The following is a 140,345-nucleotide window of genomic DNA, read 5'->3' as shown; positions in this document are numbered from 1 at the left end:
ACAGAGGGGCAGAAACAGAGGGCGAGAAACAGAGGGGCTGAAACAGAGGGGCTGAAACAGAGGGGCTGAATCAGAGGGGCTGATTCAGAGGGGCTGAAACAGAGGGGCTGAATCAGAGGGTCTGAAACAGAGGGCGAGAAACAGAGGGGCTGAAACAGAGGGCGAGAAACAGAGGGGCTGAAACAGAGGGCGAGAAACAGACGGGCAGAAACAGAGGGCGAGAAACAGAGGGACTGAAACAGAGGGGCTGAAACAGAGAGCGCGAAACAGAGGGACTGAAACAGAGGGTGAGAAACAGAGGGGCTGTAACAGAGGGCGAGAAACAGAGGGCGAGAAACAGAGGGACTGAAACAGAGGGGCTGAAACAGAGGGCGAGAAACAGAGGGCGAGAAACAGAGGGACTGAAACAGAGGCACTGAAACAGAGGGGCTGAAACAGAGGGCGAGAAACAGAGGGGCTGAAACAGAGGGCAAGAAACAGAGGGGCTGAAACAGAGGGCAAGAAACAGAGGGGCTGAAACAGAGGGGCTGAAACAGAGGGTCTGAAACAGAGGGCGAGAAACAGAGGGGCTGAAACAGAGGGCGAGAAACAGAGGGCGAGAAACAGAGGGACTGATACAGAGGGGCTAAAACAGAGGGCGAGAAACAGAGTGCGAGAAACAGAGGGGCTGAAACAGACGGCGAGAAACAGAGGGGCTGAAACAGAGGGCGAGAAACAGAGGGGCTGAAACAGAGCGGCTGAAACAGTGGGGCTGAAACAGAGGGGCTGAAACAGAGTGCGAGAAATAGAGGGGCTGAAACAGATGGCGAGAAACAGATGGGCCGAAACAGAGGGTGAGAAAAAGAGGGGCTGAAACAGAGGGCGAGAAACAGAGGCGCTGAAACAGAGGCGCTGAAACAGAGGGGCTGAAAAAGTGGGCAAGAAACAGAGGGGCAGAAAAAGAGTGCGAGAAACAGAGGGCGAGAAACAGAGGGGCTGAATCAGAGGGGCTGAAACAGAGGGCGAGAAACAGAGGGGCTGAAACAGAGGGCGAGAAACAGAGGGGCTGAAACAGAGGGGCTGAAACAGAGGGTGAGAAACAGAGGGGCTGCAACAGAGGGTGAGGAACAGAGGAGCTGAAACAGAGCGGCTGAAACAGAGGGGCTGAATCAGAGGGGCTGATTCAGAGGGGCTGAAACAGAGGGGCTGAATCAGAGGGGCTGAAACAGTGGGCGAGAAACAGAGGGGCTGAAACAGAGGGTAAGAAACAGAGGGGCTGAAACAGAGCGCGAGAAACAGAGGGTCTGAAACAGAGGGGCTGACACAGTGGGGCTGAAACAGAGGGGCTGAAACAGAGGGCGAGAAATAGAGGGGCTGAAACAGAGGGCGAGAAACAGAGGGACTGAAACAGAGGGCGAGAAACAGAGGGCCTGAAACAGAGGGCGAGAAACAGAGGGCGAGAAACAGAGGGACTGAAACAGAGGGGCTGAAACAGAGGGCGAGAAACAGAGGGCGAGAAACAGAGGGACTGAAACAGAGGGGCTGAAACAGAGGGGCTGAAACAGAGGGCGAGAAACAGAGGGGCTGAAACAGAGGGCGAGAAACAGAGGGGCTGAAACAGAGGGCGAGAAACAGAGGGGCTGAAACAGAGGGGCTGACACAGTGGGGCTGAAACAGAGGGGCTGAAACAGAGGGCGAGAAATAGAGGGGCTGAAACAGAGGGGCTGACACAGTGGGGCTGAAACAGAGGGGCAGAAACAGAGGGCGAGAAACAGAGGGGCTGAAACAGAGGGGCTGAAACAGAGGGGCTGAATCAGAGGGGCTGATTCAGAGGGGCTGAAACAGAGGGGCTGAATCAGAGGGTCTGAAACAGAGGGCGAAAAACAGAGGGGCTGAAACAGAGGGCGAGAAACAGAGGGGCTGAAACAGAGGGCGAGAAACAGACGGGCAGAAACAGAGGGCGAGAAACAGAGGGACTGAAACAGAGGGGCTGAAACAGAGAGCGCGAAACAGAGGGACTGAAACAGAGGGTGAGAAACAGAGGGGCTGTAACAGAGGGCGAGAAACAGAGGGGCTGAAACAGAGGGCGAGAAACGGAGGGGCTGAAACAGAGGGGCTGAAACAGAGGGGCTGAAACAGAGGGCGAGAAACAGAGGGACTGAAACAGAGGGGCTGAAACAGAGATGCTGAAACAGAGGGCGAGAAACAGAGGGGCTGAAACAGAGGGCGAGAAACAGAGGGGCTGAAACAGAGGGCGAGAAACAGAGGGTCTGAAACAGTGGGGCTGACACAGTGGGGCTGAAACAGAGGGGCTGAAACAGAGGGCGAGAAACAGGGGCTGAAACAGAGGGCGGGAAACAGAGGGACTGAAACAGAGGCACTGAAACAGAGGGGCTGAAACAGAGGGCGAGAAACAGAGGGGCTGAAACAGAGGGCAAGAAACAGAGGGGCTGAAACAGAGGGGCTGAAACAGAGGGTCTGAAACAGAGGGCGAGAAACAGAGGGGCTGAAACAGAGGGCGAGAAACAGAGGGCGAGAAACAGAGGGACTGATACAGAGGGGCTGAAACAGAGGGCGAGAAACAGAGTGCGAGAAACAGAGGGGCTGAAACAGAGGGCGAGAAACAGAGGGGCTGAAACAGAGGGCGAGAAACAGAGGGGCTGAAACAGAGCGGCTGAAACAGTGGGGCTGAAACAGAGGGGCTGAAACAGAGTGCGAGAAATAGAGGGGCTGAAACAGATCGCGAGAAACAGATGGGCCGAAACAGAGGGTGAGAAAAAGAGGGGCTGAAACAGAGGGCGAGAAACAGAGGCGCTGAAACAGAGGCGCTGAAACAGAGGGGCTGAAACAGTGGGCAAGAAACAGAGGGGCAGAAAAAGAGTGCGAGAAACAGAGGGCGAGAAACAGAGGGGCTGAATCAGAGGGGCTGAAACAGAGGGCGAGAAACAGAGGGGCTGAAACAGAGGGCGAGAAACAGAGGGGCTGAATCAGAGGGGCTGATTCAGAGGGGCTGAAACAGAGGGGCTGAATCAGAGGGTCTGAAACAGAGGGCGAGATACAGAGGGGCTGAAACAGAGGGCGAGAAACAGACGGGCAGAAACAGAGGGCGAGAAACAGAGGGACTGAAACAGAGGGGCTGAAACAGAGAGCGCGAAACAGAGGGACTGAAACAGAGGGCCAGATACAGAGGGGCTGAAACAGAGGGCGAGAAACAGAGTGGCTGAAACAGAGGGCGAGAAACGGAGGGGCTGAAACAGAGGGGCTGAAAAAGAGGGGCTGAAACAGAGGGCGAGAAACAGAGGGGCTGAAACAGAGGGCGAAAAACAGAGGGGCTGAAACAGAGGGCGAGAAACAGAGGGCCAGAAACAGAGGGACTGAAACAGAGGGGCTGAAACAGAGATGCTGAAACAGAGGGCGAGAAACAGAGGGGCTGAAACAGAGGGCGAGAAACAGAGGGGCTGAAACAGAGGGCGAGAAACAGAGGGTCTGAAACAGTGGGGCTGACACAGTGGGGCTGAAACAGAGGGGCTGAAACAGAGGGCGAGAAACAGGGGCTGAAACAGAGGGCGGGAAACAGAGGGACTGAAACAGAGGCACTGAAACAGAGGGGCTGAAACAGAGGGCGAGAAACAGAGTGGCTGAAACAGAGAGCAAGAAACAGAGGGGCTGAAACAGAGGGCAAGAAACAGAGGGGCTGAAACAGAGGGGCTGAAACAGAGGGTCTGAAACAGAGGGCGAGAAACAGAGGGGCTGAAACAGAGGGCGAGAAACAGAGGGCGAGAAACAGAGGGACTGATACAGAGGTGCTGAAACAGAGGGCGAGATTCAGAGTGCGAGAAACAGAGGGGCTGAAACAGAGGGCGAGAAACAGAGTGCGAGAAACAGAGGGGCTGAAACAGAGGGCGAGAAACAGAGGGGCTGAAACAGAGGGCGAGAAACAGAGGGGCTGAAACAGAGCGGCTGAAACAGTGGGGCTGAAACAGAGGGGCTGAAACAGAGTGCGAGAAATAGAGGGGCTGAAACAGATGGCGAGAAAAAGATGGGCCGAAACAGAGGGTGAGAAAAAGAGGGGCTGAAACAGAGGGCGAGAAACAGAGGCGCTGAAACAGAGGCGCTGAAACAGAGGGGCTGAAACAGTGGGCAAGAAACAGAGGGGCAGAAAAAGAGTGCGAGAAACAGAGGGCGAGAAACAGAGGGGCTGAATCAGAGGGGCAGAAACAGAGGGCGAGAAACAGAGGGGCTGAAACAGAGGGCGAGAAACAGAGGGGCTGAAACAGAGGGGCTGAAACAGAGGGTGAGAAACAGAGGGGCTGCAACAGAGGGTGAGAAACAGAGGAGCTGAAACAGAGGGGCTGAAACAGAGGGGCTGAATCAGAGGGGCTGATTCAGAGGGGCTGAAACAGAGGGGCTGAATCAGAGGGGCTGAAACAGAGGGCGAGAAACAGAGGGGCTGAAACAGAGGGCAAGAAACAGAGGGGCTGAAACAGAGCGCGAGAAACAGAGGGTCTGAAACAGAGGGGCTGACACAGTGGGGCTGAAACAGAGGGGCTGAAACAGAGGGCGAGAAATAGAGGGGCTGAAACAGAGGGCGAGAAACAGAGGGACTGAAATAGAGGGCGAGAAACAGAGGGCCTGAAACAGAGGGCGAGAAACAGAGGGACTGAAACAGAGGGGCTGAAACAGAGGGCGAGAAACAGAGGGCGAGAAACAGAGGGACTGAAACAGAGGGGCTGAAACAGAGGGGCTGAAACAGAGGGCGTGAAACAGAGGGGCTGAAACAGAGGGCGAGAAACAGAGGGGCTGAAACAGAGGGCGAGAAACAGAGGGGCTGAAACAGAGGGGCTGACACAGTGGGGCTGAAACAGAGGGGCTGAAACAGAGGGCGAGAAATAGAGGGGCTGAAACAGAGGGGCTGACACAGTGGGGCTGAAACAGAGGGGCAGAAACAGAGGGCGAGAAACAGAGGGGCTGAAACAGAGGGGCTGAAACAGAGGGGCTGAATCAGAGGGGCTGATTCAGAGGGACTGAAACAGAGGGGCTGAATCAGAGGGTCTGAAACAGAGGGCGAGAAACAGAGGGGCTGAAACAGAGGGCGAGAAACAGAGGGGCTGAAACAGAGGGCGAGAAACAGACGGGCAGAAACAGAGGGCGAGAAATAGAGGGACTGAAACAGAGGGGCTGAAACAGAGAGCGCGAAACAGAGGGACTGAAACAGAGGGTGAGAAACAGAGGGGCTGTAACAGAGGGCGAGAAACAGAGGGGCTGAAACAGAGGGCGAGAAACGGAGGGGCTGAAACAGAGGGGCTGAAACAGAGGGGCTGAAACAGAGGGCGAGAAACAGAGGGGCTGAAACAGAGGGCGAGAAACAGAGGGGCTGAAACAGAGGGCGAGAAACAGAGGGCGAGAAACAGAGGGACTGAAACAGAGGGGCTGAAACAGAGGGGCTGAAACAGAGGACGAGAAACAGAGGGGCTGAAACAGAGGGCGAGAAACAGAGGGGCTGAAACAGAGGGCGAGAAACAGAGAGTCTGAAACAGAGGGGCTGACACAGTGGGGCTGAAACAGCGGGGCTGAAACAGAGGGCGAGAAATAGAGGGGCTGAAACAGAGTGCGAGAAACAGAGGGACTGAAACAGAGGGGCTGAAACAGAGGGTGAGAAACAGAGGACGAGAAACAGAGGGGCTGAAACAGAGGGCGAGAAACGGAGTGGCTGAAACAGAGGGGCTGAAACAGAGGGGCTGAAACAGAGGGCGAGAAACAGAGGGGCTGAAACAGAGGGCGAGAAACAGAGGGGCTGAAACAGAGGGCGAGAAACAGAGGGCGAAAAACAGAGGGACTGAAACAGAGGGGCTGAAACAGAGGGGCTGAAACAGAGGACGAGAAACAGAGGGGCTGAAACAGAGGGCGAGAAAAAGAGGGGCTGAAACAGAGGGCGAGAAACAGAGGCGCTGAAACAGAGGCGCTGAAACAGAGGGGCTGAAACAGTGGGCAAGAAACAGAGGGGCAGAAAAAGAGTGCGAGAAACAGAGGGCGAGAAACAGAGGGGCTGAATCAGAGGGGCTGAAACAGAGGGCGAGAAACAGAGGGGCTGAAACAGCGGGCGAGATACAGAGGGGCTGAAACAGAGGGGCTGAAACAGAGGGTGAGAAACAGAGGGGCTGCAACAGAGGGTGAGAAACAGAGGAGCTGAAACAGAGGGGCTGAAACAGAGGGGCTGAATCAGAGGGGCTGATTCAGAGGGGCTGAAACAGAGGGGCTGAATCAGAGGGGCTGAAACAGAGGGCGAGAAACAGAGGGGCTGAAACAGAGGGCAAGAAACAGAGGGGCTGAAACAGAGCGCGAGAAACAGAGGGTCTGAAACAGGGGGGCTGACACAGTGGGGCTGAAACAGAGGGGCTGAAACAGAGGGCGAGAAATAGAGGGGCTGAAACAGAGGGCGAGAAACAGAGGGACTGAAATAGAGGGCGAGAAACCGAGGGCCTGAAACAGAGGGCGAGAAACAGAGGGACTGAAACAGAGGGGCTGAAACAGAGGGCGAGAAACAGAGGGCGAGAAACAGAGGGACTGAAACAGAGGGGCTGAAACAGAGGGGCTGAAACAGAGGGCGTGAAACAGAGGGGCTGAAACAGAGGGCGAGAAACAGAGGGGCTGAAACAGAGGGCGAGAAACAGAGGGGCTGAAACAGAGGGGCTGACACAGTGGGGCTGAAACAGAGGGGCTGAAACAGAGGGCGAGAAATAGAGGGGCTGAAACAGAGGGGCTGACACAGTGGGGCTGAAACAGAGGGGCAGAAACAGAGGGCGAGAAACAGAGGGGCTGAAACAGAGGGGCTGAAACAGAGGGGCTGAATCAGAGGGGCTGATTCAGAGGGACTGAAACAGAGGGGCTGAATCAGAGGCTCTGAAACAGAGGGCGAGAAACAGAGGGGCTGAAACAGAGAGCGAGAAACAGAGGGGCTGAAACAGAGGGCGAGAAACAGACGGGCAGAAACAGAGGGCGAGAAACAGAGGGACTGAAACAGAGGGGCTGAAACAGAGAGCGCGAAACAGAGGGACTGAAACAGAGGGTGAGAAACAGAGGGGCTGTAACAGAGGGCGAGAAACAGAGGGGCTGAAACAGAGGGCGAGAAACGGAGGGGCTGAAACAGAAGGGCTGAAACAGAGGGGCTGAAACAGAGGGCGAGAAACAGAGGGGCTGAAACAGAGGGCGAGAAACAGATGGGCTGAAACAGAGGGCGAGAAACAGAGGGCGAGAAACAGAGGGACTGAAACAGAGGGGCTGAAACAGAGGGGCTGAAACAGAGGACGAGAAACAGAGGGGCTGAAACAGAGGGCGAGAAACAGAGGGGCTGAAACAGAGGGCGAGAAACAGAGAGTCTGAAACAGAGGGGCTGACACAGTGGGGCTGAAACAGCGGGGCTGAAACAGAGGGCGAGAAATAGAGGGGCTGAAACAGAGGGCGAGAAACAGAGGGACTGAAACAGAGGGGCTGAAACAGAGGGTGAGAAACAGAGGACGAGAAACAGAGGGGCTGAAACAGAGGGCGAGAAACGGAGTGGCTGAAACAGAGGGGCTGAAACAGAGGGGCTGAAACAGAGGGCGAGAAACAGAGGGGCTGAAACAGAGGGCGAGAAACAGAGGGGCTGAAACAGAGGGCGAGAAACAGAGGGCGAAAAACAGAGGGACTGAAACAGAGGGGCTGAAACAGAGGGGCTGAAACAGAGGACGAGAAACAGAGGGGCTGAAACAGAGGGCGAGAAAAAGAGGGGCTGAAACAGAGGGCGAGAAACAGAGGCGCTGAAACAGAGGCGCTGAAACAGAGGGGCTGAAACAGTGGGCAAGAAACAGAGGGGCAGAAAAAGAGTGCGAGAAACAGAGGGCGAGAAACAGAGGGGCTGAATCAGAGGGGCTGAATCAGAGGGCGAGAAACAGAGGGGCTGAAACAGAGGGCGAGAAACAGAGGGGCTGAAACAGAGGGGCTGAAACAGAGGGTGAGAAACAGAGGGGCTGCAACAGAGGGTGAGAAACAGAGGAGCTGAAACAGAGGGGCTGAAACAGAGGGGCTGAATCAGAGGGGCTGATTCAGAGGGGCTGAAACAGAGGGGCCGAATCAGAGGGCGAGAAACGGAGGGCGAGAAACAGAGGGGCTGAAACAGAGGGCAAGAAACAGAGGGGCTGAAACAGAGCGCGAGAAACAGAGGGTCTGAAACAGAGGGGCTGACACAGTGGGGCTGAAACAGAGGGGCTGAAACAGAGGGCGAGAAATAGAGGGGCTGAAACAGAGGGCGAGAAACAGAGGGACTGAAATAGAGGGCGAGAAACAGAGGGCCTGAAACAGAGGGCGAGAAACAGAGGGACTGAAACAGAGGGGCTGAAACAGAGGGCGAGAAACAGAGGGCGAGAAACAGAGGGACTGAAACAGAGGGGCTGAAACAGAGGGGCTGAAACAGAGGGCGAGAAACAGAGGGGCTGAAACAGAGGGCGAGAAACAGAGGGGCTGAAACAGAGGGCGAGAAACAGAGGGGCTGAAACAGAGGGGCTGACACAGTGGGGCTGAAACAGAGGGGCTGAAACAGAGGGCGAGAAATAGAGGGGCTGAAACAGAGGGGCTGACACAGTGGGGCTGAAACAGAGGGGCAGAAACAGAGGGCGAGAAACAGAGGGGCTGAAACAGAGGGGCTGAAACAGAGGGGCTGAATCAGAGGGGCTGATTCAGAGGGGCTGAAACAGAGGGGCTGAATCAGAGGGTCTAAAACAGAGGGCGAGAAACAGAGGGGCTGAAACAGAGGGCGAGAAACAGAGGGGCTGAAACAGAGGGCGAGAAACAGACGGGCAGAAACAGAGGGCGAGAAACAGAGGGACTGAAACAGAGGGGCTGAAACAGAGAGCGCGAAACAGAGGGACTGAAACAGAGGGTGAGAAACAGAGGGGCTGTAACAGAGGGCGAGAAACAGAGGGGCTGAAACAGAGGGCGAGAAACGGAGGGGCTGAAACAGAGGGGCTGAAACAGAGGGGCTGAAACAGAGGGCGAGAAACAGAGGGGCTGAAACAGAGGGCGAGAAACAGAGGGGCTGAAACAGAGGGCGAGAAACAGAGGGCGAGAAACAGAGGGACTGAAACAGAGGGGCTGAAACAGAGGGGCTGAAACAGAGGACGAGAAACAGAGGGGCTGAAACAGAGGGCGAGAAACAGAGGGGCTGAAACAGAGGGCGAGAAACAGAGAGTCTGAAACAGAGGGGCTGAAACAGAGGGCGAGAAACAGAGGGCGAGAAACAGAGGGACTGAAACAGAGGGGCTGAAACAGAGGGGCTGAAACAGAGGGCGAGAAACAGAGGGGCTGAAACAGAGGGCGAGAAACAGAGGGGCTGAAACAGAGGGCGAGAAACAGAGGGGCTGAAACAGAGGGGCTGACACAGTGGGGCTGAAACAGAGGGGCTGAAACAGAGGGCGAGAAATAGAGGGGCTGAAACAGAGGGGCTGACACAGTGGGGCTGAAACAGAGGGGCAGAAACAGAGGGCGAGAAACAGAGGGGCTGAAACAGAGGGGCTGAAACAGAGGGGCTGAATCAGAGGGGCTGATTCAGAGGGGCTGAAACAGAGGGGCTGAATCAGAGGGTCTGAAACAGAGGGCGAGAAACAGAGGGGCTGAAACAGAGGGCGAGAAACAGAGGGGCTGAAACAGAGGGCGAGAAACAGACGGGCAGAAACAGAGGGCGAGAAACAGAGGGACTGAAACAGAGGGGCTGAAACAGAGAGCGCGAAACAGAGGGACTGAAACAGAGGGTGAGAAACAGAGGGGCTGTAACAGAGGGCGAGAAACAGAGGGGCTGAAACAGAGGGCGAGAAACGGAGGGGCTGAAACAGAGGGGCTGAAACAGAGGGGCTGAAACAGAGGGCGAGAAACAGAGGGGCTGAAACAGAGGGCGAGAAACAGAGGGGCTGAAACAGAGGGCGAGAAACAGAGGGCGAGAAACAGAGGGACTGAAACAGAGGGGCTGAAACAGAGGGGCTGAAACAGAGGACGAGAAACAGAGGGGCTGAAACAGAGGGCGAGAAACAGAGGGGCTGAAACAGAGGGCGAGAAACAGAGAGTCTGAAACAGAGGGGCTGACACAGTGGGGCCGAAACAGCGGGGCTGAAACAGAGGGCGAGAAATAGAGGGGCTGAAACAGAGGGCGAGAAACAGAGGGACTGAAACAGAGGGGCTGAAACAGAGGGTGAGAAACAGAGGACGAGAAACAGAGGGGCTGAAACAGAGGGCGAGAAACGGAGTGGCTGAAACAGAGGGGCTGAAACAGAGGGGCTGAAACAGAGGGCGAGAAACAGAGGGGCTGAAACAGAGGGCGAGAAACAGAGGGGCTGAAACAGAGGGCGAGAAACAGAGGGCGAAAAACAGAGGGACTGAAACAGAGGGGCTGAAACAGAGGGGCTGAAACAGAGGACGAGAAACAGAGGGGCTGAAACAGAGGGCGAGAAACAGAGGGGCTGAAACAGAGGGGCTGATTCAGAGGGGCTGAAACAGAGGGGCTGAATCAGAGGGGCTGAAACAGAGGGGCTGAAACAGAGGGCGAGAAACAGAGGGGCTGAAACAGAGGGCAAGAAACAGAGGGGCTGAAACAGAGCGCGAGAAACAGAGGGTCTGAAACAGAGGGGCTGACACAGTGGGGCTGAAACAGAGGGGCTGAAACAGAGGGCGAGAAATAGAGGGGCTGAAACAGAGGGCGAGAAACAGAGGGACTGAAATAGAGGGCGAGAAACAGAGGGCCTGAAACAGAGGGCGAGAAACAGAGGGACTGAAACAGAGGGGCTGAAACAGAGGGCGAGAAACAGAGGGACTGAAACAGAGGGTGAGAAACAGAGGGGCTGTAACAGAGGGCGAGAAACAGAGGGGCTGAAACAGAGGGCGAGAAACGGAGGGGCTGAAACAGAAGGGCTGAAACAGAGGGGCTGAAACAGAGGGCGAGAAACAGAGGGGCTGAAACAGAGGGCGAGAAACAGATGGGCTGAAACAGAGGGCGAGAAACAGAGGGCGAGAAACAGAGGGACTGAAACAGAGGGGCTGAAACAGAGGGGCTGAAACAGAGGACGAGAAACAGAGGGGCTGAAACAGAGGGCGAGAAACAGAGGGGCTGAAACAGAGGGCGAGAAACAGAGAGTCTGAAACAGAGGGGCTGACACAGTGGGGCTGAAACAGCGGGGCTGAAACAGAGGGCGAGAAATAGAGGGGCTGAAACAGAGGGCGAGAAACAGAGGGACTGAAACAGAGGGGCTGAAACAGAGGGTGAGAAACAGAGGACGAGAAACAGAGGGGCTGAAACAGAGGGCGAGAAACGGAGTGGCTGAAACAGAGGGGCTGAAACAGAGGGGCTGAAACAGAGGGCGAGAAACAGAGGGGCTGAAACAGAGGGCGAGAAACAGAGGGGCTGAAACAGAGGGCGAGAAACAGAGGGCGAAAAACAGAGGGACTGAAACAGAGGGGCTGAAACAGAGGGGCTGAAACAGAGGACGAGAAACAGAGGGGCTGAAACAGAGGGCGAGAAAAAGAGGGGCTGAAACAGAGGGCGAGAAACAGAGGCGCTGAAACAGAGGCGCTGAAACAGAGGGGCTGAAACAGTGGGCAAGAAACAGAGGGGCAGAAAAAGAGTGCGAGAAACAGAGGGCGAGAAACAGAGGGGCTGAATCAGAGGGGCTGAATCAGAGGGCGAGAAACAGAGGGGCTGAAACAGAGGGCGAGAAACAGAGGGGCTGAAACAGAGGGGCTGAAACAGAGGGTGAGAAACAGAGGGGCTGCAACAGAGGGTGAGAAACAGAGGAGCTGAAACAGAGGGGCTGAAACAGAGGGGCTGAATCAGAGGGGCTGATTCAGAGGGGCTGAAACAGAGGGGCCGAATCAGAGGGCGAGAAACGGAGGGCGAGAAACAGAGGGGCTGAAACAGAGGGCAAGAAACAGAGGGGCTGAAACAGAGCGCGAGAAACAGAGGGTCTGAAACAGAGGGGCTGACACAGTGGGGCTGAAACAGAGGGGCTGAAACAGAGGGCGAGAAATAGAGGGGCTGAAACAGAGGGCGAGAAACAGAGGGACTGAAATAGAGGGCGAGAAACAGAGGGCCTGAAACAGAGGGCGAGAAACAGAGGGACTGAAACAGAGGGGCTGAAACAGAGGGCGAGAAACAGAGGGCGAGAAACAGAGGGACTGAAACAGAGGGGCTGAAACAGAGGGGCTGAAACAGAGGGCGAGAAACAGAGGGGCTGAAACAGAGGGCGAGAAACAGAGGGGCTGAAACAGAGGGCGAGAAACAGAGGGGCTGAAACAGAGGGGCTGACACAGTGGGGCTGAAACAGAGGGGCTGAAACAGAGGGCGAGAAATAGAGGGGCTGAAACAGAGGGGCTGACACAGTGGGGCTGAAACAGAGGGGCAGAAACAGAGGGCGAGAAACAGAGGGGCTGAAACAGAGGGGCTGAAACAGAGGGGCTGAATCAGAGGGGCTGATTCAGAGGGGCTGAAACAGAGGGGCTGAATCAGAGGGTCTGAAACAGAGGGCGAGAAACAGAGGGGCTGAAACAGAGGGCGAGAAACAGAGGGGCTGAAACAGAGGGCGAGAAACAGACGGGCAGAAACAGAGGGCGAGAAACAGAGGGACTGAAACAGAGGGGCTGAAACAGAGAGCGCGAAACAGAGGGACTGAAACAGAGGGTGAGAAACAGAGGGGCTGTAACAGAGGGCGAGAAACAGAGGGGCTGAAACAGAGGGCGAGAAACGGAGGGGCTGAAACAGAGGGGCTGAAACAGAGGGGCTGAAACAGAGGGCGAGAAACAGAGGGGCTGAAACAGAGGGCGAGAAACAGAGGGGCTGAAACAGAGGGCGAGAAACAGAGGGCGAGAAACAGAGGGACTGAAACAGAGGGGCTGAAACAGAGGGGCTGAAACAGAGGACGAGAAACAGAGGGGCTGAAACAGAGGGCGAGAAACAGAGGGGCTGAAACAGAGGGCGAGAAACAGAGAGTCTGAAACAGAGGGGCTGAAACAGAGGGCGAGAAACAGAGGGCGAGAAACAGAGGGACTGAAACAGAGGGGCTGAAACAGAGGGGCTGAAACAGAGGGCGAGAAACAGAGGGGCTGAAACAGAGGGCGAGAAACAGAGGGGCTGAAACAGAGGGCGAGAAACAGAGGGGCTGAAACAGAGGGGCTGACACAGTGGGGCTGAAACAGAGGGGCTGAAACAGAGGGCGAGAAATAGAGGGGCTGAAACAGAGGGGCTGACACAGTGGGGCTGAAACAGAGGGGCAGAAACAGAGGGCGAGAAACAGAGGGGCTGAAACAGAGGGGCTGAAACAGAGGGGCTGAATCAGAGGGGCTGATTCAGAGGGGCTGAAACAGAGGGGCTGAATCAGAGGGTCTGAAACAGAGGGCGAGAAACAGAGGGGCTGAAACAGAGGGCGAGAAACAGAGGGGCTGAAACAGAGGGCGAGAAACAGACGGGCAGAAACAGAGGGCGAGAAACAGAGGGACTGAAACAGAGGGCCTGAAACAGAGAGCGCGAAACAGAGGGACTGAAACAGAGGGTGAGAAACAGAGGGGCTGTAACAGAGGGCGAGAAACAGAGGGGCTGAAACAGAGGGCGAGAAACGGAGGGGCTGAAACAGAGGGGCTGAAACAGAGGGGCTGAAACAGAGGGCGAGAAACAGAGGGGCTGAAACAGAGGGCGAGAAACAGAGGGGCTGAAACAGAGGGCGAGAAACAGAGGGCGAGAAACAGAGGGACTGAAACAGAGGGGCTGAAACAGAGGGGCTGAAACAGAGGACGAGAAACAGAGGGGCTGAAACAGAGGGCGAGAAACAGAGGGGCTGAAACAGAGGGCGAGAAACAGAGAGTCTGAAACAGAGGGGCTGACACAGTGGGGCCGAAACAGCGGGGCTGAAACAGAGGGCGAGAAATAGAGGGGCTGAAACAGAGGGCGAGAAACAGAGGGACTGAAACAGAGGGGCTGAAACAGAGGGTGAGAAACAGAGGACGAGAAACAGAGGGGCTGAAACAGAGGGCGAGAAACGGAGTGGCTGAAACAGAGGGGCTGAAACAGAGGGGCTGAAACAGAGGGCGAGAAACAGAGGGGCTGAAACAGAGGGCGAGAAACAGAGGGGCTGAAACAGAGGGCGAGAAACAGAGGGCGAAAAACAGAGGGACTGAAACAGAGGGGCTGAAACAGAGGGGCTGAAACAGAGGACGAGAAACAGAGGGGCTGAAACAGAGGGCGAGAAACAGAGGGGCTGAAACAGAGGGGCTGATTCAGAGGGGCTGAAACAGAGGGGCTGAATCAGAGGGGCTGAAACAGAGGGGCTGAAACAGAGGGCGAGAAACAGAGGGGCTGAAACAGAGGGCAAGAAACAGAGGGGCTGAAACAGAGCGCGAGAAACAGAGGGTCTGAAACAGAGGGGCTGACACAGTGGGGCTGAAACAGAGGGGCTGAAACAGAGGGCGAGAAATAGAGGGGCTGAAACAGAGGGCGAGAAACAGAGGGACTGAAATAGAGGGCGAGAAACAGAGGGCCTGAAACAGAGGGCGAGAAACAGAGGGACTGAAACAGAGGGGCTGAAACAGAGGGCGAGAAACAGAGGGCGAGAAACAGAGGGACTGAAACAGAGGGGCTGAAACAGAGGGGCTGAAACAGAGGGCGAGAAACAGAGGGGCTGAAACAGAGGGCGAGAAACAGAGGGGCTGAAACAGAGGGCGAGAAACAGAGGGGCTGAAACAGAGGGGCTGACACAGTGGGGCTGAAACAGAGGGGCTGAAACAGAGGGCGAGAAATAGAGGGGCTGAAACAGAGGGGCTGACACAGTGGGGCTGAAACAGAGGGGCAGAAACAGAGGGCGAGAAACAGAGGGGCTGAAACAGAGGGGCTGAAACAGAGGGGCTGAATCAGAGGGGCTGATTCAGAGGGGCTGAAACAGAGGGGCTGAATCAGAGGGTCTGAAACAGAGGGCGAGAAACAGAGGGGCTGAAACAGAGGGCGAGAAACAGAGGGGCTGAAACAGAGGGCGAGAAACAGACGGGCAGAAACAGAGGGCGAGAAACAGAGGGACTGAAACAGAGGGGCTGAAACAGAGAGCGCGAAACAGAGGGACTGAAACAGAGGGTGAGAAACAGAGGGGCTGTAACAGAGGGCGAGAAACAGAGGGGCTGAAACAGAGGGCGAGAAACGGAGGGGCTGAAACAGAGGGGCTGAAACAGAGGGGCTGAAACAGAGGGCGAGAAACAGAGGGGCTGAAACAGAGGGCGAGAAACAGAGGGGCTGAAACAGAGGGCGAGAAACAGAGGGCGAGAAACAGAGGGACTGAAACAGAGGGGCTGAAACAGAGGGGCTGAAACAGAGGACGAGAAACAGAGGGGCTGAAACAGAGGGCGAGAAACAGAGGGGCTGAAACAGAGGACGAGAAACAGAGAGTCTGAAACAGAGGGGCTGACACAGTGGGGCTGAAACAGCGGGGCTGAAACAGAGGGCGAGAAATAGAGGGGCTGAAACAGAGGGCGAGAAACAGAGGGACTGAAACAGAGGGGCTGAAACAGAGGGTGAGAAACAGAGGACGAGAAACAGAGGGGCTGAAACAGAGGGCGAGAAACGGAGTGGCTGAAACAGAGGGGCTGAAACAGAGGGGCTGAAACAGAGGGCGAGAAACAGAGGGGCTGAAACAGAGGGCGAGAAACAGAGGGGCTGAAACAGAGGGCGAGAAACAGAGGGCGAAAAACAGAGGGACTGAAACAGAGGGGCTGAAACAGAGGGGCTGAAACAGAGGACGAGAAACAGAGGGGCTGAAACAGAGGGCGAGAAACAGAGGGGCTGAAACAGAGGGCGAGAAACAGAGAGTCTGAAACAGAGGGGCTGACACAGTGTGGCTGAAACAGAGGGGCTGAAACAGAGGGCGAGAAATAGAGGGGCTGAAACAGAGGGCGAGAAACAGAGGGACTGAAACAGAGGGCGAGAAACAGAGGGGCTGAAACAGAGGGTGAGAAACAGAGGGCGAGAAACAGAGGGACTGAAACAGAGGGGCTGAAACAGAGGGGCTGAATCAGAGGGCGAGAAACAGAGGGTCTGAAACAGACAGGCTGAAACAGAGGGCGAGAAACAGAGGGGCTGAAACAGAGGGGCTGAAACAGTGGGGCTGAAACAGAGGGCGAGAAACAGAGGGGCTGAAACAGAGGGGCTGAAACAGAGGGGCTGAAACAGAGGGGCTGAAACAGAGGGCGAGAAACAGAGGGGCTGAAACAGAGGGGCTGACACAGTGGGGCTGAAACAGAGGGCGAAAAATAGAGGGGCTGAAACAGAGGGCGAGAAACAGAGGGACTGAAACAGTGGGCGAGAAACAGAGGGGCTGAAACAGAGGGCGAGAAACAGAGTGCGAGAAACAGAGGGACTGAAACAGAGGGGCTGAAACAGAGGGGCTGAAACAGAGGGCGAGAAACAGAGGGTCTGAAACAGAGGGCGAGAAACAGAGGGGCTGAAACAGAGGGGCTGAAACAGATAGGCTGAAACAGAGGGCGAGAAACAGAGGGGCTGAAACAGCGGGCAAGAAACAGAGGGGCTGAAACAGAGGGCGAGAAACAGTGGGGCTGAAACAGAGGGGCTGAAACAGAGGGGCTGAAACAGAGGGGCTGAAACAGAGGGCGAGAAACAGAGGGGCTGAAACAGAGGGCGAGAAACAGAGGGGCTGAAACAGAGAGCGAGAAACAGAGGGCGAGAAACAGAGGGACTGAAACAGAGGGACTGAAACAGAGGGGCTGAAACAGAGGGCGAGAAACAGAGGGGCTGAAACAGAGGGCGAGAAACAGAGGGGCTGAAACAGAGGGGCTGACACAGTGGGACTGAAACAGAGGGGCTGAAACAGAGGGCGAGAAATATAGGGGCTGAAACAGAGGGGCTGACACAGTGGGGCTGAAACAGAGGGGCTGAAACAGAGGGCGAGAAACAGAGGGGCTGAAACAGAGGGGCTGAAACAGAGGGGCTGAATCAGAGGGGCTGATTCAGAGGGGCTGAAACAGAGGGGCTGAATCAGAGGGTCTGAAACAGAGGGCGAGAAACAGAGGGGCTGAAACAGAGGGCGAGAAACAGAGGGGCTGAAACAGAGGGCGAGAAACAGACGGGCAGAAACAGAGGGCGAGAAACAGAGGGACTGAAACAGAGGGGCTGAAACAGAGAGCGCGAAACAGAGGGACTGAAACAGAGGGCGAGAAACAGAGGGGCTGAAACAGAGGGCGAGAAACAGAGTGGCTGAAACAGAGGGCGAGAAACGGAGGGGCTGAAACAGAGGGGCTGAAACAGAGGGGCTGAAACAGAGGGCGAGAAACAGAGGGGCTGAAACAGAGGGCGAGAAACAGAGGGGCTGAAACAGAGGGCGAGAAACAGAGGGTCAGAAACAGAGGGACTGAAACAGAGGGGCTGAAACAGAGATGCTGAAACAGAGGGCGAGAAACAGAGGGGCTGAAACAGAGGGCGTGAAACAGAGGGGCTGAAACAGAGGGCGAGAAACAGAGGGTCTGAAACAGTGGGGCTGACACAGTGGGGCTGAAACACGGGGGCTGAAACAGAGGGCGAGAAACAGGGGCTGAAACAGAGGGCGAGAAACAGAGGGACTGAAACAGAGGGACTGAAACATATGGGCTGAAACAGAGGGCGAGAAACAGAGGGGCTGAAACAGAGGGCAAGAAACAGAGGGGCTGAAACAGAGGGCAAAAAACAGAGGGGCTGAAACAGAGGGGCTGAAACAGAGGGTCTGAAACAGAGGGCGAGAAACAGAGGGCCTGAAACAGAGGGCGAGAAACAGAGGGCGAGAAACAGAGGGACTGAAACAGAGGGGCTGAAACAGAGGGCGAGAAACAGAGGGCGAGAAACAGAGGGCGAGAAACAGAGAGTCTGAAACAGAGGGGCTGACACAGTGGGGCTGAAACAGCGGGGCTGAAACAGAGGGCGAGAAATAGAGGGGCTGAAACAGAGGGCGAGAAACAGAGGGACTGAAACAGAGGGGCTGAAACAGAGGGTGAGAAACAGAGGACGAGAAACAGAGGGGCTGAAACAGAGGGCGAGAAACGGAGTGGCTGAAACAGAGGGGCTGAAACAGAGGGGCTGAAACAGAGGGCGAGAAACAGAGGGGCTGAAACAGAGGGCGAGAAACAGAGGGGCTGAAACAGAGGGCGAGAAACAGAGGGCGAAAAACAGAGGGACTGAAACAGAGGGGCTGAAACAGAGGGGCTGAAACAGAGGACGAGAAACAGAGGGGCTGAAACAGAGGGCGAGAAACAGAGGGGCTGAAACAGAGGGCGAGAAACAGAGAGTCTGAAACAGAGGGGCTGACACAGTGGGGCTGAAACAGAGGGGCTGAAACAGAGGGCGAGAAATAGAGGGGCTGAAACAGAGGGCGAGAAACAGAGGGACTGAAACAGAGGGCGAGAAACAGAGGGGCTGAAACAGAGGGTGAGAAACAGAGGGCGAGAAACAGAGGGACTGAAACAGAGGGGCTGAAACAGAGGGGCTGAATCAGAGGGCGAGAAACAGAGGGTCTGAAACAGACAGGCTGAAACAGAGGGCGAGAAACAGAGGGGCTGACACAGAGGGGCTGAAACAGTGGGGCTGAAACAGAGGGCGAGAAACAGAGGGGCTGAAACAGAGGGGCTGAAACAGAGGGGCTGAAACAGAGGGGCTGAAACAGAGGGCGAGAAACAGAGGGGCTGAAACAGAGGGGCTGACACAGTGGGGCTGAAACAGAGGGCAAAAAATAGAGGGGCTGAAACAGAGGGCGAGAAACAGAGGGACTGAAACAGTGGGCGAGAAACAGAGGGGCTGAAACAGAGGGCGAGAAACAGAGTGCGAGAAACAGAGGGACTGAAACAGAGGGGCTGAAACAGAGGGGCTGAAACAGAGGGCGAGAAACAGAGGGGCTGAAACAGAGGGCGAGAAACAGAGGGGCTGAAACAGAGGGGCTGAAACAGATAGGCTGAAACAGAGGGCGAGAAACAGAGGGGCTGAAACAGCGGGCAAGAAACAGAGGGGCTGAAACAGAGGGCGAGAAACAGTGGGGCTGAAACAGAGGGGCTGAAACAGAGGGGCTGAAACAGAGGGGCTGAAACAGAGGGCGAGAAACAGAGGGGCTGAAACAGAGGGCGAGAAACAGAGGGGCTGAAACAGAGAGCGAGAAACAGAGGGCGAGAAACAGAGGGACTGAAACAGAGGGACTGAAACAGAGGGGCTGAAACAGAGGGCGAGAAACAGAGGGGCTGAAACAGAGGGCGAGAAACAGAGGGGCTGAAACAGAGGGGCTGACACAGTGGGACTGAAACAGAGGGGCTGAAACAGAGGGCGAGAAATATAGGGGCTGAAACAGAGGGGCTGACACAGTGGGGCTGAAACAGAGGGGCTGAAACAGAGGGCGAGAAACAGAGGGGCTGAAACAGAGGGGCTGAAACAGAGGGGCTGAATCAGAGGGGCTGATTCAGAGGGGCTGAAACAGAGGGGCTGAATCAGAGGGTCTGAAACAGAGGGCGAGAAACAGAGGGGCTGAAACAGAGGGCGAGAAACAGAGGGGCTGAAACAGAGGGCGAGAAACAGACGGGCAGAAACAGAGGGCGAGAAACAGAGGGACTGAAACAGAGGGGCTGAAACAGAGAGCGCGAAACAGAGGGACTGAAACAGAGGGCGAGAAACAGAGGGGCTGAAACAGAGGGCGAGAAACAGAGTGGCTGAAACAGAGGGCGAGAAACGGAGGGGCTGAAACAGAGGGGCTGAAACAGAGGGCGAGAAACAGAGGGTCTGAAACAGAGGGCGAGAAACAGAGGGGCTGAAACAGAGGGCGAGAAACAGAGGGTCAGAAACAGAGGGACTGAAACAGAGGGGCTGAAACAGAGATGCTGAAACAGAGGGCGAGAAACAGAGGGGCTGAAACAGAGGGCGTGAAACAGAGGGGCTGAAACAGAGGGCGAGAAACAGAGGGTCTGAAACAGTGGGGCTGACACAGTGGGGCTGAAACACGGGGGCTGAAACAGAGGGCGAGAAACAGGGGCTGAAACAGACGGCGAGAAACAGAGGGACTGAAACAGAGGGACTGAAACATATGGGCTGAAACAGAGGGCGAGAAACAGAGGGGCTGAAACAGAGGGCAAGAAACAGAGGGGCTGAAACAGAGGGCAAAAAACAGAGGGGCTGAAACAGAGGGGCTGAAACAGAGGGTCTGAAACAGAGGGCGAGAAACAGAGGGGCTGAAACAGAGGGCGAGAAACAGAGGGCGAGAAACAGAGGGACTGAAACAGAGGGGCTGAAACAGAGGGCGAGAAACAGAGGGCGAGAAACAGAGGGGCTGAAACAGAGGGCGAGAAACAGAGGGGCTGAAACAGAGGGCGAGAAACAGAGGGGCTGAAACAGAGCGGCTGAAACAGTGGGGCTGAAACAGAGGGCGAGAAACAGACGGGCAGAAACAGAGGGCGAGAAACAGAGGGACTGAAACAGAGGGGCTGAAACAGAGAGCGCGAAACAGAGGGACTGAAACAGAGGGTGAGAAACAGAGGGGCTGTAACAGAGGGCGAGAAACAGAGGGGCTGAAACAGAGGGCGAGAAACGGAGGGGCTGAAACAGAGGGGCTGAAACAGAGGGGCTGAAACAGAGGGCGAGAAACAGAGGGGCTGAAACAGAGGGCGAGAAACAGAGGGGCTGAAACAGAGGGCGAGAAACAGAGGGCGAGAAACAGAGGGACTGAAACAGAGGGGCTGAAACAGAGGGGCTGAAACAGAGGTCGAGAAACAGAGGTGCTGAAACAGAGGGCGAGAAACAGAGGGGCTGAAACAGAGGGCGAGAAACAGAGAGTCTGAAACAGAGGGGCTGACACAGTGGGGCTGAAACAGAGGGGCTGAAACAGAGGGCGAGAAACAGAGGGTGAGAAACAGAGGGGCTGTAACAGAGGGCGAGAAACAGAGGGGCTGAAACAGAGGGCGAGAAACGGAGGGGCTGAAACAGAGGGGCTGAAACAGAGGGGCTGAAACAGAGGGCGAGAAACAGAGGGGCTGAAACAGAGGGCGAGAAACAGAGGGGCTGAAACAGAGGGCGAGAAACAGAGGGCGAGAAACAGAGGGACTGAAACAGAGGGGCTGAAACAGAGGGGCTGAAACAGAGGTCGAGAAACAGAGGGGCTGAAACAGAGGGCGAGAAACAGAGGGGCTGAAACAGAGGGCGAGAAATAGAGGGGCTGAAACAGAGGGCGAGAAACAGAGGGACTGAAACAGAGGGGCTGAAACAGAGGGTGAGAAACAGAGGACGAGAAACAGAGGGGCTGAAACAGAGGACGAGAAACGGAGGGGCTGAAACAGAGGGGCTGAAACAGAGGGGCTGAAACAGAGGGCGAGAAACAGAGGGGCTGAAACAGAGGGCGAGAAACAGAGGGCGAAAAACAGAGGGACTGAAACAGAGGGGCTGAAACAGAGGGGCTGAAACAGAGGACGAGAAACAGAGGGGCTGAAACAGAGGGCGAGAAACAGAGGGGCTGAAACAGAGGGCGAGAAACAGAGAGTCTGAAACAGAGGGGCTGACACAGTGGGGCTGAAACAGAGGGGCTGAAACAGAGGGCGAGAAATAGAGGGGCTGAAACAGAGGGCGAGAAACAGAGGGACTGAAACAGAGGGCGAGAAACAGAGGGGCTGAAACAGAGGGTGAGAAACAGAGGGCGAGAAACAGAGGGACTGAAACAGAGGGGCTGAAACAGAGGGGCTGAATCAGAGGGCGAGAAACAGAGGGTCTGAAACAGACAGGCTGAAACAGAGGGCGAGAAACAGAGGGGCTGAAACAGAGGGGCTGAAACAGTGGGGCTCAAACAGAGGGCGAGAAACAGAGGGGCTGAAACAGAGGGGCTGAAACAGAGGGGCTGAAACAGAGGGGCTGAAACAGAGGGTGAGAAACAGAGGGGCTGAAACAGAGGGGCTGACACAGTAGGGCTGAAACAGAGGGCGATAGATAGAGGGGCTGAAACAGAGGGCGAGAAACAGAGGGACTGAAACAGTGGGCGAGAAACAGAGGGGCTGAAACAGAGGGTGAGAAACAGAGTGCGAGAAACAGAGGGACTGAAACAGAGGGGCTGAAACAGAGGGGCTGAAACAGAGGGCGAGAAACAGAGGGGCTGAAACAAAGGGCGAGAAACAGAGTGGCTGAAACAGAGGGGCTGAAACAGATAGGCTGAAACAGAGGGACTGAAACAGAGGGGCTGAAACAGCGGGCAAGAAACAGAGGGGCTGAAACAGAGGGCGAGAAACAGTGGGGCTGAAACAGAGGGGCTGAAACAGAGGGGCTGAAACAGAGGGGCTGAAACAGAGGGCGAGAAACAGAGGGGCTGAAACAGAGGGCGAGAAACAGAGGGGCTGAAACAGAGAGCGAGAAACAGAGGGCGAGAAACAGAGGGACTGAAACAGAGGGATTGAAACAGAGGGGCTGAAACAGAGGGCGAGAAACAGAGGGGCTGAAACAGAGGGCGAGAAACACAGGGGCTGAAACAGAGGGGCTGACACAGTGGGGCTGAAACAGAGGGGCTGAAACAGAGGGCGAGAAATAGAGGGGCTGAAACAGAGGGGCTGACACAGTGGGGCTGAAACAGAGGGGCTGAAACAGAGGGCGAGAAACAGAGGGGCTGAAACAGAGGGGCTGAAACAGAGGGGCTGAATCAGAGGGGCTGATTCAGAGGGGCTGAAACAGAGGGGCTGAATCAGAGGGTCTGAAACAGAGGGCGAGAAACAGAAGGGCTGAAACAGAGGGCGAGAAACAGAGGGGCTGAAACAGAGGGCGAGAAACAGACGGGCAGAAACAGAGGGCGAGAAACAGAGGGACTGAAACAGAGGGGCTGAAACAGAGAGCGCGAAACAGAGGGACTGAAACAGAGGCCGAGAAACAGAGGGGCTGAAACAGAGGGCGAGAAACAGAGTGGCTGAAACAGAGGGCGAGAAACGGAGGGGCTGAAACAGAGGGGCTGAAACAGAGGGGCTGAAACAGAGGGCGAGAAACAGAGGGGCTGAAACAGAGGGCGAGAAACAGAGGGGCTGAAACAGAGGGCGAGAAACAGAGGGCCAGAAACAGAGGGACTGAAACAGAGGGGCTGAAACAGAGATGCTGAAACAGAGGGCGAGAAACAGAGGGGCTGAAACAGAGGGCGAGAAACAGAGGGGCTGAAACAGAGAGCGAGAAACAGAGGGTCTGAAACAGTGGGGCTGACACAGTGGGGCTGAAACACAGGGGCTGAAACAGAGGGCGAGAAACAGGGGCTATAACAGAGGGCGAGAAACAGAGGGACTGAAACAGAGGGACTGAAACAGAGGGGCTGAAACAGAGGTCGAGAAACAGAGGGGCTGAAACAGAGGGCAAGAAACAGAGGGGCTGAAACAGAGGGCAAGAAACAGAGGGGCTGAAACAGAGGGGCTGAAACAGAGGGTCTGAAACAGAGGGCGAGAAACAGAGGGGCTGAAACAGAGGGCGAGAAACAGAGGGCGAGAAACAGAGGGACTGAAACAGAGGGGCTGAAACAGAGGGCGAGAAACAGAGGGCGAGAAACAGAGGGGCTGAAACAGAGGGCGAGAAACAGAGGGGCTGAAACAGAGGGCGAGAAACAGAGGGGCTGAAACAGAGCGGCTGAAACAGTGGGGCTGAAACAGAGGGGCTGAAACAGAGTGCGAGAAATAGAGGGGCTGAAACAGAGGGCGAGAAACAGATGGGCTGAAACAGAGGGTGAGAAAAAGAGGGGCTGAAACAGAGGGCGAGAAACAGAGGCGCTGAAACAGAGGGGCTGAAACAGAGGGGCTGAAACAGAGGGCAAGAAACAGAGGGGCTGAAAAAGAGTGCGAGAAACAGAGGGCGAGAAACAGAGGGGCTGAATCAGAGGGGCTGAAACAGAGGGCGAGAAACAGAGGGGCTGAAACAGAGGGCGAGAAACAGAGGGGCTGAAACAAAGGGGCTGAAACAGAGGGTGAGAAACAGAGGGGCTGAAACAGAGGGTGAGAAACAGAGGAGCTGAAACAGAGGGGCTGAAACAGAGGGGCTGAATCAGAGGGGTTGATTCAGAGGGGCTGAAACAGAGGGGCTGAATCAGAGGGGCTGAAACAGAGGGCGAGAAACAGAGGGGCTGTAACAGAGGGCGAGAAACAGAGGGGCTGAAACAGAGGGCGAGAAACAGAGGGACTGAAACAGAGGGCGAGAAACAGAGGGGCTGAAACAGAGGGCGAGAAACAGAGGGCGAGAAACAGAGGGACTGAAACAGAGGGGCTGAAACAGAGGGGCTGAAACAGAGGGCGAGAAACAGAGGGGCTGAAACAGAGGGCGAGAAACAGAGGGTCTGAAACAGAGGGGCTGAAACAGAGAAGCTGAAACAGAGGGCGAGAAACAGAGGGGCTGAAACAGAGGGCAAGAAACAGAGGGGCTGAAACAGAGGGCGAGAAACAGAGGGGCTGAAACGAATAGGCTGAAACAGAGGAGCTGAAACAGAGGGGCTGAAACAGAGGGCGAGAAACAGAGGGGCTGAAACAGAGGGCGAGAAACAGAGGGGCTGAAACAGAGGGCGAGAACCAGAGGGCGAGAAACAGAGGGACTGAAACAGAGGGCGAGAAACAGAGGGGCTGAAACAGAGGGCGAGAAACAGAGGGGCTGAAACAGAGGGGCTGACACAGTAGGGCTGAAACAGAGGGCGAAGGATAGAGGGGCTGAAACAGAGGGCGAGAAACAGAGGGACTGAAACAGTGGGCGAGAAACAGAGGGGCTGAAACAGAGGGTGAGAAACAGAGTGCGAGAAACAGAGGGGCTGAAACAGAGGGGCTGAAACAGAGGGGCTGAAACAGAGGGCGAGAAACAGAGGGGCTGAAACAGAGGGCGAGAAACAGAGGGGCTGAAACAGAGGGGCTGAAACAGATAGGCTGAAACAGAGGGCGAGAAACAGAGGGGCTGAAACAGCGGGCAAGAAACAGAGGGGCTGAAATAGAGGGCGAGAAACAGTGGGGCTGAAACAGAGGGGCTGAAACAGAGGGGCTGAAACAGAGGGGCTGAAACAGAGGGCGAGAAACAGAGGGGCTGAAACAGAGGGCGAGAAACAGAGGGGCTGAAACAGAGAGCGAGAAACAGAGGGCGAGAAACAGAGGGACTGAAACAGAGGGATTGAAACAGAGGGGCTGAAACAGAGGGCGAGAAACAGAGGGGCTGAAACAGAGGGCGAGAAACAGAGGGGCTGAAACAGAGGGGCTGACACAGTGGGGCTGAAACAGAGGGGCTGAAACAGAGGGCGAGAAATAGAGGGGCTGAAACAGAGGGGCTGACACAGTGGGGCTGAAACAGAGGGGCTGAAACAGAGGGCGAGAAACAGAGGGGCTGAAACAGAGGGGCTGAAACAGAGGGGCTGAATCAGAGGGGCTGATTCAGAGGGGCTGAAACAGAGGGGCTGAATCAGAGGGTCTGAAACAGAGGGCGAGAAACAGAGGGGCTGAAACAGAGGGCAAGAAACAGAGGGGCTGAAACAGAGGGCGAGAAACAGACGGGCAGAAACAGAGGGCGAGAAACAGAGGGACTGAAACAGAGGGGCTGAAACAGAGAGCGCGAAACAGAGGGACTGAAACAGAGGGCGAGAAACAGAGGGGCTGAAACAGAGGGCGAGAAACAGAGTGGCTGAAACAGAGGGCGAGAAACGGAGGGGCTGAAACAGAGGGGCTGAAACAGAGGGGCTGAAACAGAGGGCGAGAAACAGAGGGGCTGAAACAGAGGGCGAGAAACAGAGGGGCTGAAACAGAGGGCGAGAAACAGAGGGCCAGAAACAGAGGGACTGAAACAGAGGGGCTGAAACAGAGATGCTGAAACAGAGGGCGAGAAACAGAGGGGCTGAAACAGAGGGCGAGAAACAGAGGGGCTGAAACAGAGGGCGAGAAACAGAGGGTCTGAAACAGTGGGGCTGACACAGTGGGGCTGAAACACAGGGGCTGAAACAGAGGGCGAGAAACAGGGGCTGAAACAGAGGGCGAGAAACAGAGGGACTGAAACAGAGGGACTGAAACAGAGGGGCTGAAACAGAGGGGCTGAAACAGAGGGTCTGAAACAGAGGGCGAGAAACAGAGGGGCTGAAACAGAGGGCGAGAAACAGAGGGCGAGAAACAGAGGGACTGAAACAGAGGGGCTGAAACAGAGGGCGAGAAACAGAGGGCGAGAAACAGAGGGGCTGAAACAGAGGGCGAGAAACAGAGGGGCTGAAACAGAGGGCGAGAAACAGAGGGGCTGAAACAGAGCGGCTGAAACAGTGGGGCTGAAACAGAGGGGCTGAAACAGAGTGCGAGAAATAGAGGGGCTGAAACAGAGGGCGAGAAACAGATGGGCTGAAACAGAGGGTGAGAAAAAGAGGGGCTGAAACAGAGGGCGAGAAACAGAGGCGCTGAAACAGAGGGGCTGAAACAGAGGGGCTGAAACAGAGGGCAAGAAACAGAGGGGCTGAAAAAGAGTGCGAGAAACAGAGGGCGAGAAACAGAGGGGCTGAATCAGAGGGGCTGAAACAGAGGGCGAGAAACAGAGGGGCTGAAACAGAGGGCGAGAAACAGAGGGGCTGAAACAAAGGGGCTGAAACAGAGGGTGAGAAACAGAGGGGCTGAAACAGAGGGTGAGAAACAGAGGAGCTGAAACAGAGGGGCTGAAACAGAGGGGCTGAATCAGAGGGGTTGATTCAGAGGGGCTGAAACAGAGGGGCTGAATCAGAGGGGCTGAAACAGAGGGCGAGAAACAGAGGGGCTGTAACAGAGGGCGAGAAACAGAGGGGCTGAAACAGAGCGCGAGAAACAGATGGTCTGAAACAGAGGGGCTGACACAGTGGGGCTGAAACAGAGGGGATGAAACAGAGGGCGAGAAATAGAGTGGCTGAAACAGAGGGCGAGAAACAGAGGGACTGAAACAGAGGGCGAGAAACAGAGGGGCTGAAACAGAGGGCGAGAAACAGAGGGCGAGAAACAGAGGGACTGAAACAGAGGGGCTGAAACAGAGGGGCTGAAACAGAGGGCGAGAAACAGAGGGGCTGAAACAGAGGGCGAGAAACAGAGGGGCTGAAACAGAGGGGCTGAAACAGAGAAGCTGAAACAGAGGGCGAGAAACAGAGGGGCTGAAACAGAGGGCAAGAAACAGAGGGGCTGAAACAGAGGGCGAGAAACAGAGGGGCTGAAACGAATGGGCTGAAACAGAGGAGCTGAAACAGAGGGGCTGAAACAGAGGGCGAGAAACAGAGGGGCTGAAACAGAGGGCGAGAAACAGAGGGGCTGAAACAGAGGGCGAGAAACAGAGGGCGAGAAACAGAGGGACTGAAACAGAGGGCGAGAAACAGAGGGGCTGAAACAGAGGGCGAGAAACAGAGGGGCTGAAACAGAGGGGCTGACACAGTAGGGCTGAAACAGAGGGCGAAAGATAGAGGGGCTGAAACAGAGGGCGAGAAACAGAGGGACTGAAACAGTGGGCGAGAAACAGAGGGGCTGAAACAGAGGGTGAGAAACAGAGTGCGAGAAACAGAGGGACTGAAACAGAGGGGCTGAAACAGAGGGGCTGAAACAGAGGGCGAGAAACAGAGGGGCTGAAACAGAGGGCGAGAAACAGAGGGGCTGAAACAGAGGGGCTGAAACAGATAGGCTGAAACAGAGGGCGAGAAACAGAGGGGCTGAAACAGCGGGCAAGAAACAGAGGGGCTGAAACAGAGGGCGAGAAACAGTGGGGCTGAAACAGAGGGGCTGAAACAGAGGGGCTGAAACAGAGGGGCTGAAACAGAGGGCGAGAAACAGAGGGGCTGAAACAGAGGGCGAGAAACAGAGGGGCTGAAACAGAGAGCGAGAAACAGAGGGCGAGAAACAGAGGGACTGAAACAGAGGGATTGAAACAGAGGGGCTGAAACAGAGGGCGAGAAACAGAGGGGCTGAAACAGAGGGCGAGAAACAGAGGGGCTGAAACAGAGGGGCTGACACAGTGGGGCTGAAACAGAGGGGCTGAAACAGAGGGCGAGAAATAGAGGGGCTGAAACAGAGGGGCTGACACAGTGGGGCTGAAACAGAGGGGCTGAAACAGAGGGCGAGAAACAGAGGGGCTGAAACAGAGGGGCTGAAACAGAGGGGCTGAATCAGAGGGGCTGATTCAGAGGGGCTGAAACAGAGGGGCTGAATCAGAGGGTCTGAAACAGAGGGCGAGAAACAGAGGGGCTGAAACAGAGGGCGAGAAACAGAGGGGCTGAAACAGAGGGCGAGAAACAGACGGGCAGAAACAGAGGGCGAGAAACAGAGGGACTGAAACAGAGGGGCTGAAACAGAGAGCGCGAAACAGAGGGACTGAAACAGAGGGCGAGAAACAGAGGGGCTGAAACAGAGGGCGAGAAACAGAGTGGCTGAAACAGAGGGCGAGAAACGGAGGGGCTGAAACAGAGGGGCTGAAACAGAGGGGCTGAAACAGAGGGCGAGAAACAGAGGGGCTGAAACAGAGGGCGAGAAACAGAGGGGCTGAAACAGAGGGCGAGAAACAGAGGGCCAGAAACAGAGGGACTGAAACAGAGGGGCTGAAACAGAGATGCTGAAACAGAGGGCGAGAAACAGAGGGGCTGAAACAGAGGGCGAGAAACAGAGGGGCTGAAACAGATGGCGAGAAACAGAGGGTCTGAAACAGTGGGGCTGACACAGTGGGGCTGAAACACAGGGGCTGAAACAGAGGGCGAGAAACAGGGGCTGAAACAGAGGGCGAGAAACAGAGGGACTGAAACAGAGGGACTGAAACAGAGGGGCTGAAACAGAGGTCGAGAAACAGAGGGGCTGAAACAGAGGGCAAGAAACAGAGGGGCTGAAACAGAGGGCAAGAAACAGAGGGGCTGAAACAGAGGGGCTGAAACAGAGGGTCTGAAACAGAGGGCGAGAAACAGAGGGGCTGAAACAGAGGGCGAGAAACAGAGGGCGAGAAACAGAGGGACTGAAACAGAGGGGCTGAAACAGAGGGCGAGAAACAGAGGGCGAGAAACAGAGGGGCTGAAACAGAGGGCGAGAAACAGAGGGGCTGAAACAGAGGGCGAGAAACAGAGGGGCTGAAACAGAGCGGCTGAAACAGTGGGGCTGAAACAGAGGGGCTGAAACAGAGTGCGAGAAATAGAGGGGCTGAAACAGAGGGCGAGAAACAGATGGGCTGAAACAGAGGGTGAGAAAAAGAGGGGCTGAAACAGAGGGCGAGAAACAGAGGCGCTGAAACAGAGGGGCTGAAACAGAGGGGCTGAAACAGAGGGCAAGAAACAGAGGGGCTGAAAAAGAGTGCGAGAAACAGAGGGCGAGAAACAGAGGGGCTGAATCAGAGGGGCTGAAACAGAGGGCGAGAAACAGAGGGGCTGAAACAGAGGGCGAGAAACAGAGGGGCTGAAACAAAGGGGCTGAAACAGAGGGTGAGAAACAGAGGGGCTGAAACAGAGGGTGAGAAACAGAGGAGCTGAAACAGAGGGGCTGAAACAGAGGGGCTGAATCAGAGGGGTTGATTCAGAGGGGCTGAAACAGAGGGGCTGAATCAGAGGGGCTGAAACAGAGGGCGAGAAACAGAGGGGCTGTAACAGAGGGCGAGAAACAGAGGGGCTGAAACAGAGCGCGAGAAACAGATGGTCTGAAACAGAGGGGCTGACACAGTGGGGCTGAAACAGAGGGGATGAAACAGAGGGCGAGAAATAGAGTGGCTGAAACAGAGGGCGAGAAACAGAGGGACTGAAACAGAGGGCGAGAAACAGAGGGGCTGAAACAGAGGGCGAGAAACAGAGGGCGAGAAACAGAGGGACTGAAACAGAGGGGCTGAAACAGAGGGGCTGAAACAGAGGGCGAGAAACAGAGGGGCTGAAACAGAGGGCGAGAAACAGAGGGCGAGAAACAGAGGGGCTGAAACAGAGGGCAAGAAACAGAGGGGCTGAAACGAATGGGCTGAAACAGAGGAGCTGAAACAGAGGGGCTGAAACAGAGGGCGAGAAACAGAGGGGCTGAAACAGAGGGCGAGAAACAGAGGGGCTGAAACAGAGGGCGAGAAACAGAGGGCGAGAAACAGAGGGACTGAAACAGAGGGCGAGAAACAGAGGGGCTGAAACAGAGGGCGAGAAACAGAGGGCAAGAAACAGAGGGACTGAAACAGAGGGGCTGAAACAGAGGGGCTGAAACAGAGGGCGAGAAACAGAGGGGCTGAAACAGAGGGCGAGAAACAGAGGGGCTGAAACAGAGGGCGAGAAACAGAGGGGCTGAAACAGAGGGCGAGAAACAGAGGGGCTGAAACAGAGCGGCTGAAACAGTGGGGCTGAAACAGAGGGGCTGAAACAGAGTGCGAGAAATAGAGGGGCTGAAACAGAGGGCGAGAAACAGATGGGCTGAAACAGAGGGTGAGAAAAAGAGGGGCTGAAACAGAGGGCGAGAAACAGAGGCGCTGAAACAGAGGGGCTGAAACAGAGGGGCTGAAACAGAGGGCAAGAAACAGAGGGGCTGAAAAAGAGTGCGAGAAACAGAGAGCGAGAAACAGAGGGGCTGAATCAGAGGGGCTGAAACAGAGGGCGAGAAACAGAGGGGCTGAAACAGAGGGCGAGAAACAGAGGGGCTGAAACAAAGGGGCTGAAACAGAGGGTGAGAAACAGAGGGGCTGAAACAGAGGGTGAGAAACAGAGGAGCTGAAACAGAGGGGCTGAAACAGAGGGGCTGAATCAGAGGGGTTGATTCAGAGGGGCTGAAACAGAGGGGCTGAATCAGAGGGGCTGAAACAGAGGGCGAGAAACAGAGGGGCTGTAACAGAGGGCGAGAAACAGAGGGGCTGAAACAGAGCGCGAGAAACAGATGGTCTGAAACAGAGGGGCTGACACAGTGGGGCTGAAACAGAGGGGATGAAACAGAGGGCGAGAAATAGAGTGGCTGAAACAGAGGGCGAGAAACAGAGGGACTGAAACAGAGGGCGAGAAACAGAGGGGCTGAAACAGAGGGCGAGAAACAGAGGGCGAGAAACAGAGGGACTGAAACAGAGGGGCTGAAACAGAGGGGCTGAAACAGAGGGCGAGAAACAGAGGGGCTGAAACAGAGGGCGAGAAACAGAGGGCGAGAAACAGAGGGGCTGAAACAGAGGGCAAGAAACAGAGGGGCTGAAACGAATGGGCTGAAACAGAGGAGCTGAAACAGAGGGGCTGAAACAGAGGGCGAGAAACAGAGGGGCTGAAACAGAGGGCGAGAAACAGAGGGGCTGAAACAGAGGGCGAGAAACAGAGGGCGAGAAACAGAGGGACTGAAACAGAGGGCGAGAAACAGAGGGGCTGAAACAGAGGGCGAGAAACAGACGGCAAGAAACAGAGGGACTGAAACAGAGGGGCTGAAACAGAGGGGCTGAAACAGAGGGCGAGAAACAGAGGGGCTGAAACAGAGGGCGAGAAACAGAGGGGCTGAAACAGAGGGCGAGAAACAGAGGGGCTGAAACAGAGGGGCTGACACAGTGGGGCTGAAACAGAGGGGCTGAAACAGAGGGCGAGAAACAGAGGGGCTGAAACAGAGGGGCTGAAACAGAGGGGCTGAATCAGAGGGTCTGAAACAGAGGGCGAGAAACAGAGGGGCTGAAACAGAGCGCGAGAAACAGAGGGCGAGAAACAGAGGGGCTGAAACAGAGGGCGAGAAACAGAGGGGCTGAAACAGAGGGCGAGAAACAGAGGGGCTGAAACAGAGGGGCTGACACAGTGGGGCTGAAACAGAGAGGCTGAAACAGAGGGCGAGAAACAGAGGGGCTGAAACAGAGGTGCTGAAACAGAGGGCGAGAAACAGTGGGGCTGAAACAGAGGGCGAGAAACAGAGGGGTTGAAACAGAGGGGCTGACACAGTGGGGCTGAAACAGAGGGGCTGAAACAGAGGGCGAGAAATAGAGGGGCTGAAACAGAGGGGCTGACACAGTGGGGCTGAAACAGAGGGAGTGAAACAGAGGGCGAGAAACAGAGGGTCAGAAACAGAGGGGCTGAAACAGAGGGGTTGAATCAGAGGGGCTGATTCAGAGGGGCTGAAACAGAGGGGCTGAATCAGAGGGTCTGAAACAGAGGGCGAGAAACAGAGGGGCTGAAACAGAGGGCGAGAAACAGACGGGCAGAAACAGAGGGCGAGAAACAGAGGGACTGAAACAGAGGGGCTGAAACAGAGAGCGCGAAACAGAGGGGCTGAAACAGAGGGCGAGAAACAGAGGGGCTGAAACAGAGGGCGAGAAACAGAGTGGCTGAAACAGAGGGTGAGAAAAAGAGGGGCTGAAACAGAGGGCGAGAAACAGAGGCGCTGAAACAGAGGGGCTGAAACAGAGGGGCTGAAACAGAGGGCAAGAAACAGAGGGGCTGAAAAAGAGTGCGAGAAACAGAGGGCTAGAAACAGAGGGGCTGAATCAGAGGGGCTGAAACAGAGGGCGAGAAACAGAGGTGCTGAAACAGAGGGCGAGAAACAGTGGGGCTGAAACAGAGGGTGAGAAACAGAGGGGTTGAAACAGAGGGGCTGACACAGTGGGGCTGAAACAGAGGGGCTGAAACAGAGGGCGAGAAATAGAGGGGCTGAAACAGAGGGGCTGACACAGTGGGGCTGAAACAGAGGAAGTGAAACAGAGGGCGAGAAACAGAGGGTCAGAAACAGAGGGGCTGAAACAGAGGGGTTGAATCAGAGGGGCTGATTCAGAGGGGCTGAAACAGAGGGGCTGAATCAGAGGGTCTGAAACAGAGGGCGAGAAACAGAGGGGCTGAAACAGAGGGCGAGAAACAGACGGGCAGAAACAGAGGGCGAGAAACAGAGGGACTGAAACAGAGGGGCTGAAACAGAGAGCGCGAAACAGAGGGGCTGAAACAGAGGGCGAGAAACAGAGGGGCTGAAACAGAGGGCGAGAAACAGAGTGGCTGAAACAGAGGGTGAGAAAAAGAGGGGCTGAAACAGAGGGCGAGAAACAGAGGCGCTGAAACAGAGGGGCTGAAACAGAGGGGCTGAAACAGAGGGCAAGAAACAGAGGGGCTGAAAAAGAGTGCGAGAAACAGAGGGCGAGAAACAGAGGGGCTGAATCAGAGGGGCTGAAACAGAGGGCGAGAAACAGAGGGGCTGAAACAGAGGGCGAGAAACAGAGGGGCTGAAACAGAGGAGCTGAAACAGAGGGTGAGAAACAGAGGGGCTGAAACAGAGGGTGAGAAACAGAGGAGCTGAAACAGAGGGGCTGAAACAGAGGGGCTGAATCAGAGGGGCTGATTCAGAGGGGCTGAAACAGAGGGGCTGAATCAGAGGGGCTGAAACAGAGGGCGAGAAACAGAGGGGCTGAAACAGAGGGCGAGAAACAGAGGGGCTGAAACAGAGCGCGAGAAACAGAGGGTCTGAAACAGAGGGGCTGACACAGTGGGGCTGAAACAGAGGGGATGAAACAGAGGGCGAGAAATAGAGGGGCTGAAACAGAGGGCGAGAAACAGAGGGACTGAAACAGAGGGCGAGAAACAGAGGCGCTGAAACAGAGGGCGAGAAACAGAGGGCGAGAAACAGAGGGACTGAAACAGAGGGGCTGAAACAGAGGGGCTGAAACAGAGGGCGAGAAACAGAGGGGCTGAAACAGAGGGCGAGAAACAGAGGGGCTGAAACAGAGGAGCTGAAACAGAGAGGCTGAAACAGAGGGCGAGAAACAGAGGGGCTGAAACAGAGGGCAAGAAACAGAGGGGCTGAAACAGAGGGCGAGAAACAGAGGGGCTGAAACGGAGGGGCTGAAACAGAGGAGCTGAAACAGAGGGGCTGAAACAGAGGGCGAGAAACAGAGGGGCTGAAACAGAGGGCGAGAAACAGAGGGGCTGAAACAGAGGGCGAGAAATTGAGGGCGAGAAACAGAGGGACTGAAACAGAGGGGCTGAAACAGAGGGGCTGAAACAGAGGCCGAGAAACAGAGGGGCTGAAACAGAGGGCGAGAAACAGAGGGGCTCAAACAGAGGGCGAGAAACAGAGGGGCTGAAACAGAGGGGCTGACACAGTGGGGCTGAAACAGAGGGGCTGAAACAGAGGGCGAGAAATAGAGGGGCTGAAACAGAGGGGCTGACACAGTGGGGCTGAAACAGAGGGGCTGAAACAGAGGGCGAGAAACAGAGGGGCTGAAACAGAGGGTCTGAAACAGAGGGGCTGAATCAGAGGGGCTGATTCAGAGGGGCTGAAACAGAGGGGCTGAATCAGAGGGTCTGAAACAGAGGGCGAGAAACAGAGGGGCTAAAACAGAGCGCGAGAAACAGAGGGCGAGAAACAGAGGGGCTGAAACAGAGGGCGAGAAACAGAGGGGCTGAAACAGTGGGCGAGAAACAGAGGGGCTGAAACAGAGGGGCTGACACAGTGGGGCTGAAACAGAGGGTCTGAAACAGAGGGCGAGAAACAGAGGGGCTGAAACAGAGGTGCTGAAACAGAGGGCGAGAAACAGAGGGGCTGAAACAGAGGGCGAGAAACAGAGGGGCTGAAACAGAGGGGCTGACACAGTGGGGCTGAAACAGAGGGGCTGAAACAGAGGGCGAGAAATAGAGGGGCTGAAACAGAGGGGCTGACACAGTGGGGCTGAAACAGAGGGGCTGAAACAGAGGGCGAGAAACAGAGGGGCTGAAACAGAGGGGCTGAAACAGAGAGGTTGAATCAGAGGGGCTGATTCAGAGGGGCTGAAACAGAGGGGCTGAATCAGAGGGTCTGAAACAGAGGGCGAGAAACAGAGGGGCTGAAACAGAGGGCGAGAAACAGAGGGGCTGAAACAGAGGGCGAGAAACAGACGGGCAGAAACAGAGGGCGAGAAACAGAGGGACTGAAACAGAGGGGCTGAAACAGAGAGCGCGAAACAGAGGGACTGAAACAGAGGGTGAGAAACAGAGGGGCTGTAACAGAGGGCGAGAAACAGAGGGGCTGAAACAGAGGGCGAGAAACGGAGGGGCTGAAACAGAGGGGCTGAAACAGAGGGGCTGAAACAGAGGGGCTGAAACAAGGGGGGGGAAAAAGAGGGGCTGAAACAGAGGGCGGGAAACAGAGGGCGAGAAACAGAGGGACTGAAACAGAGGGGCTGAAACAGAGGGGCTGAAACTGAGGACGAGAAACAGAGGGGCTGAAACAGAGGGCGAGAAACAGAGGGGCTGAAACAGAGGGCGAGAAACAGAGGGTCTGAAACAGAGGGGCTGACACAGTGGGGCTGAAACAGATGGGCTGAAACAGAGTGCGAGAAATAGAGAGGCTGAAACAGAGGGCGAGAAATAGAGGGACTGAAACAGAGGTCGAGAAACAGAGGGGCTGAAACAGAGGGTTAGAAACAGAGGGCGAGAAACAGAGTGACTGAAACAGAGGGGCTGAAACAGAGGGGCTGAATCAGAGGGCGAGAAACAGAGGGGCTGAAACAGAGAGGCTGAAACAGAGGGCGAGAAACAGAGGGGCTGAAACAGAGGTCAAGAAACAGAGGGGCTGAAACAGAGGGCGGGAAACAGAGGGGCTGAAACAGAGGGGCTGAAACAGAGGGGCTGAAACAGAGGGGCTAAAACAGAGGGCGAGAAACAGAGGGGCTGAAACAGAGGGCGAGAAACAGAGGGGCTGAAACAGAGGGCGAGAAACAGAGGGCGAGAAACAGAGGGACTGAAACAGAGGGGCTGAAACAGAGGGGCTGAAACGGAGGGCGAGAAACAGAGTGGCTGAAACAGAGGGGCTGACTCAGTGGGGCTGAAACAGAGGGGCTGAAACAGAGGGCGAGAAATAGAGGGGCTGAAACAGAGGGCGAGAAACAGAGGGGCTGAAACAGAGGGGCTGAAACAGAGGGGCTGAAACAGAGGGCAAGAAACAGAGGGGCTGAAAAAGAGGGCGAGAAACAGAGGGGCTGAAACAGAGGGCGAGAAACAGAGGGGCTGAATCAGAGGGTCTGAAACAGAGGGCGAGAAACAGAGGGTCTGAAACAGAGGGCGAGAAACAGAGGGGCTGAAACAGAGGGGCTGAAACAGCTGGTGAGAAACAGAGGGGCTGAAACAGAGGGGCTGAATCAGAGGGGCTGATTCAGAGGTGCTGAAACAGAGGGGCTGAATCAGAGGGGCTGAAACAGAGGGCGAGAAACAGAGGGGCTGAAACAGAGGGCGAGAAACAGAGGGGCTGAAACAGAGGGCGAGAAACAGACGGGCAGAAACAGAGGGCGAGAAACAGAGGGACTGAAACAGAGGGGCTGAAACAGAGAGCGCGAAACAGAGGGACTGAAATAGAGGGCGAGAAACAGAAGGGCTGAAACAGAGGGCGAGAAACAGAGGGGCTTAAACAGAGGGCGAGAAACAGAGGGGCTGAAACAGAGGGCAAGAAACAGAGGGGCTGAAACAGAGTGGCTGAAACAAAGGGCGAGAAACAGAGTGGCTGAATCAGACGGGCTGAATCAGAGGGACTGAAACAGAGGGGCTGAAACAGAGGGAGAGAAACAGAGGGGCTGAAACAGAGGGCGAGAAACAGAGGGGCTGAAACAGAGGGCGAAAAAGGGAGGGGCTGAAACAGAGGGCGAGAAGCAGAGGGTGAGAAACAGAGGGCGAGAAACAGAGGGTATGAAATAGAGGGGCTGAAACACAGGGGCTGAAACAGAGGGGCTGAATCAGATGGGCTGATTCAGAGGGGCTGAAACAGAGGGGCTGAATCAGAGGGGCTGAAACAGAGGGGCTGAAACAGAGGTCGAGAAACAGAGGGGCTGAAACAGAGGGCAAGAAACAGAGGGGCTGAAACAGAGGGCAAGAAACAGAGGGGCTGAAACAGAGGGACTGAAACAGAGGGGCTGAAACAGAGGTCGAGAAACAGAGGGGCTGAAACAGAGGGACTGAAACAGAGGGGCTGAAACAGAGGTCGAGAAACAGAGGGGCTGAAACAGAGGGCGAGAAACAGAGGGGCTGAAACAGAGGTGCTGAAACAGAGGGCGAGAAACAGAGGGGCTGAAACAGAGGGCGAGAAACAGAGGGGCTGAAACAGAGGGGCTGACACAGTGGGGCTGAAACAGAGGGGCTGAAACAGAGGGCGAGAAATAGAGGGGCTGAAACAGAGGGGCTGACACAGTGGGGCTGAAACAGAGGGGCTGAAACAGAGGGCGAGAAACAGAGGGGCTGAAACAGAGGGGCTGAAACAGAGAGGTTGAATCAGAGGGGCTGATTCAGAGGGGCTGAAACAGAGGGGCTGAATCAGAGGGTCTGAAACAGAGGGCGAGAAACAGAGGGGCTGAAACAGAGGGCGAGAAACAGAGGGGCTGAAACAGAGGGCGAGAAACAGACGGGCAGAAACAGAGGGCGAGAAACAGAGGGACTGAAACAGAGGGGCTGAAACAGAGAGCGCGAAACAGAGGGACTGAAACAGAGGGTGAGAAACAGAGGGGCTGTAACAGAGGGCGAGAAACAGAGGGGCTGAAACAGAGGGCGAGAAACGGAGGGGCTGAAACAGAGGGGCTGAAACAGAGGGGCTGAAACAGAGGGGCTGAAACAAGGGGGGGGAAAAAGAGGGGCTGAAACAGAGGGCGGGAAACAGAGGGCGAGAAACAGAGGGACTGAAACAGAGGGGCTGAAACAGAGGGGCTGAAACTGAGGACGAGAAACAGAGGGGCTGAAACAGAGGGCGAGAAACAGAGGGGCTGAAACAGAGGGCGAGAAACAGAGGGTCTGAAACAGAGGGGCTGACACAGTGGGGCTGAAACAGATGGGCTGAAACAGAGTGCGAGAAATAGAGAGGCTGAAACAGAGGGCGAGAAATAGAGGGACTGAAACAGAGGTCGAGAAACAGAGGGGCTGAAACAGAGGGTTAGAAACAGAGGGCGAGAAACAGAGTGACTGAAACAGAGGGGCTGAAACAGAGGGGCTGAATCAGAGGGCGAGAAACAGAGGGGCTGAAACAGAGAGGCTGAAACAGAGGGCGAGAAACAGAGGGGCTGAAACAGAGGTCAAGAAACAGAGGGGCTGAAACAGAGGGCGGGAAACAGAGGGGCTGAAACAGAGGGGCTGAAACAGAGGGGCTGAAACAGAGGGGCTAAAACAGAGGGCGAGAAACAGAGGGGCTGAAACAGAGGGCGAGAAACAGAGGGGCTGAAACAGAGGGCGAGAAACAGAGGGCGAGAAACAGAGGGACTGAAACAGAGGGGCTGAAACAGAGGGGCTGAAACGGAGGGCGAGAAACAGAGTGGCTGAAACAGAGGGGCTGACTCAGTGGGGCTGAAACAGAGGGGCTGAAACAGAGGGCGAGAAATAGAGGGGCTGAAACAGAGGGCGAGAAACAGAGGGGCTGAAACAGAGGGGCTGAAACAGAGGGGCTGAAACAGAGGGCAAGAAACAGAGGGGCTGAAAAAGAGGGCGAGAAACAGAGGGGCTGAAACAGAGGGCGAGAAACAGAGGGGCTGAATCAGAGGGTCTGAAACAGAGGGCGAGAAACAGAGGGTCTGAAACAGAGGGCGAGAAACAGAGGGGCTGAAACAGAGGGGCTGAAACAGCTGGTGAGAAACAGAGGGGCTGAAACAGAGGGGCTGAATCAGAGGGGCTGATTCAGAGGTGCTGAAACAGAGGGGCTGAATCAGAGGGGCTGAAACAGAGGGCGAGAAACAGAGGGGCTGAAACAGAGGGCGAGAAACAGAGGGGCTGAAACAGAGGGCGAGAAACAGACGGGCAGAAACAGAGGGCGAGAAACAGAGGGACTGAAACAGAGGGGCTGAAACAGAGAGCGCGAAACAGAGGGACTGAAATAGAGGGCGAGAAACAGAAGGGCTGAAACAGAGGGCGAGAAACAGAGGGGCTTAAACAGAGGGCGAGAAACAGAGGGGCTGAAACAGAGGGCAAGAAACAGAGGGGCTGAAACAGAGTGGCTGAAACAAAGGGCGAGAAACAGAGTGGCTGAATCAGACGGGCTGAATCAGAGGGACTGAAACAGAGGGGCTGAAACAGAGGGAGAGAAACAGAGGGGCTGAAACAGAGGGCGAGAAACAGAGGGGCTGAAACAGAGGGCGAAAAAGGGAGGGGCTGAAACAGAGGGCGAGAAGCAGAGGGTGAGAAACAGAGGGCGAGAAACAGAGGGTATGAAATAGAGGGGCTGAAACACAGGGGCTGAAACAGAGGGGCTGAATCAGATGGGCTGATTCAGAGGGGCTGAAACAGAGGGGCTGAATCAGAGGGGCTGAAACAGAGGGGCTGAAACAGAGGTCGAGAAACAGAGGGGCTGAAACAGAGGGCAAGAAACAGAGGGGCTGAAACAGAGGGCAAGAAACAGAGGGGCTGAAACAGAGGGACTGAAACAGAGGGGCTGAAACAGAGGTCGAGAAACAGAGGGGCTGAAACAGAGGGACTGAAACAGAGGGGCTGAAACAGAGGTCGAGAAACAGAGGGGCTGAAACAGAGGGCGAGAAACAGAGGGACTGAAACAGAGGGACTGAAACAGAGGGGCTGAAACAGAGGTCGAGAAACAGAGGGGCTGAAACAGAGGGCAAGAAACAGAGGGGCTGAAACAGAGGGCAAGAAACAGAGGGGCTGAAACAGAGGGGCTGAAACAGAGGGCGAGAAACAGACGTGCAGAAACAGAGGGCGAGAAACAGAGGGACTGAAACAGAGGGGCTGGAACAGAGAGCGCGAAACAGAGGGACTGAAACAGAGGGCGAGAAACAGAGGGGCTGAAACAGAGGACGAGAAACAGAGGGGCTGAAACAGAGGGCGAGAAACAGAGGGGCTGAAACAAAGGGCAAGAAACAGAAGGGCTGAAACAGAGGGGCTGAAACAGAGGGCGAGAAACAGAGGGGCTGAAACAGAGGGGCTGAAACAGAGGGCGAGAAACAGAGGGGCTGAAACAGTGGGCGAGAAACAGAGGGGCTGAAACAGAGGGCGAGCAACAGAGGGGCTGACACAGTGGGGCTGAAACAGAGGGGCTGAAACAGAGGGCGAGAAATAGAGGGGCTGAAACAGAGGTGCTGACACAGTGGGGCTGAAACAGAGGGGCTGAAACAGAGGGCGAGAAACAGAGGGGCTGAAACAGAGGGGCTGAAATAGAGGGGCTGAATCAGAGGGGCTGATTCAGAGGGGCTGAAACAGAGGGGCTGAATCAGAGGGTCTGAAACAGAGGGCGAGAAACAGAGGTGCTGAAACAGAGGGCGAGAAACAGAGGGGCTGAAACAGAGGGCGAGAAACAGACGGGCAGAAACAGAGGGCAAGAAACAGAGGGACTGAAACAGAGGGGCTGAAACAGAGAGCGCGAAACAGAGGGACTGAAACAGAGGGTGAGAAACAGAGGGGCTGAAACAGAGGGCGAGAAACAGAGGGGCTGAAACAGAGGGCGAGAAACAGAGGGGCTGAAACAGAGGGCAAGAAACAGAGGGGCTGAAACAGAGGGGCTGAAACAGAGGGCGAGAAACAGAGGGGCTGAAACAGAGGGCGAGAAACAGAGGGACTGAAACAGAGGGACTGAAACAGAGGGGCTGAAACAGAGGTCGAGAAACAGAGGGGCTGAAACAGAGGGCATGAAACAGAGGGGCTGAAACAGAGGGCAAGAAACAGAGGGGCTGAAACAGAGGGGCTGAAACAGAGGGCGAGAAACAGACGTGCAGAAACAGAGGGCGAGAAACAGAGGGACTGAAACAGAGGGGCTGGAACAGAGAGCGCGAAACAGAGGGCGAGAAACAGAGGGACTGAAACAGAGGGCAAGAAACAGAGGGGCTGAAGCAGAGGTCGAGAAACAATGGGGCTGAAACAGAGGTCGAGAAACAGAGGGGCTGAAACAGAGGGCGAGAAACAGAGGGACTGAAACAGAGGGACTGAAACAGAGGGGCTGAAACAGAGGTCGAGAAACAGAGGGGCTGAAACAGAGGGCAAGAAACAGAGGGGCTGAAACAGAGGGCAAGAAACAGAGGGGCTGAAACAGAGGGGCTGAAACAGAGGGCGAGAAACAGACGTGCAGAAACAGAGGGCGAGAAACAGAGGGACTGAAACAGAGGGGCTGGAACAGAGAGCGCGAAACAGAGGGACTGAAACAGAGGGCGAGAAACAGAGGGGCTGAAACAGAGGACGAGAAACAGAGGGGCTGAAACAGAGGGCGAGAAACAGAGGGGCTGAAACAAAGGGCAAGAAACAGAAGGGCTGAAACAGAGGGGCTGAAACAGAGGGCGAGAAACAGAGGGGCTGAAACAGAGGGGCTGAAACAGAGGGCGAGAAACAGAGGGGCTGAAACAGAGGGCGAGAAACAGAGGGGCTGAAACAGAGGGCGAGCAACAGAGGGGCTGACACAGTGGGGCTGAAACAGAGGGGCTGAAACAGAGGGCGAGAAATAGAGGGGCTGAAACAGAGGGGCTGACACAGTGGGGCTGAAACAGAGGGGCTGAAACAGAGGGCGAGAAACAGAGGGGCTGAAACAGAGGGGCTGAAATAGAGGGGCTGAATCAGAGGGGCTGATTCAGAGGGGCTGAAACAGAGGGGCTGAATCAGAGGGTCTGAAACAGAGGGCGAGAAACAGAGGTGCTGAAACAGAGGGCGAGAAACAGAGGGGCTGAAACAGAGGGCGAGAAACAGACGGGCAGAAACAGAGGGCAAGAAACAGAGGGACTGAAACAGAGGGGCTGAAACAGAGAGCGCGAAACAGAGGGACTGAAACAGAGGGTGAGAAACAGAGGGGCTGAAACAGAGGGCGAGAAACAGAGGGGCTGAAACAGAGGGCGAGAAACAGAGGGGCTGAAACAGAGGGCAAGAAACAGAGGGGCTGAAACAGAGGGGCTGAAACAGAGGGCGAGAAACAGAGGGGCTGAAACAGAGGGCGAGAAACAGAGGGGCTGAAACAGAGGGCGAGAAACAGACGGGCAGAAACAGAGGGCGAGAAACAGAGGGACTGAAACAGAGGGGCTGAAACAGAGAGCGCGAAACAGAGGGACTGAAACAGAGGGTGAGAAACAGAGGGGCTGTAACAGAGGGCGAGAAACAGAGGGGCTGAAACAGAGGGCGAGAAACGGAGGGGCTGAAACAGAGGGGCTGAAACAGAGGGGCTGAAACAGAGGGCGAGAAACAGAGGGGCTGAAACAGAGGGCGAGAAACAGAGGGGCTGAAACAGAGGGCGAGAAACAGAGGGCGAGAAACAGAGGGACTGAAACAGAGGGGCTGAAACAGAGGGGCTGAAACAGAGGACGAGAAACAGAGGGGCTGAAACAGAGGGCGAGAAACAGAGGGGCTGAAACAGAGGGCGAGAAACAGAGGGTCTGAAAATGATGGGCTGACACAGTGGGGCTGAAACAGATGGGCTGAAACAGAGTGCGAGAAATAGAGAGGCTGAAACAGAGGGCGAGAAACAGAGGGACTGAAACAGAGGTCGAGAAACAGAGGGGCTGAAACAGAGGGTTAGAAACAGAGGGCGAGAAACAGAGTGACTGAAGCAGAGGGGCTGAAACAGAGGGGCTGAATCAGAGGGCGTGAAACAGAGGGGCTGAAACAGAGAGGCTGAAACAGAGGGCGAGAAACAGAGGGGCTGAAACAGAGGTCAAGAAACAGAGGGGCTGAAACAGAGGGCGGGAAACAGAGGGGCTGAAACAGAGGGGCTGAAACAGAGGGGCTGAAACAGAGGGGCTAAAACAGAGGGCGAGAAACAGAGGGGCTGAAACAGAGGGCGAGAAACAGAGGGGCTGAAACAGAGGGCGAGAAACAGAGGGCGAGAAACAGAGGGACTGAAACAGAGGTGCTGAAACAGAGGGGCTGAAACAGAGGGCGAGAAACAGAGTGGCTGAAACAGAGGGGCTGACACAGTGGGGCTGAAACAGAGGGGCTGAAACAGAGGGCGAGAAATAGAGGGGCTGAAACAGAGGGGGAGAAACAGAGGGGCTGAAACAGAGGGTGAGAAACAGAGGAGCTGAAACAGAGGGCGAGAAACAGAGGGGCTGAAACAGAGGGGCTGAAACAGAGGGGCTGAAACAGAGGGCAAGAAACAGAGGGGCTGAAAAAGAGGGCGAGAAACAGAGGGGCTGAAACAGAGGGCGAGAAACAGAGGGGCTGAATCAGAGGGTCTGAAACAGAGGGCGAGAAACAGAGGGGCTGAAACAGAGGGCGAGAAACAGAGGGGCTTAAACAGAGCGGCTGAAACAGAGGGTGAGAAACAGAGGGGCTGAAACACAAGGGCTGAATCAGAGGGGCTGATTCAGAGGTGCTGAAACAGAGGGGCTGAATCAGAGGGGCTGAAACAGAGGGCGAGAAACAGAGGGGCTGAAACAGAGGGCGAGAAACAGAGGGGCTGAAACAGAGGGCGAGAAACAGACGGGCAGAAACAGAGGGCGAGAAACAGAGGGACTGAAACAGAGGGGCTGAAACAGAGAGCGCGAAACAGAGGGACTGAAGTAGAGGGTGAGAAACAGAGGGGCTGAAACAGAGGGCGAGAAACAGAGGGGCTTAAACAGAGGGCGAGAAACAGAGGGGCTGAAACAGAGGGCAAGAAACAGAGGGGCTGAAACAGAGTGGCTGAAACAAAGGGCGAGAAACAGAGGGGCTGAATCAGACGGGCTGAATCAGAGGGGCTGAAACAGAGGGGCTGAAACAGAGGGCGAGAAACAGAGGGGCTGAAACAGAGGGCGAGAAACAGAGGGGCTGAAACAGATGGCGAAAAAGGGAGGGGCTGAAACAGAGGGCGAGAAGCAGAGGGTGAGAAACAGAGGGCGAGAAACAGAGGGGATGAAATAGAGGGGCTGAAACACAGGGGCTGAAACAGAGGGGCTGAATCAGATGGGCTGATTCAGAGGGGCTGAAACAGAGGGGCTGAACCAGAGGGGCTGAAACAGAGGGCGAGAAACAGAGGGGCTGAAACAGAGGGTGAGAAACAGAGGGGCTGAAACAGAGGGCGAGAAACAGACGTGCAGAAACAGAGGGCGAGAAACAGAGGGACTGAAACAGAGGGGCTGGAACAGAGAGCGCGAAACAGAGGGACTGAAACAGAAGGCGAGAAACAGAGGGGCTGAAACAGAGGGCGAGAAACAGAGGGGCTGAAACAGAGGGCGAGAAACAGAGGGGCTGAAACAGAGGTCAAGAAACAGAGGGGCTGAAACAGAGTGGCTGAAACAGAGGGCGAGAAACAGAGGGGCTGAATCAGACGGGCTGAATCAGAGGGGCTGAAACAGAGGGGCTGAAACAGAGGGCGAGAAACAGTGGGGCTGAAACAGAGGGCGAGAAACAGAGGGCGAGAAACAGAGGGGCTGAAAAAGAGGGGCTGAAACAGAGGGGCTGAAACAGAGGGCGAGAAACAGAGGGGCTGAAACAGAGGGGCTGAAACAGAGGGCGAGAAACAGAGGGACTGAAACAGAGGGGCTGAAACAGAGGGGCTGATACAGAAGGCGAGAAACAGAGCGGCTGAAACAGAGGGCGAGAAACAGAGGGGCTGAAACAAAGGGGCTGAAACAGTGGGGCTGAATCAGAGGGGCTGATTCAGAGGGGCTGAAACAGAGGGGCTGAATCAGAGGGTCTGAAACAGAGGGCGAGAAACAGAGGGGCTGAAACAGAGGGCGAGAAACAGAGGGGCTGAAACAGAGGGCGAGAAACAGACGGGCAGAAACAGAGGGCGAGAAACAGAGGGACTGAAATAGAGGGGCTGAAACAGAGAGCGCGAAACAGAGGGACTGAAACAGAGGGTGAGAAACAGAGGGGCTGTAACAGAGGACGAGAAACAGAGGGGCTGAAACAGAGGGCGAGAAACGGAGGGGCTGAAACAGAGGGGCTGAAACAGAGGGGCTGAAACAGAGGGCGAGAAACAGAGGGGCTGAAACAGAGGGCGGGAAACAGAGGGCGAGAAACAGAGGGACTGAAACAGAGGGGCTGAAACAGAGGGGCTGAAACAGAGGACGAGAAACAGAGGGGCTGAAACAGAGGGCGAGAAACAGAGGGGCTGAAACAGAGGGCGAGAAACAGAGGGTCTGAAACAGAGGGGCTGACACAGTGGGGCTGAAACAGATGGGCTGAAACAGAGTGCGAGAAATAGAGAGGCTGAAACAGAGGGCGATAAACTGAGGGACTGAAACAGAGATCGAGAAACAGAGGGGCTGAAACCGAGGGTTAGAAACAGAGGGCGAGAAACAGAGTGACTGAAACAGAGGGGCTGAAACAGAGGGGCTGAATCAGAGGGCGAGAAACAGAGGGGCTGAAACAGAGAGGCTGAAACAGAGGGCGAGAAACAGAGGGGCTGAAACAGAGGTCAAGAAACAGAGGGGCTGAAACAGAGGGCGGGAAACAGAGGGGCTGAAACAGAGGGGCTGAAACAGAGGGGCTGAAACAGAGGGGCTAATACAGAGGGCGAGAAACAGAGGAGCTGAAACAGAGGGCGAGAAACAGAGGGCGAGAAACAGAGGGACTGAAACAGAGGGGCTGAAACAGAGGGGCTAAAACAGAGGGCGAGAAACAAAGTGGCTGAAACAGAGGGGCTGACACAGTGGGGCTGAAACAGAGGGGCTGAAACAGAGGGCGAGAAATAGAGGGGCTGAAACAGAGGGGGAGAAACAGAGGGGCTGAAACAGAGGGTGAGAAACAGAGGGGTTAAAACAGAGGGCGAGAAACAGAGGGGCTGAAACAGAGGGCAAGAAACAGAGGGGCTGAAAAAGAGGGCGAGAAACAGAGGGGCTGAAACAGAGAGGCTGAAACAGAGGGCGAGAAACAGAGGGGCTGAAACAGAGGTCAAGAAACAGAGGGGCTGAAACAGAGGGCGGGAAACAGAGGGGCTGAAACAGAGGGGCTGAAACAGAGGGGCTGAAACAGAGGGGCTAAAACAGAGGGCGAGAAACAGAGGGGCTGAAACAGAGGGCGAGAAACAGAGGGGCTGAAACAGAGGGCGAGAAACAGAGGGCGAGAAACAGAGGGACTGAAACAGAGGTGCTGAAACAGAGGGGCTGAAACAGAGGGCGAGAAACAGAGTGGCTGAAACAGAGGGGCTGACACAGTGGGGCTGAAACAGAGGGGCTGAAACAGAGGGCGAGAAATAGAGGGGCTGAAACAGAGGGGGAGAAACAGAGGGGCTGAAACAGAGGGTGAGAAACAGAGGAGCTGAAACAGAGGGCGAGAAACAGAGGGGCTGAAACAGAGGGGCTGAAACAGAGGGGCTGAAACAGAGGGCAAGAAACAGAGGGGCTGAAAAAGAGGGCGAGAAACAGAGGGGCTGAAACAGAGGGCGAGAAACAGAGGGGCTGAATCAGAGGGTCTGAAACAGAGGGCGAGAAACAGAGGGGCTGAAACAGAGGGCGAGAAACAGAGGGGCTTAAACAGAGCGGCTGAAACAGAGGGTGAGAAACAGAGGGGCTGAAACAGAAGGGCTGAATCAGAGGGGCTGATTCAGAGGTGCTGAAACAGAGGGGCTGAATCAGAGGGGCTGAAACAGAGGGCGAGAAACAGAGGGGCTGAAACAGAGGGCGAGAAACAGAGGGGCTGAAACAGAGGGCGAGAAACAGACGGGCAGAAACAGAGGGCGAGAAACAGAGGGACTGAAACAGAGGGGCTGAAACAGAGAGCGCGAAACAGAGGGACTGAAGTAGAGGGTGAGAAACAGAGGGGCTGAAACAGAGGGCGAGAAACAGAGGGGCTTAAACAGAGGGCGAGAAACAGAGGGGCTGAAACAGAGGGCAAGAAACAGAGGGGCTGAAACAGAGTGGCTGAAACAAAGGGCGAGAAACAGAGGGGCTGAATCAGACGGGCTGAATCAGAGGGGCTGAAACAGAGGGGCTGAAACAGAGGGCGAGAAACAGAGGGGCTGAAACAGAGGGCGAGAAACAGAGGGGCTGAAACAGATGGCGAAAAAGGGAGGGGCTGAAACAGAGGGCGAGAAGCAGAGGGTGAGAAACAGAGGGCGAGAAACAGAGGGGATGAAATAGAGGGGCTGAAACACAGGGGCTGAAACAGAGGGGCTGAATCAGATGGGCTGATTCAGAGGGGCTGAAACAGAGGGGCTGAACCAGAGGGGCTGAAACAGAGGGCGAGAAACAGAGGGGCTGAAACAGAGGGTGAGAAACAGAGGGGCTGAAACAGAGGGCGAGAAACAGACGTGCAGAAACAGAGGGCGAGAAACAGAGGGGCTGAAACAGAGGGCGAGAAACAGCGGGGCTGAAACAGAGGTCAAGAAACAGAGGGGCTGAAACAGAGTGGCTGAAACAGAGGGCGAGAAACAGAGGGGCTGAATCAGACGGGCTGAATCAGAGGGGCTGAAACAGAGGGGCTGAAACAGAGGGCGAGAAACAGTGGGGCTGAAACAGAGGGCGAGAAACAGAGGGCGAGAAACAGAGGGGCTGAAAAAGAGGGGCTGAAACAGAGGGGCTGAAACAGAGGGCGAGAAACAGAGGGGCTGAAACAGAGGGGCTGAAACAGAGGGCGAGAAACAGAGGGACTGAAACAGAGGGGCTGAAACAGAGGGGCTGATACAGAAGGCGAGAAACAGAGCGGCTGAAACAGAGGGCGAGAAACAGAGGGGCTGAAACAAAGGGGCTGAAACAGTGGGGCTGAATCAGAGGGGCTGATTCAGAGGGGCTGAAACAGAGGGGCTGAATCAGAGGGTCTGAAACAGAGGGCGAGAAACAGAGGGGCTGAAACAGAGGGCGAGAAACAGAGGGGCTGAAACAGAGGGCGAGAAACAGACGGGCAGAAACAGAGGGCGAGAAACAGAGGGACTGAAATAGAGGGGCTGAAACAGAGAGCGCGAAACAGAGGGACTGAAACAGAGGGTGAGAAACAGAGGGGCTGTAACAGAGGACGAGAAACAGAGGGGCTGAAACAGAGGGCGAGAAACGGAGGGGCTGAAACAGAGGGGCTGAAACAGAGGGGCTGAAACAGAGGGCGAGAAACAGAGGGGCTGAAACAGAGGGCGGGAAACAGAGGGCGAGAAACAGAGGGACTGAAACAGAGGGGCTGAAACAGAGGGGCTGAAACAGAGGACGAGAAACAGAGGGGCTGAAACAGAGGGCGAGAAACAGAGGGGCTGAAACAGAGGGCGAGAAACAGAGGGTCTGAAACAGAGGGGCTGACACAGTGGGGCTGAAACAGATGGGCTGAAACAGAGTGCGAGAAATAGAGAGGCTGAAACAGAGGGCGATAAACTGAGGGACTGAAACAGAGATCGAGAAACAGAGGGGCTGAAACAGAGGGTTAGAAACAGAGGGCGAGAAACAGAGTGACTGAAACAGAGGGGCTGAAACAGAGGGGCTGAATCAGAGGGCGAGAAACAGAGGGGCTGAAACAGAGAGGCTGAAACAGAGGGCGAGAAACAGAGGGGCTGAAACAGAGGTCAAGAAACAGAGGGGCTGAAACAGAGGGCGGGAAACAGAGGGGCTGAAACAGAGGGGCTGAAACAGAGGGGCTGAAACAGAGGGGCTAAAACAGAGGGCGAGAAACAGAGGAGCTGAAACAGAGGGCGAGAAACAGAGGGCGAGAAACAGAGGGACTGAAACAGAGGGGCTGAAACAGAGGGGCTAAAACAGAGGGCGAGAAACAAAGTGGCTGAAACAGAGGGGCTGACACAGTGGGGCTGAAACAGAGGGGCTGAAACAGAGGGCGAGAAATAGAGGGGCTGAAACAGAGGGGGAGAAACAGAGGGGCTGAAACAGAGGGTGAGAAACAGAGGGGCTGAAACAGAGGGCGAGAAACAGAGGGGCTGAAACAGAGGGCAAGAAACAGAGGGGCTGAAAAAGAGGGCGAGAAACAGAGGGGCTGAAACAGAGGGCGAGAAACAGAGGGGCTGAATCAGAGGGTCTGAAACAGAGGGCGAGAAACAGAGGGGCTGAAACAGAGGGCGAGAAACAGAGGGGCTGAAACAGAGGGGCTGAAACAGAGGGTGAGAAACAGAGGGGCTGAAACAGAGGGCGAGAAACAGAGGGGCTGAAACAGAGGGCGAGAAACAGACGGGCAGAAACAGAGGGCGAGAAACAGAGGGACTGAAACAGAGGAGCTGAAACAGAGAGCGCGAAACAGAGGGACTGAAATAGAGGGCAAGAAACAGAGGGGCTGAAACAGAGGGCGAGAAACAGAGGGGCTTAAACAGAGGGCGAGAAACAGAGGGGCTGAAACAGAGGGCAAGAAACAGAGGGGCTGAAACAGAGTGGCTGAAACAAAGGGCGAGAAACAGAGGGGCTGAATCAGACGGGCTGAATCAGAGGGGCTGAAACAGAGGGGCTGAAACAGAGGGCGAGAAACAGAGGGGCTGAAACAGAGGGCGAGAAACAGAGGGGCTGAAACAGAGGGCGAAAAAGGGAGGGGCTGAAACAGAGGGCGAGAAGCAGAGGGTGAGAAACAGAGGGCGAGAAACAGAGGGGATGAAATAGAGGGGCTGAAACACAGGGGCTGAAACAGAGGGGCTGAATCAGAGGGCGAGAAACAGAGGGGCTGAAACAGAGAGGCTGAAACAGAGGGCGAGAAACAGAGGGGCTGAAACAGAGGTCAAGAAACAGAGGGGCTGAAACAGAGGGCGGGAAACAGAGGGGCTGAAACAGAGGGGCTGAAACAGAGGGGCTGAAACAGAGGGGCTAAAACAGAGGGCGAGAAACAGAGGAGCTGAAACAGAGGGCGAGAAACAGAGGGCGAGAAACAGACGGACTGAAACAGAGGGGCTGAAACAGAGGGGCTAAAACAGAGGGCGAGAAACAGAGTGGCTGAAACAGAGGGGCTGACACAGTGGGGCTGAAACAGAGGGGCTGAAACAGAGGGCGAGAAATAGAGGGGCTGAAACAGAGGGGGAGAAACAGAGGGGCTGAAACAGAGGGTGAGAAACAGAGGGGCTGAAACAGAGGGCGAGAAACAGAGGGGCTGAAACAGAGGGCAAGAAACAGAGGGGCTGAAAAAGAGGGCGAGAAACAGAGGGGCTGAAACAGAGGGCGAGAAACAGAGGGGCTGAATCAGAGGGTCTGAAACAGAGGGCGAGAAACAGAGGGGCTGAAACAGAGGGCGAGAAACAGAGGGGCTGAAACAGAGGGGCTGAAACAGAGGGTGAAAAACAGAGGGGCTGTAACAGAGGGGCTGAATCAGAGGGGCTGATTCAGAGGTGCTGAAACAGAGGGGCTGAATCAGAGGGTCTGAAACAGAGGGCGAGAAACAGAGGGGCTGAAACAGAGGGCGAGAAACAGAGGGGCTGAAACAGAGGGCGAGAAACAGACGGGCAGAAACAGAGGGCGAGAAACAGAGGGACTGAAACAGAGGAGCTGAAACAGAGAGCGCGAAACAGAGGGACTGAAATAGAGGGCAAGAAACAGAGGGGCTGAAACAGAGGGCGAGAAACAGAGGGGCTTAAACAGAGGGCGAGAAACAGAGGGGCTGAAACAGAGGGCAAGAAACAGAGGGGCTGAAACAGAGTTGCTGAAACAAAGGGCGAAAAACAGAGGGGCTGAATCAGACGGGCTGAATCAGAGGGGCTGAAACAGAGGGGCTGAAACAGAGGGCGAGAAACAGAGGGGCTGAAACAGAGGGCGAGAAACAGAGGGGCTGAAACAGAGGGCGAAAAAGGGAGGGGCTGAAACAGAGGGCGAGAAGCAGAGGGTGAGAAACAGAGGGTGAGAAACAGAGGGGATGAAATAGAGGGGCTGAAACACAGGGGCTGAAACAGAGGGGCTGAATCAGATGGGCTGATTCAGAGGGGCTGAAACAGAGGGGCTGAAACAGAGGGGCTGACCCAGTGGGGCTGAAACAGAGGGGCTGAAACAGAGGGCGAGAAACAGAGGGGCTGAAACAGAGGGCGAGAAACAGAGGGGCTGAAACAGAGGGCGAGAAACAGACGTGCAGGAACAGAGGGCGAGAAACAGAGGGGCTGAAACAGAGGGCGAGAAACAGAGGGGCTGAAACAGAGGGCGAGAAACAGAGGGGCTGAAACAGAGGGCGAGAAACAGAGGGGCTGAAACAGAGGGCAAGAAACAGAGGGGCTGAAACAGAGGGGCTGAAACAGAGGGCGAGAAACAGAGGGGCTGAAACAGAGGGGCTGAAACAGAGGGCGAGAAACAGAGGGGCTGATTAAGAGGGGCTGAAACAGAGGGGCTGAATCAGAGGGGCTGAAACAGAGGGGCTGACACAGTGGGGCTGAAACAGAGGGGCTGAAACAGAGGGCTTGAAATAGAGGGGCTGAAACAGAGGGGCTGACACAGTGGGGCTGAAACAGAGGGGCTGAAACAGAGGGCGAGAAACAGAGGGGCTGAAACAGAGGGGCTGAAACAGAGGGGCTGAATCAGAGGGGCTGATTCAGAGGGGCTGAAACAGAGGGGCTGAATCAGAGGGTCTGAAACAGAGGGCGAGAAACAGAGGGGCTGAAACAGAGGGCGAGAAACAGAGGGGCTGAAACAGAGGGACTGAAACAGAGGGTGAGAAACAGTGGGGCTGAAACAGAGGGCGAGAAACAGAGGGGCTGAAACAGAGGGCGAGAAACAGAGGGACTGAAACAGAGGGGCTGAAACAGAGAGCGCGAAACAGAGGGACTGAAACAGAGGGTGAGAAACAGAGGGGCTGAAACAGAGGGCGAGAAACAGAGGGGCTGAAACAGAGGGCGAGAAACAGAGGGGCTGAAACAGAGGGCAAGAAACAGAGGGGCTGAAACAGAGGGGCTGAAACAGAGGGCGAGAAACAGAGGGGCTGAAACAGAGGGCGAGAAACAGAGGGGCTGAAACAGAGGGCGAGAAACAGATGGGCAGAAACAGAGGGCGAGAAACAGAGGGACTGAAACAGAGGGGCTGAAACAGAGAGCGCGAAACAGAGGGACTGAAACAGAGGGTGAGAAACAGAGGGGCTGTAACAGAGGGCGAGAAACAGAGGGGCTGAAACAGAGGGCGAGAAACGGAGGGGCTGAAAGAGAGGGGCTGAAACAGAGGGCGAGAAACAGAGGGGCTGAAACAGAGGGCGAGAAACAGAGGGGCTGAAACAGAGGGCGAGAAACAGAGGGCGAGAAACAGAGGGACTGAAACAGAGGGGCTGAAACAGAGGGGCTGAAACAGAGGACGAGACACAGAGGGGCTGAAACAGAGGGCGAGAAACAGAGGGACTGAAACAGAGGGCGAGAAACAGAGGGGCTGAATCAGACGTGCTGAATCAGAGGGGCTGAAACAGAGGGGCTGAAACAGAGGGCGAGAAACAGAGGGGCTGAAACAGAGGGCGAGAAACAGAGGGGCTGAAACAGAGAGCGAAAAAGGGAGGGGCTGAAACAGAGGGCGAGAAGCAGAGGGTGAGAAACAGAGGGCGAGAAACAGAGGAAATGAAATAGAGGGGCTGAAAGACAGGGGCTGAAACAGAGGGGCTGAACCAGATGGGCTGATTCAGAGGGGCTGAAACAGAGGGGCTGAATCAGAGGGGCTGAAACAGAGGGCGAGAAACAGAGGGGCTGAAACAGAGGGCGAGAAACAGAGGGGCTGAAACAGAGGGCGAGAAACAGATGTGCAGAAACAGAGGGCGAGAAACAGAGGGACTGAAACAGAGGGGCTGGAACAGAGAGCGCGAAACAGAGGGACTGAAACAGAGGGCGAGAAACAGAGGGGCTGAAACAGAGGGCGAGAAACAGAGGGGCTGAAACAGAGGGCGAGAAACAGAGGGGCTGAAAAAGAGGGCAAGAAACAGAGGGGCTGAAACAGAGGGGCTGAAACAGAGGGGCTGAAACAGAGGGGCTGAAACAGAGGGGCTGAAACAGAGGGCGAGAAATAGAGGGGCTGAAACAGAGGGGCTGACACAGTGGGGCTGAAACAGAGGGTCTGAAACAGAGGGCGAGAAACAGAGGGGCTGAAACAGAGGGGCTGAAACAGAGGGGCTGAATCAGAGGGGCTGACTCAGAGGGGCTGAAACAGAGGGGCTGAATCAGAGGGTCTGAAACAGAGGGCGAGAAACAGAGGGGCTGAAACAGAGGGCGAGAAACGGAGGGTCTGAAACAGACGGGCTGAAACAGAGGGGCTGAAACAGAAGAGAAACAGAGGGGCTGAAACAGAGGGCGAGAAACAGAGGGGCTGAAACAGAGGGCGAGAAACAGAGGGCGAGAAACAGAGGGACTGAAACAGAGGGGCTGAAACAGAGGGGCTGAAACAGAGGACGAGAAACAGAGGGGCTGAAACAGAGGGCGAGAAACAGAGGGGCTGAAACAGAGGGCGAGAAACAGAGGGGCTGAATCAGACGGGCTGAATCAGAGGGGCTGAAACAGAGGGGCTGAAACAGAGGGCGAGAAACAGAGGGGCTGAAACAGAGGGCGAGAAACAGAGGGTCTGAAACAGAGGGCGAAAACGGGAGTGGCTGAAACAGAGGGCGAGAAGCAGAGGGTGAGAAACAGAGGGCGAGAAACAGAGGGGATGAAATAGAGGGGCTGAAACACAGGGGCTGAAACAGAGGGGCTGAATCAGATGGGCTGATTCAGAGGGGCTGAAACAGAGGGGCTGAATCAGAGGGGCTGAAACAGAGGGCGAGAAACAGAGGGGCTGAAACAGAGGGTGAGAAACAGAGGGGCTGAAACAGAGGGCGAGAAACAGACGTGCAGAAACAGAGGGCGAGAAACAGAGGGACTGAAACAGAGGGGCTGGAACAGAGAGCGCGAAACAGAGGGACTGAAACAGAGGGCGAGAAACAGAGGGGCTGAAACAGAGGGCGAGAAACAGAGGGGCTGAAACAGAGGGCGAGAAACAGAGGGGCTGAAACAGAGGGCGAGAAACAGAGGGGCTGAAACAGAGGGCGAGAAACAGAGGGGCTGAAACAGAGGGCAAGAAACAGAGGGGCTGAAACAGAGTGCCTGAAACAGAGGGCGAGAAACAGAGGGGCTGAATCAGACGGGCTGAATCAGAGGGGCTGAACCAGAGGGGCTGAAACAGAGGGCGAGAAACAGAGGGGCTGAAACAGAGGGCGAGAAACAGAGGGCGAGAAACAGAGGGGCTGAAAAAGAGGGGCTGAAACAGAGGGGCTGAAACAAAGCGGCTGATACAGAGGGCGAGAAACAGAGGGGCTGAAACAGAGGGCGAGATACAGAGGGGCTGAAAGAGAGGGGCTGAAACAGAAGGCGAGAAACAGAGGCTGAAACTGAGGGCGAGAAACAGAGGACTGAAACAGAGGGGCTGAAACAGAGGGGCTGAAACAGAGGGGCTGAAACAGAGGGCGAGATACAGAGAGGCTGAAACAGAGGGCGAGAAACAGAGTGGCTGAAACAGAGGGCAAGAAACAGAGGGGCTGAAACAGAGGGCGAGAAACAGAGGGGCTGAAACAGAGGGGCTGAAACAGAGGGCGAGAAACAGAGGGACTGAAACAGAGGGGCTGAAACAGAGGGGCTGATACAGAAGGAGAGAAACAGAGCGGCTGAAACAGAGGACGAGAAACAGAGGGGCTGAAACAAAGGGGCTGAAACAGTGGGGCTGAATCAGAGGGGCTGATTCAGAGGTGCTGAAACAGAGGGGCTGAAACAGAGGGGCTGAAACAGAGGGCGAGAAACAGAGGGACTGAAACAGAGGGCGAGAAACAGAGGGGCTGAAACAGAGGGCGAGAAACAGAGGGGCTGACACAGTGCGGCTGAAACAGAGGGGCTGAAACAGAGGGCGAGAAATAGAGGGGCTGAAACAGAGGGGCTGACACAGTGGGGCTGAAACAGAGGGGCTGAAACAGAGGGCGAGAAACAGAGGGGCTGAAACAGAGGGGCTGAAACAGAGGGGCTGATTCAGAGGGGCTGAAACAGAGGGGCTGAATCAGAGGGGCTGAAACAGAGGGCGAGAAACAGAGGGGCTGAAACAGAGGGTGAGTAACAGAGGGGCTGAAACAGAGGGCGAGAAACAGACGTGCAGAAACAGAGGGCGAGAAACAGAGGGACTGAAACAGAGGGGCTGGAACAGAGAGCGCGAAACAGAGGGACTGAAATAGAGGGCGAGAAACAGAGGGGCTGAAACAGAGGGGCTGAAACAGAGGGGCTGAAACAGAGGGCGAGAAACAGAGGGGCTGAAACAGAGGGCGAGAAATAGAGGGGCAGAAACAGAGGGGCTGACACAGTGGGGCTGAAACAGAGGGGCTGAAACAGAGGGGCTGAAACAAAGCGGCTGATACAGAGGGTGAGAAACAGAGGGGCTGATTCAGAGGGTTTGAAACAGAGGGGCGGAATCAGAGGGTCTGAAACAGAGGGCGAGAAACAGAGGGGCTGAAACAGAGGGGCTGAAACAGAGGGCGAGAAACAGACGGGCAGAAACAGAGGGCGAGAAACAGAGGGACTGAAACAGAGGGGCTGAAACAGAGAGCGCGAAACAGAGGGACTGAAACAGAGGGTGAGAAACAGAGGGGCTTAAACAGAGGGCGAGAAACAGAGGGGCTGAAAAAGAGGGCGAGAAACAGAGGGGATGAAACAGAGGGCAAGAAACAGAGGGGCTGAAACAGAGGGGCTGAAACAGAGGGCGAGAAACAGAGGGGCTGAAACAGAGGGCGAGAAACAGAGGGGCTGAAACAGAGGGCGAGAAACAGACGGGCAGAAACAGAGGGCGAGAAACAGAGGGACTGAAACAGAGGGGCTGAAACAGAGAGCGCGAAACAGAGGGACTGAAACAGAGGGTGAGAAACAGAGGGGCTGTAACAGAGGGCGAGAAACAGAGGGGCTGAAACAGAGGGCGAGAAACGGAGGGGCTGAAACAGAGGGGCTGAAACAGAGGGGCTGAAACAGAGGGCGAGAAACAGAGGGGCTGAAACAGAGGGCGAGAAACAGAGGGGCTGAAACAGAGGGCGAGAAACAGAGGGCGAGAAACAGAGGGACTGAAACAGAGGGGCTGAAACAGAGGGGCTGAAACAGCGGACGAGAAACAGAGGGGCTGAAACAGAGGGCGAGAAACAGAGGGGCTGAAACAGAGGGCGAGAAACAGAGGGGCTGAATCAGACGGGCTGAATCAGAGGGGCTGAAACAGAGGGGCTGAATCAGAGGGCGAGAAACAGAGGGGCTGAAACAGAGGGCGAGAAACAGAGGGGCTGAAACAGAGGGCGAAAAAGGGAGGGGCTGAAACAGAGGGCGAGAAGCAGAGGGTGAGAAACAGAGGGCGAGAAACAGAGGGGATGAAATAGAGGGGCTGAAACACAGGGGCTGAAACAGAGGGGCTGAATCAGATGGGCTGATTCAGAGGGGCTGAAACAGAGGGGCTGAATCAGAGGGGCTGAAACAGAGGGCGAGAAACAGAGGGGCTGAAACAGAGGGTGAGAAACAGAGGGGCTGAAACAGAGGGCGAGAAACAGACGGGCAGAAACAGAGGGCGAGAAACAGAGGGACTGAAACAGAGGGGCTGGAACAGAGAGCGCGAAACAGAGGGACTGAAACAGAGGGCGAGAAACAGAGGGGCTGAAACAGAGGGGCTGAAACAGAGGGGCTGAAACAGAGGGCGAGAAACAGAGGGGCTGAAACAGAGGGCAAGAAACAGAGGGGCTGAAACAGAGTGGCTGAAACAGAGGGCGAGAAACAGAGGGGCTGAATCAGACGGGCTGAATCAGAGGGGCTGAAACAGAGGGGCTGAAACAGAGGGCGAGAAACAGAGGGGCTGAAACAGAGGGCGAGAAACAGAGGGCGAGAAACAGAGGGGCTGAAAAAGAGGGGCTGAAACAGAGGGGCTGAAACAAAGCGGCTGATACAGAGGGCGAGAAACAGAGGGGCTGAAACAGAGGGCGAGATACAGAGGGGCTGAAAGAGAGGGGCTGAAACAGAGGGCGAGAAACAGAGAGGCTGAAACTGAGGGCGAGAAACAGAGGACTGACACAGAGGGGCTGAAACAGAGGGGCTGAAACAGAGGGGCTGAAACAGAGGGCCAAATACAGAGAGGCTGAAACAGAGGGCGAGAAACAGAGTGGCTGAAACAGAGGGCAAGAAACAGAGGGGCTGAAACAGAGGGGCTGAAACAGAGGGCGAGAAACAGAGGGACTGAAACAGAGGGGCTGAAACAGAGGGGCTGATACAGAAGGCGAGAAACAGAGCGGCTGAAACAGAGGGCGAGAAACAGAGGGGCTGAAACAAAGGGGCTGAAACAGTGGGGCTGAATCAGAGGGGCTGATTCAGAGGGGCTGAAACTGAGGGGCTGAATCAGAGGGTCTGAAACAGAGGGCGAGAAACAGAGGGGCTGAAACAGAGGGCGAGAAACAGAGGGGCTGAAACAGAGGGCGAGAAACAGACGGGCAGAAACAGAGGGCGAGAAACAGAGGGACTGAAACAGAGGGGCTGAAACAGAGAGCGCGAAACAGAGGGAGTGAAACAGAGGGTGAGAAACAGAGGGGCTGTAACAGAGGACGAGAAACAGAGGGGCTGAAACAGAGGGCGAGAAACGGAGGGGCTGTAACAGAGGACGAGAAACAGAGGGGCTGAAACAGAGGGCGAGAAACGGAGGGGCTGAAACAGAGGGGCTGAAACAGAGGGGCTGAAACAGAGGGCAAGAAACAGAGGGGCTGAAACAGAGGGCGGGAAACAGAGGGCAAGAAACAGAGGGACTGAAACAGAGGGCGAGAAACAGAGGGGCTGAAACAGAGGACGAGAAACAGAGGGGCTGAAACAGAGGGCGAGAAACAGAGGGGCTGAAACAGAGGGCGAGAAACAGAGGGTCTGAAACAGAGGGGCTGACACAGTGGGGCTGAAACAGATGGGCTGAAACAGAGTGCGAGAAATAGAGAGGCTGAAACAGAGGGCGAGAAACAGAGGGACTGAAACAGAGGTCGAGAAACAGAGGGGCTGAAACAGAGGGTTAGAAACAGAGGGCGAGAAACAGAGTGACTGAAACAGAGGGGCTGAAACAGAGGGGCTCAATCAGAGGGCGAGAAACAGAGGGGCTGAAACAGAGAGGCTGAAACAGAGGGCGAGAAACAGAGGGGCTGAAACAGAGGTCAAGAAACAGAGGGGCTGAAACAGAGGGCGGGAAACAGAGGGGCTGAAACGGAGGGGCTGAAACAGAGGGGCTGAAACAGAGGGGCTAAAACAGAGGGCGAGAAACAGAGGGGCTGAAACAGAGGGCGAGAAACAGAGGGGCTGAAACAGAGGGCGAGAAACAGAGGGCGAGAAACAGAGTGACTGAAACAGAGGGGCTGAAACAGAGGGGCTGAAACAGATGGCGAGAAACAGAGTGGCTGAAACAGAGGGGCTGACACAGTGGGGCTGAAACAGAGGGGCTGAAACAGAGGGCGAGAAATAGAGGGACTGAAACAGAGGGGGAGAAACAGAGGGGCTGAAACAGAGGGTGAGAAACAGAGGGGCTGAAACAGAGGGCGAGAAACAGAGGGGCTGAAACAGAGGGCAAGAAACAGAGGGGCTGAAAAAGAGGGCGAGAAACAGAGGGGCTAAAAAAAAAGGGCGAGAAACAGAGGGGCTGAATCAGAGGGTCTGAAACAGAGGGCGAGAAACAGAGGTTCTGAAACAGAGGGCGAGAAACAGAGGGGCTGAAACAGAGGGGCTGAAACAGAGGGTGAGAAACAGAGGGGCTGAAACAGAGGGGCTGAATCAGAGGGGCTGATTCAGAGGTGCTGAAACAGAGGGGCTGAATCAGAGGGGCTGAAACAGAGGGCGAGAAACAGAGGGGCTGAAACAGAGGGCGAGAAACAGAGGGGCTGAAACAGACGGCGAGAAACAGACGGGCAGAAACAGAGGGCGAGAAACAGAGGGACTGAAACAGAGGGGCTGAAACAGAGAGCGCGAAACAGAGGGACTGAAATAGAGGGCGAGAAACAGAGGGGCTGAAACAGAGGGCGAGAAACAGAGGGGCTTAAACAGAGGGCGAGAAACAGAGGGGCTGAAACAGAGGGCAAGAAACAGAGGGGCTGAAACAGAGTGGCTGAAACAAAGGGCGAGAAACAGAGGGGCTGAATCAGACGGGCTGAATCAGAGGGGCTGAAACAGAGGTGCTGAAACAGAGGGCGAGAAACAGAGGGGCTGAAACAGAGGGCGAGAAACAGAGGGGCTGAAACAGAGGGCGAAAAAGGGAGGGGCTGAAACAGAGGGCGAGAAGCAGAGGGTGAGAAACAGAGGGCGAGAAACAGAGGGGATGAAATAGAGGGGCTGAAACACAGGGGCTGAAACAGAGGGGCTGAATCAGATGGGCTGATTCAGAGGGGCTGAAACAGAGGGGCTGAATCAGAGGGGCTGAAACAGAGGGCGAGAAACAGAGGGGCTGAAACAGAGGGTGAGAAACAGAGGGGCTGAAACAGAGGGCGAGAAACAGACGTGCAGAAACAGAGGGCGAGAAACAGAGGGCGAGAAACAGAGGGGATGAAATAGAGGGGCTGAAACACAGGGGCTGAAACAGAGGGGCTGAATCAGATGGGCTGATTCAGAAGGGCTGAAACAGAGGGGCTGAATCAGAGGGGCTGAAACAGAGGGCGAGAAACAGAGGGGCTGAAACAGAGGGTGAGAAACAGAGGGGCTGAAACAGAGGGCGAGAAACAGACGTGCAGAAACAGAGGGCGAGAAACAGAGGGACTGAAACAGAGGGGCTGGAACAGAGAGCGCGAAACAGAGGGACTGAAACAGAGGGCGAGAAACAGAGGGGCTGAAACAGAGGGCGAGAAACAGAGGGGCTGAAACAGAGGAAGAGAAACAGAGGGGCTGAAACCGAGGGCAAGAAACAGAGGGGCTGAAACAGAGTGGCTGAAACAGAGGGCGAGAAACAGAGGGGTTGAATCAGACGGGCTGAATCAGAGGGGCTGAAACAGAGGGGCTGAAACAGAGGGCGAGAAACAGAGGGGCTGAAACAGAGGGCGAGAAACAGAGGGCGAGAAACAGAGGGGCTGAAAAAGAGGGGCTGAAACAGAGGGGCTGAAACAAAGCGGCTGATACAGAGGGTGAGAAACAGAGGGGCTGAAACAGAGGGCGAGATACAGAGGGGCTGAAAGAGAGGGGCTGAAACAGAGGGCGAGAAACAGAGAGGCTGAAACTGAGGGCGAGAAACAGAGGACTGAAACAGAGGGGCTGAAACAGAGGGGCTGAAACAGAGGGCGAGATACAGAGAGGCTGAAACAGAGGGCGAGAAACAGAGTGGCTGAAACAGAGGGCAAGAAACAGAGGGGCTGAAACAGAGGGCGAGAAACAGAGGGGCTGAAACAGAGGGGCTGAAACAGAGGGCGAGAAACAGAGGGACTGAAACAGAGGGGCTGAAACAGAGGGGCTGATACAGAAGGCGAGAAACAGAGCGGCTGAAACAGAGGGCGAGAAACAGAGGGGCTGAAACAAAGGGGCTGAAACAGTGGGGCTGAATCAGAGGGGCTGATTCAGAGGGGCTGAAACAGAGGGGCTGAATCAGAGGGTCTGAAACAGAGGGCGAGAAACAGAGGGGCTGAAACAGAGGGCGAGAAACAGAGGGGCTGAAACAGAGGGCGAGAAACAGACGGGCTGAAACAGAGGGGCTGAAACAGAGAGCGCGAAACAGAGGGACTGAAACAGAGGGTGAGAAACAGAGGGGCTGTAACAGAGGACGAGAAACAGAGGGGCTGAAACAGAGGGCGAGAAACGGAGGGGCTGTAACAGAGGACGAGAAACAGAGGGGCTGAAACAGAGGGCGAGAAATGGTGGGGCTGAAACAGAGGGGCTGAAACAGAGGGGCTGAAACAGAGGGCGAGAAACAGAGGGGCTGAAACAGAGGGCGGGAAACAGAGGGCGAGAAACAGAGGGACTGAAACAGAGGGGCTGAAACAGAGGGGCTGAAACAGAGGACGAGAAACAGAGGGGCTGAAACAGAGGGCGAGAAACAGAGGGGCTGAAACAGAGGGCGAGAAACAGAGGGTCTGAAACAGAGGGGCTGACACAGTGGGGCTGAAACAGATGGGCTGAAACAGAGTGCGAGAAATAGAGAGGCTGAAACAGAGGGCGAGAAACAGAGGGACTGAAACAGAGGTCGAGAAACAGAGGGGCTGAAACAGAGGGTTAGAAACAGAGGGCGAGAAACAGAGTGACTGAAACAGAGGGGCTGAAACAGAGGGGCTGAATCAGAGGGCGAGAAACAGAGGGGCTGAAACAGAGAGGCTGAAACAGAGGGCGAGAAACAGAGGGGCTGAAACAGAGGTCAAGAAACAGAGGGGCTGAAACAGAGGGCGGGAAACAGAGGGGCTGAAACAGAGGGGCTGAAACAGAGGGGCTAAAACAGAGGGCGAGAAACAGAGGGGCTGAAACAGAGGGCGAGAAACAGAGGGGCTGAAACAGAGGGCGAGAAACAGAGGGCGAGAAACAGAGTGACTGAAACAGAGGGGCTGAAACAGAGGGGCTGAAACAGAGGGCGAGAAACAGAGTGGCTGAAACAGAGGGGCTGACACAGTGGGGCTGAAACAGAGGGGCTGAAACAGAGGGCGAGAAATAGAGGGGCTGAAACAGAGGGGGAGAAACAGAGGGGCTGAAACAGAGGGTGAGAAACAGAGGGGCTGAAACAGAGGGCGAGAAACAGAGGGGCTGAAACAGAGGGCAAGAAACAGAGGGGCTGAAAAAGAGGGCGAGAAACAGAGGGGCTAAAAAAAAAGGGCGAGAAACAGAGGGGCTGAATCAGAGGGTCTGAAACAGAGGGCGAGAAACAGAGGTTCTGAAACAGAGGGCGAGAAACAGAGGGGCTGAAACAGAGGGGCTGAAACAGAGGGTGAGAAACAGAGGGGCTGAAACAGAGGGGCTGAATCAGAGGGGCTGATTCAGAGGTGCTGAAACAGAGGGGCTGAATCAGAGGGGCTGAAACAGAGGGCGAGAAACAGAGGGGCTGAAACAGAGGGCGAGAAACAGAGGGGCTGAAACAGAGGGCGAGAAACAGACGGGCAGAAACAGAGGGCGAGAAACAGAGGGACTGAAACAGAGGGGCTGAAACAGAGAGCGCGAAACAGAGGGACTGAAATAGAGGGCGAGAAACAGAGGGTCTGAAACAGAGGGCGAGAAACAGAGGGGCTTAAACAGAGGGCGAGAAACAGAGGGGCTGAAACAGAGGGCAAGAAACAGAGGGGCTGAAACAGAGTGGCTGAAACAAAGGGCGAGAAACAGAGGGGCTGAATCAGACGGGCTGAATCAGAGGGGCTGAAACAGAGGGGCTGAAACAGAGGGCGAGAAACAGAGGGGCTGAAACAGAGGGCGAGAAACAGAGGGGCTGAAACAGAGGGCGAGAAACAGAGGGGCTGAAACAGAGGGCGAGAAACAGAGGGGCTGAAACAGAGGGGCTGAAACAGAGGGGCTGAAACAGAGGGCGAGAAACAGACGGGCAGAAACAGAGGGCGAGAAACAGAGGGACTGAAACAGAGGGGCTGAAACAGAGAGCGCGAAACAGAGGGACTGAAACAGAGGGTGAGAAACAGAGGGGCTGAAACAGAGGGCGAGAAACAGAGGGGCTGAAACAGAGGGCGAGAAACAGAGGGGCTGAAACAGAGGGCAAGAAACAGAGGGGCTGAAACAGAGGGGCTGAAACAGAGGGCGAGAAACAGAGGGGCTGAAACAGAGGGCGAGAAACAGAGGGGCTGAAACAGAGGGCGAGAAACAGATGGGCAGAAACAGAGGGCGAGAAACAGAGGGACTGAAACAGAGGGGCTGAAACAGAGAGCGCGAAACAGAGGGACTGAAACAGAGGGTGAGAAACAGAGGGGCTGTAACAGAGGGCGAGAAACAGAGGGGCTGAAACAGAGGGCGAGAAACGGAGGGGCTGAAAGAGAGGGGCTGAAACAGAGGGCGAGAAACAGAGGGGCTGAAACAGAGGGCGAGAAACAGAGGGGCTGAAACAGAGGGCGAGAAACAGAGGGCGAGAAACAGAGGGACTGAAACAGAGGGGCTGAAACAGAGGACGAGACACAGAGGGGCTGAAACAGAGGGCGAGAAACAGAGGGGCTGAAACAGAGGGCGAGAAACAGAGGGGCTGAATCAGACGTGCTGAATCAGAGGGGCTGAAACAGAGGGGCTGAAACAGAGGGCGAGAAACAGAGGGGCTGAAACAGAGGGCGAGAAACAGAGTGGCTGAAACAGAGGGGCTGACACAGTGGGGCTGAAACAGAGGGGCTGAAACAGAGGGCGAGAAATAGAGGGGCTGAAACAGAGGGGGAGAAACAGAGGGGCTGAAACAGAGGGTGAGAAACAGAGGGGCTGAAACAGAGGGCGAGAAACAGAGGGGCTGAAACAGAGGGCAAGAAACAGAGGGGCTGAAAAAGAGGGCGAGAAACAGAGGGGCTAAAAAAAAAGGGCGAGAAACAGAGGGGCTGAATCAGAGGGTCTGAAACAGAGGGCGAGAAACAGAGGTTCTGAAACAGAGGGCGAGAAACAGAGGGGCTGAAACAGAGGGGCTGAAACAGAGGGTGAGAAACAGAGGGGCTGAAACAGAGGGGCTGAATCAGAGGGGCTGATTCAGAGGTGCTGAAACAGAGGGGCTGAATCAGAGGGGCTGAAACAGAGGGCGAGAAACAGAGGGGCTGAAACAGAGGGCGAGAAACAGAGGGGCTGAAACAGAGGGCGAGAAACAGACGGGCAGAAACAGAGGGCGAGAAACAGAGGGACTGAAACAGAGGGGCTGAAACAGAGAGCGCGAAACAGAGGGACTGAAATAGAGGGCGAGAAACAGAGGGTCTGAAACAGAGGGCGAGAAACAGAGGGGCTTAAACAGAGGGCGAGAAACAGAGGGGCTGAAACAGAGGGCAAGAAACAGAGGGGCTGAAACAGAGTGGCTGAAACAAAGGGCGAGAAACAGAGGGGCTGAATCAGACGGGCTGAATCAGAGGGGCTGAAACAGAGGGGCTGAAACAGAGGGCGAGAAACAGAGGGGCTGAAACAGAGGGCGAGAAACAGAGGGGCTGAAACAGAGGGCGAGAAACAGAGGGGCTGAAACAGAGGGCGAGAAACAGAGGGGCTGAAACAGAGGGGCTGAAACAGAGGGGCTGAAACAGAGGGCGAGAAACAGACGGGCAGAAACAGAGGGCGAGAAACAGAGGGACTGAAACAGAGGGGCTGAAACAGAGAGCGCGAAACAGAGGGACTGAAACAGAGGGTGAGAAACAGAGGGGCTGAAACAGAGGGCGAGAAACAGAGGGGCTGAAACAGAGGGCGAGAAACAGAGGGGCTGAAACAGAGGGCAAGAAACAGAGGGGCTGAAACAGAGGGGCTGAAACAGAGGGCGAGAAACAGAGGGGCTGAAACAGAGGGCGAGAAACAGAGGGGCTGAAACAGAGGGCGAGAAACAGATGGGCAGAAACAGAGGGCGAGAAACAGAGGGACTGAAACAGAGGGGCTGAAACAGAGAGCGCGAAACAGAGGGACTGAAACAGAGGGTGATAAACAGAGGGGCTGTAACAGAGGGCGAGAAACAGAGGGGCTGAAACAGAGGGCGAGAAACGGAGGGGCTGAAAGAGAGGGGCTGAAACAGAGGGCGAGAAACAGAGGGGCTGAAACAGAGGGCGAGAAACAGAGGGGCTGAAACAGAGGGCGAGAAACAGAGGGCGAGAAACAGAGGGACTGAAACAGAGGGGCTGAAACAGAGGACGAGACACAGAGGGGCTGAAACAGAGGGCGAGAAACAGAGGGGCTGAAACAGAGGGCGAGAAACAGAGGGGCTGAATCAGACGTGCTGAATCAGAGGGGCTGAAACAGAGGGGCTGAAACAGAGGGCGAGAAACAGAGGGGCTGAAACAGAGGGCGAGAAACAGAGGGGCTGAAACAGAGGGCGAAAAAGGGAGGGGCTGAAACAGAGGGCGAGAAGCAGAGGGTGAGAAACAGAGGGCGAGAAACAGAGGGGATGAAATAGAGGGGCTGAAACACAGGGGCTGAAACAGAGGGGCTGAATCAGATGGGCTGATTCAGAGGGGCTGAAACAGAGGGGCTGAATCAGAGGGGCTGAAACAGAGGGCGAGAAACAGAGGGGCTGAAACAGAGGGCGAGAAACAGAGGGGCTGAAACAGAGGGCGAGAAACAGATGTGCAGAAACAGAGGGCGAGAAACAGAGGGACTGAAACAGAGGGGCTGGAACAGAGAGCGCGAAACAGAGGGACTGAAACAGAGGGCGAGAAACAGAGGTCCTGATACAGAGGGCGAGAAACAGAGGGGCTGAAACAGAGGGCGAGAAACAGAGGGGCTGAAACAGAGGGCAAGAAACAGAGGGGCTGAAACAGAGGGGCTGAAACAGAGGGGCTGAAACAGAGGGGCTGAAACAGAGGGGCTGAAACAGAGGGCGAGAAATAGAGGGGCTGAAACAGAGTGGCTGACACAGTGGGGCTGAAACAGAGGGTCTGAAACAGAGGGCGAGAAACAGAGGGACTGAAACAGAGGGGCTGAAACAGAGGGGCTGAATCAGAGGGGCTGACTCAGAGGGGCTGAAACAGAGGGGCTGAATCAGAGGGTCTGAAACAGAGGGCGAGAAACAGAGGGGCTGAAACAGAGGGCGAGAAACGGAGGGGCTGAAACAGAGGGGCTGAAACAGAGGGGCTGAAACAGAAGAGAAACAGAGGGGCTGAAACAGAGGGCGAGAAACAGAGGGGCTGAAACAGAGGGCGAGAAACAGAGGGCGAGAAACAGAGGGACTGAAACAGAGGGGCTGAAACAGAGGGGCTGAAACAGAGGACGAGAAACAGAGGGGCTGAAACAGAGGGCGAGAAACAGAGGGGCTGAAACAGAGGGCGAGAAACAGAGGGGCTGAATCAGACGGGCTGAATCAGAGGGGCTGAAACAGAGGGGCTGAAACAGAGGGCAAGAAACAGAGGGGCTGAAACAGAGGGCGAGAAACAGAGGGTCTGAAACAGAGGGCGAAAAAGGGAGGGGCTGAAACAGAGGGCGAGAAGCAGAGGGTGAGAAACAGAGGGCGAGAAACAGAGGGGATGAAATAGAGGGGCTGAAACACAGGGGCTGAAACAGAGGGGCTGAATCAGATGGGCTGATTCAGAGGGGCTGAAACAGAGGGGCTGAATCAGAGGGGCTGAAACAGAGGGCGAGAAACAGAGGGGCTGAAACAGAGGGTGAGAAACAGACGTGCAGAAACAGAGGGCGAGAAACAGAGGGACTGAAACAGAGGGGCTGGAACAGAGAGCGCGAAACAGAGGGACTGAAACAGAGGGCGAGAAACAGAGGGGCTGAAACAGAGGGCGAGAAACAGAGGGGCTGAAACAGAGGGCGAGAAACAGAGGGGCTGACACAGAGGGCGAGAAACAGAGGGGCTGAAACAGAGGGCGAGAAACAGAGGGGCTGAAACAGAGGGCAAGAAACAGAGGGGCTGAAACAGAGTGGCTGAAACAGAGGGCGAGAAACAGAGGGGCTGAATCAGACGGGCTGAATCAGAGGGGCTGAAACAGAGGGGCTGAAACAGAGGGCGAGAAACAGAGGGGCTGAAACAGAGGGCGAGAAACAGAGGGCGAGAAACAGAGGGGCTGAAAAAGAGGGGCTGAAACAGAGGGGCTGAAACAAAGCGGCTGATACAGAGGGCGAGAAACAGAGGGGCTGAAACAGAGGGCGAGATACAGAGGGGCTGAAAGAGAGGGGCTGAAACAGAAGGCGAGAAACAGAGGCTGAAACTGAGGGCGAGAAACAGAGGACTGAAACAGAGGGGCTGAAACAGAGGGGCTGAAACAGAGGGGCTGAAACAGAGGGCGAGATACAGAGAGGCTGAAACAGAGGGCGAGAAACAGAGTGGCTGAAACAGAGGGCAAGAAACAGAGGGGCTGAAACAGAGGGCGAGAAACAGAGGGGCTGAAACAGAGGGGCTGAAACAGAGGGCGAGAAACAGAGGGACTGAAACAGAGGGGCTGAAACAGAGGGGCTGATACAGAAGGAGAGAAACAGAGCGGCTGAAACAGAGGGCGAGAAACAGAGGGGCTGAAACAAAGGGGCTGAAACAGTGGGGCTGAATCAGAGGGGCTGATTCAGAGGTGCTGAAACAGAGGGGCTGAAACAGAGGGGCTGAAACAGAGGGCGAGAAACAGAGGGGCTGAAACAGAGGGCGAGAAACAGAGGGGCTGAAACAGAGGGCGAGAAACAGAGGGGCTGACACAGTGGGGCTGAAACAGAGGGGCTGAAACAGAGGGCGAGAAATAGAGGGGCTGAAACAGAGGGGCTGACACAGTGGGGCTGAAACAGAGGGGCTGAAACAGAGGGCGAGAAACAGAGGGGCTGAAACAGAGGGGCTGAAACAGAGGGGCTGAATCAGAGGGGCTGAATCAGAGGGGCTGATTCAGAGGGTTTGAAACAGAGGGGCGGAATCAGAGGGTCTGAAACAGAGGGCGAGAAACAGAGGGGCTGAAACAGAGGGGCTGAAACAGAGGGCGAGAAACAGACGGGCAGAAACAGAGGGCGAGAAACAGAGGGACTGAAACAGAGGGGCTGAAACAGAGAGCGCGAAACACAGGGACTGAAACAGAGGGTGAGAAACAGAGGGGCTGAAACAGAGGGCGAGAAACAGAGGGGCTGAAACAGAGGGCGAGAAACAGAGGGGATGAAACAGAGGGCAAGAAACAGAGGGGCTGAAACAGAGGGGCTGAAACAGAGGGCGAGAAACAGAGGGGCTGAAACAGAGGGCGAGAAACAGAGGAGCTGAAACAGAGGGCGAGAAACAGACGGGCAGAAACAGAGGGCGAGAAACAGAGGGACTGAAACAGAGGGGCTGAAACAGAGAGCGCGAAACAGAGGGACTGAAACAGAGGGTGAGAAACAGAGGGGCTGTAACAGAGGGCGAGAAACAGAGGGGCTGAAACAGAGGGCGAGAAACGGAGGGGCTGAAACAGAGGGGCTGAAACAGAGGGGCTGAAACAGAGGGCGAGAAACAGAGGGGCTGAAACAGAGGGCGAGAAACAGAGGGGCTGAAACAGAGGGCGAGAAACAGAGGGCGAGAAACAGAGGGACTGAAACAGAGGGGCTGAAACAGAGGGGCTGAAACAGAGGACGAGAAACAGAGGGGCTGAAACAGAGGGCGAGAAACAGAGGGGCTGAAACAGAGGGCGAAAAACAGAGGGGCTGAATCAGACGGGCTGAATCAGAGGGGCTGAAACAGAGGGGCTGAAACAGATGGGCTGAAACAGAGGGCGAGAAACAGAGGGGCTGAAACAGAGGGCGAAAAAGGGAGGGGCTGAAACAGAGGGCGAGAAGCAGAGGGTGAGAAACAGAGGGCGAGAAACAGAGGGGATGAAATAGAGGGGCTGAAACACAGGGGCTGAAACAGAGGGGCTGAATCAGATGGGCTGATTCAGAGGGGCTGAAACAGAGGGGCTGAATCAGAGGGGCTGAAACAGAGGGCGAGAAACAGAGGGGCTGAAACAGAGGGTGAGAAACAGAGGGGCTGAAACAGAGGGCGAGAAACAGACGTGCAGAAACAGAGGGCGAGAAACAGAGGGACTGAAACAGAGGGGCTGGAACAGAGAGCGCGAAACAGAGGGACTGAAACAGAGGGCGAGAAACAGAGGGGCTGAAACAGAGGGCGAGAAACAGAGGGGCTGAAACAGAGGGCGAGAAACAGAGGGGCTGAAACAGAGGGCAAGAAACAGAGGGGCTGAAACAGAGTGGCTGAAACAGAGGGCGAGAAACAGAGGGGCTGAATCAGACGGGCTGAATCAGAGGGGCTGAAACAGAGGGGCTGAAACAGAGGGCGAGAAACAGAGGGGCTGAAACAGAGGGCGAGAAACAGAGGGCGAGAAACAGAGGGGCTGAAAAAGAGGGGCTGAAACAGAGGGGCTGAAACAAAGCGGCTGATACAGAGGGCGAGAAACAGAGGGGCTGAAACAGAGGGCGAGATACAAAGGGGCTGAAAGAGAGGGGCTGAAACAGAGGGCGAGAAACAGAGAGGCTGAAACTGAGGGCGAGAAACAGAGGACTGAAACAGAGGGGCTGAAACAGAGGGGCTGAAACAGAGGGGCTGAAACAGAGGGCGAGATACAGAGAGGCTGAAACAGAGGGACTGAAACAGAGTGGCTGAAACAGAGGGCAAGAAACAGAGGGGCTGAAACAGAGGGCGAGAAACAGAGGGGCTGAAACAGAGGGGCTGAAACAGAGGGCGAGAAACAGAGGGACTGAAACAGAGGGGCTGAAACAGAGGGGCTGATACAGAAGGCGAGAAACAGAGCGGCTGAAACAGAGGGCGAGAAACAGAGGGGCTGAAACAAAGGGGCTGAAACAGTGAGGCTGAATCAGAGGGGCTGATTCAGAGGGGCTGAAACAGAGGGGCTGAATCAGAGGGTCTGAAACAGAGGGCGAGAAACAGAGGGGCTGAAACAGAGGGCGAGAAACAGAGGGGCTGAAACAGAGGGCGAGAAACAGACGGGCAGAAACAGAGGGCGAGAAACAGAGGGACTGAAACAGAGGGGCTGAAACAGAGAGCGCGAAACAGAGGGACTGAAACAGAGGGTGAGAAACAGAGGGGCTGTAACAGAGGACGAGAAACAGAGGGGCTGAAACAGAGGGCGAGAAACGGAGGGGCTGTAACAGAGGACGAGAAACAGAGGGGCTGAAACAGAGGGCGAGAAACGGAGGGGCAGAAACAGAGAGGCTGAAACAGAGGGGCTGAAACAGAGGGCGAGAAACAGAGGGGCTGAAACAGAGGGCGGGAAACAGAGGGCGAGAAACAGAGGGACTGAAACAGAGGGGCTGAAACAGAGGGGCTGAAACAGAGGACGAGAAACAGAGGGGCTGAAACAGAGGGCGAGAAACAGAGGGTCTGAAACAGAGGTCGAGAAACAGAGGGGCTGAAACAGAGGGTTAGAAACAGAGGGCGAGAAACAGAGTGACTGAAACAGAGGGGCTGAAACAGAGGGGCTCAATCAGAGGGCGAGAAACAGAGGGGCTGAAACAGAGAGGCTGAAACAGAGGGCGAGAAACAGAGGGGCTGAAACAGAGGTCAAGAAACAGAGGGGCTGAAACAGAGGGCGGGAAACAGAGGGGCTGAAACGGAGGGGCTGAAACAGAGGGGCTGAAACAGAGGGGCTAAAACAGAGGGCGAGAAACAGAGGGGCTGAAACAGAGGGCGAGAAACAGAGGGGCTGAAACAGAGGGCGAGAAACAGAGGGCGAGAAACAGAGTGACTGAAACAGAGGGGCTGAAACAGAGGGGCTGAAACAGAGGGCGAGAAACAGAGTGGCTGAAACAGAGGGGCTGACACAGTGGGGCTGAAACAGAGGGGCTGAAACAGAGGGCGAGAAATAGAGGGGCTGAAACAGAGGGGGAGAAACAGAGGGGCTGAAACAGAGGGTGAGAAACAGAGGGGCTGAAACAGAGGGCGAGAAACAGAGGGGCTGAAACAGAGGGCAAGAAACAGAGGGGCTGAAAAAGAGGGCGAGAAACAGAGGGGCTAAAAAAAAAGGGCGAGAAACAGAGGGGCTGAATCAGAGGGTCTGAAACAGAGGGCGAGAAACAGAGGTTCTGAAACAGAGGGCGAGAAACAGAGGGGCTGAAACAGAGGGGCTGAAACAGAGGGTGAGAAACAGAGGGGCTGAAACAGAGGGGCTGAATCAGAGGGGCTGATTCAGAGGTGCTGAAACAGAGGGGCTGAATCAGAGGGGCTGAAACAGAGGGCGAGAAACAGAGGGGCTGAAACAGAGGGCGAGAAACAGAGGGGCTGAAACAGAGGGCGAAAAAGGGAGGGGCTGAAACAGAGGGCGAGAAGCAGAGGGTGAGAAACAGAGGGCGAGAAACAGAGGGGATGAAATAGAGGGGCTGAAACACAGGGGCTGAAACAGAGGGGCTGAATCAGATGGGCTGATTCAGAGGGGCTGAAACAGAGGGGCTGAATCAGAGGGGCTGAAACAGAGGGCGAGAAACAGAGGGGCTGAAACAGAGGGTGAGAAACAGACGTGCAGAAACAGAGGGCGAGAAACAGAGGGACTGAAACAGAGGGGCTGGAACAGAGAGCGCGAAACAGAGGGACTGAAACAGAGGGCGAGAAACAGAGGGGCTGAAACAGAGGGCGAGAAACAGAGGGGCTGAAACAGAGGGCGAGAAACAGAGGGGCTGAAACAGAGGGCGAGAAACAGAGGGGCTGAAACAGAGGGCAAGAAACAGAGGGGCTGAAACAGAGTGGCTGAAACAGAGGGCGAGAAACAGAGGGGCTGAATCAGACGGGCTGAATCAGAGGGGCTGAAACAGAGGGGCTGAAACAGAGGGCGAGAAACAGAGCGGCTGAAACAGAGGGCGAGAAACAGAGGGCGAGAAACAGAGGGGCTGAAAAAGAGGGGCTGAAACAGAGGGGCTGAAACAAAGCGGCTGATACAGAGGGCGAGAAACAGAGGGGCTGAAACAGAGGGCGAGATACAGCGGGGCTGAAAGAGAGGGGCTGAAACAGAAGGCGAGAAACAGAGGCTGAAACTGAGGGCGAGAAACAGAGGACTGAAACAGAGGGGCTGAAACAGAGGGGCTGAAACAGAGGGGCTGAAACAGAGGGCGAGATACAGAGAGGCTGAAACAGAGGGCGAGAAACAGAGTGGCTGAAACAGAGGGCAAGAAACAGAGGGGCTGAAACAGAGGGCGAGAAACAGAGGGGCTGAAACAGAGGGGCTGAAACAGAGGGCGAGAAACAGAGGGACTGAAACAGAGGGGCTGAAACAGAGGGGCTGATACAGAAGGAGAGAAACAGAGCGGCTGAAACAGAGGGCGAGAAACAGAGGGGCTGAAACAAAGGGGCTGAAACAGTGGGGCTGAATCAGAGGGGCTGATTCAGAGGTGCTGAAACAGAGGGGCTGAAACAGAGGGGCTGAAACAGAGGGCGAGAAACAGAGGGGCTGAAACAGAGGGCGAGAAACAGAGGGGCTGAAACAGAGGGCGAGAAACAGAGGGGCTGACACAGTGGGGCTGAAACAGAGGGGCTGAAACAGAGGGCGAGAAATAGAGGGGCTGAAACAGAGGGGCTGACACAGTGGGGCTGAAACAGAGGGGCTGAAACAGAGGGCGAGAAACAGAGGGGCTGAAACAGAGGGGCTGAAACAGAGGGGCTTAATCAGAGGGGCTGAATCAGAGGGGCTGATTCAGAGGGTTTGAAACAGAGGGGCGGAATCAGAGGGTCTGGAACAGAGGGCGAGAAACAGAGGGGCTGAAACAGAGGGGCTGAAACAGAGGGCGAGAAACAGACGGGCAGAAACAGAGGGCGAGAAACAGAGGGACTGAAACAGAGGGGCTGAAACAGAGAGCGCGAAACACAGGGACTGAAACAGAGGGTGAGAAACAGAGGGGCTGAAACAGAGGGCGAGAAACAGAGGGGCTGAAACAGAGGGCGAGAAACAGAGGGGATGAAACAGAGGGCAAGAAACAGAGGGGCTGAAACAGAGGGGCTGAAACAGAGGGCGAGAAACAGAGGGGCTGAAACAGAGGGCGAGAAACAGAGGAGCTGAAACAGAGGGCGAGAAACAGACGGGCAGAAACAGAGGGCGAGAAACAGAGGGACTGAAACAGAGGGGCTGAAACAGAGAGCGCGAAACAGAGGGACTGAAACAGAGGGTGAGAAACAGAGGGGCTGTAACAGAGGGCGAGAAACAGAGGGGCTGAAACAGAGGGCGAGAAACGGAGGGGCTGAAACAGAGGGGCTGAAACAGAGGGGCTGAAACAGAGGGCGAGAAACAGAGGGGCTGAAACAGAGGGCGAGAAACAGAGGGGCTGAAACAGAGGGCGAGAAACAGAGGGCGAGAAACAGAGGGACTGAAACAGAGGGGCTGAAACAGAGGGGCTGAAACAGAGGACGAGAAACAGAGGGGCTGAAACAGAGGGCGAGAAACAGAGGGGCTGAAACAGAGGGCGAAAAACAGAGGGGCTGAATCAGACGGGCTGAATCAGAGGGGCTGAAACAGAGGGGACGAAACAGAGGGCGAGAAACAGAGGGGCTGAAACAGAGGGCGAGAAACAGAGGGGCTGAAACAGAGGGCGAAAAAGGGAGGGGCTGAAACAGAGGGCGAGAAGCAGAGGGTGAGAAACAGAGGGCGAGAAACAGAGGGGATGAAATAGAGGGGCTGAAACACAGGGGCTGAAACAGAGGGGCTGAATCAGATGGGCTGATTCAGAGGGGCTGAAACAGAGGGGCTGAATCAGAGGGGCTGAAACAGAGGGCGAGAAACAGAGGGGCTGAAACAGAGGGTGAGAAACAGAGGGGCTGAAACAGAGGGCGAGAAACAGACGTGCAGAAACAGAGGGCGAGAAACAGAGGGACTGAAACAGAAGGGCTGGAACAGAGAGCGCGAAACAGAGGGACTGAAACAGAGGGCGAGAAACAGAGGGGCTGAAACAGAGGGCGAGAAACAGAGGGGCTGAAACAGAGGGCGAGAAACAGAGGGGCTCAAACAGAGGGCAAGAAACAGAGGGGCTGAAACAGAGTGGCTGAAACAGAGGGCGAGAAACAGAGGGGCTGAATCAGACGGGCTGAATCAGAGGGGCTGAAACAGAGGGGCTGAAACAGAGGGCGAGAAACAGAGGGGCTGAAACAGAGGGCGAGAAACAGAGGGCGAGAAACAGAGGGGCTGAAAAAGAGGGGCTGAAATAGAGGGGCTGAAACAAAGCGGCTGATACAGAGGGCGAGAAACAGAGGGGCTGAAACAGAGGGCGAGATACAGAGGGGCTGAAAGAGAGGGGCTGAAACAGAGGGCGAGAAACAGAGAGGCTGAAACTGAGGGCGAGAAACAGAGGACTGAAACAGAGGGGCTGAAACAGAGGGGCTGAAACAGAGGGGCTGAAACAGAGGGCGAGATACAGAGAGGCTGAAACAGAGGGCGAGAAACAGAGTGGCTGAAACAGAGGGCAAGAAACAGAGGGGCTGAAACAGAGGGCGAGAAACAGAGGGGCTGAAACAGAGGGGCTGAAACAGAGGGCGAGAAACAGATGGACTGAAACAGAGGGGCTGAAACAGAGGGGCTGATACAGAAGGCGAGAAACAGAGCGGCTGAAACAGAGGGCGAGAAACAGAGGGGCTGAAACAAAGGGGCTGAAACAGTGGGGCTGAATCAGAGGGGCTGATTCAGAGGGGCTGAAACAGAGGGGCTGAATCAGAGGGTCTGAAACAGAGGGCGAGAAACAGAGGGGCTGAAACAGAGGGCGAGAAACAGAGGGGCTGAAACAGAGGGCGAGAAACAGACGGGCAGAAACAGAGGGCGAGAAACAGAGGGGCTGAATGAGAGGGGCTGAAACAGAAGGCGAGAAACAGAGGCTGAAACTGAGGGCGAGAAACAGAGGACTGAAACAGAGGGGCTGAAACAGAGGGCGAGAAACAGAGGGGCTGAAACAGAGGGGCTGAAACAGAGGGCGAGAAACAGATGGACTGAAACAGAGGGGCTGAAACAGAGGGGCTGATACAGAAGGCGAGAAACAGAGCGGCTGAAACAGAGGGCGAGAAACAGAGGGGCTGAAACAAAGGGGCTGAAACAGTGGGGCTGAATCAGAGGGGCTGATTCAGAGGGGCTGAAACAGAGGGGCTGAATCAGAGGGTCTGAAACAGAGGGCGAGAAACAGAGGGGCTGAAACAGAGGGCGAGAAACAGAGGGGCTGAAACAGAGGGCGAGAAACAGACGGGCAGAAACAGAGGGCGAGAAACAGAGGGGCTGAAAGAGAGGGGCTGAAACAGAAGGCGAGAAACAGAGGCTGAAACTGAGGGCGAGAAACAGAGGACTGAAACAGAGGGGCTGAAACAGAGGGGCTGAAACAGAGGGGCTGAAACAGAGGGCGAGATACAGAGAGGCTGAAACAGAGGGCGAGAAACAGAGTGGCTGAAACAGAGGGCAAGAAACAGAGGGGCTGAAACAGAGGGCGAGAAACAGAGGGGCTGAAACAGAGGGGCTGAAACAGAGGGCGAGAAACAGAGGGACTGAAACAGAGGGGCTGAAACAGAGGGGCTGATACAGAAGGAGAGAAACAGAGCGGCTGAAACAGAGGGCGAGAAACAGAGGGGCTGAAACAAAGGGGCTGAAACAGTGGGGCTGAATCAGAGGGGCTGATTCAGAGGTGCTGAAACAGAGGGGCTGAAACAGAGGGGCTGAAACAGAGGGCGAGAAACAGAGGGGCTGAAACAGAGGGCGAGAAACAGAGGGGCTGACACAGTGGGGCTGAAACAGAGGGGCTGAAACAGAGGGCGAGAAATAGAGTGGCTTAAACAGAGGGGCTGACACAGTGGGGCTGAAACAGAGGGGCTGAAACAGAGGGCGAGAAACAGAGGGGCTGAAACAGAGGGGCTGAAACAGAGGGGCTGAATCAGAGGGGCTGAATCAGAGGGGCTGATTCAGAGGGTTTGAAACAGAGGGGCGGAATCAGAGGGTCTGAAACAGAGGGCGAGAAACAGAGGGGCTGAAACAGAGGGGCTGAAACAGAGGGCGAGAAACAGACGGGCAGAAACAGAGGGCGAGAAACAGAGGGACTGAAACAGAGGGGCTGAAACAGAGAGCGCGAAACACAGGGACTGAAACAGAGGGTGAGAAACAGAGGGGCTGAAACAGAGGGCGAGAAACAGAGGGGCTGAAACAGAGGGCGAGAAACAGAGGGGATGAAACAGAGGGCAAGAAACAGAGGGGCTGAAACAGAGGGGCTGAAACAGAGGGCGAGAAACAGAGGGGCTGAAACAGAGGGCGAGAAACAGAGGAGCTGAAACAGAGGGCGAGAAACAGACGGGCAGAAACAGAGGGCGAGAAACAGAGGGACTGAAACAGAGGGGCTGAAACAGAGAGCGCGAAACAGAGGGACTGAAACAGAGGGTGCGAAACAGAGGGGCTGTAACAGAGGGCGAGAAACAGAGGGGCTGAAACAGAGGGCGAGAAACGGAGGGGCTGAAACAGAGGGGCTGAAACAGAGGGGCTGAAACAGAGGGCGAGAAACAGAGGGGCTGAAACAGAGGGCGAGAAACAGAGGGGCTGAAACAGAGGGCGAGAAACAGAGGGCGAGAAACAGAGGGACTGAAACAGAGGGGCTGAAACAGAGGGGCTGAAACAGAGGACGAGAAACAGAGGGGCTGAAACAGAGGGCGAGAAACAGCGGGGCTGAAACAGAGGGCGAAAAACAGAGGGGCTGAATCAGACGGGCTGAATCAGAGGGGCTGAAACAGAGGGTCTGAAACAGAGGGCGAGAAACAGAGGGGCTGAAACAGAGGGCGAGAAACAGAGGGGCTGAAACAGAGGGCGAGAAACAGACGGGCAGAAACAGAGGGCGAGAAACAGAGGGGCTGAAAGAGAGGGGCTGAAACAGAAGGCGAGAAACAGAGGCTGAAACTGAGGGCGAGAAACAGAGGACTGAAACAGAGGGGCTGAAACAGAGGGGCTGAAACAGAGGGGCTGAAACAGAGGGCGAGATACAGAGAGGCTGAAACAGAGGGCGAGAAACAGAGTGGCTGAAACAGAGGGCAAGAAACAGAGGGGCTGAAACAGAGGGCGAGAAACAGAGGGGCTGAAACAGAGGGGCTGAAACAGAGGGCGAGAAACAGAGGGACTGAAACAGAGGGGCTGAAACAGAGGGGCTGATACAGAAGGAGAGAAACAGAGCGGCTGAAACAGAGGGCGAGAAACAGAGGGGCTGAAACAAAGGGGCTGAAACAGTGGGGCTGAATCAGAGGGGCTGATTCAGAGGTGCTGAAACAGAGGGGCTGAAACAGAGGGGCTGAAACAGAGGGCGAGAAACAGAGGGGCTGAAACAGAGGGCGAGAAACAGAGGGGCTGACACAGTGGGGCTGAAACAGAGGGGCTGAAACAGAGGGCGAGAAATAGAGTGGCTTAAACAGAGGGGCTGACACAGTGGGGCTGAAACAGAGGGGCTGAAACAGAGGGCGAGAAACAGAGGGGCTGAAACAGAGGGGCTGAAACAGAGGGGCTGAATCAGAGGGGCTGAATCAGAGGGGCTGATTCAGAGGGTTTGAAACAGAGGGGCGGAATCAGAGGGTCTGAAACAGAGGGCGAGAAACAGAGGGGCTGAAACAGAGGGGCTGAAACAGAGGGCGAGAAACAGACGGGCAGAAACAGAGGGCGAGAAACAGAGGGACTGAAACAGAGGGGCTGAAACAGAGAGCGCGAAACACAGGGACTGAAACAGAGGGTGAGAAACAGAGGGGCTGAAACAGAGGGCGAGAAACAGAGGGGCTGAAACAGAGGGCGAGAAACAGAGGGGATGAAACAGAGGGCAAGAAACAGAGGGGCTGAAACAGAGGGGCTGAAACAGAGGGCGAGAAACAGAGGGGCTGAAACAGAGGGCGAGAAACAGAGGAGCTGAAACAGAGGGCGAGAAACAGACGGGCAGAAACAGAGGGCGAGAAACAGAGGGACTGAAACAGAGGGGCTGAAACAGAGAGCGCGAAACAGAGGGACTGAAACAGAGGGTGCGAAACAGAGGGGCTGTAACAGAGGGCGAGAAACAGAGGGGCTGAAACAGAGGGCGAGAAACGGAGGGGCTGAAACAGAGGGGCTGAAACAGAGGGGCTGAAACAGAGGGCGAGAAACAGAGGGGCTGAAACAGAGGGCGAGAAACAGAGGGGCTGAAACAGAGGGCGAGAAACAGAGGGCGAGAAACAGAGGGACTGAAACAGAGGGGCTGAAACAGAGGGGCTGAAACAGAGGACGAGAAACAGAGGGGCTGAAACAGAGGGCGAGAAACAGCGGGGCTGAAACAGAGGGCGAAAAACAGAGGGGCTGAATCAGACGGGCTGAATCAGAGGGGCTGAAACAGAGGGTCTGAAACAGAGGGCGAGAAACAGAGGGGCTGAAACAGAGGGCGAGAAACAGAGGGGCTGAAACAGAGGGCGAAAAAGGGAGGGGCTGAAACAGAGGGCGAGAAGCAGAGGGTGAGAAACAGAGGGCGAGAAACAGAGGGGATGAAATAGAGGGGCTGAAACACAGGGGCTGAAACAGAGGGGCTGAATCAGATGGGCTGATTCAGAGTGGCTGAAACAGAGGGGCTGAATCAGAGGGGCTGAAACAGAGGGCGAGAAACAGAGGGGCTGAAACAGAGGGTGAGAAACAGAGGGGCTGAAACAGAGGGCGAGAAACAGACGTGCAGAAACAGAGGGCGAGAAACAGAGGGACTGAAACAGAGGGGCTGGAACAGAGAGCGCGAAACAGAGGGACTGAAACAGAGGGCGAGAAACAGAGGGGCTGAAACAGAGGGCGAGAAACAGAGGGGCTGAAACAGAGGGCGAGAAACAGAGGGGCTGAAACAGAGGGCAAGAAACAGAGGGGCTGAAACAGAGTGGCTGAAACAGAGGGCGAGAAACAGAGGGGCTGAATCAGACGGGCTGAATCAGAGGGGCTGAAACAGAGGGGCTGAAACAGAGGGCGAGAAACAGAGGGGCTGAAACAGAGGGCGAGAAACAGAGGGCGAGAAACAGAGGGGCTGAAAAAGAGGGGCTGAAACAGAAGGGCTGAAACAAAGCGGCTGATACAGAGGGTAAGAAACAGAGGGGCTGAAACAGAGGGCGAGAAACAGAGGGGCTGAAACAGAGGGCGAAAAACAGAGGGGCTGAATCAGACGGGCTGAATCAGAGGGGCTGAAACAGAGGGGCTGAAACAGAGGGCGAGAAACAGAGGGGCTGAAACAGAGGGCGAGAAACAGAGGGGCTGAAACAGAGGGCGAAAAAGGGAGGGGCTGAAACAGAGGGCGAGAAGCAGAGGGTGAGAAACAGAGGGCGAGAAACAGAGGGGATGAAATAGAGGGGCTGAAACACAGGGGCTGAAACAGAGGGGCTGAATCAGATGGGCTGATTCAGAGGGGCTGAAACAGAGGGGCTGAATCAGAGGGGCTGAAACAGAGGGCGAGAAACAGAGGGGCTGAAACAGAGGGTGAGAAACAGAGGGGCTGAAACAGAGGGCGAGAAACAGACGTGCAGAAACAGAGGGCGAGAAACAGAGGGACTGAAACAGAGGGGCTGGAACAGAGAGCGCGAAACAGAGGGACTGAAACAGAGGGCGAGAAACAGAGGGGCTGAAACAGAGGGCGAGAAACAGAGGGGCTGAAACAGAGGGCGAGAAACAGAGGGGCTGAAACAGAGGGCAAGAAACAGAGGGGCTGAAACAGAGTGGCTGAAACAGAGGGCGAGAAACAGAGGGGCTGAATCAGACGGGCTGAATCAGAGGGGCTGAAACAGAGGGGCTGAAACAGAGGGCGAGAAACAGAGGGGCTGAAACAGAGGGCGAGAAACAGAGGGCGAGAAACAGAGGGGCTGAAAAAGAGGGGCTGAAACAGAGGGGCTGAAACAAAGCGGCTGATACAGAGGGCGAGAAACAGAGGGGCTGAAACAGAGGGCGAGATACAGAGGGGCTGAAAGAGAGGGGCTGAAACAGAGGGCGAGAAACAGAGAGGCTGAAACTGAGGACGAGAAACAGAGGACTGAAACAGAGGGGCTGAAACAGAGGGGCTGAAACAGAGGGGCTGAAACAGAGGGCGAGATACAGAGAGGCTGAAACAGAGGGCGAGAAACAGAGTGGCTGAAACAGAGGGCAAGAAACAGAGGGGCTGAAACAGAGGGCGAGAAACAGAGGGGCTGAAACAGAGGGGCTGAAACAGAGGGCGAGAAACAGAGGGACTGAAACAGAGGGGCTGAAACAGAGGGGCTGATACAGAAGGCGAGAAACAGAGCGGCTGAAACAGAGGGCGAGAAACAGAGGGGCTGAAACAAAGGGGCTGAAACAGTGGGGCTGAATCAGAGGGGCTGATTCAGAGGGGCTGAAACAGAGGGGCTGAATCAGAGGGTCTGAAACAGAGGGCGAGAAACAGAGGGGCTGAAACAGAGGGCGAGAAACAGAGGGGCTGAAACAGAGGGCGAGAAACAGACGGGCAGAAACAGAGGGCGAGAAACAGAGGGACTGAAACAGAGGGGCTGAAACAGGGAGCGCGAAACAGAGGGACTGAAACAGAGGGTGAGAAACAGAGGGGCTGTAACAGAGGACGAGAAACAGAGGGGCTGAAACAGAGGGCGAGAAACGGAGGGGCTGTAACAGAGGACGAGAAACAGAGGGGCTGAAACAGAGGGCGAGAAACGGAGGGGCAGAAACAGAGAGGCTGAAACAGAGGGGCTGAAACAGAGGGCGAGAAACAGAGGGGCTGAAACAGAGGGCGGGAAACAGAGGGCGAGAAACAGAGGGACTGAAACAGAGTGGCTGAAACAGAGGGGCTGAAACAGAGGACGAGAAACAGAGGGGCTGAAACAGAGGGCGAGAAACAGAGGGGCTGAAACAGAGGGCGAGAAACAGAGGGGCTGAAACAGAGGGCAAGAAACAGAGGGGCTGAAACAGAGTGGCTGAAACAGAGGGCGAGAAACAGAGGGGCTGAATCAGACGGGCTGAATCAGAGGGGCTGAAACAGAGGGGCTGAAACAGAGGGCGAGAAACAGAGGGGCTGAAACAGAGGGCGAGAAACAGAGGGCGAGAAACAGAGGGGCTGAAAAAGAGGGGCTGAAACAGAGGGGCTGAAACAAAGCGGCTGATACAGAGGGCGAGAAACAGAGGGGCTGAAACAGAGGGCGAGATACAGAGGGGCTGAAAGAGAGGGGCTGAAACAGAGGGCGAGAAACAGAGAGGCTGAAACTGAGGGCGAGAAACAGAGGACTGAAACAGAGGGGCTGAAACAGAGGGGCTGAAACAGAGGGGCTGAAACAGAGGGCGAGATACAGAGAGGCTGAAACAGAGGGCGAGAAACAGAGTGGCTGAAACAGAGGGCAAGAAACAGAGGGGCTGAAACAGAGGGCGAGAAACAGAGGGGCTGAAACAGAGGGGCTGAAACAGAGGGCGAGAAACAGATGGACTGAAACAGAGGGGCTGAAACAGAGGGGCTGATACAGAAGGCGAGAAACAGAGCGGCTGAAACAGAGGGCGAGAAACAGAGGGGCTGAAACAAAGGGGCTGAAACAGTGGGGCTGAATCAGAGGGGCTGATTCAGAGGGGCTGAAACAGAGGGGCTGAATCAGAGGGTCTGAAACAGAGGGCGAGAAACAGAGGGGCTGAAACAGAGGGCGAGAAACAGAGGGGCTGAAACAGAGGGCGAGAAACAGACGGGCAGAAACAGAGGGCGAGAAACAGAGGGGCTGAAAGAGAGGGGCTGAAACAGAAGGCGAGAAACAGAGGCTGAAACTGAGGGCGAGAAACAGAGGACTGAAACAGAGGGGCTGAAACAGAGGGGCTGAAACAGAGGGGCTGAAACAGAGGGCGAGATACAGAGAGGCTGAAACAGAGGGCGAGAAACAGAGTGGCTGAAACAGAGGGCAAGAAACAGAGGGGCTGAAACAGAGGGCGAGAAACAGAGGGGCTGAAACAGAGGGGCTGAAACAGAGGGCGAGAAACAGAGGGACTGAAACAGAGGGGCTGAAACAGAGGGGCTGATACAGAAGGAGAGAAACAGAGCGGCTGAAACAGAGGGCGAGAAACAGAGGGGCTGAAACAAAGGGGCTGAAACAGTGGGGCTGAATCAGAGGGGCTGATTCAGAGGTGCTGAAACAGAGGGGCTGAAACAGAGGGGCTGAAACAGAGGGCGAGAAACAGAGGGGCTGAAACAGAGGGCGAGAAACAGAGGGGCTGAAACAGAGGGCGAGAAACAGAGGGGCTGACACAGTGGGGCTGAAACAGAGGGGCTGAAACAGAGGGCGAGAAATAGAGGGGCTGAAACAGAGGGGCTGACACAGTGGGGCTGAAACAGAGGGGCTGAAACAGAGGGCGAGAAACAGAGGGGCTGAAACAGAGGGGCTGAAACAGAGGGGCTGAATCAGAGGGGCTGAATCAGAGGGGCTGATTCAGAGGGTTTGAAACAGAGGGGCGGAATCAGAGGGTCTGAAACAGAGGGCGAGAAACAGAGGGGCTGAAACAGAGGGGCTGAAACAGAGGGCGAGAAACAGACGGGCAGAAACAGAGGGCGAGAAACAGAGGGACTGAAACAGAGGGGCTGAAACAGAGAGCGCGAAACACAGGGACTGAAACAGAGGGTGAGAAACAGAGGGGCTGAAACAGAGGGCGAGAAACAGAGGGGCTGAAACAGAGGGCGAGAAACAGAGGGGATGAAACAGAGGGCAAGAAACAGAGGGGCTGAAACAGAGGGGCTGAAACAGAGGGCGAGAAACAGAGGGGCTGAAACAGAGGGCGAGAAACAGAGGAGCTGAAACAGAGGGCGAGAAACAGACGGGCAGAAACAGAGGGCGAGAAACAGAGGGACTGAAACAGAGGGGCTGAAACAGAGAGCGCGAAACAGAGGGACTGAAACAGAGGGTGCGAAACAGAGGGGCTGTAACAGAGGGCGAGAAACAGAGGGGCTGAAACAGAGGGCGAGAAACGGAGGGGCTGAAACAGAGGGGCTGAAACAGAGGGGCTGAAACAGAGGGCGAGAAACAGAGGGGCTGAAACAGAGGGCGAGAAACAGAGGGGCTGAAACAGAGTGCGAGAAACAGAGGGCGAGAAACAGAGGGACTGAAACAGAGGGGCTGAAACAGAGGGGCTGAAACAGAGGACGAGAAACAGAGGGGCTGAAACAGAGGGCGAGAAACAGCGGGGCTGAAACAGAGGGCGAAAAACAGAGGGGCTGAATCAGACGGGCTGAATCAGAGGGGCTGAAACAGAGGGTCTGAAACAGAGGGCGAGAAACAGAGGGGCTGAAACAGAGGGCGAGAAACAGAGGGGCTGAAACAGAGGGCGAAAAAGGGAGGGGCTGAAACAGAGGGCGAGAAGCAGAGGGTGAGAAACAGAGGGCGAGAAACAGAGGGGATGAAATAGAGGGGCTGAAACACAGGGGCTGAAACAGAGGGGCTGAATCAGATGGGCTGATTCAGAGGGGCTGAAACAGAGGGGCTGAATCAGAGGGGCTGAAACAGAGGGCGAGAAACAGAGGGGCTGAAACAGAGGGTGAGAAACAGAGGGGCTGAAACAGAGGGCGAGAAACAGACGTGCAGAAACAGAGGGCGAGAAACAGAGGGACTGAAACAGAGGGGCTGGAACAGAGAGCGCGAAACAGAGGGACTGAAACAGAGGGCGAGAAACAGAGGGGCTGAAACAGAGGGCGAGAAACAGAGGGGCTGAAACAGAGGGCGAGAAACAGAGGGGCTGAAACAGAGGGCAAGAAACAGAGGGGCTGAAACAGAGTGGCTGAAACAGAGGGCGAGAAACAGAGGGGCTGAATCAGACGGGCTGAATCAGAGGGGCTGAAACAGAGGGGCTGAAACAGAGGGCGAGAAACAGAGGGGCTGAAACAGAGGGCGAGAAACAGAGGGCGAGAAACAGAGGGGCTGAAAAAGAGGGGCTGAAACAGAGGGGCTGAAACAAAGCGGCTGATACAGAGGGTGAGAAACAGAGGGGCTGAAACAGAGGGCGAGAAACAGAGGGGCTGAAACAGAGGGCGAAAAACAGAGGGGCTGAATCAGACGGGCTGAATCAGAGGGGCTGAAACAGAGGGGCTGAAACAGAGGGCGAGAAACAGAGGGGCTGAAACAGAGGGCGAGAAACAGAGGGGCTGAAACAGAGGGCGAAAAAGGGAGGGGCTGAAACAGAGGGCGAGAAGCAGAGGGTGAGAAACTGAGGGCGAGAAACAGAGGGGATGAAATAGAGGGGCTGAAACACAGGGGCTGAAACAGAGGGGCTGAATCAGATGGGCTGATTCAGAGGGGCTGAAACAGAGGGGCTGAATCAGAGGGGCTGAAACAGAGGGCGAGAAACAGAGGGGCTGAAACAGAGGGTGAGAAACAGAGGGGCTGAAACAGAGGGCGAGAAACAGACGTGCAGAAACAGAGGGCGAGAAACAGAGGGACTGAAACAGAGGGGCTGGAACAGAGAGCGCGAAACAGAGGGACTGAAACAGAGGGCGAGAAACAGAGGGGCTGAAACAGAGGGCGAGAAACAGAGGGGCTGAAACAGAGGGCGAGAAACAGAGGGGCTGAAACAGAGGGCAAGAAACAGAGGGGCTGAAACAGAGTGGCTGAAACAGAGGGCGAGAAACAGAGGGGCTGAATCAGACGGGCTGAATCAGAGGGGCTGAAACAGAGGGGCTGAAACAGAGGGCGAGAAACAGAGGGGCTGAAACAGAGGGCGAGAAACAGAGGGCGAGAAACAGAGGGGCTGAAAAAGAGGGGCTGAAACAGAGGGGCTGAAACAAAGCGGCTGATACAGAGGGCGAGAAACAGAGGGGCTGAAACAGAGGGCGAGATACAGAGGGGCTGAAAGAGAGGGGCTGAAACAGAGGGCGAGAATCAGAGAGGCTGAAACTGAGGGCGAGAAACAGAGGACTGAAACAGAGGGGCTGAAACAGAGGGGCTGAAACAGAGGGGCTGAAACAGAGGGCGAGATACAGAGAGGCTGAAACAGAGGGCGAGAAACAGAGTGGCTGAAACAGAGGGCAAGAAACAGAGGGGCTGAAACAGAGGGCGAGAAACAGAGGGGCTGAAACAGAGGGGCTGAAACAGAGGGCGAGAAACAGAGGGACTGAAACAGAGGGGCTGAAACAGAGGGGCTGATACAGAAGGCGAGAAACAGAGCGGCTGAAACAGAGGGCGAGAAACAGAGGGGCTGAAACAAAGGGGCTGAAACAGTGGGGCTGAATCAGAGGGGCTGATTCAGAGGGGCTGAAACAGAGGGGCTGAATCAGAGGGTCTGAAACAGAGGGCGAGAAACAGAGGGGCTGAAACAGAGGGCGAGAAACAGAGGGGCTGAAACAGAGGGCGAGAAACAGACGGGCAGAAACAGAGGGCGAGAAACAGAGGGACTGAAACAGAGGGGCTGAAACAGGGAGCGCGAAACAGAGGGACTGAAACAGAGGGTGAGAAACAGAGGGGCTGTAACAGAGGACGAGAAACAGAGGGGCTGAAACAGAGGGCGAGAAACGGAGGGGCTGTAACAGAGGACGAGAAACAGAGGGGCTGAAACAGATGGCGAGAAACGGAGGGACAGAAACAGAGAGGCTGAAATAGAGGTGCTGAAACAGAGGGCGAGAAACAGAGGGGCTGAAACAGAGGGCGGGTAACAGAGGGCGAGAAACAGAGGGACTGAAACAGAGGGGCTGAAACAGAGGGGCTGAAACAGAGGACGAGAAACAGAGGGGCTGAAACAGAGGGCGAGAAACAGAGGGGCTGAAACAGAGGGCGAGTAACAGAGGGTCTGAAACAGAGGGGCTGACACAGTGGGGCTGAAACAGATGGGCTGAAACAGAGTGCGAGAAATAGAGAGGGTGAAACAGAGGGCGAGAAACAGAGGGACTGAAACAGAGGTCGAGAAACAGAGGGGCTGAAACAGAGGGTTAGAAACAGAGGGCGAGAAACAGAGTGACTGAAACAGAGGGGCTGAAACAGAGGGGCTGAAACAGAGGGCGAGAAACAGAGGGGCTGAAACAGAGAGGCTGAAACAGAGGGCGAGAAACAGAGGGGCTGAAACAGAGGGCGGGAAACAGAGGGGCTGAAACGGAGGGGCTGAAACAGAGGGGCTGAAACAGAGGGGCTAAAACAGAGGGCGAGAAACAGAGGGGCTGAAACAGAGGGCGAGAAACAGAGGGGCTGAAACAGAGGGCGAGAAACAGAGGGCGAGAAACAGAGTGACTGAAACAGAGGGGCTGAAACAGAGGGGCTGAAACAGAGGGCGAGAAACAGAGTGGCTGAAACAGAGGGGCTGACACAGTGGGGCTGAAACAGAGGGGCTGAAACAGAGGGCGAGAAATAGAGGGGCTGAAACAGAGGGGTAGAAACAGAGGGGCTGAAACAGAGGGTGAGAAACAGAGGGGCTGAAACAGAGGGCGAGAAACAGAGGGGCTGAAACAGAGGGCAAGAAACAGAGGGGCTGAAAAAGAGGGCGAGAAACAGAGGGGCTAAAAAAAAAGGGCGAGAAACAGAGGGGCTGAATCAGAGGGTCTGAAACAGAGGGCGAGAAACAGAGGTTCTGAAACAGAGGGCGAGAAACAGAGGGGCTGAAACAGAGGGGCTGAAACAGAGGGTGAGAAACAGAGGGGCTGAAACAGAGGGGCTGAATCAGAGGGGCTGATTCAGAGGTGCTGAAACAGAGGGGCTGAATCAGAGGGGCTGAAACAGAGGGCGAGAAACAGAGGGGCTGAAACAGAGGGCGAGAAACAGAGGGGCTGAAACAGAGGGCGAGAAACAGACGGGCAGAAACAGAGGGCGAGAAACAGAGGGACTGAAACAGAGGGGCTGAAACAGAGAGCGCGAAACAGAGGGACTGAAATAGAGGGCGAGAAACAGAGGGGCTGAAACAGAGGGCGAGAAACAGAGGGGCTGAAACAGAGGGCAAGAAACAGAGGGGCTGAAACAGAGTGGCTGAAACAAAGGGCGAGAAACAGAGGGGCTGAATCAGACGGGCTGAATCAGAGGGGCTGAAACAGAGGGGCTGAAACAGAGGGCGAGAAACAGAGGGGCTGAAACAGAGGGCGAGAAACAGAGGGGCTGAAACAGAGGGCGAAAAAGGGAGGGGCTGAAACAGAGGGCGAGAAGCAGAGGGTGAGAAACAGAGGGCGAGAAACAGAGGGGATGAAATAGAGGGGCTGAAACACAGGGGCTGAAACAGAGGGGCTGAATCAGATGGGCTGATTCAGAGGGGCTGAAACAGAGGGGCTGAATCAGAGGGGCTGAAACAGAGGGCGAGAAACAGAGGGGCTGAAACAGAGGGTGAGAAACAGAGGGGCTGAAACAGAGGGCGAGAAACAGACGTGCAGAAACAGAGGGCGAGAAACAGAGGGACTGAAACAGAGGGGCTGGAACAGAGAGCGCGAAACAGAGGGACTGAAACAGAGGGCGAGAAACAGAGGGCCTGGAACAGAGGGCGAGAAACAGAGGGGCTGAAACAGAGGGCGAGAAACAGAGGGGCTGAAACAGAGGGCAAGAAACAGAGGGGCTGAAACAGAGTGGCTGAAACAGAGGGCGAGAAACAGAGGGGCTGAATCAGACGGGCTGAATCAGAGGGGCTGAAACAGAGGGGCTGAAACAGAGGGCGAGAAACAGAGGGGCTGAAACAGAGGGCGAGAAACAGAGGGCGAGAAACAGAGGGGCTGAAACAGAGGGGCTGAAACAGAGGGGCTGAAACAAAGCGGCTGATACAGAGGGTGAGAAACAGAGGGGCTGAAACAGAGGGCGAGATACAGAGGGGCAGAAAGAGAGGGGCTGAAACAGAGGGCGAGAAACAGAGAGGCTGAAACTGAGGGCGAGAAACAGAGGACTGAAACAGAGGGGCTGAAACAGAGGGGCTGAAACAGAGGGGCTGAAACAGAGGGCGAGATACAGAGAGGCTGAAACAGAGGGCGAGAAACAGAGTGGCTGAAACAGAGGGCAAGAAACAGAGGGGCTGAAACAGAGGGCGAGAAACAGAGGGGCTGAAACAGAGGGGCTGAAACAGAGGGCGAGAAACAGAGGGACTGAAACAGAGGGGCTGAAACAGAGGGGCTGATACAGAAGGCGAGAAACAGAGCGGCTGAAACAGAGGGCGAGAAACAGAGGGGCTGAAACAAAGGGGCTGAAACAGTGGGGCTGAATCAGTGGGGCTGATTCAGAGGGGCTGAAACAGAGGGGCTGAATCAGAGGGTCTGAAACAGAGGGCGAGAAACAGAGGGGCTGAAACAGAGGGCGAGAAACAGAGGGGCTGAAACAGAGGGCGAGAAACAGACGGGCAGAAACAGAGGGCGAGAAACAGAGGGACTGAAACAGAGGGGCTGAAACAGAGAGCGCGAAACAGAGGGACTGAAACAGAGGGTGAGAAACAGAGGGGCTGTAACAGAGGACGAGAAACAGAGGGGCTGAAACAGAGGGCGAGAAACGGAGGGGCTGTAACAGAGGACGAGAAACAGAGGGGCTGAAACAGAGGGCGAGAAACGGAGGGGCTGAAACAGAGGGGCTGAAACAGAGGGGCTGAAACAGAGGGCGGGAAACAGAGGGCGAGAAACAGAGGGACTGAAACAGAGGGGCTGAAACAGAGGGGCTGAAACAGAGGACGAGAAACAGAGGGGCTGAAACAGAGGGCGAGAAACAGAGGGGCTGAAACAGAGGGCGAGAAACAGAGGGTCTGAAACAGAGGGGCTGACACAGTGGGGCTGAAACAGATGGGCTGAAACAGAGTGCGAGAAATAGAGAGGCTGAAACAGAGGGCGAGAAACAGAGGGACTGAAACAGAGGTCGAGAAACAGAGGGGCTGAAACAGAGGGTTAGAAACAGAGGGCGAGAAACAGAGTGACTGAAACAGAGGGGCTGAAACAGAGGGACTGAATCAGAGGGCGAGAAACAGAGGGGCTGAAACAGAGAGGCTGAAACAGAGGGCGAGAAACAGAGGGGCTGAAACAGAGGTCAAGAAACAGAGGGGCTGAAACAGAGGGCGGGAAACAGAGGGGCTGAAACAGAGGGGCTGAAACAGAGGGGCTGAAACAGAGGGGCTAAAACAGAGGGCGAGAAACAGAGGGGCTGAAACAGAGGGCGAGAAACAGAGGGGCTGAAACAGAGGGCGAGAAACAGAGGGCGAGAAACAGAGTGACTGAAACAGAGGGGCTGAAACAGAGGGGCTGAAACAGAGGGCGAGAAACAGAGTGGCTGAAACAGAGGGGCTGACACAGTGGGGCTGAAACAGAGGGGCTGAAACAGAGGGCGAGAAATAGAGGGGCTGAAACAGAGGGGGAGAAACAGAGGGGCTGAAACAGAGGGTGAGAAACAGAGGGTCTGAAACAGAGGGCGAGAAACAGAGGGGCTGAAACAGAGGGCAAGAAACAGAGGGGCTGAAAAAGAGGGCGAGAAACAGAGGGGCTAAAAAAAAGGGCGAGAAACAGAGGGGCTGAATCAGAGGGTCTGAAACAGAGGGCGAGAAACAGAGGTTCTGAAACAGAGGGCGAGAAACAGAGGGGCTGAAACAGAGGGGCTGAAACAGAGGGTGAGAAACAGAGGGGCTGAAACAGAGGGACTGAATCAGAGGGGCTGATTCAGAGGTGCTGAAACAGAGGGGCTGAATCAGAGGGGCTGAAACAGAGGGCGAGAAACAGAGGGGCTGAAACAGAGGGCGAGAAACAGAGGGGCTGAAACAGAGGGCGAGAAACAGACGGGCAGAAACAGAGGGCGAGAAACAGAGGGACTGAAACAGAGGGGCTGAAACAGAGAGCGCGAAACAGAGGGACTGAAATAGAGGGCGAGAAACAGAGGGGCTGAAACAGAGGGCGAGAAACAGAGGGGCTTAAACAGAGGGCGAGAAACAGAGGGGCTGAAACAGAGGGCAAGAAACAGAGGGGCTGAAACAGAGTGGCTGAAACAAAGGGCGAGAAACAGAGGGGCTGAATCAGACGGGCTGAATCAGAGGGGCTGAAACAGAGGGGCTGAAACAGAGGGCGAGAAACAGAGGGGCTGAAACAGAGGGCGAGAAACAGAGGGGCTGAAACAGAGGGCGAAAAAGGGAGGGGCTGAAACAGAGGGCGAGAAGCAGAGGGTGAGAAACAGAGGGCGAGAAACAGAGGGGATGAAATAGAGGGGCTGAAACACAGGGGCTGAAACAGAGGGGCTGAATCAGATGGGCTGATTCAGAGGGGCTGAAACAGAGGGGCTGAATCAGAGGGGCTGAAACAGAGGGCGACAAACAGAGGGGCTGAAACAGAGGGCGAGAAACAGAGGGGCTGAAACAGAGGGCGAGAAACAGACGTGCAGAAACAGAGGGCGAGAAACAGAGGGACTGAAACAGAGGGGCTGGAACAGAGAGCGCGAAACAGAGGGACTGAAACAGAGGGCGAGAAACAGAGGGGCTGAAACAGAGGGCGAGAAACAGAGGGGCTGAAACAGAGGGCGAGAAACAGAGGGGCTGAAACAGAGGGCAAGAAACAGAGGGGCTGAAACAGAGGGGCTGAAACAGAGGGCGAGAAACAGAGGGGCTGAAACAGAGGGGCTGAAACAGAGGGCGAGAAACAGAGGGGCTGAAACAGAGGGCGAGAAACAGAGGGGCTGAAACAGAGGGCGAGAAACAGAGGGGCTGACACAGTGGGGCTGAAACAGAGGGGCTGAAACAGAGGGCGAGAAATAGAGGGGCTGAAACAGTGGGGCTGACACAGTGGGGCTGAAACAGAGGGGCTGAAACAGAGGGCGAGAAACAGAGGGGCTGAAACAGAGGGGCTGAAACAGAGGGGCTGAATCAGAGGGGCTGATTCAGAGGGGCTGAATCAGAGGGGCTGAATCAGAGGGTCTGAAACAGAGGGCGAGAAACAGAGGGGCTGAAACAGAGGGCGAGAAACAGAGGGGCTGAAACAGAGGGCGAGAAACAGACGGGCAGAAACAGAGGGCGAGAAACAGAGGGACTGAAACAGAGGGGCTGAAACAGAGAGCGCGAAACAGAGGGACTGAAACAGAGGGTGAGAAACAGAGGGGCTGAAACAGAGGGCGAGAAACAGAGGGGCTGAAACAGAGGGCGAGAAACAGAGGGGCTGAAACAGAGGGCAAGAAACAGAGGGGCTGAAACAGAGGGCGAGAAACAGAGGGGCTGAAACAGAGGGCGAGAAACAGAGGGGCTGAAATATGAGGACGAGAAACAGACGGGCAGAAACAGAGGGCGAGAAACAGAGGGACTGAAACAGAGGGGCTGAAACAGAGAGCGCGAAACAGTGGGACTGAAACAGAGGGTGAGAAACAGAGGGGCTGTAACAGAGGGCGAGAAACAGAGGGGCTGAAACAGAGGTCGAGAAACGGAGGGGCTGAAACAGAGGGGCTGAAACAGAGGTGCTGAAACAGAGGGCGAGAAACAGAGGGGCTGAAACAGAGGGCGAGAAACAGAGGGGCTGAAACAGAGGGCGAGAAACAGAGGGCGAGAAACAGAGGGACTGAAACAGAGGGGCTGAAACAGAGGGGCTGAAACAGAGGATGAGAAACAGAGGGGCTGAAACAGAGGGCGAGAAACAGAGGGGCTGAAACAGAGGGCGAGAAACAGAGTGTCTGAAACAGAGGGGCTGACACAGTGGGGCTGAAACAGATGGGCTGAAACAGAGTGCGAGAAATAGAGAGGCTGAAACAGAGGGCGAGAAACAGAGGGACTGAAACAGAGGTCGAGAAACAGAGGGGCTGAAACAGAGGGTTAGAAACAGAGGGCGAGAAACAGAGTGACTGAAGCAGAGGGGCTGAAAAAGAGGGGCTGAATCAGAGGGCGAGAAACAGAGGGGCTGAAACAGAGAGGCTGAAACAGAGGGCGAGAAACAGAGGGGCTGAAACAGAGGTCAAGAAACAGAGGGGCTGAAACAGAGGGCGGGAAACAGAGGGGCTGAAACAGAGGGGCTGAAACAGAGGGGCTGAAACAGAGGGGCTAAAACAGAGGGCGAGAAACAGAGGGGCTGAAACAGAGGGCGAGAAACAGAGGGGCTGAAACAGAGGGCGAGAAACAGAGGGCGAGAAACAGAGGGACTGAAACAGAGGGGCTGAAACAGAGGGGCTGAAACAGAGGGCGAGAAACAGAGTGGCTGAAACAGAGGGGCTGACACAGTGGGGCTGAAACAGAGGGGCTGAAACAGAGGGCGAGAAATAGAGGGGCTGAAACAGAGGGGGAGAAACAGAGGGGCTGAAACAGAGGGTGAGAAACAGAGGGGCTGAAACAGAGGGCGAGAAACAGACGGGCTGAAACAGAGGGGCTGAAACAGAGGGGCTGAAACAGAGGGCAAGAAACAGAGGGGCTGAAAAAGAGGGTGAGAAACAGAGGGGCTGAAACAGAGGGCGAGAAACAGAGGGGCTGAATCAGAGGGTCTGAAACAGAGGGCGAGAAACAGAGGGGCTGAAACAGAGGGCGAGAAACAGAGGGGCTGAAACAGAGGGGCTGAAACAGAGGTGCTGAAACAGAGGGCGAGAAACAGAGGGGCTGAAACAGAGGGCGAGAAACAGAGGGGCTGAAACAGAGGGCGAGAAACAGAGGGCGAGAAACAGAGAGACTGAAACAGAGGGGCTGAAACAGAGGGGCTGAAACAGAGGACGAGAAACAGAGGGGCAGAAACAGAGGGCGAGAAACAGAGGGGCTGAAACAGAGGGGCTGAATCAGAGGGGCTGAAACAGAGGGCGAGAAACAGTGGGGCTGAAACAGAGGGCGAGAAACAGAGGAGCTGAAACAGAGGGTGAGGAACAGACGGGCAGAAACAGAGGGCGAGAAACAGAGGGACTGAAACAGAGGGGCTGAAACAGAGAGCGCGAAACAGAGGGACTGAAATAGAGGGCGAGAAACAGAGGGGCTGAAACAGAGGGCGAGAAACAGAGGGCGAGAAACAGAGTGACTGAAACAGAGGGGCTGAAACAGAGGGGCTGAAACAGAGGGCGAGAAACAGAGTGGCTGAAACAGAGGGGCTGACACAGTGGGGCTGAAACAGAGGGGCTGAAACAGAGGGCGAGAAATAGAGGGGCTGAAACAGAGGGGGAGAAACAGAGGGGCTGAAACAGAGGGTGAGAAACAGAGGGGCTGAAACAGAGGGCGAGAAACAGAGGGGCTGAAACAGAGGGCAAGAAACAGAGGGGCTGAAAAAGAGGGCGAGAAACAGAGGGGCTAAAAAAAAGGGCGAGAAACAGAGGGGCTGAATCAGAGGGTCTGAAACAGAGGGCGAGAAACAGAGGTTCTGAAACAGAGGGCGAGAAACAGAGGGGCTGAAACAGAGGGGCTGAAACAGAGGGTGAGAAACAGAGGGGCTGAAACAGAGGGACTGAATCAGAGGGGCTGATTCAGAGGTGCTGAAACAGAGGGGCTGAATCAGAGGGGCTGAAACAGAGGGCGAGAAACAGAGGGGCTGAAACAGAGGGCGAGAAACAGAGGGGCTGAAACAGAGGGCGAGAAACAGACGGGCAGAAACAGAGGGCGAGAAACAGAGGGACTGAAACAGAGGGGCTGAAACAGAGAGCGCGAAACAGAGGGACTGAAATAGAGGGCGAGAAACAGAGGGGCTGAAACAGAGGGCGAGAAACAGAGGGGCTTAAACAGAGGGCGAGAAACAGAGGGGCTGAAACAGAGGGCAAGAAACAGAGGGGCTGAAACAGAGTGGCTGAAACAAAGGGCGAGAAACAGAGGGGCTGAATCAGACGGGCTGAATCAGAGGGGCTGAAACAGAGGGGCTGAAACAGAGGGCGAGAAACAGAGGGGCTGAAACAGAGGGCGAGAAACAGAGGGGCTGAAACAGAGGGCGAAAAAGGGAGGGGCTGAAACAGAGGGCGAGAAGCAGAGGGTGAGAAACAGAGGGCGAGAAACAGAGGGGATGAAATAGAGGGGCTGAAACACAGGGGCTGAAACAGAGGGGCTGAATCAGATGGGCTGATTCAGAGGGGCTGAAACAGAGGGGCTGAATCAGAGGGGCTGAAACAGAGGGCGACAAACAGAGGGGCTGAAACAGAGGGCGAGAAACAGAGGGGCTGAAACAGAGGGCGAGAAACAGACGTGCAGAAACAGAGGGCGAGAAACAGAGGGACTGAAACAGAGGGGCTGGAACAGAGAGCGCGAAACAGAGGGACTGAAACAGAGGGCGAGAAACAGAGGGGCTGAAACAGAGGGCGAGAAACAGAGGGGCTGAAACAGAGGGCGAGAAACAGAGGGGCTGAAACAGAGGGCAAGAAACAGAGGGGCTGAAACAGAGGGGCTGAAACAGAGGGCGAGAAACAGAGGGGCTGAAACAGAGGGGCTGAAACAGAGGGCGAGAAACAGAGGGGCTGAAACAGAGGGCGAGAAACAGAGGGGCTGAAACAGAGGGCGAGAAACAGAGGGGCTGACACAGTGGGGCTGAAACAGAGGGGCTGAAACAGAGGGCGAGAAATAGAGGGGCTGAAACAGTGGGGCTGACACAGTGGGGCTGAAACAGAGGGGCTGAAACAGAGGGCGAGAAACAGAGGGGCTGAAACAGAGGGGCTGAAACAGAGGGGCTGAATCAGAGGGGCTGATTCAGAGGGGCTGAATCAGAGGGGCTGAATCAGAGGGTCTGAAACAGAGGGCGAGAAACAGAGGGGCTGAAACAGAGGGCGAGAAACAGAGGGGCTGAAACAGAGGGCGAGAAACAGACGGGCAGAAACAGAGGGCGAGAAACAGAGGGACTGAAACAGAGGGGCTGAAACAGAGAGCGCGAAACAGAGGGACTGAAACAGAGGGTGAGAAACAGAGGGGCTGAAACAGAGGGCGAGAAACAGAGGGGCTGAAACAGAGGGCGAGAAACAGAGGGGCTGAAACAGAGGGCAAGAAACAGAGGGGCTGAAACAGAGGGCGAGAAACAGAGGGGCTGAAACAGAGGGCGAGAAACAGAGGGGCTGAAATATGAGGACGAGAAACAGACGGGCAGAAACAGAGGGCGAGAAACAGAGGGACTGAAACAGAGGGGCTGAAACAGAGAGCGCGAAACAGTGGGACTGAAACAGAGGGTGAGAAACAGAGGGGCTGTAACAGAGGGCGAGAAACAGAGGGGCTGAAACAGAGGTCGAGAAACGGAGGGGCTGAAACAGAGGGGCTGAAACAGAGGTGCGGAAACAGAGGGCGAGAAACAGAGGGGCTGAAACAGAGGGCGAGAAACAGAGGGGCTGAAACAGAGGGCGAGAAACAGAGGGCGAGAAACAGAGGGACTGAAACAGAGGGGCTGAAACAGAGGGGCTGAAACAGAGGATGAGAAACAGAGGGGCTGAAACAGAGGGCGAGAAACAGAGGGGCTGAAACAGAGGGCGAGAAACAGAGTGTCTGAAACAGAGGGGCTGACACAGTGGGGCTGAAACAGATGGGCTGAAACAGAGTGCGAGAAATAGAGAGGCTGAAACAGAGGGCGAGAAACAGAGGGACTGAAACAGAGGTCGAGAAACAGAGGGGCTGAAACAGAGGGTTAGAAACAGAGGGCGAGAAACAGAGTGACTGAAGCAGAGGGGCTGAAAAAGAGGGGCTGAATCAGAGGGCGAGAAACAGAGGGGCTGAAACAGAGAGGCTGAAACAGAGGGCGAGAAACAGAGGGGCTGAAACAGAGGTCAAGAAACAGAGGGGCTGAAACAGAGGGCGGGAAACAGAGGGGCTGAAACAGAGGGGCTGAAACAGAGGGGCTGAAACAGAGGGGCTAAAACAGAGGGCGAGAAACAGAGGGGCTGAAACAGAGGGCGAGAAACAGAGGGGCTGAAACAGAGGGCGAGAAACAGAGGGCGAGAAACAGAGGGACTGAAACAGAGGGGCTGAAACAGAGGGGCTGAAACAGAGGGCGAGAAACAGAGTGGCTGAAACAGAGGGGCTGACACAGTGGGGCTGAAACAGAGGGGCTGAAACAGAGGGCGAGAAATAGAGGGGCTGAAACAGAGGGGGAGAAACAGAGGGGCTGAAACAGAGGGTGAGAAACAGAGGGGCTGAAACAGAGGGCGAGAAACAGACGGGCTGAAACAGAGGGGCTGAAACAGAGGGGCTGAAACAGAGGGCAAGAAACAGAGGGGCTGAAAAAGAGGGTGAGAAACAGAGGGGCTGAAACAGAGGGCGAGAAACAGAGGGGCTGAATCAGAGGGTCTGAAACAGAGGGCGAGAAACAGAGGGGCTGAAACAGAGGGCGAGAAACAGAGGGGCTGAAACAGAGGGGCTGAAACAGAGGTGCTGAAACAGAGGGCGAGAAACAGAGGGGCTGAAACAGAGGGCGAGAAACAGAGGGGCTGAAACAGAGGGCGAGAAACAGAGGGCGAGAAACAGAGGGACTGAAACAGAGGGGCTGAAACAGAGGGGCTGAAACAGAGGACGAGAAACAGAGGGGCAGAAACAGAGGGCGAGAAACAGAGGGGCTGAAACAGAGGGGCTGAATCAGAGGGGCTGAAACAGAGGGCGAGAAACAGTGGGGCTGAAACAGAGGGCGAGAAACAGAGGAGCTGAAACAGAGGGTGAGGAACAGACGGGCAGAAACAGAGGGCGAGAAACAGAGGGACTGAAACAGAGGGGCTGAAACAGAGAGCGCGAAACAGAGGGACTGAAATAGAGGGCGAGAAACAGAGGGGCTGAAACAGAGGGCGAGAAATGGAGCGGCTTAAACAGAGGGCGAGAAACAGAGGGGCTGAAACAGAGGGCAAGAAACAGAGGGGCTGAAACAGAGTGGCTGAAACAAAGGGCGAGAAACAGAGGGGCTGAATCAGACGGGCTGAATCAGAGGGGCTGAAACAGAGGGGCTGAAACAGAGGGCGAGAAACAGAGGGGCTGAAACAGAGGGCGAGAAACAGAGGGGCTGAAACAGAGGGCGAAAAAGGGAGGGGCTGAAACAGAGGGCGAGAAGCAGAGGGTGAGAAACAGAGGGCGAGAAACAGAGGGGATGAAATAGAGGGGCTGAAACACAGGGGCTGAAACAGAGGGGCTGAATCAGATGGGCTGATTCAGAGGGGCTGAAACAGAGGGGCTGAATCAGAGGGGCTGAAACAGAGGGCGAGAAACAGAGGGGCTGAAACAGAGGGCGAGAAACAGAGGGGCTGAAACAGAGGGCGAGAAACAGACGTGCAGAAACAGAGGGCGAGAAACAGAGGGACTGAAACAGAGGGGCTGGAACAGAGAGCGCGAAACAGAGGGACTGAAACAGAGGGCGAGAAACAGAGGGGCTGAAACAGAGGGCAAGAAACAGAGGGGCTGAAACAGAGGGCGAGAAACAGAGGGGCTGAAACAGAGGGCAAGAAACAGAGGGCGAGAAACAGAGTGGCTGAAACAGAGGGCGAGAAACAGAGGGGCTGAAACAGAGGGGCTGAAACAGAGGGCGAGAAACAGAGGGGCTGAAACAGAGGGCGAGAAACAGAGGGGCTGAAACAGAGGGCGAGAAACAGATGGGATGACACAGTGGGGCTGAAACAGAGGGGCTGAAACAGAGGGCGAGAAACAGAGGGGCTGAAACAGAGGGCGAGAAACAGAGGGGCTGAAACAGAGGGCGAGAAACAGAGGGGCTGACACAGTGGGGCTGAAACAGAGGGGCTGAAACAGAGGGCGAGAAATAGAGGGGCTGAAACAGAGGGGCTGAAACAGAGGGCGAGAAACAGAGGGGCTGAAACAGAGGGGCTGAAACAGAGGGCGAGAAACAGAGGGGCTGAAACAGAGGGCGAGAAACAGAGGGGCTGAAACAGAGGGCGAGAAACAGAGGGGCTGACACAGTGGGGCTGAAACAGAGGGTCTGAAACAGAGGGCGAGAAATAGAGGGGCTGAAACAGAGGGGCTCACACAGTGGGGCTGAAACAGAGGGGCTGAAACAGAGGGCGAGAAACAGAGGGGCTGAAACAGAGGGGCTGAAACAGAGGGGCTGAATCAGAGGGGCTGATTCAGAGGGGCTGAAACAGAGGGGCTGAATCAGAGGGTCTGAAACAGAGGGCGAGAAACAGAGGGGCTGAAACAGAGGGCGAGAAACAGAGGGGCTGAAACAGAGGGCGAGAAACAGACGGGCAGAAACAGAGGGCGAGAAACAGAGGGACTGAAACAGAGGGGCTGAAACAGAGGGCGAGAAACAGAGGGGCTGAAACAGAGGGGCTGAAACAGAGGGGCTGAAACAGAGGGCAAGAAACAGAGGGGCTGAAAAAGAGGGTGAGAAACAGAGGGGCTGAAACAGAGGGCGAGAAACAGAGGGGCTGAATCAGAGGGTCTGAAACAGAGGGCGAGAAACAGAGGGGCTGAAACAGAGGGCGAGAAACAGAGGGGCTGAAACAGAGGGCGAGAAACAGACGGGCAGAAACAGACGGCGAGAAACAGAGGGACTGAAACAGAGGGGCTGAAACAGAGAGCGCGAAACAGAGGGACTGAAACAGAGGGTGAGAAACAGAGGGGCTGTAACAGAGGGCGAGAAACGGAGGGTCTGAAACAGAGGGGCTGAAACAGAGGTGCTGAAACAGAGGGCGAGAAACAGAGGGGCTGAAACAGAGGGCGAGAAACAGAGGGGCTGAAACAGAGGGCGAGAAACAGAGGGCGAGAAACAGAGGGACTGAAACAGAGGGGCTGAAACAGAGGGGCTGAAACAGAGGACGATAAACAGAGGGGCAGAAACAGAGGGCGAGAAACAGAGGGGCTGAAACAGAGGGCGAAAAATAGAGGGTCTGAAACAGAGGGGCTGACACAGTGGGGCTGAAACAGATGGGCTGAAACAGAGTGCGAGAAATAGAGAGGCTGAAACAGAGGGTTAGAAACAGAGGGCGAGAAACAGAGTGACTGAAGCAGAGGGGCTGAAACAGAGGGGCTGAATCAGAGGGCGAGAAACAGAGGGGCTGAAACAGAGAGGCTGAAACAGAGGGCGAGAAACAGAGGGGCTGAAACAGAGGTCAAGAAACAGAGGGGCTGAAACAGAGGGCGGGAAACAGAGGGGCTGAAACAGAGGGGCTGAAACAGAGGGGCTGAAACAGAGGGGCTAAAACAGAGGGCGAGAAACAGAGGGGCTGAAACAGAGGGCGAGAAACAGAGGGGCTGAAACAGAGGGCGAGAAACAGAGGGCGAGAAACAGAGGGACTGAAACAGAGGGTGAGAAACAGAGGGGCTGAAACAGAGGGCGAGAAACAGAGGGGCTGAAACAGAGGGCGAGAAACAGAGGGGCTGAAACAGAGGGCAAGAAACAGAGGGGCTGAAACAGAGGGCGAGAAACAGAGGGGCTGAAACAGAGGGCGAGAAACAGAGGGGCTGAAACAGAGGACGAGAAACAGACGGGCAGAAACAGAGGGCGAGAAACAGAGGGACTGAAACAGAGGGGCTGAAACAGAGAGCGCGAAACAGTGGGACTGAAACAGAGGGTGAGAAACAGAGGGGCTGTAACAGAGGGCGAGAAACAGAGGGGCTGAAACAGAGGTCGAGAAACGGAGGGGCTGAAACAGAGGGGCTGAAACAGAGGTGCTGAAACAGAGGGCGAGAAACAGAGGGGCTGAAACAGAGGGCGAGAAACAGAGGGGCTGAAACAGAGGGCGAGAAACAGAGGGCGAGAAACAGAGGGACTGAAACAGAGGGGCTGAAACAGAGGGGCTGAAACAGAGGATGAGAAACAGAGGGGCTGAAACAGAGAGCGAGAAACAGAGGGGCTGAAACAGAGGGCGAGAAACAGAGGGTCTGAAACAGAGGGGCTGACACAGTGGGGCTGAAACAGATGGGCTGAAACAGAGTGCGAGAAATAGAGAGGCTGAAACAGAGGGCGAGAAACAGAGGGACTGAAACAGAGGTCGAGAAACAGAGGGGCTGAAACAGAGGGTTAGAAACAGAGGGCGAGAAACAGAGTGACTGAAGCAGAGGGGCTGAAAAAGAGGGGCTGAATCAGAGGGCGAGAAACAGAGGGGCTGAAACAGAGAGGCTGAAACAGAGGGCGAGAAACAGAGGGGCTGAAACAGAGGTCAAGAAACAGAGGGGCTGAAACAGAGGGCGGGAAACAGAGGGGCTGAAACAGAGGGGCTGAAACAGAGGGGCTGAAACAGAGGGGCTAAAACAGAGGGCGAGAAACAGAGGGGCTGAAACAGAGGGCGAGAAACAGAGGGGCTGAAACAGAGGGCGAGAAACAGAGGGCGAGAAACAGAGGGACTGAAACAGAGGGGCTGAAACAGAGGGGCTGAAACAGAGGGCGAGAAACAGAGTGGCTGAAACAGAGGGGCTGACACAGTGGGGCTGAAACAGAGGGGCTGAAACAGAGGGCGAGAAATAGAGGGGCTGAAACAGAGGGGGAGAAACAGAGGGGCTGAAACAGAGGGTGAGAAACAGAGGGGCTGAAACAGAGGGCGAGAAACAGAGGGGCTGAAACAGAGGGGCTGAAACAGAGGGGCTGAAACAGAGGGCAAGAAACAGAGGGGCTGAAAAAGAGGGTGAGAAACAGAGGGGCTGAAACAGAGGGCGAGAAACAGAGGGGCTGAATCAGAGGGTCTGAAACAGAGGGCGAGAAACAGAGGGGCTGAAACAGAGGGCGAGAAACAGAGGGGCTGAAACAGAGGGGCTGAAACAGAGGTGCTGAAACAGAGGGCGAGAAACAGAGGGGCTGAAACAGAGGGCGAGAAACAGAGGGCCTGAAACAGAGGGCGAGAAACAGAGGGCGAGAAACAGAGGGACTGAAACAGAGGGGCTGAAACAGAGGGGCTGAAACAGAGGACGAGAAACAGAGGGGCAGAAACAGAGGGCGAGAAACAGAGGGGCTGAAACAGAGGGGCTGAATCAGAGGGGCTGAAACAGAGGGCGAGAAACAGTGGGGCTGAAACAGAGGGCGAGAAACAGAGGAGCTGAAACAGAGGGTGAGGAACAGACGGGCAGAAACAGAGGGCGAGAAACAGAGGGACTGAAACAGAGGGGCTGAAACAGAGAGCGCGAAACAGAGGGACTGAAATAGAGGGCGAGAAACAGAGGGGCTGAAACAGAGGGCGAGAAATGGAGCGGCTTAAACAGAGGGCGAGAAACAGAGGGGCTGAAACAGAGGGCAAGAAACAGAGCGGCTGAAACAGAGTGGCTGAAACAAAGGGCGAGAAACAGAGGGGCTGAATCAGACGGGCTGAATCAGAGGGGCTGAAACAGAGGGGCTGAAACAGAGGGCGAGAAACAGAGGGGCTGAAACAGAGGGCGAGAAACAGAGGGGCTGAAACAGAGGGCGAAAAAGGGAGGGGCTGAAACAGAGGGCGAGAAGCAGAGGGTGAGAAACAGAGGGCGAGAAACAGAGGGGATGAAATAGAGGGGCTGAAACACAGGGGCTGAAACAGAGGGGCTGAATCAGATGGGCTGATTCAGAGGGGCTGAAACAGAGGGGCTGAATCAGAGGGGCTGAAACAGAGGGCGAGAAACAGAGGGGCTGAAACAGAGGGCGAGAAACAGAGGGGCTGAAACAGAGGGCGAGAAACAGACGTGCAGAAACAGAGGGCGAGAAACAGAGGGACTGAAACAGAGGGGCTGGAACAGAGAGCGCGAAACAGAGGGACTGAAACAGAGGGCGAGAAACAGAGGGGCTGAAACAGAGGGCAAGAAACAGAGGGGCTGAAACAGAGGGCGAGAAACAGAGGGGCTGAAACAGAGGGCAAGAAACAGAGGGGCTGAAACAGAGTGGCTGAAACAAAGGGCGAGAAACAGAGGGGCTGAAACAGAGGGGCTGAAACAGAGGGCGAGAAACAGAGGGGCTGAAACAGAGGGCGAGAAACAGAGGGGCTGAAACAGAGGGCGAGAAACAGAGGGGATGACACAGTGGGGCTGAAACAGAGGGGCTGAAACAGAGGGCGAGAAACAGAGGGGCTGAAACAGAGGGCGAGAAACAGAGGGGCTGAAACAGAGGGCGAGAAACAGAGGGGCTGACACAGTGGGGCTGAAACAGAGGGGCTGAAACAGAGGGCGAGAAATAGAGGGGCTGAAACAGAGGGGCTGAAACAGAGGGCGAGAAACAGAGGGGCTGAAACAGAGGGGCTGAAACAGAGGGCGAGAAACAGAGGGGCTGAAACAGAGGGCGAGAAACAGAGGGGCTGAAACAGAGGGCGAGAAACAGAGGGGCTGACACAGTGGGGCTGAAACAGAGGGTCTGAAACAGAGGGCGAGAAATAGAGGGGCTGAAACAGAGGGGCTGACACAGTGGGGCTGAAACAGAGGGGCTGAAACAGAGGGCGAGAAACAGAGGGGCTGAAACAGAGGGGCTTAAACAGAGGGGCTGAATCAGAGGGGCTGATTCAGAGGGGCTGAAACAGAGGGGCTGAATCAGAGGGTCTAAAACAGAGGGCGAGAAACAGAGGGGCTGAAACAGAGGGCGAGAAACAGAGGGGCTGAAACAGAGGGCGAGAAACAGACGGGCAGAAACAGAGGGCGAGAAACAGAGGGACTGAAACAGAGGGGCTGAAACAGAGAGCGCGAAACAGAGGGACTGAAACAGAGGGTGAGAAACAGAGGGGCTGAAACAGAGGGCGAGAAACAGAGGGGCTGAAACAGAGGGCGAGAAACAGAGGGGCTGAAACAGAGGGCAAGAAACAGAGGGGCTGAAACAGAGGGGCTGAAACAGAGGGCGAGAAACAGAGGGGCTGAAACAGAGGGCGAGAAACAGAGGGGCTGAAACAGAGGGCGAGAAACAGACGGGCAGAAACAGACGGCGAGAAACAGAGGGACTGAAACAGAGGGGCTGAAACAGAGAGCGCGAAACAGAGGGACTGAAACAGAGGGTGAGAAACAGAGGGGCTGTAACAGAGGGCGAGAAACGGAGGGTCTGAAACAGAGGGGCTGAAACAGAGGTGCTGAAACAGAGGGCGCGAAACAGAGGGGCTGAAACAGAGGGCGAGAAACAGAGGGGCTGAAACAGAGGGCGAGAAACAGAGGGCGAGAAACAGAGGGACTGAAACAGAGGGGCTGAAACAGAGGGGCTGAAACAGAGGACGAGAAACAGAGGGGCAGAAACAGAGGGCGAGAAACAGAGGGGCTGAAACAGAGGGCGAAAAACAGAGGGTCTGAAACAGAGGGGCTGACACAGTGGGGCTGAAACAGATGGGCTGAAACAGAGTGCGAGAAATAGAGAGGCTGAAACAGAGGGTTAGAAACAGAGGGCGAGAAACAGAGTGACTGAAGCAGAGGGGCTGAAACAGAGGGGCTGAATCAGAGGGCGAGAAACAGAGGGGCTGAAACAGAGAGGCTGAAACAGAGGGCGAGAAACAGAGGGGCTGAAACAGAGGTCAAGAAACAGAGGGGCTGAAACAGAGGGCGGGAAACAGAGGGGCTGAAACAGAGGGGCTGAAACAGAGGGGCTGAAACAGAGGGGCTAAAACAGAGGGCGAGAAACAGAGGGGCTGAAACAGAGGGCGAGAAACAGAGGGGCTGAAACAGAGGGCGAGAAACAGAGGGCGAGAAACAGAGGGACTGAAACAGAGGGGCTGAAACAGAGGGGCTGAAACAGAGGGCGAGAAACAGAGTGGCTGAAACAGAGGGGCTGACACAGTGGGGCTGAAACAGAGGGGCTGAAACAGAGGGCGAGAAATAGAGGGGCTGAAACAGAGGGGGAGAAACAGAGGGGCTGAAACAGAGGGTGAGAAACAGAGGGGCTGAAACAGAGGCCGAGAAACAGAGGGGCTGAAACAGAGGGGCTGAAACAGAGGGCGAGAAACAGAGGGGCTGAAACAGAGGGCGAGAAACAGAGGGGCTGAAACAGAGGGCGAGAAACAGACGGGCAGAAACAGACGGCGAGAAACAGAGGGACTGAAACAGAGGGGCTGAAACAGAGAGCGCGAAACAGAGGGACTGAAACAGAGGGTGAGAAACAGAGGGGCTGTAACAGAGGGCGAGAAACGGAGGGGCTGAAACAGAGGGGCTGAAACAGAGGTGCTGAAACAGAGGGCGCGAAACAGAGGGGCTGAAACAGAGGGCGAGAAACAGAGGGGCTGAAACAGAGGGCGAGAAACAGAGGGCGAGAAACAGAGGGACTGAAACAGAGGGGCTGAAACAGAGGGGCTGAAACAGAGGACGAGAAACAGAGGGGCAGAAACAGAGGGCGAGAAACAGAGGGGCTGAAACAAAGGGCGAAAAACAGAGGGTCTGAAACAGAGGGGCTGACACAGTGGGGCTGAAACAGATGGGCTGAAACAGAGTGCGAGAAATAGAGAGGCTGAAACAGAGGGTTAGAAACAGAGGGCGAGAAACCGAGTGACTGAAGCAGAGGGGCTGAAACAGAGGGGCTGAATCAGAGGGCGAGAAACAGAGGGGCTGAAACAGAGAGGCTGAAACAGAGGGCGAGAAACAGAGGGGCTGAAACAGAGGTCAAGAAACAGAGGGGCTGAAACAGAGGGCGGGAAACAGAGGGGCTGAAACAGAGGGGCTGAAACAGAGGGCGAGAAACAGTGGGGCTGAAACAGAGGGCGAGAAACAGAGGGGCTGAAACAGAGGGTGAGGAACAGATGGGCAGAAACAGAGGGCGAGAAACAGAGGGACTGAAACAGAGGGGCTGAAACAGAGAGCGCGAAACAGAGGGACTGAAATAGAGGGTGAGAAACGGAGGGGCTGAAACAGAGGGCGAGAAACAGAGGGGCTTAAACAGAGGGCGAGAAACAGAGGGGCTGAAACAGAGGGCAAGAAACAGAGGGGCTGAAACAGAGTGGCTGAAACAAAGGGCGAGAAACAGAGGGGCTGAATCAGACGGGCTGAATCAGAGGGGCTGAAACAGAGGGGCTGAAACAGAGGGCGAGAAACAGAGGGGCTGAAACAGAGGGTTAGAAACAGAGGGCAAGAAACAGAGTGACTGAAACAGAGGGGCTGAAACAGAGGGGCTGAATCAGAGGGCGAGAAACAGAGGGGCTGAAACAGAGAGGCTGAAACAGAGGGCGAGAAACAGAGGGGCTGAAACAGAGGTCAAGAAACAGAGGGGCTGAAACAGAGGGCGGGAAACAGAGGGGCTGAAACAGAGGGGCTGAAACAGAGGGGCTGAAACAGAGGGGCTAAAACAGAGGGCGAGAAACAGAGGGGCTGAAACAGAGGGTGAGAAACAGAGGGGCTGAAACAGAGGGCGAGAAACAGAGGGCGAGAAACAGAGGGACTGAAACAGAGGGGCTGAAACAGAGGGGCTGAAACAGAGGGCGAGAAACAGAGTGGCTGAAACAGAGGGGCTGACACAGTGGGGCTGAAACAGAGGGGCTGAAACAGAGGGCGAGAAATAGAGGGGCTGAAACAGAGGGGGAGAAACAGAGGGGCTGAAACAGAGGGTGAGAAACAGAGGGGCTGAAACAGAGGGCGAGAAACAGAGGGGCTGAAACAGAGGGGCTGAAACAGAGGGGCTGAAACAGAGGGCAAGAAACAGAGGGGCTGAAAAAGAGAGCGAGAAACAGAGGGGCTGAAACAGAGGGCGAGAAACAGAGGGGCTGAATCAGAGGGTCTGAAACAGAGGGCGAGAAACAGAGGGGCTGAAACAGAGGGCGAGAAACAGACGGGCTGAAACAGAGGGGCTGAAACAGAGGGTGAGAAACAGAGGGGCTGAAACAGAGGGGCTGAATCAGAGGGGCTGATTCAGAGGTGCTGAAACAGAGGGGCTGAATCAGAGGGGCTGAAACAGAGGGCGAGAAACAGAGGGGCTGAAACAGAGTGCGAGAAACAGAGGGGCTGAAACAGAGGGCGAGAAACAGACGGGCAGAAACAGAGGGCGAGAAACAGAGGGACTGAAACAGAGGGGCTGAAACATAGAGCGCGAAACAGAGGGACTGAAATAGAGGGCGAAAAACAGAGGGGCTGAAACAGAGGGTGAGAAACTGAGGGGCTTAAACAGAGGGCGAGAAACAGAGGGGCTGAAACAGAGGGCAAGAAACAGAGGGGCTGAAACAGAGTGGCTGAAACAAAGGGCGAGAAACAGAGGGGCTGAATCAGACGGGCTGAATCAGAGGGGCTGAAACAGAGGGGCTGAAACAGAGGGCGAGAAACAGAGGGGCTGAAACAGAGGGCGAGAAACAGAGGGGCTGAAACAGAGGGCGAAAAAGGGAGCGGCTGAAACAGAGGGCGAGAAGCAGAGGGTGAGAAACAGAGGGCGAGAAACAGAGGGGATGAAATAGAGGGGCTGAAACACAGGGGCTGAAACAGAGGGGCTGAATCAGATGGGCTGATTCAGAGGGGCTGAAACAGAGGGGCTGAATCAGAGGGGCTGAAACAGAGGGCGAGAAACAGAGGGGCTGAAACAGAGGGCGAGAAACAGAGGGGCTGAAACAGAGGGCGAGAAACAGACGTGCAGAAACAGAGGGCGAGAAACAGAGGGACTGAAACAGAGGGGCTGGAACAGAGAGCGCGAAACAGAGGGACTGAAACAGAGGGCGAGAAACAGAGGGGCTGAAACAGAGGGCGAGAAACAGAGGGGCTGAAACAGAGGGCGAGAAACAGAGGGGCTGAAACAGAGGGCAAGAAACAGAGGGGCTGAAACAGAGTGGCTGAAACAGAGGGCGAGAAACAGAGGGGCTGAAACAGAGGGTCTGAAACAGAGGGCGAGAAACAGAGGGGCTGAAACAGAGGGCGAGAAACAGAGGAGCTGAAACAGAGGGCGAGAAACAGAGGGGCTGACACAGTGGGGCTGAAACAGAGGGGCTGAAACAGAGGGCGAGAAATAGAGGGGCTGAAACAGAGGGGCTGACACAGTGGTGCTGAAACAGAGGGGCTGAAACAGAGGGCGAGAAACAGAGGGGCTGAAACAGAGGGGCTGAAACAGAGGGGCTGAATCAGAGGGGCTGATTCAGAGGGGCTGAAACTGAGGGGCTGAATCAGAGGGTCTGAAACAGAGTGCGAGAAACAGAGGGGCTGAAACAGAGGGCGAGAAACAGAGGGGCTGAAACAGAGGGCGAGAAACAGACGGGCAGAAACAGAGGGCGAGAAACAGAGGGACTGAAACAGAGGGGCTGAAACAGAGAGCGCGAAACAGAGGGACTGAAACAGAGGGTGAGAAACAGAGGGGCTGAAACAGAGGGCGAGAAACAGAGGGGCTGAAACAGAGGGCGAGAAACAGAGGGGCTGAAACAGAGGGCAAGAAACAGAGGGGCTGAAACAGAGGGGCTGAAACAGAGGGCGAGAAACAGAGGGGCTGAAACAGAGGGCGAGAAACAGACGGGCAGAAACAGAGGGGCTGAAACAGAGGGCGAGAAACAGTGGGGCTGTAACAGAGGGCGAGAAACAGAGGGGCTGAAACAGAGGGCGAGAAACGGAGGGGCTGAAACAGAGGGGCTGAAACAGAGGGGCTGAAACAGAGGGCGAGAAACAGAGGGGCTGAAACAGAGGGCGAGAAACAGAGGGGCTGAAACAGAGGGCGAGAAACAGAGGGCGAGAAACAGAGGGACTGAAACAGAGGGGCTGAAACAGAGGGGCTGAAACAGAGGACGAGAAACAGAGGGGCTGAAACAGAGGGCGAGAAACAGAGGGGCTGAAACAGAGGGCGAGAAACAGAGGGTCTGAAACAGAGGGGCTGACACAGTGGGGCTGAAACAGATGGGCTGAAACAGAGTGCGAGAAATAGAGAGGCTGAAACAGAGGGCGAGAAACAGAGGGACTGAAACAGAGGTCGAGAAACAGAGGGGCTGAAACAGAGGGTTAGAAACAGAGGGCGAGAAACAGAGTGACTGAAGCAGAGGGGCTGAAACAGAGGGGCTGAATCAGAGGGCGAGAAACAGAGAGGCTGAAACAGAGAGGCTGAAACAGAGGGCGAGAAACAGAGGGGCTGAAACAGAGGTCAAGAAACAGAGGGGCTGAAACAGTGGGCGGGAAACAGAGGGGCTGAAACAGAGGGGCTGAAACAGAGGGGCTGAAACAGAGGGGCTAAAACAGAGGGCGAGAAACAGAGGGGCTGAAACAGAGGGCGAGAAACAGATGGGCTGAAACAGAGGGCGAGAAACAGAGGGCGAGAAACAGAGGGACTGAAACAGAGGGGCTGAAACAGAGGGGCTGAAACAGAGGGCGAGAAACAGAGTGGCTGAAACAGATAGGCTGACACAGTGGGGCTGAAACAGAGGGGCTGAAACAGAGGGCGAGAAATAGAGGGGCTGAAACAGAGGGGGAGAAACAGAGGGGCTGAAACAGAGGGTGAGAAACAGAGGGGCTGAAACAGAGGGCGAGAAACAGAGGGGATGAAACAGAGGGGCTGAAACAATGGGGCTGAAACAGAGGGCAAGAAACAGAGGGGCTGAAAAAGAGGGCCAGAAACAGAGGGGCTGAATCAGAGGGTCTGAAACAGAGGGCGAGAAACAGAGGGGCTGAATCAGAGGGTCTGAAACAGAGGGCGAGAAACAGAGGGGCTGAAACAGAGGGCGAGAAACAGAGGGGCTGAAACAGAGGGGCTGAAACAGAGGGTGAGAAACAGAGGGGCTGAAACAGAGGGGCTGAATCAGAGGGGCTGAAACAGAGGGCGAGAAACAGAGGGGCTGAAACAGAGGGCGAGAAACAGAGGGGCTGAAACAGAGGGCGAGAAACAGACGGGCAGAAACAGAGGGCGAGAAACAGAGGGACTGAAACAGAGGGGCTGAAACAGAGAGCGCGAAACAGAGGGAATGAAAGAGAGGGTGAGAAACAGAGGGGCTGAAACAGAGGGCGAGAAACAGAGGGGCTTAAGCAGAGGGCGAGAAACAGAGGGGCTGAAACAGAGGGCAAGAAACAGAGGGGCTGAAACAGAGTGGCTGAAACAAAGGGCGAGAAACAGAGTGTCTGAAACAGAGGGGCTGAAACAGAGGGGCTGAATCAGAGGGCGAGAAACAGAGGGGCTGAAACAGAGAGGCTGAAACAGAGGGCGAGAAACAGAGGGGCTGAAACAGAGGTCAAGAAACAGAGGGGCTGAAACAGAGGGCGGGAAACAGAGGGGCTGAAACAGAGGGGCTGAAACAGAGGGGCTGAAACAGAGGGGCTAAAACAGAGGGCGAGAAACAGAGGGGCTGAAACAGAGGGTGAGAAACAGAGGGGCTGAAACAGAGGGCGAGAAACAGAGGGCGAGAAACAGAGGGACTGAAACAGAGGGGCTGAAACAGAGGGGCTGAAACAGAGGGCGAGAAACAGAGTGGCTGAAACAGAGGGGCTGACACAGTGGGGCTGAAACAGAGGGGCTGAAACAGAGGGCGAGAAATAGAGGGGCTGAAACAGAGGGGGAGAAACAGAGGGGCTGAAACAGAGGGTGAGAAACAGAGGGGCTGAAACAGAGGGGCTGAAACAGAGGGGCTGAAACAGAGGGGCTGAAACAGAGGGCAAGAAACAGAGGGGCTGAAAAAGAGGGCGAGAAACAGAGGGGCTGAAACAGAGGGCGAGAAACAGAGGGCGAGAAAAAGAGGGGCTGAAACAGAGGGCGAGAAACAGAGGGGCTGAAACAGAGGGCGAGAAACAGACGGGCTGAAACAGAGGGGCTGAAACAGAGGGTGAGAAACAGAGGGGCTGAAACAGAGGGGCTGAATCAGAGGGGCTGATTCAGAGGTGCTGAAACAGAGGGGCTGAATCAGAGGGGCTGAAACAGAGGGCGAGAAACAGAGGGGCTGAAACAGAGTGCGAGAAACAGAGGGGCTGAAACAGAGGGCGAGAAACAGACGGGCAGAAACAGAGGGCGAGAAACAGAGGGACTGAAACAGAGGGGCTGAAACATAGAGCGCGAAACAGAGGGACTGAAATAGAGGGCGAAAAACAGAGGGGCTGAAACAGAGGGTGAGAAACTGAGGGGCTTAAACAGAGGGCGAGAAACAGAGGGGCTGAAACAGAGGGCAAGAAACAGAGGGGCTGAAACAGAGTGGCTGAAACAAAGGGCGAGAAACAGAGGGGCTGAATCAGACGGGCTGAATCAGAGGGGCTGAAACAGAGGGGCTGAAACAGAGGCCGAGAAACAGAGGGGCTGAAACAGAGGGCGAGAAACAGAGGGGCTGAAACAGAGGGCGAAAAAGGGAGCGGCTGAAACAGAGGGCGAGAAGCAGAGGGTGAGAAACAGAGGGCGAGAAACAGAGGGGATGAAATAGAGGGGCTGAAACACAGGGGCTGAAACAGAGGGGCTGAATCAGATGGGCTGATTCAGAGGGGCTGAAACAGAGGGGCTGAATCAGAGGGGCTGAAACAGAGGGCGAGAAACAGAGGGGCTGAAACAGAGGGCGAGAAACAGAGGGGCTGAAACAGAGGGCGAGAAACAGACGTGCAGAAACAGAGGGCGAGAAACAGAGGGACTGAAACAGAGGGGCTGGAACAGAGAGCGCGAAACAGAGGGACTGAAACAGAGGGCGAGAAACAGAGGGGCTGAAACAGAGGGCGAGAAACAGAGGGGCTGAAACAGAGGGCGAGAAACAGAGGGGCTGAAACAGAGGGCAAGAAACAGAGGGGCTGAAACAGAGTGGCTGAAACAGAGGGCGAGAAACAGAGGGGCTGAAACAGAGGGTCTGAAACAGAGGGCGAGAAACAGAGGGGCTGAAACAGAGGGCGAGAAACAGAGGAGCTGAAACAGAGGGCGAGAAACAGAGGGGCTGACACAGTGGGGCTGAAACAGAGGGGCTGAAACAGAGGGCGAGAAATAGAGGGGCTGAAACAGAGGGGCTGACACAGTGGTGCTGAAACAGAGGGGCTGAAACAGAGGGCGAGAAACAGAGGGGCTGAAACAGAGGGGCTGAAACAGAGGGGCTGAATCAGAGGGGCTGATTCAGAGGGGCTGAAACAGAGGGGCTGAATCAGAGGGTCTGAAACAGAGGGGCTGAAACAGAGGGCGAGAAACAGAGGGGCTGAAACAGAGGGGCTGAAACAGAGGGGCTGAATCAGAGGGGCTGATTCAGAGGGGCTGAAACAGAGGGGCTGAATCAGAGGGTCTGAAACAGAGTGCGAGAAACAGAGGGGCTGAAACAGAGGGCGAGAAACAGAGGGGCTGAAACAGAGGGCGAGAAACAGACGGGCAGAAACAGAGGGCGAGAAACAGAGGGACTGAAACAGAGGGGCTGAAACAGAGAGCGCGAAACAGAGGGACTGAAACAGAGGGTGAGAAACAGAGGGGCTGAAACAGAGGGCGAGAAACAGAGGGGCTGAAACAGAGGGCGAGAAACAGAGGGGCTGAAACAGAGGGCAAGAAACAGAGGGGCTGAAACAGAGGGGCTGAAACAGAGGGCGAGAAACAGAGGGGCTGAAACAGAGGGCGAGAAACAGAGAGGCTGAAACAGAGGGCGAGAAACAGACGGGCAGAAACAGAGGAGCTGAAACAGAGGGCGAGAAGCAGTGGGGCTGTAACAGAGGGCGAGAAACAGAGGGGCTGAAACAGAGGGCGAGAAACGGAGGGGCTGAAACAGAGGGGCTGAAACAGAGGGGCTGAAACAGAGGGCGAGAAACAGAGGGGCTGAAACAGAGGGCGAGAAACAGAGGGGCTGAAACAGAGGGCGAGAAACAGAGGGCGAGAAACAGAGGGACTGAAACAGAGGGGCTGAAACAGAGGGGCTGAAACAGAGGACGAGAAACAGAGGGGCTGAAACAGAGGGCGAGAAACAGAGGGGCTGAAACAGAGGGCGGGAAACAGAGGGTCTGAAACAGAGGGGCTGACACAGTGGGGCTGAAACAGATGGGCTGAAACAGAGTGCGAGAAATAGAGAGGCTGAAACAGAGGGCGAGAAACAGAGGGACTGAAACAGAGGTCGAGAAACAGAGGGGCTGAAACAGAGGGTTAGAAACAGAGGGCGAGAAACAGAGTGACTGAAGCAGAGGGGCTGAAACAGAGGGGCTGAATCAGAGGGCGAGAAACAGAGAGGCTGAAACAGAGAGGCTGAAACAGAGGGCGAGAAACAGAGGGGCTGAAACAGAGGTCAAGAAACAGAGGGGCTGAAACAGTGGGCGGGAAACAGAGGGGCTGAAACAGAGGGGCTGAAACAGAGGGGCTGAAACAGAGGGGCTAAAACAGAGGGCGAGAAACAGAGGGGCTGAAACAGAGGGCGAGAAACAGATGGGCTGAAACAGAGGGCGAGAAACAGAGGGCGAGAAACAGAGGGACTGAAACAGAGGGGCTGAAACAGAGGGGCTGAAACAGAGGGCGAGAAACAGAGTGGCTGAAACAGATAGGCTGACACAGTGGGGCTGAAACAGAGGGGCTGAAACAGAGGGCGAGAAATAGAGGGGCTGAAACAGAGGGGGAGAAACAGAGGGGCTGAAACAGAGGGTGAGAAACAGAGGGGCTGAAACAGAGGGCGAGAAACAGAGGGGATGAAACAGAGGGGCTGAAACAATGGGGCTGAAACAGAGGGCAAGAAACAGAGGGGCTGAAAAAGAGGGCCAGAAACAGAGGGGCTGAATCAGAGGGTCTGAAACAGAGGGCGAGAAACAGAGGGGCTGAATCAGAGGGTCTGAAACAGAGGGCGAGAAACAGAGGGGCTGAAACAGAGGGCGAGAAACAGAGGGGCTGAAACAGAGGGGCTGAAACAGAGGGTGAGAAACAGAGGGGCTGAAACAGAGGGGCTGAATCAGAGGGGCTGAAACAGAGGGCGAGAAACAGAGGGGCTGAAACAGAGGGCGAGAAACAGAGGGGCTGAAACAGAGGGCGAGAAACAGACGGGCAGAAACAGAGGGCGAGAAACAGAGGGACTGAAACAGAGGGGCTGAAACAGAGAGCGCGAAACAGAGGGAATGAAAGAGAGGGTGAGAAACAGAGGGGCTGAAACAGAGGGCGAGAAACAGAGGGGCTTAAGCAGAGGGCGAGAAACAGAGGGGCTGAAACAGAGGGCAAGAAACAGAGGGGCTGAAACAGAGTGGCTGAAACAAAGGGCGAGAAACAGAGGGGCTGAATCAGACGGGCTGAATCAGAGGGGCTGAAACAGAGGGGCTGAAACAGAGGGCGAGAAACAGAGGGGCTGAAACAGAGGGCGAGAAACAGAGGGGCTGAAACAGAGGGCGAAAAAGGGAGGGGCTGAAACAGAGGGCGAGAAGCAGAGGGTGAGAAACAGAGGACGAGAAACAGAGGGGATGAAATAGAGGGGCTGAAACACAGGGGCTGAAACAGAGGGGCTGAATCAGATGGGCTGATTAAGAGGGGCTGAAACAGAGGGGCTGAATCAGAGGGGCTGAAACAGAGGGCGAGAAACAGAGGGGCTGAAACAGAGGGTGAGAAACAGAGGGGCTGAAACAGAGGGCGAGAAACAGACGTGCAGAAACAGAGGGCGAGAAACAGAGGGGCTGGAACAGAGAGCGCGAAACAGAGGGACTGAAACAGAGGGCGAGAAACAGAGGGGATGAAATAGAGGGGCTGAAACACAGGGGCTGAAACAGAGGGGCTGAATCAGATGGGCTGATTCAGAGGGCCTGAAACAGAGGGGCTGAATCAGAGGGGCTGAAACAGAGGGCGAGAAACAGAGGGGCTGAAACAGAGGGCGAGAAACAGAGGGGCTGAAACAGAGGGCGAGAAACAGACGTGCAGAAACAGAGGGCGAGAAACAGAGGGACTGAAACAGAGGGGCTGGAACAGAGAGCGCGAAACAGAGGGACTGAAACAGAGGGCGAGAAACAGAGGGGCTGAAACAGAGGGGCTGAAACAGAGGGCGAGAAACAGAGGGGCTGAAACAGAGGGCAAGAAACAGAGGGGCTGAAACAGAGTGGCTGAAACAAAGGGCGAGAAACAGAGGGGCTGAAACAGAGGGTCTGAAACAGAGGGCGAGAAACAGAGGGGCTGAAACAGAGGGCGAGAAACAGAGGGGCTGAAACAGAGGGCGAGAAACAGAGGGGCTGACACAGTGGGGCTGAAACAGAGGGGCTGAAACAGAGGGCGAGAAACAGAGGGGCTGAAACAGAGGGCGAGAAACAGAGGGGCTGAAACAGAGGGCGAGAAACAGAGGGGCTGACACAGTGGGGCTGAAACAGAGGGGCTGAAACAGAGGGCGAGAAATAGAGGGGCTGAAACAGAGGGGCTGAAACAGAGGGCGAGAAACAGAGGGGCTGAAACAGAGGGGCTGAAACAGAGGGCGAGAAACAGAGGGGCTGACACAGTGGGGCTGAAACAGAGGGTCTGAAACAGAGGGCGAGAAATAGAGGGGCTGAAACAGAGGGGCTGACACAGTGGGGCTGAAACAGAGTGGCTGAAACAGAGGGCGAGAAACAGAGGGGCTGAAACAGAGGGGCTGAAACAGAGGGGCTGAATCAGAGGGGCTGATTCAGAGGGGCTGAAACAGAGGGGCTGAATCAGAGGGTCTGAAACAGAGGGCGAGAAAAAGAGGGGCTGAAACAGAGGGCGAGAAACAGAGGGGCTGAAACAGAGGGCGAGAAACAGACGGGCAGAAACAGAGGGCGAGAAACAGAGGGACTGAAACAGAGGGGCTGAAACAGAGACCGCGAAACAGAGGGACTGAAACAGAGGGTGAGAAACAGAGGGGCTGAAACAGAGGGCGAGAAACAGAGGGGCTGAAACAGAGGGCGAGAAACAGAGGGGCTGAAACAGAGGGCAAGAAACAGAGGGGCTGAAACAGAGGGGCTGAAACAGAGGGCGAGAAACAGAGGGGCTGAAACAGAGAGCGAGAAACAGAGGGGCTGAAACAGAGGGCGAGAAACAGACGGGCAGAAACAGACGGCGAGAAACAGAGGGACTGAAACAGAGGGGCTGAAACAGAGAGCGCGAAACAGAGGGACTGAAACAGAGGGTGAGAAACAGAGGGGCTGTAACAGAGCTCGAGAAACGGAGGGGCTGAAACAGAGGGGCTGAAACAGAGGTGCTGAAACAGAGGGCGAGAAACAGAGGGGCTGAAACAGAGGGCGAGAAACAGAGGGGCTGAAACAGAGGGCGAGAAACAGAGGGCGAGAAACAGAGGGACTGAAACAGAGGGGCTGAAACAGAGGGGCTGAAACAGAGGACGAGAAACAGAGGGGCAGAAACAGAGGGCGAGAAACAGAGGGGCTGAAACAGAGGGCGAAAAACAGAGGGTCTGAAACAGAGGGGCTGACACAGTGGGGCTGAAACAGATGGGCTGAAACAGAGTGCGAGAAATAGAGAGGCTGAAACAGAGGGTTAGAAACAGAGGGCGAGAAACAGAGTGACTGAAGCAGAGGGGCTGAAACAGAGGGGCTGAATCAGAGGGCGAGAAACAGAGGGGCTGAAACAGAGAGGCTGAAACAGAGGGCGAGAAACAGAGGGGCTGAAACAGAGGTCAAGAAACAGAGGGGCTGAAACAGAGGGCGGGAAACAGAGGGGCTGAAACAGAGGGGCTGAAACAGAGGGGCTGAAACAGAGGGGCTAAAACAGAGGGCGAGAAACAGAGGGGCTGAAACAGAGGGCGAGAAACAGAGGGGCTGAAACAGAGGGCGAGAAACAGAGGGCGAGAAACAGAGGGACTGAAACAGAGGGGCTGAAACAGAGGGGCTGAAACAGAGGGCGAGAAATAGAGTGGCTGAAACAGAGGGGCTGACACAGTGGGGCTGAAACAGAGGGGCTGAAACAGAGGGCGAGAAATAGAGGGGCTGAAACAGAGGGGGAGAAACAGAGGGGCTGAAACAGAGGGTGAGAAACAGAGGGGCTGAAACAGAGGCCGAGAAACAGAGGGGCTGAAACAGAGGGTCTGAAACAGAGGGGCTGAAACAGAGGGCAAGAAACAGAGGGGCTGAAAAAGAGGGCGAGAAACAGAGGGGCTGAAACAGAGGGCGAGAAACAGAGGGGCTGAATCAGAGGGTCTGAAACAGAGGGCGAGAGACAGAGGGGCTGAAACAGAGGGCGAGAAACAGAGGGGCTGAAACAGAGGGGCTGAAACAGAGGGTGAGAAACAGAGGGGCTGAAACAGAGGGGCTGAATCAGAGGGGCTGATTCAGAGGGGCTGAAACAGAGGGGCTGAATCAGTTGGGCTGAAACAGAGGTCGAGAAACAGTGGGGCTGAAACAGAGGGCGAGAAACAGAGGGGCTGAAACAGAGGGTGAGGAACAGACGGGCAGAAACAGAGGGCGAGAAACAGAGGGACTGAAACAGAGGGGCTGAAACAGAGAGCGCGAAACAGAGGGACTGAAATAGAGGGTGAGAAACGGAGGGGCTGAAACAGAGGGCGAGAAACAGAGGGGCTTAAACAGAGGGCGAGAAACAGAGGGGCTGAAACAGAGGGCAAGAAACAGAGGGGCTGAAACAGAGTGGCTGAAACAAAGGGCGAGAAACAGAGGGGCTGAATCAGACGGGCTGAATCAGAGGGGCTGAAACAGAGGGGCTGAAACAGAGGGCGAGAAACAGAGGGTTAGAAACAGAGGGCGAGAAACAGAGTGACTGAAACAGAGGGGCTGAAACAGAGGGGCTGAATCAGAGGGCGAGAAACAGAGGGGCTGAAACAGAGAGGCTGAAACAGAGGGCGAGAAACAGAGGGGCTGAAACAGAGGTCAAGAAACAGAGGGGCTGAAACAGAGGGCGGGAAACAGAGGGGCTGAAACAGAGGGGCTGAAACAGAGGGGCTGAAACAGAGGGGCTAAAACAGAGGGCGAGAAACAGAGGGGCTGAAACAGAGGGTGAGAAACAGAGGGGCTGAAACAGAGGGCGAGAAACAGAGGGCGAGAAACAGAGGGACTGAAACAGAGGGGCTGAAACAGAGGGGCTGAAACAGAGGGCGAGAAACAGAGTGGCTGAAACAGAGGGGCTGACACAGTGGGGCTGAAACAGAGGGGCTGAAACAGAGGGCGAGAAATAGAGGGGCTGAAACAGAGGGGGAGAAACAGAGGGGCTGAAACAGAGGGTGAGAAACAGAGGGGCTGAAACAGAGGGCGAGAAACAGAGGGGCTGAAACAGAGGGGCTGAAACAGAGGGGCTGAAACAGAGGGTCTGAAACAGAGGGCGAGAAACAGAGGGGCTGAAACAGAGGGCGAGAAACAGAGGGGCTGAAACAGAGGGGCTGAAACAGAGGGTGAGAAACAGAGGGGCTGAAACAGAGGGGCTGAATCAGAGGGGCTGATTCAGAGGTGCTGAAACAGAGGGGCTGAATCAGAGGGGCTGAAACAGAGGGCGAGAAACAGAGGGGCTGAAACAGAGTGCGAGAAACAGAGGGGCTGAAACAGAGGGCGAGAAACAGACGGGCAGAAACAGAGGGCGAGAAACAGAGGGACTGAAACAGAGGGGCTGAAACAGAGAGCGCGAAACAGAGGGACTGAAATAGAGGGCGAAAAACAGAGGGGCTGAAACAGAGGGTGAGAAACTGAGGGGCTTAAACAGAGGGCGAGAAACAGAGGGGCTGAAACAGAGGGCAAGAAACAGAGGGGCTGAAACAGAGTAGCTGAAACAAAGGGCGAGAAACAGAGGGGCTGAATCAGACGGGCTGAATCAGAGGGGCTGAAACAGAGGGGCTGAAACAGAGGGCGAGAAACAGAGGGGCTGAAACAGAGGGCGAGAAACAGAGGGGCTGAAACAGAGGGCGAAAAAGGGAGGGGCTGAAACAGAGGGCGAGAAGCAGAGGGTGAGAAACAGAGGACGAGAAACAGAGGGGATGAAATAGAGGGGCTGAAACACAGGGGCTGAAACAGAGGGGCTGAATCAGATGGGCTGATTCAGAGGGGCTGAAACAGAGGGGCTGAATCAGAGGGGCTGAAACAGAGGGCGAGAAACAGAGGGGCTGAAACAGAGGGCGAGAAACAGAGGGGCTGAAACAGAGGGCGAGAAACAGACGTGCAGAAACAGAGGGCGAGAAACAGAGGGACTGAAACAGAGGGGCTGGAACAGAGAGCGCGAAACAGAGGGACTGAAACAGAGGGCGAGAAACAGAGGGGCTGAAACAGAGGGCGAGAAACAGAGGGGCTGAAACAGAGGGCGAGAAACAGAGGGGCTGAAACAGAGGGCAAGAAACAGAGGGCGAGAAACAGAGTGGCTGAAACAGAGGGCGAGAAACAGAGGGGCTGAAACAGAGGGTCTGAAACAGAGGGCGAGAAACAGAGGGGCTGAAACAGAGGGCGAGAAACAGAGGAGCTGAAACAGAGGGCGAGAAACAGAGGGGCTGACACAGTGGGGCTGAAACAGAGGGGCTGAAACAGAGGGCGAGAAATAGAGGGGCTGAAACAGAGGGGCAGACACAGTGGTGCTGAAACAGAGGGGCTGAAACAGAGGGCGAGAAACAGAGGGGCTGAAACAGAGGGGCTGATTCAGAGGGGCTGAAACAGAGGGGCTGAATCAGAGGGTCTGAAACAGAGTGCGAGAAACAGAGGGGCTGAAACAGAGGGCGAGAAACAGAGGGGCTGAAACAGAGGGCGAGAAACAGACGGGCAGAAACAGAGGGCGAGAAACAGAGGGACTGAAACAGAGGGGCTGAAACAGAGAGCGCGAAACAGAGGGACTGAAACAGAGGGTGAGAAACAGAGGGGCTGAAACAGAGGGCGAGAAACAGAGGGGCTGAAACAGAGGGGCTGAAACAGAGGGTGAGAAACAGAGGGGCTGAAACAGAGGGCAAGAAACAGAGGGGCTGAAACAGAGGGGCTGAAACAGAGGGCGAGAAACAGAGGGGCTGAAACAGAGGGCGAGAAACAGAGGGGCTGAAACAGAGGGCGAGAAACAGACGGGCAGAAACAGAGGGCGAGAAACAGAGGGACTGAAACAGAAGGGCTGAAACAGAGGGGCTGAAACAGAGGGCGAGAAACAGTGGGGCTGTAACAGAGGGCGAGAAACAGAGGGGCTGAAACAGAGGGCGAGAAACGGAGGGGCTGAAACAGAGGGGCTGAAACAGAGGGGCTGAAACAGAGGGCGAGAAACAGAGGGGCTGAAACAGAGGGCGAGAAACAGAGGGGCTGAAACAGAGGGCGAGAAACAGAGGGCGAGAAACAGAGGGACTGAAACAGAGGGGCTGAAACAGAGGGGCTGAAACAGAGGACGAGAAACAGAGGGGCTGAAACAGAGGGCGAGAAACAGAGGGGCTGAAACAGAGGGCGAGAAACAGAGGGTCTGAAACAGAGGGGCTGACACAGTGGGGCTGAAACAGATGGGCTGAAACAGAGTGCGAGAAATAGAGAGGCTGAAACAGAGGGCGAGAAACAGAGGGACTGAAACAGAGGTCGAGAAACAGAGGGGCTGAAACAGAGGGTTAGAAACAGAGGGCGAGAAACAGAGTGACTGAAGCAGAGGGGCTGAAACAGAGGGGCTGAATCAGAGGGCGAGAAACAGAGAGGCTGAAACAGAGAGGCTGAAACAGAGGGCGAGAAACAGAGGGGCTGAAACAGAGGTCAAGAAACAGAGGGGCTGAAACAGTGGGCGGGAAACAGAGGGGCTGAAACAGAGGGGCTGAAACAGAGGGGCTAAAACAGAGGGCGAGAAACCGAGGGGCTGAAACAGAGGGCGAGAAACAGATGGGCTGAAACAGAGGGCGAGAAACAGAGGGCGAGAAACAGAGGGACTGAAACAGAGGGGCTGAAACAGAGGGGCTGAAACAGAGGGCGAGAAACAGAGTGGCTGAAACAGATAGGCTGACACAGTGGGGCTGAAACAGAGGGGCTGAAACAGAGGGCGAGAAATAGAGGGGCTGAAACAGAGGGGGAGAAACAGAGGGGCTGAAACAGAGGGTGAGAAACAGAGGGGCTGAAACAGAGGGCGAGAAACAGAGGGGCTGAAACAGAGGGGCTGAAACAATGGGGCTGAAACAGAGGGCAAGAAACAGAGGGGCTGAAAAAGAGGGCCAGAAACAGAGGGGCTGAATCAGAGGGTCTGAAACAGAGGGCGAGAAACAGAGGGGCTGAATCAGAGGGTCTGAAACAGAGGGCGAGAAACAGAGGGGCTGAAACAGAGGGCGAGAAACAGAGGGGCTGAAACAGAGGGGCTGAAACAGAGGGTGAGAAACAGAGGGGCTGAAACAGAGGGGCTGAATCAGAGGGGCTGAAACAGAGGGCGAGAAACAGAGGGGCTGAAACAGAGGGCGAGAAACAGAGGGGCTGAAACAGAGGGCGAGAAACAGACGGGCAGAAACAGAGGGCGAGAAACAGAGGGACTGAAACAGAGGGGCTGAAACAGAGAGCGCGAAACAGAGGGAATGAAATAGAGGGTGAGAAACAGAGGGGCTGAAACAGAGGGCGAGAAACAGAGGGGCTTAAGCAGAGGGCGAGAAACAGAGGGGCTGAAACAGAGGGCAAGAAACAGAGGGGCTGAAACAGAGTGGCTGAAACAAAGGGCGAGAAACAGAGGGGCTGAATCAGACGGGCTGAATCAGAGGGGCTGAAACAGAGGGGCTGAAACAGAGGGCGAGAAACAGAGGGGCTGAAACAGAGGGCGAGAAACAGAGGGGCTGAAACAGAGGGCGAAAAAGGGAGGGGCTGAAACAGAGGGCGAGAAGCAGAGGGTGAGAAACAGAGGACGAGAAACAAAGGGGATGAAATAGAGGGGCTGAAACACAGGGGCTGAAACAGAGGGGCTGAATCAGATGGGCTGATTCAGAGGGGCTGAAACAGAGGGGCTGAATCAGAGGGGCTGAAACAGAGGGCGAGAAACAGAGGGGCTGAAACAGAGGGTGAGAAACAGAGGGGCTGAAACAGAGGGCGAGAAACAGACGTGCAGAAACAGAGGGCGAGAAACAGAGGGTCTGGAACAGAGAGCGCGAAACAGAGGGACTGAAACAGAGGGCGAGAAACAGAGGGGCTGAAACAGAGGGCGAGAAACAGAGGGGCTGAAACAGAGGGCGAGAAACAGAGGGGCTGAAACAGAGGGCAAGAAACAGAGGGGCTGAAACAGAGTGGCTGAAACAGAGGGCGACAAGCAGAGGGGCTGAATCAGATGGACTGAATTCAGAGGGGCTGAAACAGAGGGGCTGAAACAGAGGGCGAGAAACAGAGGGGCTGAAACAGAGGGCGAGAAACAGAGGGCGAGAAACAGAGGGGCTGAAAAAGAGGGGCTGAAACAGAGGGGCTGAGACAAAGCGGCTGATACAGAGGGCGAGAAACAGAGGGGCTGAAACAGAGGGCGAGATACAGAGGGGCTGAAAGAGAACGGCTGAAACAGAGGGCGAGAAACAGAGAGGCTGAAACTGAGGGCGAGAAACAGAGGACTGAAACAGAGGGGCTGAAACAGAGGGGCTGAAACAGAGGGGCTGAAACAGAGGGCGAGATACAGAGAGGCTGAAACAGAGGGCGAGAAACAGAGTGGCTGAAACAGAGGGCAAGAAACAGAGGGGCTGAAACAGAGGGCGAGAAACAGAGGGGCTGAAACAGAGGGGCTGAAACAGAGGGCGAGAAACAGAGGGACTGAAACAGAGGGGCTGAAACAGAGGGGCTGATACAGAAGGCGAGAAAAAGAGCGGCTGAAACAGAGGGCGAGAAACAGAGGGGCTGAAACAAAGGGGCTGAAACAGTGGGGCTAAAACAGAGGGGCTGAAACAGAGGGCGAGAAATAGAGGGGCTGAAACAGAGGGCGAGAAACAGAGGGGCTGAAACAGAGGGCGAGAAACAGAGGGGCTGAAACAGAGGGGCTGAAACAGAGGGCGAGAAACAGAGGGGCTGAAACAGAGGGCGAGAAACAGAGGGGCTGAAACAGAGGGCGAGAAACTGAGGGGCTGAATCAGAGGGGCTGAAACAGAGGGCGAGAAACAGACGGGCAGAAACAGAGGGCGAGAAACAGAGGGACTGAAACAGAGGGGCTGAAACAGAGAGCGCGAAACAGAGGGACTGAAACAGAGGGTGAGAAACAGAGGGGCTGAAACAGAGGGCGAGAAACAGAGGGGCTGAAACAGAGGGGCTGAAACAGAGGGTGAGAAACAGAGGGGCTGAAACAGAGGGCAAGAAACAGAGGGGCTGAAACAGAGGGGCTGAAACAGAGGGCGAGAAACAGAGGGGCTGAAACAGAGGGCGAGAAACAGAGGGGCTGAAACAGAGGGCGAGAAACAGACGGGCAGAAACAGAGGGCGAGAAACAGAGGGACTGAAACAGAAGGGCTGAAACAGAGGGGCTGAAACAGAGGGCGAGAAACAGTGGGGCTGTAACAGAGGGCGAGAAACAGAGGGGCTGAAACAGAGGGCGAGAAACGGAGGGGCTGAAACAGAGGGGCTGAAACAGAGGGGCTGAAACAGAGGGCGAGAAACAGAGGGGCTGAAACAGAGGGCGAGAAACAGAGGGGCTGAAACAGAGGGCGAGAAACAGAGGGCGAGAAACAGAGGGACTGAAACAGAGGGGCTGAAACAGAGGGGCTGAAACAGAGGACGAGAAACAGAGGGGCTGAAACAGAGGGCGAGAAACAGAGGGGCTGAAACAGAGGGCGAGAAACAGAGGGTCTGAAACAGAGGGGCTGACACAGTGGGGCTGAAACAGATGGGCTGAAACAGAGTGCGAGAAATAGAGAGGCTGAAACAGAGGGCGAGAAACAGAGGGACTGAAACAGAGGTCGAGAAACAGAGGGGCTGAAACAGAGGGTTAGAAACAGAGGGCGAGAAACAGAGTGACTGAAGCAGAGGGGCTGAAACAGAGGGGCTGAATCAGAGGGCGAGAAACAGAGAGGCTGAAACAGAGAGGCTGAAACAGAGGGCGAGAAACAGAGGGGCTGAAACAGAGGTCAAGAAACAGAGGGGCTGAAACAGTGGGCGGGAAACAGAGGGGCTGAAACAGAGGGGCTGAAACAGAGTGGCTAAAACAGAGGGCGAGAAACAGAGGGGCTGAAACAGAGGGCGAGAAACAGATGGGCTGAAACAGAGGGCGAGAAACAGAGGGCGAGAAACAGAGGGACTGAAACAGAGGGGCTGAAACAGAGGGGCTGAAACAGAGGGCGAGAAACAGAGTGGCTGAAACAGATAGGCTGACACAGTGGGGCTGAAACAGAGGGGCTGAAACAGAGGGCGAGAAATAGAGGGGCTGAAACAGAGGGGGAGAAACAGAGGGGCTGAAACAGAGGGTGAGAAACAGAGGGGCTGAAACAGAGGGCGAGAAACAGAGGGGCTGAAACAGAGGGGCTGAAACAATGGGGCTGAAACAGAGGGCAAGAAACAGAGGGGCTGAAAAAGAGGGCCAGAAACAGAGGGGCTGAATCAGAGGGTCTGAAACAGAGGGCGAGAAACAGAGGGGCTGAATCAGAGGGTCTGAAACAGAGGGCGAGAAACAGAGGGGCTGAAACAGAGGGCGAGAAACAGAGGGGCTGAAACAGAGGGGCTGAAACAGAGGGTGAGAAACAGAGGGGCTGAAACAGAGGGGCTGAATCAGAGGGGCTGAAACAGAGGGCGAGAAACAGAGGGGCTGAAACAGAGGGCGAGAAACAGAGGGGCTGAAACAGAGGGCGAGAAACAGACGGGCAGAAACAGAGGGCGAGAAACAGAGGGACTGAAACAGAGGGGCTGAAACAGAGAGCGCGAAACAGAGGGAATGAAATAGAGGGTGAGAAACAGAGGGGCTGAAACAGAGGGCGAGAAACAGAGGGGCTTAAGCAGAGGGCGAGAAACAGAGGGGCTGAAACAGAGGGCAAGAAACAGAGGGGCTGAAACAGAGTGGCTGAAACAAAGGGCGAGAAACAGAGGGGCTGAATCAGACGGGCTGAATCAGAGGGGCTGAAACAGAGGGGCTGAAACAGAGGGCGAGAAACAGAGGGGCTGAAACAGAGGGCGAGAAACAGAGGGGCTGAAACAGAGGGCGAAAAAGGGAGGGGCTGAAACAGAGGGCGAGAAGCAGAGGGTGAGAAACAGAGGACGAGAAACAAAGGGGATGAAATAGAGGGGCTGAAACACAGGGGCTGAAACAGAGGGGCTGAATCAGATGGGCTGATTCAGAGGGGCTGAAACAGAGGGGCTGAATCAGAGGGGCTGAAACAGAGGGCGAGAAACAGAGGGGCTGAAACAGAGGGTGAGAAACAGAGGGGCTGAAACAGAGGGCGAGAAACAGACGTGCAGAAACAGAGGGCGAGAAACAGAGGGTCTGGAACAGAGAGCGCGAAACAGAGGGACTGAAACAGAGGGCGAGAAACAGAGGGGCTGAAACAGAGGGCGAGAAACAGAGGGGCTGAAACAGAGGGCGAGAAACAGAGGGGCTGAAACAGAGGGCAAGAAACAGAGGGGCTGAAACAGAGTGGCTGAAACAGAGGGCGACAAGCAGAGGGGCTGAATCAGATGGACTGAATCAGAGGGGCTGAAACAGAGGGGCTGAAACAGAGGGCGAGAAACAGAGGGGCTGAAACAGAGGGCGAGAAACAGAGGGCGAGAAACAGAGGGGCTGAAAAAGAGGGGCTGAAACAGAGGGGCTGAGACAAAGCGGCTGATACAGAGGGCGAGAAACAGAGGGGCTGAAACAGAGGGCGAGATACAGAGGGGCTGAAAGAGAGGGGCTGAAACAGAGGGCGAGAAACAGAGAGGCTGAAACTGAGGGCGAGAAACAGAGGACTGAAACAGAGGGGCTGAAACAGAGGGGCTGAAACAGAGGGGCTGAAACAGAGGGCGAGATACAGAGAGGCTGAAACAGAGGGCGAGAAACAGAGTGGCTGAAACAGAGGGCAAGAAACAGAGGGGCTGAAACAGAGGGCGAGAAACAGAGGGGCTGAAACAGAGGGGCTGAAACAGAGGGCGAGAAACAGAGGGACTGAAACAGAGGGGCTGAAACAGAGGGGCTGATACAGAAGGCGAGAAAAAGAGCGGCTGAAACAGAGGGCGAGAAACAGAGGGGCTGAAACAAAGGGGCTGAAACAGTGGGGCTAAAACAGAGGGGCTGAAACAGAGGGCGAGAAATAGAGGGGCTGAAACAGAGGGCGAGAAACAGAGGGGCTGAAACAGAGGGCGAGAAACAGAGGGGCTGAAACAGAGGGGCTGAAACAGAGGGCGAGAAACAGAGGGGCTGAAACAGAGGGCGAGAAACAGAGGGGCTGAAACAGAGGGCGAGAAACTGAGGGGCTGAATCAGAGGGGCTGAAACAGAGGGCGAGAAACAGAGGGGCTGAATCAGAGGGGCTGAAACAGAGGGCGAGAAATAGATGGGCTGAAACAGAGAGCGAGAAACAGAGGGGCTGAAACAGAGGGGCTGAAACAGAGGGTGAGAAACAGAGGGGCTGAAACAGAGGGCGAGAAACAGAGGGGCTGAAACAGAGGGGCTGAAACAGAGGGGCTGAATCAGAGGGGCTGATTCAGAGGGGCTGAATCAGAGGGGCTTAATCAGAGGGGCTGAATGAGAGGGCGAGAAGCAGAGGGTGAGAAACAGAGGGCGAGAAACAGAGGGGATGAAATAGAGGGGCTGAAACACAGGGGCTGAAACAGAGGGGCTGAATCAGATGGGCTGATTCAGAGGGGCTGAAACAGAGGGGCTGAATCAGAGGGGCTGAAACAGAGGGCGAGAAACAGAGGGGCTGAAACAGAGGGTGAGAAACAGAGGGGCTGAAACAGAGGGCGAGAAACAGACGTGCAGAAACAGAGGGCGAGAAACAGAGGGACTGAAACAGAGGGGCTGGAACAGAGAGCGCGAAACAGAGGGACTGAAACAGAGGGCGAGAAACAGACGGGCTGAAACAGAGGGCGAGAAACAGAGGGGCTGAAACAGAGGGCGAGAAACAGAGGGGCTGAAACAGAGGGCAAGAAACAGAGGGGCTGAAACAGAGTGGCTGAAACAGAGGGCGAGAAACAGAGGGGCTGAATCAGACGGGCTGAATCAGAGGGGCTGAAACAGAGGGGCTGAAACAGAGGGCGAGAAACAGAGGGGCTGAAACAGAGGGCGAGAAACAGCGGGGCTGAAACAAAGCGGCTGATACAGAGGGCGAGAAACAGAGGGGCTGAAACAGAGGGCGAGATACAGAGGGGCTGAAAGAGAGGGGCTGAAACAGAGGGCGAGAAACAGAGAGGCTGAAACAGAGGGGCTGAAACAGAGAGCGCGAAACAGAGGGACTGAAACAGAGGGTGAGAAACAGAGGGGCTGTAACAGAGGGCGAGAAACGGAGGGGCTGAAACAGAGGGGCTGAAACAGAGGTGCTGAAACAGAGGGCGAGAAACAGAGGGGCTGAAACAGAGGGCGAGAAACAGAGGGGCTGAAACAGAGGGCGAGAAACAGAGGGCGAGAAACAGAGGGACTGAAACAGAGGGGCTGAAACAGAGGGGCTGAAACAGAGGACGAGAAACAGAGGGGCAGAAACAGAGGGCGAGAAACAGAGGGGCTGAAACAGAGGGCGAAAAACAGAGGGTCTGAAACAGAGGGGCTGACACAGTGGGGCTGAAACAGATGGGCTGAAACAGAGTGCGAGAAATAGAGAGGCTGAAACAGAGGGTTAGAAACAGAGGGCGAGAAACAGAGTGACTGAAGCAGAGGGGCTGAAACAGAGGGGCTGAATCAGAGGGCGAGAAACAGAGGGGCTGAAACAGAGAGGCTGAAACAGAGGGCGAGAAACAGAGGGGCTGAAACAGAGGTCAAGAAACAGAGGGGCTGAAACAGAGGGCGGGAAACAGAGGGGCTGAAACAGAGGGGCTGAAACAGAGGGGCTGAAACAGAGGGGCTAAAACAGAGGGCGAGAAACAGAGGGGCTGAAACAGAGGGCGAGAAACAGAGGGGCTGAAACAGAGGGCGAGAAACAGAGGGCGAGAAACAGAGGGACTGAAACAGAGGGGCTGAAACAGAGGGGCTGAAACAGAGGGCGAGAAACAGAGTGGCTGAAACAGAGGGGCTGACACAGTGGGGCTGAAACAGAGGGGCTGAAACAGAGGGCGAGAAATAGAGGGGCTGAAACAGAGGGGGAGAAACAGAGGGGCTGAAACAGAGGGTGAGAAACAGAGGGGCTGAAACAGAGGCCGAGAAACAGAGGGGCTGAAACAGAGGGTCTGAAACAGAGGGGCTGAAACAGAGGGCAAGAAACAGAGGGGCTGAAAAAGAGGGCGAGAAACAGAGGGGCTGAAACAGAGGGCGAGAAACAGAGGGGCTGAATCAGAGGGTCTGAAACAGAGGGCGAGAAACAGAGGGGCTGAAACAGAGGGCGAGAAACAGAGGGGCTGAAACAGAGGGGCTGAAACAGAGGGTGAGAAACAGAGGGGCTGAAACAGAGGGGCTGAATCAGAGGGGCTGATTCAGAGGGGCTGAAACAGAGGGGCTGAATCAGTTGGGCTGAAACAGAGGGCGAGAAACAGTGGGGCTGAAACAGAGGGCGAGAAACAGAGGGGCTGAAACAGAGGGTGAGGAACAGACGGGCAGAAACAGAGGGCGAGAAACAGAGGGACTGAAACAGAGGGGCTGAAACAGAGAGCGCGAAACAGAGGGACTGAAATAGAGGGTGAGAAACGGAGGGGCTGAAACAGAGGGCGAGAAACAGAGGGGCTTAAACAGAGGGCGAGAAACAGAGGGGCTGAAACAGAGGGCAAGAAACAGAGGGGCTGAAACAGAGTGGCTGAAACAAAGGGCGAGAAACAGAGGGGCTGAATCAGACGGGCTGAATCAGAGGGGCTGAAACAGAGTGGCTGAAACAGAGGGCGAGAAACAGAGGGGCTGAAACAGAGGGTTAGAAACAGAGGGCGAGAAACAGAGTGACTGAAACAGAGGGGCTGAAACAGAGGGGCTGAATCAGAGGGCGAGAAACAGAGGGGCTGAAACAGAGAGGCTGAAACAGAGGGCGAGAAACAGAGGGGCTGAAACAGAGGTCAAGAAACAGAGGGGCTGAAACAGAGGGCGGGAAACAGAGGGGCTGAAACAGAGGGGCTGAAACAGAGGGGCTGAAACAGAGGGGCTAAAACAGAGGGCGAGAAACAGAGGGGCTGAAACAGAGGGTGAGAAACAGAGGGGCTGAAACAGAGGGCGAGAAACAGAGGGCGAGAAACAGAGGGACTGAAACAGAGGGGCTGAAACAGAGGGGCTGAAACAGAGGGCGAGAAACAGAGTGGCTGAAACAGAGGGGCTGACACAGTGGGGCTGAAACAGAGGGGCTGAAACAGAGGGCGAGAAATAGAGGGGCTGAAACAGAGGGGGAGAAACAGAGGGGCTGAAACAGAGGGTGAGAAACAGAGGGGCTGAAACAGAGGGCGAGAAACAGAGGGGCTGAAACAGAGGGGCTGAAACAGAGGGGCTGAAACAGAGGGCAAGAAACAGAGGGGCTGAAAAAGAGGGCGAGAAACAGAGGGGCTGAAACAGAGTGCGAGAAACAGAGGGGCTGAAACAGAGGGCGAGAAACAGACGGGCAGAAACAGAGGGCGAGAAACAGAGGGACTGAAACAGAGGGCAAGAAACAGAGGGGCTGAAACAGAGTGGCTGAAACAAAGGGCGAGAAACAGAGGGGCTGAATCAGACGGGCTGAATCAGAGGGGCTGAAACAGAGGGGCTGAAACAGAGGGCGAGAAACAGAGGGGCTGAAACAGAGGGCGAGAAACAGAGGGGCTGAAACAGAGGGCGAAAAAGGGAGGGGCTGAAACAGAGGGCGAGAAGCAGAGGGTGAGAAACAGAGGACGAGAAACAGAGGGGATGAAATAGAGGGGCAGAAACACAGGGGCTGAAACAGAGGGGCTGAATCAGATGGGCTGATTCAGAGGGGCTGAAACAGAGGGGCTGAATCAGAGGGGCTGAAACAGAGGGCGAGAAACAGAGGGGCTGAAACAGAGGGCGAGAAACAGAGGGGCTGAAACAGAGGGCGAGAAACAGACGTGCAGAAACAGAGGGCGAGAAACAGAGGGACTGAAACAGAGGGGCTGGAACAGAGAGCGCGAAACAGAGGGACTGAAACAGAGGGCGAGAAACAGAGGGGCTGAAACAGAGGGCGAGAAACAGAGGGGCTGAAACAGAGGGCGAGAAACAGAGGGGCTGAAACAGAGGGCAAGAAACAGAGGGGCTGAAACAGAGTGGCTGAAACAGAGGGCGAGAAACAGAGGGGCTGAAACAGAGGGTCTGAAACAGAGGGCGAGAAACAGAGGGGCTGAAACAGAGGGCGAGAAACAGAGGAGCTGAAACAGAGGGCGAGAAACAGAGGGGCTGACACAGTGGGGCTGAAACAGAGGGGCTGAAACAGAGGGCGAGAAATAGAGGGGCTGAAACAGAGGGGCTGACACAGTGGTGCTGAAACAGAGGGGCTGAAACAGAGGGCGAGAAACAGAGGGGCTGAAACAGAGGGGCTGAAACAGAGGGGCTGAATCAGAGGGGCTGATTCAGAGGGGCTGAAACAGAGGGGCTGAATCAGAGGGTCTGAAACAGAGTGCGAGAAACAGAGGGGCTGAAACAGAGGGCGAGAAACAGAGGGGCTGAAACAGAGGGCGAGAAACAGACGGGCAGAAACAGAGGGCGAGAAACAGAGGGACTGAAACAGAGGGGCTGAAACAGAGAGCGCGAAACAGAGGGACTGAAACAGAGGGGCTGGAACAGAGAGCGCGAAACAGAGGGACTGAAACAGAGGGCGAGAAACAGAGGGGCTGAAACAGAGGGCGAGAAACAGAGGGGCTGAAACAGAGGGCGAGAAACAGAGGGGCTGAAACAGAGGGCAAGAAACAGAGGGGCTGAAACAGAGGGGCTGAAACAGAGGGCGAGAAACAGAGGGGCTGAAACAGAGGGCGAGAAACAGAGGGGATGAAACAGAGGGCGAGAAACAGACGGGCAGAAACAGAGGGCGAGAAACAGAGGGACTGAAACAGAAGGGCTGAAACAGAGGGGCTGAAACAGAGGGCGAGAAACAGTGGGGCTGTAACAGAGGGCGAGAAACAGAGGGGCTGAAACAGAGGGCGAGAAACGGAGGGGCTGAAACAGAGGGGCTGAAACAGAGGGGCTGAAACAGAGGGCGAGAAACAGAGGGGCTGAAACAGAGGGCGAGAAACAGAGGGGCTGAAACAGAGGGCGAGAAACAGAGGGCGAGAAACAGAGGGACTGAAACAGAGGGGCTGAAACAGAGGGGCTGAAACAGAGGACGAGAAACAGAGGGGCTGAAACAGAGGGCGAGAAACAGAGGGGCTGAAACAGAGGGCGAGAAACAGAGGGTCTGAAACAGAGGGGCTGACACAGTGGGGCTGAAACAGATGGGCTGAAACAGAGTGCGAGAAATAGAGAGGCTGAAACAGAGGGCGAGAAACAGAGGGACTGAAACAGAGGTCGAGAAACAGAGGGGCTGAAACAGAGGGTTAGAAACAGAGGGCGAGAAACAGAGTGACTGAAGCAGAGGGGCTGAAACAGAGGGGCTGAATCAGAGGGCGAGAAACAGAGAGGCTGAAACAGAGAGGCTGAAACAGAGGGCGAGAAACAGAGGGGCTGAAACAGAGGTCAAGAAACAGAGGGGCTGAAACAGTGGGCGGGAAACAGAGGGGCTGAAACAGAGGGGCTGAAACAGAGGGGCTGAAACAGAGGGGCTAAAACAGAGGGCGAGAAACAGAGGGGCTGAAACAGAGGGCGAGAAACAGATGGGCTGAAACAGAGGGCGAGAAACAGAGGGCGAGAAACAGAGGGACTGAAACAGAGGGGCTGAAACAGAGGGGCTGAAACAGAGGGCGAGAAATAGAGGGGCTGAAACAGAGGGGGAGAAACAGAGGGGCTGAAACAGAGGGTGAGAAACAGAGGGGCTGAAACAGAGGGCGAGAAACAGAGGGGCTGAAACAGAGGGGCTGAAACAATGGCGCTGAAACAGAGGGCAAGAAACAGAGGGGCTGAAAAAGAGGGCCAGAAACAGAGGGGCTGAATCAGAGGGTCTGAAACAGAGGGCGAGAAACAGAGGGGCTGAATCAGAGGGTCTGAAACAGAGGGCGAGAAACAGAGGGGCTGAAACAGAGGGCGAGAAACAGAGGGGCTGAAACAGAGGGGCTGAAACAGAGGGTGAGAAACAGAGGGGCTGAAACAGAGGGGCTGAATCAGAGGGGCTGAAACAGAGGGCGAGAAACAGAGGGGCTGAAACAGAGGGCGAGAAACAGAGGGGCTGAAACAGAGGGCGAGAAACAGACGGGCAGAAACAGAGGGCGAGAAACAGAGGGACTGAAACAGAGGGGCTGAAACAGAGAGCGCGAAACAGAGGGAATGAAATAGAGGGTGAGAAACAGAGGGGCTGAAACAGAGGGCGAGAAACAGAGGGGCTTAAGCAGAGGGCGAGAAACAGAGGGGCTGAAACAGAGGGCAAGAAACAGAGGGGCTGAAACAGAGTGGCTGAAACAAAGGGCGAGAAACAGAGGGGCTGAATCAGACGGGCTGAATCAGAGGGGCTGAAACAGAGGGGCTGAAACAGAGGGCGAGAAACAGAGGGGCTGAAACAGAGGGCGAGAAACAGAGGGGCTGAAACAGAGGGCGAAAAAGGGAGGGGCTGAAACAGAGGGCGAGAAGCAGAGGGTGAGAAACAGAGGACGAGAAACAGAGGGGATGAAATAGAGGGGCTGAAACACAGGGGCTGAAACAGAGGGGCTGAATCAGATGGGCTGATTCAGAGGGGCTGAAACAGAGGGGCTGAATCAGAGGGGCTGAAACAGAGGGCGAGAAACAGAGGGGCTGAAACAGAGGGTGAGAAACAGAGGGGCTGAAACAGAGGGCGAGAAACAGACGTGCAGAAACAGAGGGCGAGAAACAGAGGGGCTGGAACAGAGAGCGCGAAACAGAGGGACTGAAACAGAGGGCGAGAAACAGAGGGGCTGAAACAGAGGGCGAGAAACAGAGGGGCTGAAACAGAGGGCGAGAAACAGAGGGGCTGAAACAGAGGGCAAGAAACAGAGGGGCTGAAACAGAGTGGCTGAAACAGAGGGCGACAAGCAGAGGGGCTGAATCAGATGGACTGAATCAGAGGGGCTGAAACAGAGGGGCTGAAACAGAGGGCGAGAAACAGAGGGGCTGAAACAGAGGGCGAGAAACAGAGGGCGAGAAACAGAGGGGCTGAAAAAGAGGGGCTGAAACAGAGGGGCTGAGACAAAGCGGCTGATACAGAGGGCGAGAAACAGAGGGGCTGAAACAGAGGGCGAGATACAGAGGGGCTGAAAGAGAGGGGCTGAAACAGAGGGCGAGAAACAGAGAGGCTGAAACTGAGGGCGAGAAACAGAGGACTGAAACAGAGGGGCTGAAACAGAGGGGCTGAAACAGAGGGGCTGAAACAGAGGGCGAGATACAGAGAGGCTGAAACAGAGGGCGAGAAACAGAGTGGCTGAAACAGAGGGCAAGAAACAGAGGGGCTGAAACAGAGGGCGAGAAACAGAGGGGCTGAAACAGAGGGGCTGAAACAGAGGGCGAGAAACAGAGGGACTGAAACAGAGGGGCTGAAACAGAGGGGCTGATACAGAAGGCGAGAAAAAGAGCGGCTGAAACAGAGGGCGAGAAACAGAGGGGCTGAAACAAAGGGGCTGAAACAGTGGGGCTAAAACAGAGGGGCTGAAACAGAGGGCGAGAAATAGAGGGGCTGAAACAGAGGGCGAGAAACAGAGGGGCTGAAACAGAGGGCGAGAAACAGAGGGGCTGAAACAGAGGGGCTGAAACAGAGGGCGAGAAACAGAGGGGCTGAAACAGAGGGCGAGAAACAGAGGGGCTGCAACAGAGGGCGAGAAACTGAGGGGCTGAATCAGAGGGGCTGAAACAGAGGGCGAGAAACAGAGGGGCTGAAACAGAGGGCGAGAAATAGATGGGCTGAAACAGAGAGCGAGAAACAGAGGGGCTGAAACAGAGGGGCTGAAACAGAGGGTGAGAAACAGAGGGGCTGAAACAGAGGGCGAGAAACAGAGGGGCTGAAACAGAGGGGCTGAAACAGAGGGGCTGAATCAGAGGGGCTGATTCAGAGGGGCTGAATCAGAGGGGCTTAATCAGAGGGGCTGAATGAGAGGGCGAGAAGCAGAGGGTGAGAAACAGAGGGCGAGAAACAGAGGGGATGAAATAGAGGGGCTGAAACACAGGGGCTGAAACAGAGGGGCTGAATCAGATGGGCTGATTCAGAGGGGCTGAAACAGAGGGGCTGAATCAGAGGGGCTGAAACAGAGGGCGAGAAACAGAGGGGCTGAAACAGAGGGTGAGAAACAGAGGGGCTGAAACAGAGGGCGAGAAACAGACGTGCAGAAACAGAGGGCGAGAAACAGAGGGACTGAAACAGAGGGGCTGGAACAGAGAGCGCGAAACAGAGGGACTGAAACAGAGGGCGAGAAACAGACGGGCTGAAACAGAGGGCGAGAAACATAGGGGCTGAAACAGAGGGCGAGAAACAGAGGGGCTGAAACAGAGGGCAAGAAACAGAGGGGCTAAAACAGAGTGGCTGAAACAGAGGGCGAGAAACAGAGGGGCTGAATCAGACGGGCTGAATCAGAGGGGCTGAAACAGAGGGGCTGAAACAGAGGGCGAGAAACAGAGGAGCTGAAACAGAGGGCGAGAAACAGCGGGGCTGAAACAAAGCGGCTGATACAGAGGGCGAGAAACAGAGGGGCTGAAACAGAGGGCGAGATACAGAGGGGCTGAAAGAGAGGGGCTGAAACAGAGGGCGAGAAACAGAGAGGCTGAAACTGAGGGCGAGAAACAGAGGACTGAAACAGAGGGGCTGAAACAGAGGGGCTGAAACAGAGGGGCAGAAACAGAGGGCGAGATACAGAGAGGCTGAAACAGAGGGCGAGAAACAAAGTGCCTGAAACAGAGGGCAAGAAACAGAGGGGCTGAAACAGAGGGCGAGAAACAGAGGGGCTGAAACAGAGGGGCTGAAACAGAGGGCGAGAAACAGAGGGACTGAAACAGAGGGGCTGAAACAGAGGAGCTGATACAGAGGGCGAGAAACAGAGCGGCTGAAACAGAGGGCGAGAAACAGAGGGGCTGAAACAAAGGGGCTGAAACAGTGGGGCTAAAACAGAGGGGCTGAAACAGAGGGCGAGAAATAGAGGGGCTGAAACAGAGGGCGAGAAACAGAGGGGCTGAAACAGAGGGGCTGAAACAGAGGGCGAGAAACAGAGGGGCTGAAACAGAGGGCGAGAAACAGAGGGGCTGAATCAGAGGGGCTGAAACAGAGGGCGAGAAACAGAGGGGCTGAATCAGAGGGGCTGAAACAGAGGGGGAGAAACAGATGGGCTGAAACAGAGAGCGAGAAACAGAGGGGCTGAAACAGAGGGTGAGAAACAGAGGGGCTGAAACAGAGGGCGAGAAACAGAGGGGCTGAAACAGAGGGGCTGAAACAGAGGGGCTGAATCAGAGGGGCTGATTCAGAGGGGCTGAATCAGAGGGGCTTAATCAGAGGGGCTGAAACAGAGGGCGAGAAACAGAGGGGCTGAAACAGAGGGATTGAAACAGAGGGGCAGAAACAGAGGGCGAGAAACAGAGGAGCAGAATCAGAGGGGCTGAAACAGAGAGCGCGAAACAGAGGGGCTGAAACAGAGGGGCTGATTCAGAGGGGCTGAAACAGAGGGGCTTATTCAGAGGGGCTGAAACAGAGGGCGAGAAACAGAGGGGCTGAAACAGAGGGATTGAAACAGAGGGGCAGAAACAGAGGGCGAGAAACAGAGGAGCAGAATCAGAGGGGCTGAAACAGAGAGCGCGAAACAGAGGGGCTGAAACAGAGGGCAAGAAACAGAGGGGCTGAAACAGAGGGCGAGAAACAGAGGGGCTGAAACAGTGGGGCTAAAACAGAGGGGCTGAAACAGTGGGCGAGAAATAGAGGGGCTGAAACAGAGGGGCTGAAACAGAGGGCGAGAAACAGAGGGGCTGAAACAGAGGGCGAGAAACAGAGGGGCTGAAACAGAGGGCGAGAAAAAGAGGGGCTAAATCAGAGGGGCTAAAACAGAGGTCGAGAAACAGAGCGGCTGAAACAGAGAGCGAGAAACAGATGGGCTGAAACAGAGGGGCTGAAACAGAGGGTGAGAAACAGAGGGGCTGAAACAGAGTGCGAGAAACAGAGGGGCTGAAACAGAGGGGCTGAAACAGAGGGGCTGAAACAGTGGGGCTAAAACCGAGGGGCTGAAACAGAGGGCGAGAAATAGAGCGGCTGAAACAGAGGGCGAGAAACAGAGGGGCTGAAACAGAGGGGCTGAAACAGAGGGGCTGAAACAGAGGGCGAGAAACAGAGGGGCTGAAACAGAGGGCGAGAAACAGAGGGGCTGAAACAGAGGGCGAGAAACAGAGGGGCTAAATCAGAGGGGCTAAAACAGAGGGCGAGAAACAGAGCGGCTGAAACAGAGGGGCTGAAACAGAGGTGCTGAAACAGAGGGCGAGAATCAGAGCGGCTGAAACAGAGGGCGAGAAACAGAGGGGCTGAAACAGAGGGCGAGAAACAGAGGGGCTAAATCAGAGGGGCTAAAACAGAGGGCGAGAAACAGAGCGGCTGAAACAGAGAGCGAGAAACAGATGGGCTGAAACAGAGGGGCTGAAACAGAGGGTGAGAAACAGAGGGGCGGATACAGAGGGCGAGAAACAGAGGGGCTGAAACAGAGGGGCTGAAACAGAGGAGCTGAATCAGAGGGGCTGATTTAGAGGGGCTGAAACAGAGGGGCTTAATCAGAGGGGCTGAAAAAGAGGGCGAGAAACAGAGGGGCTGAAACAGAGGGCGAGAAACAGAGGGGCAGAAAAAGACGGCGAGAAACAGAGGAGCTGAAACAGAGGGGCTGAAACAGAGAGCGCGAAACAGAGGGGCTGAAACAGAGGTCGAGAAACAGAGGGGCTGAAACAGAGGGCGCGAAACAGAGGGGCTGAAACAGAGTGGCTGAAACAGAGGGGCTGAAACAGATGGCGAGAATCAGAGGGGCTGAATCAGAGGGTCTGAATCAGAAGGGCTGAAACAGAGGGGCTGAATCAGAGGGGCTGAAACAGAAGGCGAGAAACAGAGGGGCTGAAACAGAGGGCGAGAAACTGAGGGGCAGAAACAGAGGGCGAGAAACAGAGGGGCTGAAACAGAGGGTCTGAAACAGAGGGCGAGAAACAGAGGGGCTGAAACAGAGGGCGAGAAACAGAGGGGCTGAAACAGAGGGGCTGAAACAGAGGGGCTGAAACAGAGGGCGAGAAACAGAGGGACTGAAACAGAGGGGCTGAATCAGAAGGGCTGAAACAGAGGGGCTGAATCAGAGGGGCTGAAACAGAAGGCGAGAAACAGAGGGGCTGAAACAGAGGGCGAGAAACTGAGGGGCAGAAACAGAGGGCGAGAAACAGAGGGGCTGAAACAGAGGGTCTGAAACAGAGGGCGAGAAACAGAGGGGCTGAAACAGAGGGCGAGAAACAGAGGGGCTGAAACAGAGGGGCTGAAACAGAGGGGCTGAAACAGAGGGCGAGAAACAGAGGGGCAGAAACGGAGGGCTTGAAACAGAGGGGCTGAAACAGAGGTGCTGAAACAGAGGGTCTGAATCAGAGTGGCTGAAACAGAGGGGCTGAAACAGAGGGCGAGAAACAAAGGGGCTGAAACAGCGGGCGAGAAACAGAGGGCCAGAAACAGAGGGGCTGAAACAGAGGGGCTGAAACAGACGGGCTGAATCAGAGAGCCTGAAACAGAGGGCGAGAAACAGAGGGGCTGAAACAGAGGGCGAAAAACAGAGGGACTGAAACAGAGGGCGAGAAACAGAGGGGCTGAAACAGAGGGGCAGAAACAGAGGGGCTGAAACAGAGGGGCTGAAACAGAGGGCGAGAAACAGAGGGGCTGAATCAGAGGGGCTGAATCAGAGGGACTGAAACAGAGGGGCTGAAACAGAGGGCGAGAAACAAAGGGGCTGAAACAGCGGGCGAGAAACAGAGGGCGAGAAACAGAGGGGCTGAAACAGAGGGGCTGAAACAGACGGGCTGAAACAGAGAACCTGAAACTGAGGGCGAGAAACAGAGGGGCTGAAACAGAGGGGCTGAAACAGATGGGCTGAAACAGAGAGCCTGAAACAGAGGGCGAGAAACAGAGGGGCTGAAACAGAGGGCGAAAAACAGAGGGGCTGAAACAGAGGGCGAGAAACAGAGGGTGAGAAACAGAGGGCAAGAAACAGAGTGGATGAAACAGAGGGGCTGAAACAAAGGGGCTGAAATAGAGGGGCTGAAACAGAGGGGCTGAATCAGAGGGGCTAAAACAGAGTGGCTGAATCAGAGGGGCTGAAACAGAGGGCGAGAAACAGAGGGGCTGAAACAGAGGGGCTGAAACAGAGGGCGAGAAACAGAGAGGCTGAAACTGAGGGCGAGAAACAGAGGACTGAAACAGAGGGGCTGAAACAGAGGGGCTGAAACAGAGGGGCAGAAACAGAGGGCGAGATACAGAGAGGCTGAAACAGAGGGCGAGAAACAAAGTGGCTGAAACAGAGGGCAAGAAACAGAGGGGCTGAAACAGAGGGCGAGAAACAGAGGTGCTGAAACAGAGGGGCTGAAACAGAGGGCGAGAAACAGAGGGACTGAAACAGAGGGGCTGAAACAGAGGGGCTGATACAGAGGGGCTGAAACAGAGGGCGAGAAACAGAGCGGCTGAAACAGAGGGCGAGAAACAGAGGGGCTGAAACAAAGGGGCTGAAACAGTGGGGCTAAAACAGAGGGGCTGAAACAGAGGGCGAGAAATAGAGGGTCTGAAACAGAGGGCGAGAAACAGAGGGGCTGAAACAGAGGGCGAGAAACAGAGGGGCTGAAACAGAGGGGCTGAAACAGAGGGCGAGAAACAGAGGGGCTGAAACAGAGGGCGAGAAACAGAGGGGCTGAATCAGAGGGTCTGAAACAGAGGGCGAGAAACAGAGGGGCTGAATCAGAGGGGCTGAAACAGAGGGGGAGAAACAGATGGGCTGAAACAGAGAGCGAGAAACAGAGGGGCTGAAACAGAGGGTGAGAAACAGAGGGGCTGAAACAGAGGGCGAGAAACAGAGGGGCTGAAACAGAGGGGCTGAAACAGAGGGGCTGAATCAGAGGGGCTGAAACAGAGGGGCTTAATCAGAGGGGCTGAAACAGAGGGCGAGAAACAGACGGGCTGAAACAGAGGGATTGAAACAGAGGGGCAGAAACAGAGGGCGAGAAACAGAGGAGCAGAATCAGAGGGGCTGAAACAGAGAGCGCGAAACAGAGGGGCTGAAACAGAGGGCGAGAAACAGAGGGGCTGAAACAGAGGGGCTGAAACAGAGGGGCTTAATCAGAGGGGCTGAAACAGAGGGCGAGAAACAGAGGGGCTGAAACAGAGGGATTGAAACAGAGGGGCAGAAACAGAGGGCGAGAAACAGAGGAGCAGAATCAGAGGGGCTGAAACAGAGAGCGCGAAACAGAGGGGCTGAAACAGAGGGCAAGAAACAGAGTGGCTGAAACAAAGGGCGAGAAACAGAGGGGCTGAAACAGTGGGGCTAAAACAGAGGGGCTGAAACAGAGGGCGAGAAATAGAGGGGCTGAAACAGAGGGCGAGAAACAGAGGGGCTGAAACAGAGGGGCTGAAACAGAGGGGCTGAAACTGAGGGCGAGAAACAGAGGGGCTGAAACAGAGGGCGAGAAACAGAGGGGCTGAAACAGAGGGCGAGAAAAAGAGGGGCTAAATCAGAGGGGCTAAAACAGAGGTCGAGAAACAGAGCGGCTGAAACAGAGAGCGAGAAACAGATGGGCTGAAACAGAGGGGCTGAAACAGAGGGTGAGAAACAGAGGGGCTGAAACAGAGTGCGAGAAACAGAGGGGCTGAAACAGAGGGGCTGAAACCGAGGGGCTGAAACAGAGGGCGAGAAATAGAGCGGCTGAAACAGAGGGCGAGAAACAGAGGGGCTGAAACAGAGGGGCTGAAACAGAGGGGCTGAAACAGAGGGCGAGAAACAGAGGGGCTGAAACAGAGGGCGAGAAACAGAGGGGCTGAAACAGAGGGCGAGAAACAGAGGGGCTAAATCAGAGGGGCTAAAACAGAGGGCGAGAAACAGAGCGGCTGAAACAGAGGGGCTGAAACAGAGGTGCTGAAACAGAGGGCGAGAAACAGAGGGGCTGAAACAGAGGGCGAGAAACAGAGGGGCTGAAACAGAAGGCGAGAAACAGAGGGGCTAAATCAGAGGGGCTAAAACAGAGGGCGAGAAACAGAGCGGCTGAAACAGAGAGCGAGAAACAGATGGGCTGAAACAGAGGGGCTGAAACAGAGGGTGAGAAACAGAGGGGCTGAAACAGAGGGCGAGAAACAGAGGGGCTGAAACAGAGGGGCTGAAACAGAGGGGCTGAATCAGAGGGGCTGATTCAGAGTGGCTGAAACAGAGGGGCTTAATCAGAGGAGCTGAAAAAGAGGGCGAGAAACAGAGGGGCTGAAACAGAGGGCGAGAAACAGAGGGGCAGAAAAAGACGGCGAGAAACAGAGGAGCTGAAACAGAGGGGCTGAAACAGAGAGCGCGAAACAGAGGGGCTGAAACAGAGGTCGAGAAACAGAGGGGCTGAAACAGAGGGCGCGAAACAGAGGGGCTGAAACAGAGTGGCTGAAAAAGAAGGGCTGAAACAGAGGGGCTGAAACAAATGGCGAGAAACAGAGGGGCTGAATCAGAGGGGCTGAATCAGAAGGGCTGAAACAGAGGGGCTGAATCAGAGGGGCTGAAACAGAAGGCGAGAAACAGAGGGGCTGAAACAGAGGGCGAGAAACTGAGGGGCAGAAACAGAGGGCGAGAAACAGAGGGGCTGAAACAGAGGGTCTGAAACAGAGGGCGAGAAACAGAGGGGCTGAAACAGAGGGCGAGAAACAGAGGGGCTGAAACAGAGGGGCTGAAACAGAGGGGCTGAAACAGAGGGCGAGAAACAGAGGGGCAGAAACGGAGGGCTTGAAACAGAGGGGCTGAAACAGAGGGGCTGAAACAGAGGGTCTGAATCAGAGTGGCTGAAACAGAGGGGCTGAAACAGAGGGCGAGAAACAAAGGGGCTGAAACAGCGGGCGAGTAACAGAGGGCCAGAAACAGAGGGGCTGAAACAGAGGGGCTGAAACAGACGGGCTGAATCAGAGAGCCTGAAACAGAGGGCGAGAAACAGAGGGGCTGAAACAGAGGGCGAAAAACAGAGGGACTGAAACAGAGGGCGAGAAACAGAGGGGCTGAAACAGAGGGGCAGAAACAGAGGGGCTGAAACAGAGGGGCTGAAACAGAGGGCGAGAAACAGAGGGGCTGAATCAGAGGGGCTGAATCAGAGGGACTGAAACAGAGGGGCTGAAACAGAGGGCGAGAAACAAAGGGGCTGAAACAGCGGGTGAGAAACAGAGGGCGAGAAACAGAGGGGCTGAAACAGACGGGCTGAAACAGAGAACCTGAAACTGAGGGCGAGAAAAAGAGGGGCTGAAACAGAGGGCGAAAAACAGAGGGGCTGAAACAGAGGGCGAGAAACAGAGGGGCTGAAACAGTGGGCGCGAAACAGAGGGGCTGAAACAGAGTGGCTGAAACAGAGGGGCTGAAACAGATGGCGAGAATCAGAGGGGCTGAATCAGAGGGGCTGAATCAGAAGGGCTGAAACAGAGGGGCTGAATCAGAGGGGCTGAAACAGAAGGCGAGAAACAGAGGGGCTGAAACAGAGGGCGAGAAACAGAGGGGCAGAAACAGAGGGCGAGAAACAGAGGGGCTGAAACAGAGGGTCTGAAACAGAGGGCGAGAAACAGAGGGGCTGAAACAGAGGGCGAGAAACAGAGGGGCTGAAACAGAGGGGCTGAAACAGAGGGGCTGAAACAGAGGGCGAGAAACAGAGGGGCAGAAACGGAGGGCTTGAAACAGAGGGGCTGAAACAGAGGGTCTGAATCAGAGTGGCTGAAACAGAGGGGCTGAAACAGAGGGCGAGAAACAAAGGGGCTGAAACAGCGGGCGAGAAACAGAGGGCCAGAAACAGAGGGGCTGAAACAGAGGGGCTGAAACAGACGGGCTGAATCAGAGAGCCTGAAACAGAGGGCGAGAAACAGAGGGGCTGAAACAGAGGGCGAAAAACAGAGGGACTGAAACAGAGGGCGAGAAACAGAGGGGCTGAAACAGAGGGGCAGAAACAGAGGGGCTGAAACAGAGGGGCTGAAACAGAGGGCGAGAAACAGAGGGGCTGAATCAGAGGGGCTGAATCAGAGGGACTGAAACAGAGGGGCTGAAACAGAGGGCGAGAAACAAAGGGGCTGAAACAGCGGGCGAGAAACAGAGGGCGAGAAACAGAGTGGCTGAAACAGAGGGGCTGAAACAGACGGGCTGAAACAGAGAATCTGAAACTGAGGGCGAGAAACAGAGGGGCTGAAACAGAGGGCGAAAAACAGAGGGGCTGAAACAGAGGGCGAGAAACAGAGGGTGAGAAACAGAGGGCAAGAAACAGAGTGGATGAAACAGAGGGGCTGAAACAAAGGGGCTGAAATAGAGGGGCTGAAACAGAGGGGCTGAATCAGAGGGGCTAAAACAGAGTGGCTGAATCAGAGGGGCTGAAACAGAGGGCGAGAAACAGAGGGGCTGAAACAGAGGGGCTGAAACAGAGGGGCTGAAACAGAGGGCGAGAAACAGAGAGGCTGAAACTGAGGGCGAGAAACAGAGGACTGAAACAGAGGGGCTGAAACAGAGGGGCTGAAACAGAGGGGCAGAAACAGAGGGCGAGATACAGAGAGGCTGAAACAGAGGGCGAGAAACAAAGTGGCTGAAACAGAGGGCAAGAAACAGAGGGGCTGAAACAGAGGGCGAGAAACAGAGGGGCTGAAACAGAGGTGCTGAAACAGAGGGCGAGAAACAGAGGGACTGAAACAGAGGGGCTGAAACAGAGGGGCTGATACAGAGGGCGAGAA

The sequence above is a fragment of the Chiloscyllium punctatum genome, unplaced genomic scaffold (genome assembly GCF_047496795.1).
Source record: "Chiloscyllium punctatum isolate Juve2018m unplaced genomic scaffold, sChiPun1.3 scaffold_54, whole genome shotgun sequence".
NCBI classification, from domain to species: Eukaryota; Metazoa; Chordata; class Chondrichthyes; order Orectolobiformes; family Hemiscylliidae; genus Chiloscyllium; species Chiloscyllium punctatum.
This window is presented reverse-complemented; position numbering follows the sequence as displayed.